The sequence below is a fragment of the Lytechinus pictus genome, chromosome 7 (assembly GCF_037042905.1).
Source record: "Lytechinus pictus isolate F3 Inbred chromosome 7, Lp3.0, whole genome shotgun sequence".
NCBI lineage: Eukaryota > Metazoa > Echinodermata > Echinoidea > Temnopleuroida > Toxopneustidae > Lytechinus > Lytechinus pictus.
In genome coordinates, this window is record NC_087251.1 from 22,966,301 (window position 1) to 23,077,097 (window position 110,797).

Here is a 110,797-nt window from a genome sequence, read left to right on the forward strand (position 1 = left end):
AGGTGAGTAGAAGTGGAATTTTTATTATCTATTATCTTTTCCTTCTGTCAAATTCCTTTCATTTCTACTCTTGCCCCTTCCATTTCTTGGATTAATTCCTTCTTAGTCCGCTTCTTTTCCCTCTTATCTGCTACATAATTTGATTTAAGTTGTCGTAATTGGTGTATTATAGATGATTTCTTCATTTCGATTTTTTACAATTTCGGTAAGTCATTGTGTGATTTGTTTTCCTGCAAAAAATTATACTTGTCGAATGAATTTCCCATGAATGTGTTTCGTTTTACTTAACTTTTTTAAAATGTGGTTCATCATATCGTTTTTTATCGCTTATATCATTTTATGTGGTGCAATTTTCGGAAAGGAAAATTTCATTTCTATCGGTTGAATACGAACAAAGCAAGGAACTAACTGAACTCCCAGTTTTTCAATATAGCATAAAAAGAGATTTTTGCATTCTTATACTCATATATCTTTTTGAATTAATCCGTCATGTACTGCATGAGTGATTTAATGTCAACGGCGAAATAATCATTATCCCCCCCCCCCCAAAAAAAAAAAAAAAAAAAAAAAAAAAAAAACCACACACAATGGACAATATGGCGAATCGTAATACTAGATATTTACATTGTCTATCTATGAACTGTTTAATTCTACGGTTTACTGAGCTTAATTGACAAAAATGGCCATTGGGCCTTTTGAATTGTGAAATTTGTTTATTGTTTACGTAAAATATTTTCCATCTCAATTTTTCAAATTTTGTAAAATCGTACGTCAGCACAATGTATGATAAAGGTAATCAAGGTAGTAACGGTTAGTTATTGTTGTTTTGTTTCCTATTTAAAAGAAAAAGATCCTGATAATTTTTCAAAGTGCAATGATGACGTTGCTTATACCCTTTGCAGAATTTGACATGTCATGTATGCAGCACAGATGATAGTGATGCCGCAGATTTCTGTTATGCTGGTGGGATTCTACTGACTCTGGAGGGATCCACTGAGATGTGTATTGTTGGAGAGAGTTGTCTGGTACGTATTGAATGGGATAGTTTCGGGATATACCGTTAGCGAGGAATCACTATTGTGAGGTGCCGTGGCCGAGTGGTCTAAGGCGCCTGACCGTACATGAACAGTCCGGGGTTCGATCCCGAGCCGCGGCAACTATGCCCGTGAGCAAGGCATTTAATCGACAATGCTCTTTTATCCTGCATTCAAATAAATGGAAACGCTATACGCATTCTTGGTAACTAAGCGTGCGTTTGTTTGTTAAAAACTAGCACAATATATCAATGCAATGAAAGTATTGTTCGGTGACATATACGGTAAAGTTTAATAGAATGAGATTACAATCATGGTAGGTGGAACTAAATGAACCGGAAAATATAAGAAAGAGAACGTATCAACCGAGTAACTTAGCTTTAAATTTCTCTATTTTAAGAATCTTTATTTTAAGATCGAGGCCTTTACTTAAAGACCCCCCGATGATTGATTGTTGACCGGGATATCACAATCTTTATTCTATTTCCATTTATTTCAGACATTAAAGACTTCGAACATAACACACACCTCCATCGTCCGCCAATGCGCCTCTACAGATATGTACTGTGACAATGCGAACATGCCATCCATGTCCTGCAAACACGCTCAACCCACAGGAGGAATACACATGAGTGAGTGCCACAGATGCTGTTCAACCGACTATTGTAATCTGGACGCTGGTTCATCAGATTGCCGACCTATTCCTTCTCTCTTATTACTTCTAGCTACTATTTTCATGACCTTGGCAATATGATCATGAAATACCCATCTAAACATCCTGGCTAAACATGGATGTTTTCATACATTTTTCCCTTTCTTGCATGGGTGTCGATCGGTATTCATGTACTGGGGAATGACTTCGTGAGGAATAGATAAAAAATGCGAACGCGAAGCGCGATCTGAAATAAGCGGATTTTTATGCCCATGTAGGCAAATAATTTTCTATGATAGGACCAAAAGCCTATTGTACTCTTTTTTATTTTTGTATGAGGGTGTTTAAAAACTATTAACAGTTTTAAGACCCTTTTTGCTGTACCTATTCAAATCCTCTATTGACAACATGACACTTAACCAGCAGAAACTATTTTAAACATGAATAAGTTGGATTAACAGATGTAGGCATACTTTGAGAAGAATTGCAATGTCGTGATACTCATTCTTTAGAAAAAAAAGTTTGTTTTCGAAATATATATAGGGCTTTTCTTCAAATTACAGGTATATTTTTCAATTATTAGTACTTAAGAAGTGTGAATATTGTCCACTATTCTATTTAAAGACATATAATACATACTTAGATGCACAAATAGTAAAGCAGCTGGGTTATGATTTTAAAGAGCAACGATGACAAATCGCAGCCTTGAGGAAGGACCAGCTGTTGGTTAATTGGATAACATGATATAATACATATGGGGGTAACACAAAGAAGTCGGATCAAGGAATGCTCTATTCCACTACATCTTGGGGAAGGGACTGGAAAATTATTGTGACGATTTCTACGCAGAATTCTGCGCAGATCAGACAATGAGTACATGTTTTCTTTTAAATAAAGAAGTGGATAGATAAAAATATTTATCAGAGGAATAAATATTAATATGACTACATGGTTGTAAAGGAGTTTATACGTAAACCTTAATTAGATTCAAACTAAAAAAGTCTTTTTTGATAATGTTTTTTTTAATTCAAGTTATAAAATTTGTTATATTTTTCTAAATATATTCACATTACTGATATGCCTAAGTCTTGGTCTAATGTATATCTTTACATTTGTCCACAATTTTTTGAGAATGTAAAAACAAATACATATTTTTGGATTAGTGATTCACAATGTGTTCTTAAGACAGCTCAGTTCAAGAGCATTTGATTTCGTGACTTATATTTGATTAAGTTATTGTAGCCAAAGGTTTTCGTATTAAGAAATAAGATGGAAGAGCATTATATATATATATATATATAAAATGGTTATTAAATGTACCAACTATTTTGTACATATCCGGACAAATGTTGAAATAAGTTATAAAGTTTATTATAAATTTCTTTTTTATCACAGTATATAAATATGATCACAAAGAATTCTCCCTTTTTCAAAATAACTTATACCGAAAAGAGTCAAGCAAATTAATTTTCAAGTGGTCAGAAATTTATTGGCTAACGTATCTTTTTTCATAATGAAACACGCATGCGCTCTGATTTATACATTCCCGAGCTCATTAAGAGCAGTCGCGCAATTGTCTAAAAAGGCGTTGTTTTTGTGTTTTGTTTTTTTGTCATTCCATTTGTCAAGTTATTCCTTAAATTTCCGATGATGTACACATTTCATGCTATTGATCAGAATACTCATTTAAACTATTATGCGCTCTTAAGCTGACACGTCCAGTGCTGGCAGAAAGAAAAACAGTGTAACTGAAACTGAAAGAATTTAGTGCCAATTTTCTGCCTTTTGTTACTGATATTACTTGTATTTCTGAAAGGTGCAATCGCTTTATATAGTGAATTTAATTTGCGTTCGGGTGCTGAGCTTGAATACCTGGCTTGTTTGGATAGCTTGTCGCTCAACCTCTCCATGTAAACTGGCAAATGGTGTACGCACAGAATATTAATGTCCAGAGAATAGTTATCTTAGTACTTTATGAATGTATGTATGGTCTTCATCATACTACTGAATAGTTGGAAGGGATTAATATCAGACTATTATTGTATTGAGGGCTAAGCAAAACTAGATTTGGGTTTTGATATTTACGACTAAGCAGAAATAATTGGAGTTTGTTTGAAGGGACATTTTTTGTTATTTCAGCTTTTCAAAAATGTTAATTAAGTGGAATTTCTGCAGCATGAAGAAAAGTCTTCAGTGATTGTTCATAGAATCCAGTTCGTTACCACAGGTTAGACATGTTGAAATTCGGCTGAATATAGTATTTAAATATCCATTTCGAACTTATTAACCTTAAGTCTACTACCATGAAGGAAAGTGTGCTACGATATGAACTATATATGGTAGTATACGAATATAAAGCTATAAGTGCTAATTTCTGTAAAACTATGGCTCAGTCACTATACATGCTTGGACTAGTATATTTTGATCCATTTAAAATGTCATTGCCAAATAATGTGCATGTTTAGAAAGATGTTTTCTAAACTGAAAAGACTTCTTAATTTCTAGCCATTATACATGTATGTGTATTAACTGACTGAGTTAAAAAAAAACTTTACACCTAAAACTAGAAATTTGACGCGTCCAAAGGACACAGATGCCCCCGCTTGACGCGATCAGAAATTCATTCAATATGATTGAACTTAATATCGTGCAGAAACCAATATGCATGAATATTATGAACAAATTTAGACCTTTGACCTAAAGACTCACCATTTCCATAATAATCTCTGACAGAAGATATGACAGTCAGGTCATTTGATGTGACCTGACTGTATTTTGGTGTCATCTACCCAGACACCAAACATTTTTAATATCTGGTGAATATTTCCAAAGTTATCATGCGGAAACTAACTCGCGTATATAATGAGCTGTGACCTTTGACCTGCGGACTCGAAATTCGAACTTACCCTGTATATTGGTGTCATCTACTTACACACCCAATTTTTTTTAAAATCCGTTGAATATTTCATAAGTTATCACGCGGAAACCAACTCGCATATTTAATGAGCTGTGACCTTTGACCTGCGGACTCCGAATTCGAACTTAGCCTGTATGTATTTTGGTGTCATCTACCTACACACCCAATTTTTTTTAAATCCGTTGAATATTTCTTAAGTTATCATGCGGAAACCAACTCGCATATTTAATGAGTTGTGACCTTTGACCTGCGGACTCCGAATTCAAACTTGGCCTGTATTTTGGTGTCATCTACCTGCAAACCAAACATTATTAAAATCCGTTGAATATTTTTCGAGTTATTGCGCGGAAACTAAGTGGGGGGACGGACGGACAGGGGAATAAATTTTTTTAATTTAGTGAAAGAGCTGTAGTCATAAAGACATAAATGTCATACATGTCCTTAAAGATTACCTTCTTTTAATCATGGACTAAAATTTGTGCTAAAGTAAGGTATGACTGCACTTAATGAATCTAGATATCCATGCATCCATTATCATTCATGAATTGCAGTAAAATTTATTGCAATAGATTTTCTAATATATTAGATATGACACTTTTACGACATACATTTTAGTATCAGTTATCATGTTTAGTTGATTTACGAGATATTTTGAAATGAAATCTAAATATTGCCAACTCATTCAAAACTTCACGACTTTGAAATAATCAAATTTTACATCATAAAGTATGAAAACTGAATCAAATTAATTTTTTGGGGAAAATATTATTTCAGGACATATATAGCAGCTATATGTTCATGACCAGAACATTGATTAAATTGGTGATATTTTTAGGAGTATTTCGAAATGTTTATTTTTTATTTTCATATTTTTATATTTTCCATTTTTTTTCCTGTTTAAGGCATGAAGTAATTATCATGAGAGTTGCCCTTGGTATCATTGTTTAAGTATAATATTGACAATACAAATATTAAGTATTTGGTGACACTCGTGACATGAAATAAATCACAACACTGCACTTAACAACCACGTGTATAGATGTATTTTTTCCTCTTCCAGAGGTATTTTGTTCTGCATATCTCTTTCTCAGTTTACAGGTTTCTTTCGAGTCACATTGCTATAATTTGTTCTTTTAAATCTTGAAGGTCAAGTCCGTCCAAACTGGCAAATATTAAGCAGACCCAAAGTATAATCTTTGAAGCAAAGAATAAACATTTTGGCAAAATAACAACAAAATATATGAAGTGTGTATGAGAGAGCAGCAAAAAAAATAGTGGTGCTACCCATTCCAAGGACAAATATAATCTTAAAAAATAGGCAAAACAAATAATTACGAAGTATCATTATAATGAAATTGATCTTAAATGAATATCTCATATTTCCCTCTTTTCAAGGCGCCGCTTCAGTGTCGTCTTCACATATAATCCACAGATAAACTTGCTATAAAAAATATATCACACAAAACTAAATATTACCTAGAATTCCATGGCAAATTTGCTCTTTGTCGATTAAACGGCATTTTAGTAAACTCATAACGATTACTTAATGCTAGCAATTGATAGAAAGTTTTATGAAACAGTACTCGGTCTTGTATTGCTAGTTAGAGTGAGACAGTCGGTAACTCTTGTTCATATTCACACGAAATGGAAGCTCACGTAGTCAGTGCACCAATTTCCCAGTTACCAAGATTCAGTTCAGTATGTTACACTTTGTCCCGAGGAAATTACATAAATACTAACTTATCATATGCATACACTGCAAAAACTCTGGTGTTTCGTTTTGATGTTAATGATGTTAATTAACATGTGAACACATTAATAGCCATTAGTGTCTTTAAAAAGGCACGTCTGCAAGTACAGCATCCAATAATTATAATTACGCGTTGTAAATACATACATTGTATATACATGAGTGAGAGCGCTGATTGGCTATTTAGGACAAATGCTGAATAATGATAATGACAAGAACGTAGGACGCATGCGTGATGATCATTAAGCTTGAATCATGATCAGGTTTGGCCCGTTGGCCTACCCGGGTTATTTAGATAGGATGGCAAAACGACCAAAATTTGAAGTAATTTTTCTATCGATTGAATAATGAGGATATCACGACCATATATTTCAAAATATATGCTCTTCTTTTCGTCCTTGTTTTCATATTCTCCACTCCCCATTTATTTTTCACAAATTGATAAATCTTAAGGGGTGGTCGGTACCTGCCCCCCCCCCCCAACGTGGCGCCGTCCCTGCAAATTATTTCAAAATAAATAATTAATCAATTAAACGACAACGATAATATTGATGAAGTTTCATCTCAATCTTGTGTTGTGGGACAGGAGGTATTCAATAAATGCACTTATATTATATACAGTCTGAACAGACGATTACTGCGTTTCTGTTTTTGGCAGCGCTGTGATACGTAACCTACCCGTAATATTGATGGGCACATTATCCGTTATTGTTGCTTGACTTTTATCATTTCATCTGGGAGTGACTCACAATGAAGGGGCGGGGTTAAGAATAGATGCAACCCTTGGTTCCATTTCATAAACATGAGAAAGATTATAATTACCGACCCCCTTTCAATGAAATTGACAATGATTGTTGATTGGCTGGTAACAATCCTGATGTGTGACAACTTGGTGTAAAGGACGGCATACCTCAAATTTGGTGCCCCAGGGACAATTCGCTCCCACCTATACACTCTGAAAATTCCGAGTCAGTTTGATCCCCGAAGGGACTGTTGTGGGTTTTTTTTTTTTTTTTGGGGGGGGGGAATGACACGGAAAAGTAAGATGTGACCGTTATGCTACCATTTTGATACTGTAGATCTTATGCACCAAATTGATAACACTTGAGCTGGTATTTCTTATTTTTCTGGACTTACATGCACGGCCTTCTCATGTCAAATCGCTCTTCTTATATTCAAATTTGAAGCACACTTTGGATCCCAAGTATTAAACTTAATTCATTACAGGGGAAATTCACACTGACATAAAGTTTATTGTAGAAATAGCAGAAAATAACTAAATATTGGTGGGGGTTTCAGGGAATCCATCAAAGATTTAAAAAGCTATTAAAATTTTAATTTTAACGGTGACGTCATTTCCGAGCAGTTTTCCCCACATATGGTGTAATAAAAAAAAAAAGGTGTTTATTGTACCTTAAGTATATCAACATACAAATCATTTCACATCTGCTCCTGAGAGAATTTTTTCGCAATCATGAACCACTGATTAAAAAAATGAAAAGTATATATTTTGGTGCATAAAATACGGGGCAGCTGCTAGTATATGACGTCACAGAACAAAAACTCAAACTTCTAATAACTTTCTTAATCTTTGATGGACTTTCCGCAAACCACCAATATATATTTTCTGCTAATTTTACAGTAAACCATTTGTCAGGGTGAATTTCCACTTAAAAATATGTCGATAGAATGGTACCTAAGAAACACCTATAAATTTAAATCCCTGATTCGCTACACATTTCAAAATTCATGCGGTAACCGTTACCATAGAAACTAGTTTAGGAACCTGACATCCACTTGGACTAGGTGCAATGAGGTATTGCTCTGAAAAACTGAACTCTAGTTGCTATTATTATATCATTTACATTAAACTACATGCGTTTCATATCAATATCTATTCGGATCCATTATGATGTTGAAATATAAAAATTACTTTCATTACAGAGCGTTTTGTTATTTTTCGGTTATCCAAGTTATGCAAGTGGTTCAAAGAAATCCCGAACTTGTCTATTTCAGTGTGTTAATGGTAACGCACATTGGTGTTTACATTAAAATGTGTTGGGTATGCATGGGATGAAGTGCTGTTCTACGAACTGGCCAAAATAAATCCTTTCATCAATCACTAATTGAAATCATTTTGGCATGAAAATGTTTGAGTTTAATCATCTCAACGATAAAGTATAGACCTAAAATGATGATTAAAATATCCACATAATATCAAATCAGTTCATAATACTCATTTCGTCGAGAGGAGTCCATTCAAGTTCAATAATTATGACTGATATTAACCGAAAAGGCTCTGTCTTCCCTGTTGATGTAGCATGTCATGATCTTTACCTCTGCCATTTTTACCTCTGCCATATTTACCTCTGCCATTATTACCTCTGCCATTTTTACCTCTGCCATTATTACCTCTGCCATTTTTACCTCTGCCATTTTTACCTTTGCCATTTTTACCTCTGCCATTTTTACCTCTGCCATTTTTACCCGGCACCCCACTACCCTACCATGCGTGCATCATTAGCTTTTGATGGGTCATACGCACCAAAAGATTAAAAAGTATACTCCATATTTTCATGTGCTGGGAAATAATAAAAAGGTGGCATCACTTATTTCTCAAGAAACCTAAAAGTCATAGTCAATACTTTCCCCTACAATATGTACAATTTATTAATCGATCTTTAATCAGAGCTACATCCGGTCTTCAGTAACCGGATGAGTATCTACGGGGGAGAGGGGGGGGGGGGACAAATTAAGCGGCGTATCTAGGAGAAACAGTGCCCCGAACGAGTAAAATTGTACCCGTTTTACTTATGGTACCGAGGGATAGCGCTGAAATCGCGCCAGTTTAAATGATAACACTTATATTATTTGATGTTTCATCGATTTTCTCTTTCCCCTTCTCATTTCGCGTTCCCTGCAATGGGCGCCTTGGGCGTGTACAACCCTTTGCGTCATTGGCCACTGGGTGCAGAAAGAGAAAGGGTTGTATTGCATAATAACTGTTTAGCATTAATTTTGCCATACATGGAGACCTTGATTTTTGTTTTGGTGCTTAGCCCTCTTGCAATGGAAATTACCGTAATACCAAAGCTAGGCCAGAGCTGTTATGCATCAGGGCACAGGATATGTTTTATAGAATGCGCATATACTGGAGGTGACTCGGAAAGGGCGCATAAATGATATTAAAAGGGAAAAGCGAAAAAATCACTCATTTTAAAGGGAATTCGGCATTTTAGCTACCCCTTTATTCTTAAAATAAACGCATCAAACATTTGTCAAACATAGCTTCCCTTGAATAAACAATGGCCTCAGTTAAACATATTTCAGAATCTGTTGAGGTTTGTTTTCCCTTGTTATACCATAGAACTGCAGGACTACTGGGCCATGCATGGACCACACCACTCTCCCCGCCGAATGCTTGATGTGCACATCTTGGATGGAGAGAGAAATTGGGAAGAGTGCTGGATAAGAGCAATTTCTTTCACTGAGGGAAATATATCTAATCAACTTCATTCAAAGGTAAATACATAGAAATATAATGCCATAAATATTAAAAGAATTTAATCTGGATCGCCGTTTTGTATGAATCATTAAAAATACCCCAAATCCATTGATTCTGTTTAAATTGGAAATAAACATGTCTTTGGACACTTATCAGTCGAAACCCAATCGAATGCGACGGATATAGGTTATTGTTACGAAAAATAATGATAGTGGTTCAAGATTATGTATAAGAACAATGATTTTCTCGAAAATATGAGAAATAATTTCAACTTAGGGTCTTATCGGCCTAAAGTACTGTTTCTCCGGACCAATATTCAGTCTGCCAATGAATACATAAAACGAGATATTACGGCATTACATAATGATACTATAATTGTGTTTTTATACAAGATAAAGAGAATGGTTCAGTTGATTGCTAAAATATGCATATTAAGGGTCTTCATGAAGGCATTTAAGATCAATGTCGGCTTGCGCTTATATGCCAGTCGGGCGCCAGACCTCTTTGTGGCGCCCCTGCGCTTTGCATAAGATTCTCATTGACTGTGTAGGTCCTGTTGTAAGAACCAATATTGCAGTGACCAAGGAATTATAAATTGTTGACACCTTTTGCTTCTCATTGTCTATCATTCATCTAGATACTTGTGAACCATCTGCAACCTTGAACCTTTATACCACGATGAATGCATCAGGAGCCACCTCCGTACACAGGGTGAAGCAGATGATCAGAAAGTCATCCTGGGGCCAACATGTCACGCTGCTCTGAGGGCTTTTATCCTTTTCAAGACTAGACTATTGCAATATTCTCTTCAGCGTTGGTAGCCAGAGAATCGCCTTGTGAGACTCCAACACACACCGGTAATACTTGCTTTATTCCATGGATCCTACTAGTAGGACCCATGCTTATTCTGCTCCTCTACGGACTCTCTGACTTCAACTTCATTGACTTCTTGTATACTTCACGTATATACGAACGGGGATATCTTTAAGATACAGTATGCAGGTCCTTTCCTCAACGACAGACCTGCTCAACGATGTCTTCCGTTCGCACCTGCATTAGTGCTTAGTTCCGAAAGTACGAAACACACGCTCATCAAGCTATCCGGTATCTATCAGGCTTACTGAGAACGGAATCTTTCCAAGAAACGAAATTACCTTTTCCATCTGTTGCTCTGTTAATCAGCTATGTACACTTCTCTGCAGAATTTGTATATATTGTCCAGTATGAAGAGTTATTAATATTAAAATCATATTTTTTGTTGCAGATGAAATATTTAATATCAGCTCGTACAAAGTCAGTCTCTAAGTAATACGTGGAACCGTGTGCCAAGGAAAATGTGTTATATCAAATACATGCATACTTATTTGGTGTTTTGATGGTTGCATTCCAGTGGTGACTCATTTGACTGCTGAATACATCCCATCTAGGAATTTATAGCATTAGTTTGATTTTTTTTTATTGTCAAATAAACATTGAATTCATTAATTTATCTACTAGGCCTACAACTTTTTATCTTTGTCAAAGACTCTAGTTTAACCCTATTTTTATTTATCCCAGCATAACAAAAAAATGGGTGTATGTATATATATATATATTTATGGCATTTAACTGAATGAAGTTCACAATTTCCAAAAATGAAGAATTGCGAATGCGAATGTTAACATAATATACTTTAAAACATGAAAAAGATCCCCCGGTGGATCACTCGATTCAGAACCATTGACACAATGGCTCTTTACTATTCATGTATATATATCAATAATCTATTTTTTTTTATTCATTTGAGGTATGCTTAAAGAGCTACGTACATAAAGTGCATAGATCAAGGGCGTTAGTGCCCCGCCAAGAAAAAAAAAAATCAGTTGACATTTTGTTTGATTTTTGGTATATTCCCGATGAATGAATGCTTTGTCAACGCAGAATTGAGAACCATGTGACTTGTGGAAAGCATTTTATTACAGTTATCACAGAAAAACTGTATTGTGACAATTTCACAAAGGCTTATACATTATAATAACCTTATCAGTTTCAACTACGTTGTATTTGATTCTCAGCGCACCGAAATGATTAGTCTAGAAAAAAAGGGGGATTGAATCCTATACAGATATCCAAAGATCCCACCATGCCCACAGGAGCCAGAGTTTATCTTTAAAATTTAAATGACCAAAATCGTGCTTGCTTTAACCTTATCAATTTAGTAATCTTCCAGTGTTATCCTGTGAAATACTGAAATAATTTCCCCAAAATTTGGTATACATGTAATCTATTAGAATTGTACTACTTTTTCCATGCTGATACAAAAAAAAAACATGACATGTACTAAATGTATGTGTTGGACAATATGGCTTTGAACCACAAATGTTTCATTATAGCGACCATCGAAAAGGTCAACAATTTCCAATATTTTTGGTTAGTCACATTTTAACTAACAATCTGATTATTTCATCCAGAGAGATTGTTTCAATTTCCTATTTTGTCCAACACTTCTTAAAGAGAACATTCTGGTAACCATCCCTTTTCCCCGGCCTTATCCATTAAAAAATTTCAGACTTTGTACTGAAATTACTGAAACATACATTTTCTCATGATTCAACGTAATTTTTTTCATTTTGTTATAAACGTCCCTTCTGCTTGCTCTGTCTCACCCTAATGAACAAATATCCTAGCCAGAGAGAATGAAACATTGCACAGGTTGCTTTGCACCCATTGGTCAGTCGGCCAATAGTTGCAGAATGCATGCCTCTTATTGGTTAGTAAATGGTTGCCAATCTCGTCGCCATGGCAAAATTAATGAAGCGGTGCTCTGGTAAGTGATATATACGTGCAGAATCATGTCTTTGCTCATAAGCACGTTTTTATATATCAGGAACTTCTAAGCGCGGATTCTATTGGAATTACATTATATACTGTACATCACCTGCATAAAGAAGGTATGGGAAGTTCCAATTACTGATTATATTTTGCTTTTCCATCGTTTAGGAAATGAGGTCTATAAAAATATTTACGTTTTAAAGCCGTATTCACAATCTTTATAGCTATCCTTGATTTATGAAATAAAAAGATTTACTGATTAAAGGAAAGACAAATCACTTCCGATTGAAACAGAATTGGACCTAGTGGTAATTTTCCAAATACAATATCTTGTTCTGCCTAATCTTTAATGCTGCTTTAAAATCGTAAACTAATTTGAAATCAATATTATTTCAATTCAACGATTTATCTCTATTACTATTTTCCTCTCCATACAATAATCGATTTAGGTTTTATTCTGTAATGATATAAGTTTAGCGATGAATATTTGTCATACTTCGAATTGATTTTTTTTAATCTCACTTGCATTGCAATGATATAATGGCGGTACGAACAATATAGGGATCAAATTGCGTGCTTCTCCGTTGTTTTCTAATCGGGAATCGTCCCCTAAATGTAGTCCTGTTTTGTATTGCAAGGCGATGACACTAAAGATTCCGTTTACATTAACTCCGATTGAAATCGATGACAGTGAGATTAAAACATGATTTTGTCACCCCTACACTTAAGACCAAAAGACACGTGAGAAGATCTGCGTTCAAAGTAATCTTAATGGAGTCGCAGATGAACAACACATATTGCGATCTGGGCAATGTTATCAATAAAATAATAATTATTACAATAATGATGATAATAATAACAATAATATGATAATAATTACGATAATGATGATACTATAGGATTTATATAGCGCACGTATAGCTCAAGGCGCTCCTTTATTACCCCGGCTAATCTAGTCTACCAATTCCTTTTCAAATCGAGAAATACTATGTTTAAGATATGTATAAGGACATTGAATCACTGCATTATCTTACAGATGCGCTCATCCACGGGCGTAAATCGCGGGTGATGGGCGATATATCCCCCACTTTTCGGAGAGGGGGGGGGGGTGACATGTACAATCATCCCCCCACTTTTCAAGACAGAAACTATATTTTTTATCATCAAATGATTAATAATATTGTTAATGCGTGGATTCATCTTTAACACCTTTAAATGTCGTTAAAGGGTCTTAAATTAGCAAAATTTTCAATGTTCAATAGGCAAAATTTCTTGCATGGCCGCCCTGCTTAATCTCGCGTCTGAATTTGGCAATGACAGACTGCTACATTTGGCTTTGTTGCAAACGTTTATACATACAATGCATAACGAGAGTATGGTTATAAGTCACAATCGATATGATTCCGAAGCCTTAATTAAAAAGGACAAGTCCACCCCCAAAAAACTTGATTTGAGTAAAAGGAGAAAAATCCAATAAGCAAAACACTGAAAATTTTATCAAATTTTTTGTTTTATTCAAAGAGTCATTAAATAACATTTATGAACATGTAGCAATCCCTTCAGTATTTTAAATATGAACAAAATTTTGTTTAGAAATTGAATATTAGAGATTATTCGAAATCTTACCTTTCTGCAATATTTTCCATTTCCCATTTCATTTGTATCAATGAGTTATTTGATTAATTTTACGTTTGGGGAAGTTTTTAATGTGCTCTATGGGGCCTTATGATAATTACGATCCGATTTTCCCTATTCTCATCTCAGCTCTTATCATTGAGCAAATTATATAGTTTTGAAAAAAAAATGTAGACATTTTAATCCTCATTTACAATATTTTAATCCGTTTGTTTTCTTCTTAATCTTTATTGATAACTCTTTCCTCTCTAACACCTGTACATGATTTTAAACAACTATTTAATGCTCATTCATAGGTCATATTGCAATATGAGGAATATATTTGAAGGCGTTCATTCTATGATTTCTATCACATACTACACATCCCTTGAAAGACGTCATTGGACACCATTTCGTCTTCCAACTGCTGAAAATTCGTTCATTTGGTCGCTTCGCTCGCTCGCCTATTGATGCATGAATCAAGTAATTTAGCAGGTTGTTTCGCAACAAAACAATTAAAAGAGCCATGAAAACGATATTGAGATACGTCTTGACTATCATCACCAAACGTGATTGTAGTAACATTATGATGTACATGTTTCATGTACCCCCATAAGTCTATATATACACTTGAATTTTAAAAGCAATTTATTGCTATCACCCCTTCCTCGTGCTTGGACCGGATTTACACCACTGGAGGGGAAGGTATACAGGTATACCCGGTGGTGTTTCATAAAGCTGTTCGTAAGTTAAGAGCGACTTTAAGAACGACTGGTGATCCTTTCTTGTGGTAAACGGTATATTCATTGGCGATGGGTTGGCACATAAGAAAGGATCACCAGTCGTTCTTTAAGTCGCTCTTAACTTACGAACAGCTTTATGAAACGGCCCCCGTTCACCTTTTGTGGTCTCGCCGAATCAGACGTATGGCTTACGTTTGGCGTTACAACTAAACAACAGACTCGTATTAAGGCATCTGGGCAATAGCTGCAGTCTCCGCCTATAGCTTGTACGGAATTTTATTCGCTCGGTACTCTGATGCACGGGTGCAAATTTGCATCCCGAGAAAGATGAACCTGTCCTCGGCCATAGGCTCACAATACATACATACATACATACATGTACGTACATACATGGCGAATAATGTAAGCAATCAACAGTTATGGGCCTAATATTTAAAGGACAAATCCACACCAACACAAAGTTGATTTGAATAAGAAGAGAAAAATCCAACAAGCATAACACGGAAAATTTCATCAAAATCGGATGTAAAATAAGAAAGTTATGACAATTTAAAGTTTCGCTTAATTTCACCAAACAGTTATACGCACATTCTGGCTGGTATGCAAATGAGGACACTATGACGTCATCCACTCACTATTTTTTTGTATCCTATTATATGAAATATGAAATATTTTAATTTTCTCCTTATTGTCAAGTGATACACCAATTAATTCATCCCTGAACATGTGGAATTAGCATTGTTTAATAATATATGGTTCAGTCAAGATGGTCCTTATTGTCAAATCTATAAAAAATGAAATATTGTATAATTCAAACAACAAAAAGCAAAAGAAATAGTGAGTGATGGACATCATCGACTGAGTCACCTAGTTGTGCATATCACTGTTTTGTGAAAAATAAGCGAAATTTTAAAATGTTATAACTTTCTTATTTTACCTCCGATTTTGATGAAATTTTCCGCACTATGCTTGTTTGATTTTTCTCTATTTATTCAAGTCAGCATTTTCCTGGGGTGGACTTGACCTTTAATTACGCTGAATTAACATGCATGCTGTTTTTAATATTTATTTGATTTATTATTCATTCATCTCGCTCAGGGGCGGATCCAGGATTTTCCAAGGGGAGTGGGGCACAATTTCCCAAGGAAATTTTGACAAGCAAAAAAAAAAGTTATCACTAAAAAGTAAAGGTCATTTTGTCCAGCTGAAACTTTGAAAAGCAAGCAAAAAAAAGTCCTCAGTTATGTACGAACAACATATTCCCATAAAAATATTTGCTGTGAATCTCCAAGGGGGGCATACTTGTGTATGAACGACACATTTACATTATAAATATTGACTTTGACTTTCAAACGGGGGGGGGGGGGCACGGGCCGGAAATGCCCCCCCCCCCCCCCTGGATCCGCCTCTGATTTTGCTCACTGAATGCGGTTCCTTCGAAACCATACCCTTGCCCACTTTGCCTGCCGCATTCATTTTTTTCTACTTGTTCTACCAGCAAGCGAGCGACAGAAAATAAATTAATGGGGTCATATTGTACATCTTCATTTATATTGACAGAAAAACCTTGGTGTCCGAATATATGTTAATAGAAAAGGGAAGTTTGTTGCCTGAAAATCTTTTTTGAAGACTTCGTTGCGCAAGATCGAAGTTCCATATTGAGAACTGGCTCCAATTACCTGCTTGACAAGCTTCGAGTGAAGTGCCCTAAGTATTTTTCGTTCTCTGGAATGCATATAGGACAAAATAAGAATATGATATGGGTGAAAGACCGGGCAAATTCTTTTCTCAAGTCATCTTTGAAGATACTCACGTTCTGTGAGTTGTGAAGTAATACATTTACGATAAAATCATAAACGAAATTAAAAACACAAACCATAATTCTTCTTTAACAATCAATTACCGATAAAATCGATATCTGGTAAGTTAAAGTGCGCGAGAGCATAGTGACCGAGCACTTTTGGGTTTTCCCTTCATTCCCATTTATTGCCAGCAACTTTTCCATCGCTATTTTGAAGAATAACGAGGGTGAAAAAAAAAACAAGATAGAAATGTAAACAAACCAATATAGTATTTCAAATGTTAAGTAGTAGAAAAATAAATAATGGGAAAAATAGTACTGAAAAATGAGTTTCTTTTCCATATCGCCGTTTGTCACTGTTCTTTAATCATCCCTTTCCCCCTACATTTTGACTATTTGGCTGATAGTGTTAAAATTGCCAACATGGGTTATTTGGAGCAGGGTACAAAGGGTCGACGATCCACAAATTTTTGGAAAAATTAATGGGTTTTTTTCTGATATCAAGTATGACAAACAGACTTGGCCCCCTTTTATCGGCGGCCCGCAAATTCCATTGACAGGAGATGGCCCTTTTTTAGAAAGGTCGGCCGCTTCCTTTTATTTGCCAATCAAAGAGATAGCAATGTCATGAGTGCCATGCTCCTCTTCGAAACCAGCTATAATCCATCATTTGGCAATTTAAGAGTTAAAACAATTTTTTCATTTTTATTCATGAGAGTCAGGTTTTTAAAATACCAAACGAAAATCACTTATTTGTCGAATAAATCACTAGATTTCAAACAGTTTGATAACTTTCTTTTATTTCTGATATTATTTCTTTCATTCCTTCATTTAGATCTCTCTTTCTGTCCTTGCGTTTGTTCTTTCTTTATTTTTTTTTCTTTCTTGCCTTCTTTAGTTCTTTCTTCTTTTATTTTCTTTCTTTCTTTAATTCTTTCTTTCTTTCTTTTTTTCTCTTTCTTTCTTTATTTCTTTCTATTCTTTCTTTCCTTCGTTCTTTCTTTCGTGATTTTCGTCCTTTCCTTTATTTTCTTGCCCCGAGAAAAGGGATGGCCGATTCGCCCTCGTGGATACACCACTGATGTGAAATGTATTGAGTTGTCCTAATTCCTGTGTTTTCTGTATTATATATATAGTTGGTTTGGGTGAGTGGGGTGTGCGGTTGTGTGCGTGTGTAGAGTCACTTATGAAGTATAAAATTGCATGGAAAAGGTGTATCTTTCGAGCCCTCAAAATTACATATTTGACCCTTAACACTTAAAATTTAACTAAATTAAAAAGATGGGCAGGAGTTCTATAGAGCATAATACCCACGCTAAAATACACAAAACATTAATATGACAAAACCAGTTTTCGGGTTGTGTTATATTGACTTAAAATCGTCAATTTTCAACGCGATCTATCAGAGCCATCTGTAGCCCATCTGTCTGTAAATATGTAATCATAATTGAAATACTCGTCTGCGAGTTGACAAAACGAAACCAATCCCTGTACTTGTACTTTAATGCACGATGTATAGGGAAACTGAATGCCCATAGCGCAACAATTTTTCTAGCTGCGCATAACCCGATGGTTCAAATGAAATAAATTTAGTAGCAAAGATGCATAAGAGACCCTATACTAGCAGGTCATGAAAGCTTTTAATAATATAATAATATAGGGTATTTATATTGCGCACATATCCACCTTGTTAGGTGCTCAAGGCGCTCCTATATTACCCGGCTAAGCTAGGCGTTCATAGCGCACACAGCTTTTTAAGGAATTACTTCCTACCGGTACCCATTTACCTCACCTGGGTTGAGTGCAGCACACTGTGGATCAGTTTCTTGCTGAAGGAAATTACGCCATGGCTGGGATTCGAACCCACGACCCTCTGTTTCAAAGTCCGAAGACTAATCCACTGGGCCACAACGCTCCACGTTTTGACGCATAAAATAGTATTCTCAAACTCTGCGCTTTAGAATCACATAGACTTTGTGTGGCATTGGGTGTTCTAATAATTGTGGCCAACACTATATATACATGTATATCACATATGTTAACAAATGTGGAACCAAAATATTAAATATTATATAGCAAGAAAATTATTATTTCACAATATTTTGAAAGTTACACACTGAATGCAAAAGAGCTATTCTGGTCCTAAACACACTCCTCTCAGAGTGAGACGAGCAACCAGTCGTTTTTGAAAGCTTTTGACGCATAAAATAGTATTCAAAATGTACTCTCAATCATCTAGAATGCATTATACAGTGCGTCCCACATAAAACGAAACCGAGATTAATCAATGAATTATCATAACTTAATCACAAATACAATAGACAAATGACCTACCATTGTAAAGCTTAGAATCTCCTCTTTTATCTGAAATTACTTGGGTTATTTCGCATTCACGCATGAGTGAGCAAAAACAATTTGAAGAGTGGATACCAAAAAGTCATTTGGCGGGCTGTATCTGGGTTTCAAATCGAAAACCACATTTTAAAAAAGTTCAATATCTGCTCTTTAATTTGATACCTCAATTACAGAAAATGGTAAAGAAATAACAAAATTCTGGTTATTTGAAATAAGGCATGAATTTCAATAATTTCATAAAATGAAGAGGTTTTACAGGCTAGCGTTCAAACTCACTCGACACTCCGTTTTGTTGACGATCAGCCATGCATTAAGTCTTTCGTTAACCATGCGATAGCTTCTGTGGGAAAACGGTGAAAACACGTTTATTTAATGAAATTATGGAAATACAAGCATTGTTTCGAGGGAACATAACTTTTTTACTTCTCGACCATTTTTTGTGATTAAGGTATCAAATAAAAGAGCAGATATTGAACTTTTTAGGCATGTGATTTTCTTTTTGAAATTCAGATACCCCTCGCCAAATGAGTTTTGGGTATCCTTTCTTCAAATTGTTTTTGCTCACTCATGCGTGAATGAGGATTAATCTAAGTAATATCAGATGAAAGAGGAGATTCTAAGCTTTACATTGATAGGTCATTTGTCTTTTGTATTTATGAATAAGTTATGATAAATCATCGCTAAATCTTGGTTTCGTTTTTTGTGGGGCGCACAGTATAGCTCCTCCTAGAGTTAAAATGTCTAAAAATATACACTGTTCACTCCAGAAGTACCTATAGCGCACTCTCAAAATTTGTTAATCCCACTATAAAATGACTGTTCCCTCGTCTCACTCTGAGAGGAGTGTGATAGCACTTTTGCATTTAGAGTGTACATTTTTCTTACTTTTTTATTGACGTTTGGTTATTTACATGGGAGGACTATAATGGAGATGAAAGAATAAGATTCAAGAGAGTATCTTTGCATTTTGGGCCAAAAACCGGGCTCTACAATGGGTTTGTGGAAAAAAAAAACTCTGAAAAATTAACACCATTTACATGTAAGGGAATGAAGTGTCAGGGTGGAAAAAGATACACACTTGAAGGGTAAATCTTCAAACTTCCTGGTGGAGTGTGGGTCACAAGGGTAAAGTGAATGTATCAATTGTGTTGGTACGTCTGACAATATTTGCTATAATATAATGATGGTAATTACTGGAGATGATTTTACTGTGCAGTACTCCAGTTCTAGCTCTATAGCCAAGTGTATATCTAATCAGCTATATCTGCTGAACGGACGTGGATCCGGTTGCAAATTTCTCGCCATGTCGTGACTCGTGGCGCTGGTGACCGAAACCGGGGCCGCAACGCCCTTGCTTTTCCCTCCCAGGCAAATAAATGGAGCGGAAAGAGAAAGACGAGAAAGAATGTTAATTTTGTTAAATAGTGGCATCGCATTTTGTAATATAAGGATTTCCATCGAAATCTCTTGACTTTGTGAAAAGTTTGATATTTTCCTATGCAAAGGAAAAGACAAATGAATCTTTTTGGTTCGCTCACTGCAACATTTCTTAGCAGTACATCATATTATCAATAGATGATCGATCTCATTTTCCTCACTGCAACTCTTTGATTTAATGAATATGTTTTGATATTATCTTCAGTGAAATATTGGGCAGTGTGTACACTCCAATAAACATCAGATAATAATCACAATATCGTCTTTGCTGTTCCGCCTATTAACAAGAATACATTGTGTCCATAGATCCTTCTTTGTATCTACCTGGAGCTCCGTGAGAAGTATTTTTTCATGTTTAAATCTGTCCCCAAGACCTATATTTTTCCGTAATGACGATTTTATGTACCAGATTTCGTTGTAAATAATCTATTTATTTTGTATTGATGTGATTAAGTATAGTTTGTATGGAATAATGCATCGGTCATAACCCACCGTGAACCTCCGTAAGATGTGATCTGCGGCGGGAAAAGCCATATAATGTAATAATTACAATTTGCGCATGAGAAGATGAAGGCCATTGGCGCTTTTCAGGATCGTGTTTTTTTAATGATTGGGATACGCAGGATAATTCATATGTTAGTTTAAAATATGTTTGTTAACCCTATTCAAAGAATAGAAACAAAGCGTTCAGCCATGTTTTGTATTTAGTAACGAGCCAAATGACAGCCAATTAGTTTAAAATCAACAATGTAGTCACAGCTTCCCGATTTAAAATAAACCTAACCTACACGCATGACAAATCGTGTAACCTGACCTATTCGGTGATTCTTTTAATAGACCTGAATATTGCAGAGCAGGCAAGTTTACTTAGCATCCTCTTTTAAAATATTAATTATAGTTGAGTACCTAGTGTAGTAGCTTTCACGGTACACCATGTATCTTCCCTGGGCAATTGTTGGTCCTGAAAAGGACCACCCAAACTCAACGATTCGAAAAGTGTGTTTTGTCGTCTTCAGAGCTCCTGAAGACGACAAGATCACACTTGTCGAGCTACGATGGGCCTTTTTGTACACTATTCTTCTTCGTCATGGAAACCTTCATAAGTTAATTGAGTACCTATCATATTGAAATAAAAAGAAAGGTCATTTGCCAAACGTTGCTCTAGAGCTAATTACCAAATGACTCGATTTTGGAAAATCCTTGCGACGCATGCACAGGCATTTTTGTAAATTAAGCACGAATTAGCACAAATAACACATAAGATGGCTGAGTGTTGGACACGTGAAGTTATATTTTGACAATCGCTGGATCGTGCACATACGTTTAACTAGGTCTATATTTATTTTAATAATGCGTGATGAACATCCCGTATTCATCTATTCAGAAAAATTCGGTTTAGAAATAGTATGATAGTTTAATTTCTTAAGTAAAGAGTGATTATGCCATTGATAATAATATATTTTTGTTTCTGTTTTTCTTAAGATTCTATAACTCAGCCATTGGCTGCGAATCAATTTTCAATAAACAATTACACACTATGAAATAAAGGTTCAAAATTGAACCCCGAAAGGTTGATGCAAAATCAGCACCCTATGGGTTCAAAAATTGAACCCCTGGTTGGGGTTCATTTTTGCACCCTGCGGGTTCAAAACTGCACCCCTAGGGGTTCAATTTAAAATTTAGGGGTGCAGTTTCGAACCCGCAGGGTGCAAAAATTAACCCCAACCAGGGGTTCAATTTTTGAACCCATAGGGTGCTGATTTTGTATCAACCTTTCGGGGTTCAATTTTGAACCTTTATATCTTAGTGTGTACCATTGCCCGCAGTCTTTTGATGCGTATCAGTCTATCATGTTAAATTTTCTTAAGTACAATTAAATAATTCAGAAGAGATGAATGAAACAGAGTGACAAAGAAAAAGGGACAAAGGGGAGAGGAGAAAGAAGAAAAGGGGAAATGGAATGGTAGGGGAGGGGGTTGGAGAAAAAATAATGTTTTTATATTTTATTTCAGGATTTCAAAGGATAACAAGTATGCGGGTTTGCAACATGATTGGTGCGGTCCTAATCTTCATCATAATAGGTCAGTGTTCAGTTTCTCGTCGGATTGTGAAATTAAAAAAGAAATCAATATCACATTCCTATCAATTGCGTTTTCAGAAACACATCATACAAGATTCACAATGCGAGTTCTCATATATACTTATGAAAAGAAATAGGCCTCTATGTACAAAGCAGTATCGTCCATTAATAAACAATATAAAATAAATTAAACCCTAACGATTTCTTTAAGGCATTGGCAAGTTAACAAGAATGTAATGTTTCCAGAAAGCAGAGAGTCCATATCTTTATTATTTAACAAATCATAAACCCAGAGCGAACTCAAATTTCATGGATTTAAAAAGAGGAGAATTACAAGGTAACTCACGATAATTTCCCCCTTGATGAATATCATTAGCATTGTATATTAAGAACGAGAATAGGGCTTATGTTATAAGCTCGTATCATTAATGTTTCAAGATATAAATTTATGATAGTCACAGGTGAAAGTTTGATAAAACACATTTACATCAGTTTATTGCCTCTTTTTTACACGCAAATTCCTACTGACTTTCGTCAGGCGGCAAAAAGGAATTGTTCGAAACGTTTTCTCATTTGTTTACCAAAATAGGTCAATTAGATTAAAAAGAAAACAACATCGCCAAGACACCTCATAGGGTGGACGATTTAACAATTAGGAATTATTATTTCATGCTACGTCAATATCATGCTTGATCTTAAAAGTAAATTGTTTCATATTCAATACAAGATTAAACATATTTCCTTCTCGTTTTCTTCATCTTTTGTCTGCAGGATTCGAAGGGATCGATGGTGCAGGTAATAGAACTCTCATTTATTTATGTATTTGTTTATTGTTTACTGTCTGCTTCAAGCAAATATCATGCTTGAGGGAGTATACCAGTAATGCAGAGAAGAAACACAAACCGAAGGGGAGTCACCCTTGAGCTCGTATACACGCTTAAAGTGTTGGGCAACATGCTGTCCACTTAATGTATGTTGGTAAATATATATATATATATATATATATTCCGGCAATCATTATCCAATTGAGCAAATTTATTACTCAATTATTAGTTTTTATTACCCAATATGGGCTGATTTTAACCAATAGTTGTGAGGACATTAGGTTGCCCAGGGTTGGTTAATAGTTGGGCATTTCTTGCCCGACTATTTTAAAAGTTTTAAAAATAACATTTATTGTAATGGATAGATTTAGAAAAATAGAATCAATGTTCTTTTTCCATCAGAGTATAGTATAGTATTGTCGTACTTAAAGGAGAATGAAACCCTTGAAACCAGCTGAATCCATATCAAAGAGAAAAATCAAAGAAACATATTGTTGAAAGTTTGAGGAAGATTGAATGAATAATAAGAAAGTTATGAGCATTTGAATATTGAGATCACTAATGCCATGTAGATCCTCCCTTTGGCAATGCGACCAAGATCTGTGATGTCACACACGTACAACTCCCTCATTACTTTAGTACTTATTTCACTTATATTCTCACTTTTATATAGTCTATCACAAGGTGAGGTGTTCTCTTTATGAGAGGACAAGTACAGAGGTTTCACAACATTATATAATTGATGAATCGTTTGTCATATGGTTAGAATGAGCAAAACGAGATGTTTTGGGGTATATTTTCAGTGTCCAAAAGGGGAGAGTTGTTCATCTGTGACATCATAGATCTTGGTCGCATTGCCAATGGGAGGATCTCCATAGCATTAGTGATCTCGACATTCAAATGCTCATAACTCTTCTATTGCTAGTCCTATTTTACTCAAACTTTTGTTGATCTCATTCTTTGATTTTTCTGCTTTCACAAAAGCTAACTTGCTCCAAGAGTTTCATTCTCCTTTAAGCCAAAAATGTGTAGGGTCCTAGGAACACGTATTAAAGAAGTGTCGTGGTGAACAATGTTACAATTTTACATGACAAAGGGAGATTAAATGCGTTCTTAAAAAGTATATATTGGTGCTTAGGATGAGTACTATAACAGATGTCTAGTCGATCTCTGATTTGGAAAAAAATGCAGCCTTCCTCGTTCTGTGTCTCCAAATCCTTGAGCATGGTAAACGCATTGAAAATGCAAGTGAAATCACAAGGAAAAGCTGGGAAGTGTTTGTAGAAAATGAGTGAATTGGAACAGCAGTTCCGTCCTGCCTTTCGGAGCTGACGAAAAATCGAAATATGTTGTTTGTCCAGAGTCCAGGACGGAACTGCTGTTTCAATTCTCCAACCCGACAAAGACTTCATTGTGATAAAGGGCATTTGACAATACATTATATATGTTCCCAAACGCGTTCTGCGTCATTATCTCTCTTTGTAGTTAACTGTACTGCCAGTAATCCTTGTCTGAACGGAGGAACATGTATGAACGAAACGTGTTCATGCGTCGATGGATTTACTGGAGACACGTGTCAGACAGGTACTAACTATAATATTGATTAAAATTCTGTGTAGCATAATATGTATATGGATAATCTTTCATATTGCTTAAATTTTCAAGGTTTCATTTACCCTTTTTTTTAACTTGTTACATCTGATACAACCATGTGAAAATAGCAGAACCTACCAAAATCCGTTGTTTTGTTTTGGACTACCACAACAGTCATTTTACTCCAGTGTTCTTTTTTGTGCTTATTAATCATCTATGGGCGTTAGGTCAATATCTTTGGATGTTATTTTTTCATTCAATGGTGTTGTGTTAAATCAATAGGATGTAAGTTTAACACTTCAGAGTGTGGTCCTGTAGGGAAACTAACTGGTGCCAGTTTCAACACCAAGCTCTTACAGTGTACAGTGTAAGATTCGAATTAAGAGGATTAGGTAGAATAAACCATATCGGGCCTACCTTGCATTAAAAAGGAGATTTATATCTTGATTTATTGAAGCACATCCAGATTGAATGTATTATTTTAATTATTATTTTAATCATTATTTTAACAACAAAAGAGAATATCGAATTTTTTTCTCAATCATAAAACATATTATTTCAGATATGAATTCATACTTCTTAGCGTTTCGTATAGTTTGTATATTTTTTCTGCTTATGTTGAGGCACAGGCGCTCTCAGCACTTTAATGATTAGGACCAATTTTCTTTTTGATGTAATACCAACTTATACAACAAGGAAGTAGAGGAATGTTTTATTTTTATTCGTACCATCTCTATCTCTCTCTCTAGTTAACTGTACTGCTGGCAACCCTTGTCTGAATGAAGGTACCTGTGAGAACGACACCTGTTCATGTTTTGCGGGATTGACTGGAGATCTTTGTGAAACAAGTATGAAGTTTTATTAAAATAAGTGGCTATTGGTGTTTTGTATAGACACCAATTTAACCCCTAAGGGAGTGCGATATTTTTGAGGATTGATGATGGCCTCTTCTTTATATTGCATTACCCCCTAATTTTCACATCCCTTAGCACATGAATTCATACTTGTGTCCCGTGTAAATCATAATTCGTCTTTTTCGTAATATAAAAATTGGTATGCACTCTCAATTTTGGTTAGGATCAATTTCGTTTAGTTGTAATAACTTCGAAGGAACTATATAATTAAATTAAAGGTTAATTTATACGATCTCCCTTTCTGTCTCCTTGTTCTTTCTCTCATTCTCTCTTATTCTATCTCTTTCTCTCTCTAGTTAACTGTACTGCTGGCAGTCCTTGTATGAACGGAGCTACCTGTGAGAACGACACGTGTTCATGTTCTGCGGGATTGACTGGAGATCTGTGTGAAATAAGTATGAAGTTCTTAACCTTTATATAATGAGTGGCTGTGTGTGGTTTTCCATACGTTATGGTCGTCTTTGCCAGCGAAGGACGAACATCATCATCCCTGTTTGACCCAAGTGATAAAGACTTCCTACCAAACATAGATTGTCTGCAATTTATCAAACACCTTGTTATATGTTAGGTCTTAATCATTTCAATTAACACCCAAGGAATTGTTTTTACGATGATGATGGCCTCTTTTCTTACATTGCATTTGCCCCCTCACATACACATCCACATGAATTGCCCCACGTAACTCATAATGTGTCTTTCTTGTAATATTAAAGTCGTATGCACTCTGAAAAACAATTGGTTCGGATCAATTTCCTGAAGCCATTATGACTTAATTTTAACAATATAAGGAAATGAAAAGGTGATATCAACGATGTCTCTTGTTGTCTCCCCGTTCTTTTCTCATCCTTTCTCTTGCTATCTCTATTTAGTTAGCTGTACTGATGGCGACCCTTGTATGAACACAGGTACCTGTGAGAACGACACGTGTTCATGTTCTGCGGGATTCTCTGGAGATTTGTGTGAAACAAGTATGAAGTTCCAGCACACTTTATTGAAATGAGCGGCAGCGGCTATGTGTGTTTTCCCTAGTTAATTTGTAGTGTTTAACCAGGAAGTTGTGAGGAATGAGCTGAAACTCATTTAATTCATGAAAAAAATATTCATGGGTCTTAAAGCATGATAATGAGATTCGTAACATTCCACTTAAATTTCAAAGTTCCATGCGGCTGGACGCCCAGAACGTGTTTTTAATGTTTAAAAGTATTGATCAAATAGCAATATAAATCACAAAGCTCATGAATGGTTTAAGTTAGAAATAGGGCACCGAACTAATCTCTCAAATTTAGCACTAAACCAGTGTTGAATAAAGGGAAATTGATATTTGAGTGCGTTAATCATTTGCGCACATGTTATTCTCCTGTCATTTAACCTACGATTTACAATACTCGATATAAAATACTTTGATTGTGCGTGTTTCCACATGCATTTTACTTTAGCAGTTTAAAATAGTATGAAAATTAAATAGACTGCGATTACGAATAACACGCATTACACATTCAACTATTAATAAGGATATTGTTAACATAGTAATCAAACAGTTGCCGAGATACGATATTCTATTTTGCGAGTTTTAAACACTTGTTTATCATGCGTTGTAATAGCTAATCAGCTGGTTTACAGATGCAGATTAGCGCGAAACTTATTGGTGGTGTCAAGAATGGGATCAAAGGAAAGTAGCTCGACTCCGCTTCTTCCTTACATCTCCCTTTTTCAACCCATCAGATAAGAAAGAAACATAAATCAGAAGTATACGAAGAAATTCATTGAGCTGCAGCAAAGTTAATTCAATAGATGAATCCGTATTCTTCGATGTAATACGTCGTCTTCCAAAATTCAAATTGCTGATCCTAATGCAAAAGAAATTCGGCAAAAATTACCTCCAAAATTTCAATTGCACACTTCAGTCTTCTTCAGGGATATGACCCGACTGATCTTCGCCGGAAGTGACGTAGCGGCAAAGAATTGGGTCATAAACTCTTGGAAGGTTTTATCGGCCCCCGTCACGATTCAGCGAAGGTTTGTGCGCCTTATGTAGATGGCTTCATTCACTCCTCTCTCAAACCATCTATCCTCCCTGTCTAAGATCTCCTCCTTGTCGAGGTCCAGGGTATTTCCCGGCGATTCAATACGAATGTGCTGAGAAACTTCCGACACGGAACTCGGGCGACGTTTCTCCCATGTAGGATTTTTTGCCTACACCACTGGCAGTTATTACTTGGCAAGGGATCCTATATATCACTCCAGTAAGGTTCTTCTTTTCAGTCTTGTCTCTGGGAACTACAAGGAACCGGTTCAAACCAACTAGAACATATGAGTTCACTATCTCTCTTTGTATTTAACTGTACTGCCGGAAATCCTTGTCTCAACGGAGGTACATGTGCTGCGAGTGATACGTGTACATGTATTACTGGATTTACTGGAGACACGTGTCAAACGGGTACCAACTTAAATATTGATACAAAATTCTGCGATGTATAATATGTAATATCTTACTCAAGGTTTCTTTTACGATATTTCCATTTGTTTCTTTGATACAACCACGTGAATCAAACAGTTTTCATTGGTGTACTGACGACCACAGTCATCTTACTTTTGTGTTCCCTTTTTAATGTTGACCCTTATAATACTAGGGGGCTGAAAGAGACCCCTCAAAACTTTTCCAATAACTCTGTAACGCGAAAATCGGGAGCCATACAGTGGATTTTCCTTCAAGTCTTGCGCAACTTTTGAGACCAAATTAGGGATCCCCGGGTACGCCGCCTGAAATTACACATTTCGTAAGTACATGTCAGAACCAAAATTGCTCAAAACGTGAATTTGTGTACAAATCCAATGCAATTTGTGTTTTGAAGCCAAAGATCTTATATAAATATTTTTGCTTCACCTGTTTAAACCGTGTATGGTCAGAATAAACTCGCTAACAATTCCCATGGAAACAAAAAAGACAAAAAAATGACAAAAACAAAGAAACACATTAGAAAAAAATTGTGATATTGAATTTTTAAAAGCACATTTGATAGGAGTCCTAAAAAGAGTCTGCGAAGAAATATATCAATGGGGGGATGCTCATTTAGTTAATTAGATTTGATTTGATTTTACTAATAGATTAGCGTAATTAGTAAGTATTGATATTTTCGAAAAATGTGATCTTACAGTTTTCTAGATTATGCCATGGGTAACGCGCGTGCCGATTTTAGTGGTTGACGGCCGAGATATTAAGGGGGATGAGCCCAGTACCGTCTTCCTTAATTGGCGCCAAAATAGGCTTTTTAGTGTTAAGTCATCACCTATTTATGTTAGTACAATACTTTGGGCTGATATTTTTAAGGGTGTATGTTCAATCAATAGGATGTAGATTTAACACTCCAGGGTGAGGTACTACAGGGACGCTAACTGATGCCAATTTCAACGCGAAGTTTTTGCAGTGTATGATTAAAATTAATAGGATGAGATAGAATAACCCTACCTTGGATTTAAGAAAATATTACTATCTTGAAAAATTGAAGCACACTCAGATTTAATATATGTTCAATTAGTCTTTTTTAAATGCTACCATTAACAACAGAAAAGCATATCAAATATATATCATATATTTTTCTCAGTCATAAATAGATCATTTCAAATAAGAATTCATGCTGTTTCATATTAGTTGGTATATGTTTCTACTAATGTTTAGTAATGGGCGCTTCAGGCACTTCATTGTTTAAGATAAATTTCATTTTGGTGCAATAACAATAAAGTGGAGGTAAATTTGTATTCGTATCATCTCTCTTTCTCTTGCTAGTTGACTGTTCTGCCGGCAACCCTTGCCTGAACGGAGGTACATGTGAGAACGACACGTGTTCATGTTCTGCGGGATTGACTGGGAATATGTGTGAAACAGGTATGGAGTTCCAACACACCTTATTGAATGATCTATGTGTGTTTTACCTATATAATTGGTAATGTAGATCAAGGGAGTTTTGAGGAAGGGGGTGGAAGTTTATGCAAAAACCATTCATGGGTCTTACCGTAACGATTGGAGTTATAACATTTCACATATTTTTAAGTTCCATGCGGCTATGCCTATGTATCTCATAATTTGTGTACCAAATTAGATCAAAGGAAAATATTATTCTCATAAAATCAATATTGAAGTACGGTGAACATCCTGATTCGCAGGCTCTATCACGATTGACGACATCAATTTTCCTTTTTCTTTGCATTTCCTCATTTTTGACATCGTGTTTTGCCTAGTGGTCATATCTTGGTCGTAAATATGAATGTATATACAGTGCGTCCCACAAAAAACGAAACCGAGATTTATCGATGATTTATCATAACTTAATCACAAATAAAATAGACAAATGACCTACCATTGTAAAGCTTAGAATCTCCTCTTTCATCTTAAATTACTTAGACTATTTTTCATTCAAGCATGAGTGAGCAAAAACAATTTGAAGAGGGGATATCAAAAAGTCATTTGGCGGGCTGTATCTGGGTTTCAAAAAGAAAACCACAATTTAAACAAGTGGAATGCCTCTGGCCGTCTCACCTGCATCACGCGATTCAATATAGCAGCAGTGCTGATTTTGAAAACTACTATAACTCGCACAAGATGTTCAGTGATACTTTGTGACTCTTATTTCCACGTTTTATGAACTAGACCAATACACTTATAGAGAAATGATGGCAATTCAACAAATACCCCCAACGTGGCCAAAGTTCTTTGACCTTACATGACCTTTGACCTTGATCATGTGACCTGAAACTCGCACAGGATGTTCAGTGATACTTGATTACTATTATGTCCAAGTTTTATGAACTAGACCAACACACTTTCAAATTTATGGCTGTAATTCAACAAATACCCCAATTTGGCCAAAGTTCATTGACCCTAAATGACATTTGACCTTGATCATATGACCTGAAACTTGCACAGGATGTTCAGTAATACTTGATTACTATTATGTCCAAGTTTCATGAATCAGATCCATAAACTTTCAAAGTTATGATGGTAATTCAACAGATACCCCCAATTCGGCCAAAGTTCATTGACCCTAAATGACCTTTGACCTTGGTCATGTGATGTGAAACTCATGCAGGATGTTCAGTGATACTTGATTAACCTTATGTATAAGTTTCATGAACTAGGTCCATATATTTTCTAAGTTATGATGACATTTCAAAAACTTAACCTTAGGTTAAGATTTTGATGTTGATTCCCCCAACATGGTCTAAGTTCATTGACCCTAAATGACCTTTGACCTTGGTCATGTGACATGAAACTCAGGCAGGATGTTCAGTAATACTTGATTAACCTTATGGCCAAGTTTCATGAACTAGGTCCATATACTTTCTAAGTTATGCTGTCATTTCAAAAACTTAACCTCAGGTTAAGATTTGGTGTTGACGCCGCCGCCGCCGTCGCCGCCGCCGTCGGAAAAGCGGCGCCTATAGTCTCACTCTGCTATGCAGGTGAGACAAAAAGTTCAATATCTGCTCTTTAATTTGATACCTCAATTACGGAAAATGGTCAAGAAATAACAAAGTTATGGTTATTTGAAATGAGGCTTGAATTTCAATAATTTCATAAAATTAAGGGGTTCTACAGGCTAGCGTTCAAACTCACTTGACACTCCGTTTTGTTGACGATCAGCCATGCATTATGTCTTTTGTTAACCATGCGATAGCTTCTGTGGGAAACCGGTGAAAACACGTTTATTTAATGAAATTATGGAAATACAAGCGTTGTTTCGAGGGAACATAACTTTTTTACTTCTTGACCATTTTTTGTGATTAAGGTATCAAATAAAAGAGCAGATATTGAACTTTTTAGGCATGTGATTTTCTTTTTGAAATTCAGATACCTCCCGCCAAATGAGTTGTTGGTATCCTTTCTTCAAATTGTTTTTGCTCACTCATGCGTGAATGGGGAATAATCTAAGTATTATCAGATGAAAGTGGAGATTCTAAGCTTTACATTGGTAGGTCACTTGTCTATTGTATTTGTGATGAAGTTATGATAAATCATCGCTTAATCTCGGTTTCGTTTTTTTCTGGGACGCACTGTATATATATATATAGAGAGAGAGAGAGAGAGATACATATATATATATATATACATACATACATAGTCTGAATCGGCATATAAGAGATATATATATTATATATATATATATATACATATATATTGATATGCATATAAATCAGGGGCATTATGATCTAGAGGTAGGTTCACATTGCAGGCGGAAGGCGGCTCCAAAGCATGGGTCGGTGTGTAACATGAAGAAAGGCAGAGCGAGAAAGAAAGAGGGGGATCAAGAGAAACAAAGACTGGGATTCTGGGACTGAGATAAGACAATCTATACTATTATAGGCTACATACATAGCAAAACACACACACACACACATCTATATATATACATATATATATATATATATATATATATATATATATATATACAATCATACTGTTATAATAGGCTACATACATAGCAAAACCCATATATATATGGGTTTTGCTATGTATGTAGCCTATTATAATCGTATGATTGTCTTATCTCGGTCCAAGAATCCCAGTCTTTGTTTCTCTCGATCCCCCTCTTTCTTTCTCGCTCTGCCTTTCTTCATGTTACACACCGACCCCTGCTTTGGAGCTGCCTTCACATCGCCTATTCAAGTGACACGAGTCACCTGACTCTTCATGTAAACATTTACACCATGCGCACGGTTCGTTAGCTATAACTATTGTTAGGCCTATAGCTAGTTCAGCGGTCAGGCCGACCTGAGTCCAATTGGGGTGAAACACATTACAATTGCAGGACTGCAGCAGGCGTGACTCCGGCTTCAAACCACATCCAAAGGCGGACTCAAAAGTCGAGTCGCCTCCGACGCCGGATTGAGTCCAGCTTCGACGTATGTGTATCACCATCCTATCTCACATTCTCACACAATGGCGTTTTCACTATCTCTCTATGTAGTTAACTGCACTGATGGCAACCCTTGTCTGTATGGAGGTACTTGTGAGAACGATACATGTACATGTAATACTGGATTAACTGGAGATGTGTGTCAAACAGGTACCAACTTTGTTTATTAAATGTATAAAATTACCTCTGTGGCCTTTGCCCTTTGAACTAGTGAATCTCAATCTTGTCATAGTATTTAAATTTTCACCTACACACACACACAAAGATTGAAGATGAACCGTCCAAATTTTCTTTAGTTATCGCGAGATTAAAAACGGGAGAGGACGAACGACCAGAAAATATAAAGCCTCCGGAAATAAGCTACAGTTGGCAGATGCATAAAAGCATTCTTAAGCCACGTAAGACCAATTCATCCTACGAGGATCCTAGTAAAATTAAATGGGCATTAGTACGGTCCTTAAATTCATGTATATTTTCATTGAAGCTAAAAAACAAATCCATATATTTAATACGCTGCCATAACTCTGCCTAATTTTTGTATTACTCATTTTCATATGAATTCATACTTGTGCCCATATCTCTTTCTGTCTCCACTTTCTTTCATTCTTTCTCTATGGCTATCACTATTTAGTTTCCTGTAGTGGCAACAGCCCTTGTATGAATGGAGCTACCTGTGAGAACGACACGTGTTCATGTTCTGTGGGATTGACTGGAGATCTGTGTGAAACAAGTATGAAGTTCAAACACATCTTATTAAAATGAGTGTATGTGTGTGGTTTTCCATATTGGTACTGTTTCATCAGACGCATTTTACGTGTTAAAGCCCAAATCGCATCCCTATGTAACTATGGAGGCCGCGAAGAAAAGGAAAGTGAATTACACTAAGGCGGGGAAGAAGACCCTCCCAACACATTCACCACCCTGCCGGTCTTTTCTCTCTATGGGGGGGGGGGGGGGGGGAGAGCGGGGTACAATAAATAAAATCATGATTCGATCGGCGGGACGTCTGACCAAATTTTGACTAAGAATTAGTCAGCTTTATTATTTTCAACTAGATTAAAGTGAATTATCTATGTGAATAGTCTCCATGAACGATATATGAACTTATTAATCACAAAAAGTCATGCACACACACAAAAATACATAAAACAAAAAGCTGCCATCTTTCCTGCGAGCTATGCTAACGGCAACCAAGTGTTAGGACAACTCACAGCTGTCTTAAAGTTTTGGGAAACTTCTTAGCCATGTGTATTTATGGAATACATATACTGACTGCAGTTTTTAAAAAAGTTACTTAGCCATACATCCTTAATTCACTCTCAAAGGCGCAAAAACTCTTAGTCAAATTCTAAGATACGCGTTTTGGCTCATTTTTTTGTTTGCCTTTGACAGAAAATAAGACAAACCGCTTAGATTTTCGACTTAATCATGCTTATATCATTTATGGAATACGGGCACTGGATCGTAAAAAGTATATATAAAGTTTCTATAGGTCAGATACAAAGTAGTATGATCAACGTGCCTTCCTTTTGTTGAAAATCAGTCAACGTAATTAGTTTTCAAAGTTGAAAAGACATAAAATGAAGACAACTTATAGCGTCTTGATCTCTTACCTAGTCGCGTTAGTATTATGAAAATAATAACCGGAACAGAGTCTCACTTCGGCCTATGACCCTTTTCTGATGAATTTCTCCGTCAAGGAATTCAAAGAAAAAATATCACTTTTGATATGCCGCCCTTATTTCTGTTTACCTTTGACTCCTTGTTTAACTTAAGATTTGTATTATTTTCTTCTGATATTGAGTCATGTGCGTATTCGACAATAATTGATAAGGATCAATTTTCTTATGGTTTAATAACGACGAAATAAAAACTACTAAGTTCGTTTCTACCCTCTGTCTTTCTCGATATCAATTTCTTCTCTCTCTCTTTAGTTTCTTGTACTGACGGCAACCCTTGTATAAATGGAGCTACTTGTGAGAACGACATGTGTTCATGTTCTGAGGGATTGACTGGAGATCTCTGTGATACAAGTATGAAGTTCTAACAATCCTTATCTAATAAGAAAAGTCGCTATTTTTCACCGTTCCTTGTTAACAAAAACTTACCCTTTATGTGTTTTAAAATAATTTGTAAATACATTTAGTGCATATAGAACATCGAAGTGTGGCAAAATAAAATTTCCTAATTTTTTTTTCTAGAGTTGAGAATTTTTGACATCAAATTTCGAAAGCGCATGATAAAATGTCTCCAAAACCTATATTGTGGGAATCGGTAAATTTCGGCCCAATATATATATATATATATATATGTATATATAATTGGCCCTATTGGAGTCAGTATATTATTTGCCTAGTAGTCATATTTTGGGTCGTATATATAAATATATATATATATATATATATATATACATAAAATATGATTATATCTGGCAACCCTTGTCTCAATGGAGGTACTTGTGAGGAGAACGATACATGCACATGTACTAGTGGATTTAAAGGAGATGTGTGTCAAACAGGTACCAACTTTGTTTATTTCAATATATAAAATGACCTCTGTGACATTTGCCCTTTGACCTCGTAAAGCTAAGTTTTGTCAGATCATATGAACTCACATATGCAAACAAACGCCAAATTTAAAGTGTTCCCCTCAAAAGGATTTATAGTAATCGCGAGAACGAAAACGGGACAGAAGGAAAAACGACCCGAAAATATAGCGGGGAGATGCATAACAGTCTTCTGCAGCCATGAAGTATCCCCCTTAAATTAAAGACCAATTCATCCTTCAAATTCATATATTTTTCCTTTAAGTTAAGCAATAAATCCATATTTGATTCATTGCCCTAATTTCTGCTTACTTTTTTAAAACCTTATTTTCATACAAATTTTACGTGTACTCCATTTAACTTATAATGGGTCTTTTTGAGCTCTTTTATAGTATTAAGTTGTGTACAGCGTCAAAAATGTTTGGTTAGAATCCATTTCTTTATGGTGTAATAGCTTAAGAACAACAATATGACATTAAAAGTTGACTGTTTCATTTTTTTTCCACCATGCTGAAATTCAGCACACATGTTTCCTGCAATATGAATTTACGAGCCTGAATATTAATAATATTCAATATCAGATAAATTAAAAAATCATGCCTTCAAAAATCTTGTAAATGTGGCATACTTCAATAAGTTTCCATTAAGATATCATCTTTATAACCTATTAATTTATTTTCATTATGAAGATATGCAATATACATGCATACATTCACACCCAGAACTTCATTTTCTACCATTTATCTTTCTCGATATCATTTTCCTCTCTGTCTTTAGTTTCCTGTACTGACGGCAACCCTTGTATGAATGGAGCTACTTGTGAGAACGACACGTGTTCATGTTCTGAGGGATTGACTGGAGTTCTATGTGATACAAGTATGTAGTTCTAACAAACCTCATTACAAAGGAGTGACTTCCTTATTAAGGAAGCTTACCTTAAAAAAATACAATTTACAGTAGACCTCGTGCATAAAGAATACCGAAATGTGACATTGATTTTCTCGTAAATTTCTTGTGGGAAACGGTCAATATATGACCCCATGAATGCATAATTTGCCCTATTGGAGTCAGTATATTATTTGCCTAGTAGTCATATTTTGGGTCGTATATATAAATATATATATATATATATATATATATATATATATATATACATAAAATATGATTATATCTGGCAACCCTTGTCTCAATGGAGGTACTTGTGAGGAGAACGATACATGCACATGTACTAGTGGATTTAAAGGAGATGTGTGTCAAACAGGTACCAACTTTGTTTATTTCAATATATAAAATGACCTCTGTGACATTTGCCCTTTGACCTCGTAAAGCTAAGTTTTGTCAGATCATATGAACTCTCATATGCAAACAAACGCCAAATTTAAAGTGTTCCCCTCAAAAGGATTTATAGTAATCGCGAGAACGAAAACGGGACAGAAGGAAAAACGACCCGAAAATATAGCGGGGAGATGCATAACAGTCTTCTGCAGCCATGAAGTATCCCCCTTGAATTAAAAACCAATTCATCCTTTGAATTCATAAATTTTTTCCTTTAAGTTAAGCAATAAATCCATATTTGATTCATTGCCCTAATTTCTGCTTACTTTTTTAAAACCTTATTTTCATACAAATTTTACGTGTACTCCATTTAACTTATAATGGGTCTTTTTGAGCTCTTTTATAGTATTAAGTTGTGTACAGCGTCAAAAAATGATTGGTTAGGTTCCATTTCTTTATGGTGTAATAGCTTAAAAACAACAATATGACATTAAAAGTTGACTGTTTCATTTTTTTTTCCACCATGCTGAAATTCAGCACACATGTTTCCTGCAATATGAATTTACGAGCCTGAATATTAATAATATTCAATATCAGATAAATTAAAAAATCATGCCTTCAAAAATCTTGTAAATGTGGCATACTTCAATAAGTTTCCATTAAGATATCATCTTTATAACCTATTAATTTATTTTCATTATGAAGATATGCAATATACATGCATACATACACACCAAGAACTTCATTTTCTACCATCTATCTTTCTCGATATCATTTTCCTCTCTCTCTCTAGTTTCCTGTACTGACGGCAACCCTTGTATGAATGGAGCTACTTGTGAGAACGACACGTGTTCATGTTCTGAGGGATTGACTGGAGTTCTATGTGATACAAGTATGTAGTTCTAACAAACCTCATTACAAAGGAGTGACTTTCTTATTAAGGAAGCTTACCTTAAAAAAATACAATTTACAGTAGATCTAGTGCATAAAGAATACCGAAATGTGACATTGATTTTCTCGTAAATTTCTTGTGGGAAACGGTCAATATATGACCCCATGAATGCATAATTTGCCCTATTGCAGTCAGTATATTATTTGCCTAGTAGTCATATTTTGGGTCGTATATATACATATATATATACCCCCCCACACACACACACACACACACATATATATATATTTATATACACACATAAAATATGATTATATCTTTTTCTCAGTCGCAGGCTCTGTCTCTCTTTCCCACACCCTCACAAAATAACCTTTTCACTAACCCTCTATGTAGTTGACTGCACTGCTGGCAACCCTTGTCTCAATGGAGGTACTTGTGAGGAGAACGATACATGCACATGTACTAGTGGATTTAATGGAGATGTGTGTCAAACAGTTACCAACTTTGTTTATTTCAATATATAAAATGACCTCTGTGACATTTGCCCTTTGACCTCGTGAAGCTAAATTTTGTCAGATCATTTGAACTCACATATGCAAACAAAAGCCAAATTTAAAGTGTTCCCCTCAAAAGGATTTATAGTAAGCGCGAGAACGAAAACGGGACAGAAGGAAAAACGACCCGAAAATATAGTGGGGAGATGCATAACAGTCTTCTGCAGCCATGAAGTATCCCCCTTGAATTAAAAACCAATTCATCCTTTAAATTCATAAATTTTTTCCTTTAAGTTAAGCAATAAATCCATATTTGATTCATTGCCCTAATTTCTGCTTACTTTTTTAAAACCTTATTTTCATACAAATTTTACGTGTACTCCATTTAACTTATAATGGGTCTTTTTGAGCTCTTTTATAGTATTAAGTTGTGTACAGCGTCAAAAAATGATTGGTTAGGTTCCATTTCTTTATGGTGTAATAGCTTAAAAACAACAATATGACATTAAAAGTTGACTGTTTCATTTTTTTTTCCACCATGCTGAAATTCAGCACACATGTTTCCTGCAATATGAATTTACGAGCCTGAATATTAATAATATTCAATATCAGATAAATTAAAATATCATGCCTTCAAAAATCTTGTAAATGTGGCATACTTCAATAAGTTTCCATTAAGATATCTTTATAACCTATTAATTTATTTTCATTATGAAGATATGCAATATACATGCATACATACACACCAAGAACTTCATTTTCTACCGTCTATCTTTCTCGATATCATTTTCCTCTCTCTCTCTAGTTTCCTGTACTGACGGCAACCCTTGTATGAATGGAGCTACTTGTGAGAACGACACGTGTTCATGTTCTGAGGGATTGACTGGAGTTCTATGTGATACAAGTATGTAGTTCTAACAAACCTCATTACAAAGGGGTGACTTTCTTATTAAGGAAGCTTACCTTAAAAAAATACAATTTACAGTAGATCTAGTGCATAAAGAATACCGAAATGTGACATTGATTTTCTCGTAAATTTCTTGTGGGAAACGGTCAATATATGACCCCATGAATGCATAATTTGCCCTATTGGAGTCAGTATATTATTTGCCTAGTAGTCATATTTTGGGTCGTATATATACATATATATATATACCCACACAAACACACACACACACACACATATATATATATTTATATACACACATAAAATATGATTATATCTTTTTCTCAGTCGCAGGCTCTGTCTCTCTTTCCCACACCCTCACAAAATAACCTTTTCACTAACCCTCTATGTAGTTGACTGCACTGCTGGCAACCCTTGTCTCAATGGAGGTACTTGTGAGGAGAACGATACATGCACATGTACTAGTGGATTTAATGGAGATGTGTGTCAAACAGTTACCAACTTTGTTTATTTCAATATATAAAATGACCTCTGTGACATTTGCCCTTTGACCTCGTGAAGCTAAATTTTGTCAGATCATTTGAACTCACATATGCAAACAAAAGCCAAATTTAAAGTGTTCCCCTCAAAAGGATTTATAGTAAGCGCGAGAACGAAAACGGGACAGAAGGAAAAACGACCCGAAAATATAGTGGGGAGATGCATAACAGTCTTCTGCAGCCATGAAGTATCCCCCTTGAATTAAAAACCAATTCATCCTTTAAATTCATAAATTTTTTCCTTTAAGTTAAGCAATAAATCCATATTTGATTCATTGCCCTAATTTCTGCTTACTTTTTTAAAACCTTATTTTCATACAAATTTTACGTGTACTCCATTTAACTTATAATGGGTCTTTTTGAGCTCTTTTATAGTATTAAGTTGTGTACAGCGTCAAAAAATGATTGGTTAGGTTCCATTTCTTTATGGTGTAATAGCTTAAAAACAACAATATGACATTAAAAGTTGACTGTTTCATTTTTTTTTCCACCATGCTGAAATTCAGCACACATGTTTCCTGCAATATGAATTTACGAGCCTGAATATTAATAATATTCAATATCAGATAAATTAAAAAATCATGCCTTCAAAAATCTTGTAAATGTGGCATACTTCAATAAGTTTCCATTAAGATATCATCTTTATAACCTATTAATTTATTTTCATTATGAAGATATGCAATATACATGCATACATACACACCAAGAACTTCATTTTCTACCATCTATCTTTCTCGATATCATTTTCCTCTCTCTCTCTCTAGTTTCCTGTACTGACGGCAACCCTTGTATGAATGGAGCTACTTGTGAGAACGACACGTGTTCATGTTCTGAGGGATTGACTGGAGTTCTATGTGATACAAGTATGTAGTTCTAACAAACCTCATTACAAAGGAGTGACTTTCTTATTAAGGAAGCTTACCTTAAAAAATACAATTTACAGTAGATCTAGTGCATAAAGAATACCGAAATGTGACATTGATTTTCTCGTAAATTTCTTGTGGGAAACGGTCAATATATGACCCCATGAATGCATAATTTGCCCTATTGGAGTCAGTATATTATTTGCCTAGTAGTCATATTTTGGGTCGTATATATACATATATATATACCCCCCCACACACACACACACACACACATATATATATATTTATATACACACATAAAATATGATTATATCTTTTTCTCAGTCGCAGGCTCTGTCTCTCTTTCCCACACCCTCACAAAATAACCTTTTCACTAACCCTCTATGTAGTTGACTGCACTGCTGGCAACCCTTGTCTCAATGGAGGTACTTGTGAGGAGAACGATACATGCACATGTACTAGTGGATTTAATGGAGATGTGTGTCAAACAGTTACCAACTTTGTTTATTTCAATATATAAAATGACCTCTGTGACATTTGCCCTTTGACCTCGTGAAGCTAAATTTTGTCAGATCATTTGAACTCACATATGCAAACAAAAGCCAAATTTAAAGTGTTCCCCTCAAAAGGATTTATAGTAAGCGCGAGAACGAAAACGGGACAGAAGGAAAAACGACCCGAAAATATAGTGGGGAGATGCATAACAGTCTTCTGCAGACATGAAGATCCCCCTTGAATTAAAAACCAATTCATCCTTTAAATTCATAAATTTTTTCCTTTAAGTTAAGCAATAAATCCATATTTGATTCATTGCCCTAATTTCTGCTTACTATTTTAAAACCTTATTTTCATACAAATTTTACGTGTACTCCATTTAACTTATAATGGGTCTTTTTGAGCTCTTTTATAGTATTAAGTTGTGTACAGCGTCAAAAAATGATTGGTTAGGTTCCATTTCTTTATGGTGTAATAGCTTAAAAACAACAATATGACATTAAAAGTTGACTGTTTCATTTTTTTTTCCACCATGCTGAAATTCAGCACACATGTTTCCTGCAATATGAATTTACGAGCCTGAATATTAATACTATTCAATATCAGATAAATTAAAAAATCATGCCTTCAAAAATCTTGTAAATGTGGCATACTTCAATAAGTTTCCATTAAGATATCATCTTTATAACCTATTAATTTATTTTCATTATGAAGATATGCAATATACATGCATACATACACACCAAGAACTTCATTTTCTACCATCTATCTTTCTCGATATCATTTTCCTCTCTCTCTCTAGTTTCCTGTACTGACGGCAACCCTTGTATGAATGGAGCTACTTGTGAGAACGACACGTGTTCATGTTCTGAGGGATTGACTGGAGTTCTATGTGATACAAGTATGTAGTTCTAACAAACCTCATTACAAAGGAGTGACTTTCTTATTAAGGAAGCTTACCTTAAAAAAATACAATTTACAGTAGATCTAGTGCATAAAGAATACCGAAATGTGACATTGATTTTCTCGTAAATTTCTTGTGGGAAACGGTCAATATATGACCCCATGAATGCATAATTTGCCCTATTGGAGTCAGTATATTATTTGCCTAGTAGTCATATTTTGGGTCGTATATATACATATATATATACCCACACACACACACACACACACATACATATATATTTATATACACACATAAAATATGATTATATCTTTTTCTCAGTCGCAGGCTCTGTCTCTCTTTCCCACACCCTCACAAAATAACCTTTTCACTACCCTCTATGTAGTTGACTGCACTGCTGGCAACCCTTGTCTCAATGGAGGTACTTGTGAGGAGAACGATACATGCACATGTACTAGTGGATTTAATGGAGATGTGTGTCAAACAGTTACCAACTTTGTTTATTTCAATATATAAAATGACCTCTGTGACATTTGCCCTTTGACCTCGTGAAGCTAAATTTTGTCAGATCCTTTGAACTCACATATGCAAACAAAAGCCAAATTTAAAGTGTTCCCCTCAAAAGTATTTATAGTAAGCGCGAGAACGAAAACGGGACAGAAGGAAAAACGACCCGAAAATATAGTGGGGAGATGCATAACAGTCTTCTGCAGCCATGAAGTATCCCCCTTAAATTAAAGACCAATTCATCCTTCAAATTCATATATTTTTCCTTTAAGGTAAGCAATAAATCCATATTTGATTCATTGCGCTAATTTCTGCTTACTATTTTAAAACCTTATTTTCATACAAATTTTACGTGTACTCCATTCAACTTATGCGTCTTTTTGAGCTCTTTTATAGTATTAAAAGCTGTGTACAGCGTCAAAAATGATTGGTTAGGTTCCATTTCTTTATGGTGTAATAGCTTAAAACAACAATATAATGACATTATGAATTCATACTTGTGCCCATATCTCTTTCTTTCGTTCTTTCTCTATTGCTATCTCTATTTAGTTTCCTGTAGTGGCAACAGCCCTTGTATGAATGGAGCATCCTGTGAGAACGACGCGTGTTCATGCTCTGTGGGATTGACTGGAGATCTGTGTGAAACAAGTATGAATTTCTAACACATCTTATTAAAATGAGTGTATGTGTGTGGTTTTCCATTTTGGTACTGTTTGACCAAACGCATTTTACGTGTTAAAGCCAAAATCGCATCCTGATGTCATTACGGAGGCCGCGTAGAAATGGAAAGTGAATTTCACTAACACGGGGAAGAAGACCCTCCCAACACATCCACCATCCTGTCGGTCTTTTCCCTCTATTTGGGGGGGGGGGGCGGGGTAAAATAAATGAAATCATGATTTTCACAAAAAATCATGCACACACACACAAAGACACAAAACAAAAAACTGCCATCTTTCCTGCGTACTATGGTAAACGGCAACCAAGAGTTAAGACAACTCACAGCTGTCTTAAAGTTTGGGGAAACTTTTTAGCCATTTGTATTTATGGAATACATACTGACTGCAGTTTCCAGAAACGTTACTTATCCATACATCCTAAATCAGTCTCAAAGGCGCAAAAACTCTTAGTCAAATTCTAAGATACACGTTTTGGCTCATTTTTTGTTTGCCTTCGACAGAAAATAGGACAAACCGCTTAGATTTTCGACTCAATCATGCTTATACCATTTATGGAATACGGGCCCCGATCGTAAAAAGTATACATAAAGAATATATAGGTCAGGTACAGAGTGGTATGATCAACGTGCCTTCCTTTTGTTGACAATCAGTCAACGTAATTTGTTTTCAAAGTTAAAAAAACATGAAATGAAGACAACTTAGGCGTTTTGATCTCTTACTTAGTCGCGTTAGTATTATGAAAATGTGATCCGGAACAGAGTCTCAATTCGGCCTATTACCCTTAAGTTTTCTGATAAATTTCTCCGTCAAGGAAATTAAAGAAAAAATATCACTGTTTGATATGCTGCCCTTATTTCTGTTACTTTTGACTCGTTTTCTTCCTGATAAGAAGGTTTATTTACACTCGAAATAATAATTGTAAATGCCCTGTAAAACTTTTGTTTAAATCAAAATATGCCTTGTTTAACTTAAGATTTGTATTATTTTCTTCCGATATTGAGTCATGTGCGTATTCAACAGTAATTGATAAGGATCAATTTTCTTATGGTGTAATAACGACGAAATAAAAACTAAGTTCGTTTCTACCCTCTATCTTTCTCGATATCAATTTCTTCTCTCTCTCTTTAGTTTCTTGTACTGACGGCAACCCTTGTATAAATGGAGCTACTTGTGAGAACGACACGTGTTCATGTTCTGAGGGATTGACTGGAGATCTCTGTGATACAAGTATGAAGTTCTAACAATCCTTATCTAATAAGAAAAGTCGCTATTCTTACCTTTCCTTGTTAACAAAAACTTACCCTTTATGTGTTTTAAAATAATTTTTAAATACATTTAGTGCATATAGAACATCGAAGTGTGGCAAAATAAAATTTCCTAATCTTTTTTTTTAGAGTTGAGAATTTTTGACATCAAATTTCGAAAGCGCATGATAAAATGTCTCCACAACCTACATTGTGGGAATCGGTAAATTTCGGCCCAATATATATATATATATATATATATATATATAACTTCATGAATACATAATTGGCCCTATTGGAGTCAGTATATTATTTGCCTAGTAGTCATATTTTGGGTCGTATATATAAAAAAAAAATATATATATATATATATATACATAAAATATGATTATATCTGGCAACCCTTGTCTCAATGGAGGTACTTGTAAGGAAAAGGATACATGCACATGTACTAGTGGTTTTAATGGAGATGTGTGTCAAACAGGTACCAACTTTGTTTATTTCAATATATAAAATGACCTCTGTGACATTTGCCCTTTGACCTCGTAAAGCTAAGTTTTGTCAGATCATTTGAACTCACATATGCAAACAAACGCCAAATTTAAAGTGTTCCCCTCAAAAGGATTTATAGTAATCGCGAGAACGAAAACGGGACAGAAGGAAAAACGACCCGAAAATATAGCGGGGAGATGCATAACAGTCTTCTGCAGCCATGAAGTATCCCCCTTAAATTAAAGACCAATTCATCCTTCAAATTCATATATTTTTCCTTTAAGTTAAGCAATAAATCCATATTTGACTCATTGCCCTAATTTCTGCTTACTTTTTTAAAACCTTATTTTCATACAAATTATACGTGTACTCCATTTAACTTATAATGGGTCTTTTTTAGCTCTTTTATAGTATTAAGTTGTGTACAGCGTCAAAAATGATTGGTTAGGTTCCATTTCTTTATGGTGTAATAGCTTAAAAACAACAATATGACATTAAAAGTTGACTGTTTCATTTTTTTTCTCACCATGCTGAAATTCAGCACACATGTTTCATGCAATATGAATATAGAGCCTGAATATTAATAATATTCAATATTAGATGAATTAAAAAATCATGCCTTCACAAATCTTGTAAATATGTCATACTTCAATAAGTTTCCATTAAGGTATCATCTTTATAACCTATTAATTTATTTTCTTTATCAATATATGCAATATACATGCATACATACACACCCATAACTTCATTTTCTACCATCTATCTTTCTCGATATCATTTTTCTCTCTCTCTCTAGTTTCCTGTACTGACGGCAACCCTTGTATGAATAGAGTTACTTGTGCGAACAACGCGTGTCCATGTTCTGCGGGGTTGACTGGAGTTCTATGTGATGCAAGTATGTAGTTCTAACAAACCTCTTTACAAAGGAGTGGCTTCCTTATTAAGGAAGCTTACCTTAAAAAAATACAATTTACAGTAGACCTAGTGCATAAAGAATACCGAAATGTGACATTGATTTTCTCGTAAATTTCTTGTGGGAAACGGTCAATATATGACCACATGAATGCATAATTTGCCCTATTGGAGTCAGAATATTATTTGCCTAGTAGTCATATTTTGGGTCGTATATATACATATATATATACCCCCCCCCCCCACACACACACACACACATATATATATATTTATATACACACATAAAATATGATTATATCTTTTTCTCAGTCGCAGGCTCTGTCTCTCTTTCCCACACCCTCACAAAATAACCTTTTCACTAACCCTCTATGTAGTTGACTGCACTGCTGGCAACCCTTGTCTCAGTGGAGGTACTTGTGAGGAGAACGATACATGCACTTGTACTAGTGGATTTAATGGAGATGTGTGTCAAACAGTTACCAACTTTGTCTATTTCAATATATAAAATGACCTCTGTGGCATTTGCCCTTTGACCTCGTGAAGCTAAGTTTTTTCAGATCATTTGAACTCACATATGCAAACAAACGCCAAATTTAAAGTGTTCCCCTCAAAAGGATTTATAGTAATCGCGAGAACGAAAACAGGACAGAAGGAAAAACGACCCGAAAATATAGCGGGGAGATGCATAACAGTCTTCTGCAGCCATGAAGTATCCCCCTTGAATTAAAAACCAATTCATCCTTTAAATTCATATATTTTTCCTTTAAGTTAAGCAATAAATCCATATTTGATTCATTGCCCTAATTTCTGCTTACTTTTTTAAAACCTTATTTTCATACAAATTTTACGTGTACTCCATTTAACTTATAATGGGTCTTTTTGAGCTCTTTTATAGTATTAAGTTGTGTACAGCGTCAAAAATGATTGGTTAGGTTCCATTTCTTTATGGTGTAATAGCTTAAAAACAACAATATGACATTAAAAGTTGACTGTTTCATTTTTTTTTCCACCATGCTGAAATTCAGCACACATGTTTCCTGCAATATGAATTTACGAGCCTGAATATTAATAATATTCAATATCAGATAAATTAAAATATCATGCCTTCAAAAATCTTGTAAATGTGGCATACTTCAATAAGTTTCCATTAAGATATCATCTTTATAACCTATTAATTTATTTTCTTTATGAAGATATGCAATATACATGCATACATACACACCAAGAACTTCATTTTCTACCATCTATCTTTCTCGATATCATTTTCCTCTCTCTCTCTAGTTTCCTGTACTGACGGCAACCCTTGTATGAATGGAGCTACTTGTGAGAACGACACGTGTTCATGTTCTGAGGGATTGACTGGAGTTCTATGTGATACAAGTATGTTGTTCTAACAAACCTTATTACAAAGGAGTGACTTTCTTATTAAGGAAGCTTACCTTAAAAAAATACAATTTACAGTAGATCTAGTGCATAAAGAATACCGAAATGTGACATTGATTTTCTCGTAAATTTCTTGTGGGAAACGGTCAATATATGACCCCATGAATGCATAATTTGCCCTATTGGAGTCAGTATATTATTTGCCTAGTAGTCATATTTTGGGTCGTATATATACATATATATATACCCACACACACACACACACACACATACATATATATTTATATACACACATAAAATATGATTATATCTTTTTCTCAGTCGCAGGCTCTGTCTCTCTTTCCCACACCCTCACAAAATAACCTTTTCACTACCCTCTATGTAGTTGACTGCACTGCTGGCAACCCTTGTCTCAATGGAGGTACTTGTGAGGAGAACGATACATGCACATGTACTAGTGGATTTAATGGAGATGTGTGTCAAACAGTTACCAACTTTGTTTATTTCAATATATAAAATGACCTCTGTGACATTTGCCCTTTGACCTCGTGAAGCTAAATTTTGTCAGATCCTTTGAACTCACATATGCAAACAAAAGCCAAATTTAAAGTGTTCCCCTCAAAAGGATTTATAGTAAGCGCGAGAACGAAAACGGGACAGAAGGAAAAACGACCCGAAAATATAGTGGGGAGATGCATAACAGTCTTCTGCAGCCATGAAGTATCCCCCTTAAATTAAAGACCAATTCATCCTTCAAATTCATATATTTTTCCTTTAAGGTAAGCAATAAATCCATATTTGATTCATTGCGCTAATTTCTGCTTACTATTTTAAAACCTTATTTTCATACAAATTTTACGTGTACTCCATTCAACTTATGCGTCTTTTTGAGCTCTTTTATAGTATTAAAAGCTGTGTACAGCGTCAAAAATGATTGGTTAGGTTCCATTTCTTTATGGTGTAATAGCTTAAAACAACAATATAATGACATTATGAATTCATACTTGTGCCCATATCTCTTTCTTTCGTTCTTTCTCTATTGCTATCTCTATTTAGTTTCCTGTAGTGGCAACAGCCCTTGTATGAATGGAGCATCCTGTGAGAACGACGCGTGTTCATGCTCTGTGGGATTGACTGGAGATCTGTGTGAAACAAGTATGAATTTCTAACACATCTTATTAAAATGAGTGTATGTGTGTGGTTTTCCATTTAGGTACTATTTGACCAAACGCATTTTACGTGTTAAAGCCAAAATCGCATCCTGATGTCATTACGGAGGCCGCGTAGAAATGGAAAGTGAATTTCACTAACACGGGGAAGAAGACCCTCCCAACACATCCACCATCCTGTCGGTCTTTTCCCTCTATTTGGGGGGGGGGCGGGGTAAAATAAATGAAATCATGATTTTCACAAAAAATCATGCACACACACACAAAGACACAAAACAAAAAACTGCCATCTTTCCTGCGTACTATGCTAAACGGCAACCAAGAGTTAAGACAACTCACAGCTGTCTTAAAGTTTGGGGAAACTTTTTAGCCATTTGTATTTATGGAATACATACTGACTGCAGTTTCCAGAAACGTTACTTAGCCATACATCCTAAATCAGTCTCAAAGGCGCAAAAACTCTTAGTCAAATTCTAAGATACACGTTTTGGCTCATTTTTTGTTTGCCTTCGACAGAAAATAGGACAAACCGCTTAGATTTTCGACTCAATCATGCTTATACCATTTATGGAATACGGGCCCCGATCGTAAAAAGTATACATAAAGAATCTATAGGTCAGGTACAGAGTGGTATGATCAACGTGCCTTCCTTTTGTTGACAATCAGTCAACGTAATTTGTTTTCAAAGTTAAAAAAACATGAAATGAAGACAACTTATAGCGTTTTGATCTCTTACTTAGTCGCGTTAGTATTATGAAAATGTTATCCGGAACAGAGTCTCAATTCGGCCTATTACCCTTAAGTTTTCTGATAAATTTCTCCGTCAAGGAAATTAAAGAAAAAATATCACTGTTTGATATGCTGCCCTTATTTCTGTTACTTTTGACTCGTTTTCTTCCTGATAAGAAGGTTTATTTACACTCGAAATAATAATTGTAAATGCCCTGTAAAACTTTTGTTTAAATCAAAATATGCCTTGTTTAACTTAAGATTTGTATTATTTTCTTCCGATATTGAGTCATGTGCGTATTCAACAGTAATTGATAAGGATCAATTTTCTTATGGTGTTATAACGACGAAATAAAAACTAAGTTCGTTTCTACCCTCTATCAATTTCTTCTCTCTCTCTTTAGTTTCTTGTACTGACGGCAACCCTTGTATAAATGGAGCTACTTGTGAGAACGACACGTGTTCATGTTCTGAGGGATTGACTGGAGATCTCTGTGATACAAGTATGAAGTTCTAACAATCCTTATCTAATAAGAAAAGTCGCTATTTTTACCTTTCCTTGTTAACAAAAACTTACCCTTTATGTGTTTTAAAATAATTTTTTTAATACATTTAGTGCATATAGAACATCGAAGTGTGGCAAAATAAAATTTCCTAATTTTTTTTTCTAGAGTTGAGAATTTTTGACATCAAATTTCGAAAGCGCATGATAAAATGTCTCCACAACCTACATTGTGGGAATCGGTAAATTTGGGCCCAATATATATATATAACTTCATGAACACATAATTGGCCCTATTGGAGTCAGTATATTATTTGCCTAGTAGTCATATTTTGGGTTGTATATATACATATATATATACCCACACACACACACACACACACATATATATATATTTATATACACACATAAAATATGATTATATCTTTTTCTCAGTCGCAGGCTCTGTCTCTCTTTCCCACACCCTCACAAAATAACCTTTTCACTAACCCTCTATGTAGTTGACTGCACTGCTGGCAACCCTTGTCTCAATGGAGGTACTTGTGAGGAGAACGATACATGCACATGTACTAGTGGATTTAATGGAGATGTGTGTCAAACAGTTACCAACTTTGTTTATTTCAATATATAAAATGACCTCTGTGACATTTGCCCTTTGACCTCGTGAAGCTAAATTTTGTCAGATCCTTTGAACTCACATATGCAAACAAAAGCCAAATTTAAAGTGTTCCCCTCAAAAGGATTTATAGTAAGCGCGAGAACGAAAACGGGACAGAAGGAAAAACGACCCGAAAATATAGTGGGGAGATGCATAACAGTCTTCTGCAGCCATGAAGTATCCCCCTTAAATTAAAGACCAATTCATCCTTCAAATTCATATATTTTTCCTTTAAGGTAAGCAATAAATCCATATTTGATTCATTGCGCTAATTTCTGCTTACTATTTTAAAACCTTATTTTCATACAAATTTTACGTGTACTCCATTCAACTTATGCGTCTTTTTGAGCTCTTTTATAGTATTAAAAGCTGTGTACAGCGTCAAAAATGATTGGTTAGGTTCCATTTCTTTATGGTGTAATAGCTTAAAACAACAATATAATGACATTATGAATTCATACTTGTGCCCATATCTCTTTCTTTCGTTCTTTCTCTATTGCTATCTCTATTTAGTTTCCTGTAGTGGCAACAGCCCTTGTATGAATGGAGCATCCTGTGAGAACGACGCGTGTTCATGCTCTGTGGGATTGACTGGAGATCTGTGTGAAACAAGTATGAATTTCTAACACATCTTATTAAAATGAGTGTATGTGTGTGGTTTTCCATTTTGGTACTGTTTGACCAAACGCATTTTACGTGTTAAAGCCAAAATCGCATCCTGATGTCATTACGGAGGCCGCGTAGAAATGGAAAGTGAATTTCACTAACACGGGGAAGAAGACCCTCCCAACACATCCACCATCCTGTCGGTCTTTTCCCTCTATTTGGGGGGGGGCGGGGTAAAATAAATGAAATCATGATTTTCACAAAAAATCATGCACACACACACAAAGACACAAAACAAAAAACTGCCATCTTTCCTGCGTACTATGCTAAACGGCAACCAAGAGTTAAGACAACTCACAGCTGTCTTAAAGTTTGGGGAAACTTTTTAGCCATTTGTATTTATGGAATACATACTGACTGCAGTTTCCAGAAACGTTACTTAGCCATACATCCTAAATCAGTCTCAAAGGCGCAAAAACTCTTAGTCAAATTCTAAGATACACGTTTTGGCTCATTTTTTGTTTGCCTTCGACAGAAAATAGGACAAACCGCTTAGATTTTCGACTCAATCATGCTTATACCATTTATGGAATACGGGCCCCGATCGTAAAAAGTATACATAAAGAATCTATAGGTCAGGTACAGAGTGGTATGATCAACGTGCCTTCCTTTTGTTGACAATCAGTCAACGTAATTTGTTTTCAAAGTTAAAAAAACATGAAATGAAGACAACTTATAGCGTTTTGATCTCTTACTTAGTCGCGTTAGTATTATGAAAATGTTATCCGGAACAGAGTCTCAATTCGGCCTATTACCCTTAAGTTTTCTGATAAATTTCTCCGTCAAGGAAATTAAAGAAAAAATATCACTGTTTGATATGCTGCCCTTATTTCTGTTACTTTTGACTCGTTTTCTTCCTGATAAGAAGGTTTATTTACACTCGAAATAATAATTGTAAATGCCCTGTAAAACTTTTGTTTAAATCAAAATATGCCTTGTTTAACTTAAGATTTGTATTATTTTCTTCCGATATTGAGTCATGTGCGTATTCAACAGTAATTGATAAGGATCAATTTTCTTATGGTGTAATAACGACGAAATAAAAACTAAGTTCGTTTCTACCCTCTATCAATTTCTTCTCTCTCTCTTTAGTTTCTTGTACTGACGGCAACCCTTGTATAAATGGAGCTACTTGTGAGAACGACACGTGTTCATGTTCTGAGGGATTGACTGGAGATCTCTGTGATACAAGTATGAAGTTCTAACAATCCTTATCTAATAAGAAAAGTCGCTATTTTTACCTTTCCTTGTTAACAAAAACTTACCCTTTATGTGTTTTAAAATAATTTTTTAAATACATTTAGTGCATATAGAACATCGAAGTGTGGCAAAATAAAATTTCCTAATTTTTTTTTCTAGAGTTGAGAATTTTTGACATCAAATTTCGAAAGTGCATGATAAAATGTCTCCACAACCTACATTGTGGGAATCGGTAAATTTCGGCCCAATATATATATATATATATATATATATATAACTTCATGAACACATAATTGGCCCTATTGGAGTCAGTATATTATTTGCCTAGTAGTCATATTTTGGGTCGTATATATAGATATATATATACCCACACACACACACACACATATATATATTTATATACACACATAAAATATGATTAGATCTTTTTCTTAGTCGCAGGCTCTGTCTCTCTTTCCTACACCCTCACAAAATAACCTTTTCACTAACCCTCTATGTAGTTGACTGCACTGCTGGCAACCCTTGTCTCAATGGAAGTACTTGTGAGGAGAACGATACATGCACTTGTACTAGTGGATTTAATGGAGATGTGTGTCAAACAGTTACAAACTTTGTCTATTTCAATATATAAAATGACCTCTGTGGCATTTGCCCTTTGACCTCGTGAAGCTAAGTTTTTTCAGATCATTTGAACTCACATATGCAAACAAACGCCAAATTTAAAGTGTTCCCCTCAAAAGGATTTATAGTAATCGCGAGAAAAAAAACGGGACAGAAGGAAAAACGACCCGAAAATATAGCGGGGAGATGCATAACAGTCTTCTGCAGCCATGAAGTATCCCCCTTAAATTAAAGACCAATTCATCCTTCAAATTCATATATTTTTCCTTTAAGTTAAGCAATAAATCCATATTTGATTCATTGCCCTAATTTCTGCTTACTTTTTTAAAACCTTATTTTCATACAAATTTTACGTGTACTCCATTTAACTTATAATGGGTCTTTTTGAGCTCTTTTATAGTATTAAGTTGTGTACAGCGTCAAAACTGATTGGTTAGGTTCCATTTCTTTATGGTGTAATAGCTTAAAAGCAACAACATGACATTAAAAGTTGACTGTTTCATTTTTTTTCTCACTATGCTGAAATTCAGCACACATGTTTCCTGCAATATGAATATAGAGCCTGAATATTAATAATATTCAATATTAGATGAATTAAAAAATCATGCCTTCACAAATCTTGTAAATATGTCATACTTCAATAAGTTTCCATTAAGATATCATCTTTATAACCTATTAATTTATTTTCTTTATGAAGATATGCAATATACATGCATACATACACACCCATAACTTCATTTTCTACCATCTATCTTTCTCGATATCATTTTTCTCTCTCTCTCTAGTTTCCTGTACTGACGGCAACCCTTGTATGAATGGAGTTACTTGTGCGAACGACGCGTGTCCATGTTCTGCGGGGTTGACTGGAGTTCTATGTGATGCAAGTATGTAGTTCTAACAAACCTCTTTACAAAGGAGTGGCTTCCTTATTCAGGAAGCTTACCTTAAAAAAATACAATTTACAGTAGACTTAGTGCATAAAGAATACCAAATTGTGACGACATTGATTTTCTCGTAAATTTCTTGTGGGAAACGGTTAATTGGGGCCTAATATATGACCTCATGATCGCATAATTTGCCCTATTGGAGTCAGTATATTATTTGCCTAGTAGTCATATTTTGGGTCGTATATATACATATATATATACCCACACACACACATACATATATATATTTATATACACACATAAAATATGATTATATCTTTTTCTCAGTCGCAGGCTCTGTCTCTCTTTCCCACACCCTCACAAAATAACCTTTTCACTAACCCTCTATGTAGTTGACTGCACTGCTGGCAACCCTTGTCTCAGTGGAGGTACTTGTGAGGAGAACGATACATGCACTTGTACTAGTGGATTTAATGGAGATGTGTGTCAAACAGTTACCAACTTTGTCTATTTCAATATATAAAATGACCTCTGTGACATTTGCCCTTTGACCTCGTGAAGCTAAGTTTTGTCAGATCATTTGAACTCACATATGCAAACAAACGCCAAATTTAAAGTGTTCCCCTCAAAAGGATTTATAGTAATCGCGAGAAGGAAAAACGACCCGAAAATATAGCGGGGAGATGCATAACAGTCTTCTGCAGCCATGAAGTATCCCCCTTAAATTAAAGACCAATTCATCCTTCAAATTCATATATTTTTCCTTTAAGTTAAGCAATAAATCCATATTTGATTCATTGCCCTAATTTCTGCTTACTTTTTTAAAACCTTATTTTGATACAAATTTTACGTGTACTCCATTTAACTTATAATGGGTCTTTTTGAGCTCTTTTATAGTATTAAGTTGTGTACAGCGTCAAAACTGATTGGTTAGGTTCCATTTCTTTATGGTGTAATAGCTTAAAAACAACAATTTAATGACATTAAAAGTTGATTGTATCATCTCTCTTTCTGTCACCATGTTCTTTCAATCTCTCTCTCTCGCTATCTCTATTTAGTTTCATGTATGGCCGGCAACCCTTGTATGAATGGAGCTACCTGTGCTAACGACGCGTGTACATGTTCTGCAGGATTGACTGGAGATCTGTGTGAAACAAGTATGAAGTTCCAACACATTTCATCATAATGAGTGGATGTTTGCTTTTCCATATTTGTACTGTTCGACCTAACGGATATACTAACAGAAATGGACTGTCTGCCATTTATTGATAACTTTATCACTATGTAGTCTGATTTTAAGGTTTTTTTTTACCGTGCTGAAATTCGGCACACATGTTGCTTGAGAAAGTAAGATGCAAGCCTGATTAAAAATAGTAATAATCGGTATCTGACAAAAATGAAACGATGTTTTAAAATTATACCTCAAAATCAAATTTGTTTATTTCATGTCATATTGAATAAGTTTCCTTTCAATATCATCTCTATAACCTGTTAATTGATTTTTATCTTTAAGATATTCCAAACTATATACAAGGCTTTGATAGGTGTGATACAGACAGGCATGATCAACGTGTCTACCCTCCGTTCAATATCAGTCAACGTGGGTTTTCACATAGTACAATTAAAAATGAATCTCTTTCCTGGTAGTGTTAGCATTATGAATATAATAACAGGAACAGAGTATTTCTGTGGTCAAATGCTTTTTCTGATTAATTTCTCCTTTAAGCAAATTTAAGAAAAAAGGAGTAATCACTATTTGATATGATGCTCTTATTTCTGCTTACTTATGACTCGGTTTCTTCCTGATAAGCAGGTTAGTTTATACTTGATATGACGTAATACTTGTAATTACCATGTTTAAAGGCCCGGTCCCACTGCACTTGCAGATGTAGAGAGGATGTAAAACTGAAAAAAATATTGCCTTCCGTTGGAAAACGTTATGTATCCGTTATGTACTCTTCGTATACGTGTTTCATACGCTTTATATCCATCGAGCATCCGTCCACTGTGATTTCATTGTTCACCCATTTTGTCCATTATCTGGAGCGGATAAAAACGGATGGAGCCACCCCGAAATTTTGTTTGTCCACTGTATCGGTTCTGAATACGTTTGGTGTCCGTCGGCCTGTGGGACCAGGCCTTTAACTTAAGATCTATGGTTTTTTTTTCCACTGTTGAGTCATGTGCGTTTTTAAAAATAATTGATAAAAGTCAATTTTCTTATGGTTTAATAACAACGAAATAGAAAATTAATCAATTTTTACATTCTGTCTTTCACGATATCATTCTCTCTCTCTCTCTCTCTCTCTCTTCCTCTCTCTAGTTTCCTGTTCTACCGGCAACCCTTGTATGAACACAGGTACCTGTGAGAACGACGCATGTTCATGTTCTGCTGGATTGTCTGGAAATATGTGTGACTTATTTATAATGAGTGTCTATTTTTCGATTTTCCTTACTCAGGAAACTTAACTTACCTTTATAAATATTCCTCTCTATCTCTTTTTTTTGCATTTCAGCATTTTTTACACCATATTTCCGTGGCGCATGATGAAATAATTGTACAACCTAATATATGACCGCGTGAATATATAAATTAGTCCTGTAGGAGTCAATGTATTATTTGCCTCGTAGTCATATATTTGGTCGTATATATACATGATTACGTCTTTTTCTCAGTCGCAGTCTTTTTTTTCTACCCCCTTTCGCACACCCTCATACAATAACCCCCTTTCCCACACCCTCATACAATAACCTTTTCACTATTCCTCTATGTAGTTAACTGCACTGCTGGCAACCCTTGTCTGTACGGAGGTACTTGTGAGGAGAACGATACATGTACATGTACTACCGGCTTAACCGCAGATGTATGTCAAACAGGTACCAACTTTTTTTAATTCATTATACGAAATGACCTCTGTGACATTTACCAATTTGACCTCGTGAATCCAAAGTTTGTCATATTATTTGAACTCGGATATGCGTGCAAAATCAGAGTTTGGAGTTTACCCCTCAAAAGTTTCTCAGTTATCGCGAGAACGAAAACGGAACAGAAGGACGAACGACCCGAAAATATGTTTCCGGCAATCAGTTACAGTTGGCAGCGGCATAAAAGTCTTCTGTAGCCACGTACGATCCCCCTTAAGGACGTTCCAAAGTTATGTTTGTGCGCATTATGATCTGCGCATATTTTACACTCTGCGCGCTGACGTCACAATGGATGAACAGGTGATTAATTAGCTGTGGGTATGAGCTGATTTTTCTCATCATCTGCACTCTAACTGCAGATCCGATGCGTTATTTTATGAAGCTAAAAAATTTGAATTATTCCATGGACCATTTTAAAAATACCTCTACAATTTCAAAATACTTTACTCTGCAGTGCTGCCAAAAATCACGTATATGACCCCGAGTTTGAATAAATGGTAGAGTGATTTTGATTTTTTCTTCACATAGATACAAAGCATTTGGGGCATTTTTGGTGTTTTAAAAAGCACATTTGCTCAAATAAAAATGCTGATAGTTTGAAAACAAGCACATGAACCCCTATTTTTTAATGTTTGTACCTCTTAGATATACCTTCCTCTACAACTTTGCAAATTTTGGTGAAAATGACATGGATTTTGAATAAAGTGCAGCATTTATTGTACTTTTGTAGTTTGTTTTTGAAATTTCACATTTTTGAAATTGGGTTTTTGTTATCTTTTACGTCATTTTCAAGATCTGGCAGTGCTGTTAGACTTAAAATTGCAAACAAATAGCACTATGAATAGATTCTCCATTCTAACGATACAATTATTAACTCTCTTGCGAAATTTGATGACTTTTTCATGTATTCTGACTGAGTAATAGAGGTTTAAACTCATTGTAGTGATCTTGCGAGGTCTAAAAATGCCAAATTCTTTTGAATGCGCAATTCTTAAGAACATCAATTTGGGTGAACTTTGAAGCTTTATAGCAAAAAATGAAGCACATGGACCTATGTTAATTTTTGCCTATTTCGAATATTAAGGTTCTAAAGTATCTATGTGCAAAGTTTGGTGAAAATGACATGGATTTCACTTTAACTGTGGAACGTCCTTAAATCAAAGACCATTTCATCCTTTCATCCTACAATGATCGTAGAAAGTTAAAAAGTAATTAGTACCATCTTTAATTTCCAATAGATTTTTTCCTTGAAGCTAAGAAATAAATCCAGTTTTGATACGCTGCCCTAATTTCTGCTTACTTTTTAACTTTTTTTTTAATATCGCATTTGCCTCTGATAATCACATCCTTAAGCACCATGAATAAGCCTTATGAATTCATACTTGTGCCCCATTAAACTAATAATGAGTCTTTTTGATAGTATTAAAGGTTGTGTACAGTCCAAAAATAATCAATTTCCGTATGGTGTAATAGTTTAACAACAAGAATATAATGAACTTAAAGGTTGATTTGCACGAACTCTCTTTCTGTCTCCACTTTTATTTTTTCTCTCTCGTTCCCCCCCCCCAATCTCTGTTTTTAGTTCCCCCCCCCCAACATTACCAAAGTTTGTTGACCCTAAATGACCTTTGACCTTGGTCATGTGACCTGAAATTAGCACAGGATGTTCAAGGATACTTGATTGCTCTTATGTCCAAGTTTCATGAACTAGATCCATAAAATTTCAAAGTTGTGATGACAATTCCTTAAATACCCCCAATATGGCCAAAGTTCGTTGACCCTTAGTGACCTTTGACCTTTGTCATGTGACGTGAAACTCAGGCAGGATATTAAGTAATACTTGATTAATCTTATGTTCAAGTTTCATGAACTAGGTACATATACTTTCTAAGTTATGATGACATTTCAAAAACTCAACCTTGGTTAAGATTTCAATGTTGACGACGCCGCCGTCGCCACCGCCGCCGTCGGAAAAGCGGCGCCTATAGTCTCGCTCTGCTATGCAAGACAAAAACTTACTGATGAGAATGTGAAAGGTATTTCGCAAGAACGAAGAAGAAGAACGTACGACCCGAAAATATGCCTCCCGCAATAAGTCGGATTTTTAAAACATTACTTTATGCATGTTATTGAATATTTTGCATGTCAACAGGACCATGTTGAAAAACAAAGTATATTATCTGAACATGTTACCTTGTATAAAGATTTTTCATAAATGAATGAATAAATAAATTAGCTCCACTGGATGAAGGCATAAAAATCGTCGGTAGCCACGTACGACCCCCCTTAAATTATAGTCAAATCCATATTATGACAATCGTATAAGATTTAAACAGGCAGTAGTACCCCCTTCGAATTCTGATAAATTCTTCATTAAAGCTACGAAAAAAGTTTGATACAATAACAATAATTGGTTATGATCAATTTTCTTTACCCAAAATAGCCCAAGCTATTGTAAAATTATATAGACCGGAAAGGGGGGGGGGGGCTTTTTTGCCTCCCTCTAGTCTCGGTCGTTGATGGTCTAATCGCGCCGAAAATTGTCACGCACGTCACTTATGACGTGATATTCCACATAATGCATTGGACATTCAATTTTACCACAATTATTCAATTTTATGTAATTAATCATGCTAATTTATGCATGGAATTATACTTAAATATTGCTCCAAAAGTGCTTTAAAAAATTTAGACTCTAAAAGCTATTTTGAGAATTCTTATGAAAAGTATATTAAAAAATAGCGACATCAATTTTTCTATGATTTTATTCATCTTATGTATTCTTTGTTTTTCGACTTTATGTATTTTTCCATGGAAATTGTCAGCGACACTATTTCAGTCAATAATAACATGAAATCAACTGTTTTTAATTATCAATGAAAAGTTGATGAAGTTTGGCAACATACAGAATTCACAGTTCATTTGTAGATGAAATCATACTTTTGAGCAATTTCAGGTCTGACAAGCACTTACGAAAATGTTGCGTATCTTCGGAACCGCGTAACCCTGCGTTGTGAATTTGGTCTTATAAGTTGCGCGAGACTTGATGAAAAGTCATGAAACGTTGCGACACAATCTTTTCGCGTAACAGGTTTATCGCGAAAAACATCGAGGGGGTGCTTTTTTACCCCCCTCCGACTAGATAGGGTTAAGGCGTAATAACGTAATCACAATATAATGAAATTAAGTTAATTTATACATTATCTCATTCTGTTTCCCAGTTCTTTCTCTCTCTGTCAGTTTTCTATATTTTAGGTCTTTATTATTTCAATTAATCCCCAAAGGAGTGGGATATTTTGGATGATGATCGTTTGTTTCTAACGCGGTTAATAATAAATGCGAATATAATGTACAATATAGAGCGCAGATGTACATCATTACGTCATAAATAGCTACATGCAAGTTGCAATTCTATGATCAAACTGACCCTAGGAAGCGAGGCAATACTAACTGATAATGTAATTGACACGATTTGCACAATCACTTTTTAGGGCGAGGGGTTGGATAATAATTTTATTGAATGAATTTATTACATAGAATACCAGAAATAGTCCACTCATTATTGACCCAAACTCTTGGAATATTTCTGGAAGCCCATTATGGGCCATCTAATATAATATCAATGTAGAAAATTTATGCCTGAACATATCATCTTTTCATTCATTTGATGTCAAAATTCATGTGTTTCCTTCAGTTGTCATCTCCATAACATTCTCAATGAATTTTCACGAGTTTTTTCACGAGCATGTCTAGCGATGCTTTATCTATACATTCGGCATGTGGTCTTGAAGCTTGTGCGACATAAAAAGAAAACTCGTTTTATTTCCACACCTTGGCTGCTGTGAGATTTAGTATTAAGGAATAAAGACAGAAATGTCCACTGTTCGTTCAAAATTAGTCATTTTTATTGGTCTTCATTCACGTAAATACAAAATAAAAACAACTCCTAACGTCTTGAACCATTGACGACATCTCTGCTGATCGTGTTAGAATTATACATAATACAAGCTTGGACAGATTTTACTTCGACCTATCTCTATTTTGCCATGTTTGTTGTCCAATATTCATTTTCATCGTGTATCACTTTTGAAATAATTTGTATAGTTTGTCTAAATATGATGTATATAATGTAATCTTACAATTACGATTAAAGAACAGTTAAAATTTGCTGGCAATTTTAACCAGTGTTTTCTAATCGCAGTGGAATGGGAGTTTTAGCCCTAATACAGAATTGCATGTTATCAAGGTTATCACGATATCAAAATGCTAGATATACAAATTATTTCTGGACATATGTATATGGATAACTAAAAACATTGCAATTCAAAACGACCCGAATTCGACTCGCAAGATTTATATACTGTGATCACTCACTGAGACGTTTTAAATCATCCTTAACTTACAAATTAAAGTGTTAATAAATAAAGGATTTTAATTTCTTAATTTCTCTATCTTAGTTACGTGTAGTGGTGGTAATCCTTGTCAGAACGGAGTTACCTGTTCAAACGATGCGTGCCCATGCCCTTCGGGATTAACGGGAGAACTCTGTGACACAGGTATGAAATGTATACACTTCTACACTGCTTTGTACAAGAGGGACGTTATAAGTATTCAAAAGAGTAAATAACGCTGATTCACTGTCCAAGAGACTGACAGATCGAAGTACCTAAATTTCCCCAACGTCAATAAGAAGCTAACTCTCAACTAGTGATGATAATCGGCCACTGGTTATGTGTGAATGTACGAGTTTTATATGTTAGCCTCAGTCAGATCACATCCTTGGGGATGCAATCTATTGATGCATATAAGTCATTAGAGCACACACGAAAGGGGTGTCACCCCCAATTTCGTATCAAAGTTGGTGTAATGTTTGGTGTAAAATCAGTGTTGCATATTTGAATAAGATTTTCACATTTATTTATGTGCTTAAAAAGAATTATAGGCGCATTGGATTTCATAATATAAAGAAAGGCATCGATCATTCCGTCTCTCTCACTTTTTCTATCACTCTTAGTCGACTGCAATGATGGCAACCCTTGTCTGTACGAAGGTACTTGTGAGAACGATACATGTACATGTATTTCTGGATTAACTGGAGATGTGTGTCAAACAGGTACCAACTTTTATGTGTGATATCTTTTGAGGGGAATTTATGTGTATGTATTTTGGTATTGAAAATAATGCCCCTTTTACATGTTTCCAACTATAAGAAGGGTTTAGCGAGCCAGCATTTGGGGTAACAAAATCAACAATTTTTCAAAACTGGAACGATAAAAGAAGACATTGTGGTATAATGAAGAGATGTTATAAAGGTTATACGAGTATGGAAATGATTATTATTATAGTGACGAATGCGAATCCATTTGATTATATTAATGAACAATTTTCTGATTGCGACTGCAATTAATGTAACCAAGATAATGATTACATTTATGACGCATACTAGAACTGAACTTGAAATTATTTTGAAATTACAAAAGCATTTCCAAGAAACATGGACATAGTGGTTATCAAATCGCAGCAATTATGATAGTAGAATTGCAGGTCACTGGTTGAAAGTCAGAGGTCGCCTCAGATCAGTAAACAAAAACATTATGATAATAACGCAGCCCCAATGCCAGAATCTATACTTCATTCAGCAATATTAATTTTATTCACATTCAAGCATTCGTTTTCATTGTCATTTATTCACTACTCCTGTGAATGCAGTGATTCGGCATGTTCCCACTCCTATCTGATTCTCTTTCTACCCTCCCCCTTTAGTTACCTGTTCTGATGGTGATCCTTGTCAAAATGGAGCTACCTGTACGAACGATGCATGTCCATGCCCTGCAGGATTAACAGGAGATTTGTGTCAAACAGGTATAAACATAATATACTTCGCAATAGTTGTATTATTAATGACAAGGAAAATTGTGGATGGGTTGGACCCACAAATCGAATAACCTTGAAATTAGTTTTCTATTGAAGAGGCTTTCTTTGGTAAATGAAAACGAATTGATAAACATGATAAATGGATAGGGAAACTATATTGGATGACTCAAAATGGGAGTCCAGAAATAAAACACAAATCATAATTGAGTAATATCGGCTTTAACGAGTATTATGCATTTTGAAAATACCCTCGTGTCGCCACAACACTCCCATAGATGTGCATTATTTGTGTTGTATGATGTTACTCACACAAATATTCTAGTTATTTGACTGGTGGAAAGGTGTTCAATATTAGTTAAATTTTAAGCTGCATATTTTATTTCCAATGCACGGCGATTGTGACATTTGTATTTTCCATTGAACACCATCATTAAAAAACAAATTATATAACTAGTGAATGTACATAAAGGCCTACATGAAAACATGGTTGTGCTCTTTCTTTTCCTAGTTTCCTGTTCTGCCGGCAACCCTTGTATGAACGGAGGTTCATGTGAGAACGATGCGTGTTCATGTTCTCCGGGATTGACTGGAAATTTGTGCCAAACAGGTAATATTTTAAATTTTATTGATAATTCATCACCCAAAGAGGGCTTTTCCACAAAGCTGTTCTTTTAGCTATGCGAGACTCAAGGAACGACTAGTCCATATAAATAATAATAATAATATACAAAATTTATAGAGCGCTTTATACAAAAGTTTCAAAGCGCTAAGAAAGAAGGGGGAAAAAACAAGATATCTCAGAAAAAGAACAACAAAGGAACTGAAAGTAAAACAAAATTACGAAAAATTAATTATACGTACAAATAAAGAGATAATCGGTGAATACACAACTTAAATATAACGGGTCGATAATCATGTATGTAAATCTAAATAATCCTAATAACTAAGCTTACAATCCGACTTAAAAAATCTGAACACAATATGATAATGCCAATTAACTAAGGGGGATAATTTCATACAGAACAAAAGAAGCGAAAAATAGGCAAGTGAAACTTATTAAAAGAGGTGGGTTTTAAGGAGGGACTTAAACAGTTCTAACGATGATGCCTCACGTACATTAATGGGGAGATTGTTCCAGAGCTTCGGGGCAATAACTGAGAAGGATCTGTCACCGTAGTTGGTTTTAGTTCTTGGTCCGGGCAGCAGTTGAAGATGTGCAGTGGTGTGGGAGCGGAGACGTCTGGATGCGGATGAAACTGATGATGATCGGAGGGAGACGAGGTTCTGTAGATAAGAGGGAGCTTGATTATGGATACACTTGTAGACTAGAAGGAGAATTTTGTAGACAATGCGTTGCTGAACTGGTAACCAATGTAGAGAATTCAGGATTGGGGTGATGTGTTCATGTTTTTTTGTCCCGGTAACCAATCTGGCTGCTGTATTCTGGATCCGTTGGAGGGGAGCAATATGGGATTGGGGAAGACCGGCTAGGAGGCTATTACAGTAATCCAGATGGGAAGAAACAAATGCATGGATGAGCTTTTCAGTAGATGTAGTGTTGAGGTACTTGCGGATTCGGCCAATTCTAGCTATACCCCAAGAAGCAGTCCTGCACTTGTTGCGGATGTGTTGTGCAAGAGAAAGGTGATTGTCTAAGATCACACCGAGATCACAGACAAAATCCGAATTCTGAACGCGCGTTCCAGACAGATCAAGGGGAGAGAGATCATCACGCTGCTGCCTGAACCGGGATGATATATGCAGCATTTCAGTCTTTGCTTCGTTGAGCTTCAAGTTGTTGGTTACGGACCAAGACTTGATATCACGTAAACTTTCCTTTCATTTCTTTTTCCTTTTTTAAAAGTGCGCCTGGATTTCCTTTAACCTATTAATTATATTCTGACAAGTAACAGACTCGCATTGACATTCATGCTTACAACAATACGTTCAGTCTTCAGGGACCGTGTTTTAACTTTAGCTGATTTTAATTAAAATTACTTACTCTGATTTAGCACAAAAACAGGTTACAGTCATTCGAAAAGCCATGCTTTATCTGGCTTTATGCGAAAGCCCATTGGTATTTCACAAGGCTCTGATTATAAACTTGTGCGAACCATCAATGTATAATATTCAACTTAAATTCATATGTTTGTACATATTAAAAAAAGGTCAATATTGGAAACAAGTTAAACAGATAGGATAGGATAGCAAAGGCAACCATTTTACAAATTCTTTACTCATGAGTCAAATTTGTACGGTTTATTCTAAATGCCTACTTGTGAATCCTAAGGGATGGGGGTTCCAATCCCTACGGAAATATTAGGCAAGAACATGAAAACACTACGGGCTAAAAATTCAAGAAATCTGCTTATATTGTATATTTCTTATATCTACCATTTTGTTTCCCTTTGCTTTCATAATGAAGAAAATATCATTATCATTATGAGACAGTTATAAATGATAATGATTTGAGTATCATAAGAGTCCATAAATTGAACATGATTGTATTAATAGAGATTGTGCCCCCAATTGACTCACCATAGTTAAACCAGAAACTTTAAACCAGGGTTTTATTTAAATCCGACTTCTGAATACGAACCTCTACATGTGTACAAATGATGCCTTGCATTGCACATAGTAATAATATATTAAGTAACTGTTCAAAATCTTGAGCAACACTGTTTAAACCCGTCACTGTAACAGCTATAAAGGTGTTAAACAACCGATGTTATCAAAACTATTGCGAATTTCCTATTTATCTTTTGAAAGATTATTTCACAATACTCATCAATGTCTCTAACAATATTTTTTTCATTATACTCGTTATACTATATACTTGAGTATCATTCAATTATTAAAAAGGGTAGTTGCAAATATTTTTTTTTTTAAAGAAAAAACTGTTTTGATCGGGCACCCGATTAAAACAAAATTGCCATCTCAAGTATCTTTGGCTCAATCCAGTAAAACACATCTTTATTCTATATCAAGCGTATCATAATTGCTTCATGAACGCACATTCAACATTACAATAAAGAACTGGAACAGTGATATGTTCCTATTGGGGGTTACCAAAACGTGAAAAAGATGTTGAAATGGGAATCGCTACGACGATTAAAGCAGGCTGGTTAAGCGATAATATGTGTAGCAATTTATTTTACAAGCCTCTAAGCACAGAGACAAGGTTTTTTTTATTAATTTTTTTTTGGGGGGGCACTAGATACCCAATTGTTCAGTTCCATTACACATCCCGTATTTTTTTTCTTCATATTAGCTTTTGTCCATCTTTACGTTTAATACTGGCTTTATAGTTTTCACCCAAAAGGAAATCATGAGAGTTAAGATTAATGTTTCTTCCCTATTGCTCTCTCTAGTTGATTGTAGTGTCGCCAACCCTTGCCAGAATGGAGCTAACTGTACCAACGATGCATGTACATGCCCTGCGGGATTAACTGGAGATATATGTCAAACAGGTAAAGACACAATATGGGATAGGATTTGTTCGGATTCACACCAGACAAATTGCAGAAATACGTCATTAGTACACCAGGGTCGCGTAACACAAAGGTTAGCGATTAATCGTACCCTTGATTTTCACGATGGATTGTACATTGTAGTCAATGGAATCAATCGCAGAAAAATGTTCTACGATCATTGCCAGATAAACCCAGCCCCAGATAAACCAAAGCGAAATAGAGAGTTTGATGGAACGAATCTATCAAACCCAGGTAAAACAAAAACCATACTGACTTAAACCTAACGAGCAGCTCTTGATGAGTGGGGAAAAAAATAAAGCTTTTTTTTAAGTGGCTAGACAGTGACTGCTACATACATGTGTACCGATTATTTTACAGTTCCCCAATAGAAATATGGATCATTATTATATTGCAAGCATACATATCGCACACAATTTTCATGAAACTTAATAGATATTTCAAGTAAACTGTAAGTCAAGATGTATAAAACCTTTTGGTGAAATCCAATATAATATTGATTTGAAATTAAACAACCATACAAAACCATACATGTATATAGGCCCACGCGCATGAACAGCCCTACAGGGGCATTATTATTATTGTTTTTAAGTAGTGAAGAGAGGAAAAAGGGGATGGAGAGGAAGGAAAGAGGGGAAATGCTTTCGGTTATAGAGGTTTGGCTCCCTTTTTATACATTTTTATAATGATGTCACCTTTAGTTCGTCTTGACACCCTGTCAAAATAATGTGGCTTCATCCCGGTTCACGCCTGTAAATAATCGAGATTTGGACATTAAAATGTGGCATGGAAGTAATGCCGAGAATGAACTACCAATGTGGACACTAATGTTCAGAAACCCAGGATATATCTTCAAAAATAGATTTTTGTGCGTTATTTTTAATTTCGTAGAGGATATGTTTAGCCGTTATCTGCACTTTTATGCACAAGCCAATTGTTAAGAGTTTTCTAATACCGCTCTCTTCTTTTCTATTACACATTATGACATACGTATATCTTATCAATTATTTGTATATATATAATCAATCAATTTCCTTTTTAAACCGTAGTTGACTGCAATCTGGAGAGCGACCCTTGCCAGAACGAAGGTACCTGTGCGGACGGTGCATGTACATGTGCCTCGGGGTACACTGGAGTTTTGTGCAGTAATGCCAGTAAGATCCTCTATGAGTTTGTCTGGTTTTGTTTTGTTTGAAGCATTTGAATCATAAATTGGAAGATAAGTGCTATTCATTAATGACCCTGAGAGTTGGTGTGTTGGTGACTTCTTTGCGAATTCAGTCTCTATAATATTAGTTTGGTTAGCATATATCTGTAGATCTCAGAGATATACTATTATGTTGGAGGAACATGGGGAGGAGTGGAGGGAGGTAGTGACACTTATTTTTTTTTTTTTGGGGGGGGGGTCGGAGCAGGTACTGCGACACCACAAAATGCTGGGACGATTAATATGTCGCGTACGCCTCTATATGTTAGAAAGGGAGGAACCATTGTGGCAGCTGAAAATACCAAGTCTGATAGATCTCTTCATACTTCTGGAGTCTGAGACTCATTTAAATGGCTTAGAGACCTTTGGTCTAATTACTGAAGCCTGGGAGCTTGTAATTGAGAGAAACATGAAAATGCATGTTAGCGAATTCAAATGCCATACCACCAAGGGCAATCACTTTAGCAGTGCCTGGTAGATGTCTAAACAATACGTGTTAAAAAAACTATTAGATACATCTGTGTCCTACAATATGTGAAAATACAAAGATCTCAATATTGCAAAAGCTCACCACAGAAATTCATGAAATTTAATACAATGAATTATTTTGTGAAAGTAGTTTATCAAAATTTAAAATTTTCTTTAATATATCATCCGATACTTATTTTTACATGTGCAAGTTCCATTTCATTTAGAATTATTTACTCCTCTTTGCAGTTGATTGTGCTGGTGATAACGATCCGTGCCAGAACGGAGGTACCTGCGAGAACAATGCATGCACATGCAGTTCTCCATATATTGGATCCGTGTGTGATACAGGTATGGGGATATATTGTTCGTTTGTTTGCTTCTATTTCTGCGTTCAAAATAGTGTAATACAAAATAATCCATTATATTAACAGTCATAATGCACAGTGAATACTAAATAATTATGTGAGCATATCACTTGTAAATCATAACAAAATAATATGTAATTAATGAACGCAGTTATGCTTGAAAATGATGGCGGCCTTATAAAAATATTGCACATTCTTAATAGAATTGGGGGAAATAAATGGCCAAGGTAGATAACATACCAAGCTCAAATTCATTTATCAAAACCAATGTAAAATATAAATCAATTATAAAATATAAAATATCATGAGATGGTTAGGACCAAAATGAAAACGTTAATACAACTATATATTAGTCCACGTCTGAACGAGGCTATTAAAATCTTAAAACTTATAAGAGTATGCAAACTGATAGATAACTAACTGATAGACTGTGTTCTTTGTTAATTGCAGTCGACTGTAGCGGTGCAAACCCTTGTGTAAATGGAGGCACATGTCAAGACGGTGCTTGTTCGTGCACTGACAATTTTGATGGAGTTCTCTGTGGTTCAGGTATGAAGAATATACTTAAAGTGATTAAAAACATTTACCTTGAAATCAAGGTATTCTTAGCTGTAAATAATTCACAATGTGAAGATTGATGACTTGAACAGGTTGATGATCTTGATTAGAACTGATGATTCTTTTTTTCAAAATAACTGCAGTTTAAGTGATTCCTCAGAAGTTAATGTTGTATTCCAGGTGGAGATAAACCATGCTCTGACATGAAGACTGCCTTGAAACTCTTAGTTCTGATCTGATATTGTCCTTGAAGAGACTGCCAGCTTATATAAATAAATTTGCACTATTCTGGAAGCTTCTAGTATTGTCTTTAAAAGGAACATTCCGCTTCTTTCATGTTCTAGAAGACTCTTGAATGACCTCAGTGAAATTAACAATGTAAACAGCATAGCTAAACCTATTGTTCTTCTTCACTGCGAGCAGTCCCTATTGTCTGCCAAAAATGATTGTGCATTACAAAAATACCAGACATTGCTCTGCCTCATTTAATATGCGTAAATAGCAAAGCTTAGCTGAGACATTCTGGAATATTCCCTAATCATAGGCAATAAATATCGTTAGAGAGGAAATAATTAAATGAATGAATATACATGTAATTATATATAACATTTTTTTTTCATTTCTATATTCTACTTTATTTCATTTATCATCAGTATTATAAATGTTATTTTATCTATTTTTATTTATTTATTATTATTTTTTTTTTTTGGGGGGGGGGCAGATAGATTTTATGGACTATGGGGGAATGGGCTAGTTCTGCTTGATGCCGTTACATTTTACGAAAATTATTTGCAAGATAATGCAGTTGCTGTCGTACAGTTTCTTTAGCCTCTTTTCTCATGAAATTCATTAAGATCGAACGATTTTTCTGCACAAATAAAGGCTGTGGAAATAAGAATGTGAAAGAATAAGCCTTTTATTTTTTGTATAGATTTTGGAAGTTACTAAATTACGGCACCGTGATTAATAAATGACCAGTTTTGATTAGTTTCGGTCTCTTAAGTAAATTTCGTGAGTTACTACATTAGAATTTAAGGCATTAGTCAATAAAAATTGTAATTTTAGTGTAGCATTTTAACATCATGTGGATCTCAGCAGTGAGTTTTTCTTAGGGATGATTTTTTGCATCATAAAACATCTCTATTTAAATAATAACAATTTGTTCCTCTTCTCTCCGTAGTTGACTGTTCTGGTACAAACCCTTGCATGAATGAAGGTACATGTGGGGATGGTTCATGTTCATGCGTTGAAGGATTTACTGGAGTCTTGTGTGATACAGGTATAACAATGTGTTCAAAGTATATATATATATATATATTCTTTTTTTTTTGGGGGGGGGGTTCATGCTAATATTCTTAATATCATTTTTTTTTTATGGAATGAACTATTTTATTCTTTGTTTTCCTCAGACATGCTGTCTGGTGCAGTTAACACAAAATAAATAAGAGTGCTCTTGAGACAGGGTCGATATCAAATATTTTGTCAATACATTTTGATTACGTTGAAAATGTAACGCTTTTTTCTATTCTGTTATAAAACTGGCATTGCTGATATCAACACCAAGGTGATTAAAATCTATATTAAAGGCACTTTGCTATTCTATTATCTCATTGATATGATTGATTCTAAGGCCATTTTATTAATTTTCAGTCCTTATATCAAAGATATAAAAGGATACCAAGTATAGATGAGTTACGTCAAAATAATCAATTTATTTCCGTTTAAGCTGGAGTTGCTTGTAAAGTCAGAGTTTTGATTTCCCATGTAATCATGTTATGAAATGTATTACGATCAGGAAAACAGCAACTCTGGTGGCACAAATTAATGCCTGCATAATAGTAAATGTTTTATTGGTGACTTTTGCAATTGTTTTGATCCTGAAATGTGAGGATTTATTCAATTGAATGCCCATCAGCAATTAGAATATTTACGTTGCCCCACACCTCACCTTTCCACGCAATCTCTTCATCTCAGTGACAAAATTTAATTCGGTTTTTGTGTCAGCTAGACCACAATTTCTTTTGTAATGTTTATCTTGCAAAGATTTGAGATTGTTGTTGACACGTTTTATATCCTGCAGTTGACTGTTCAGGTGACAACCCCTGTAGGAATGGAGGTACATGTGGGAACAATACATGCACATGTGCAGCTGGATACACTGGAATTGTGTGCCAGTCAGGTAAGTCAAATTTATCAAAAGATAACATGATATGCATGAATGCCTAAGACACATTTGCCGATGTTTCTACATCTCAGGTCCATAATAAAGTATTACTTCACCGCAGAATTTCCACGGTCATGCATTGCATTTTTTTTTATTTAAGGAAGAGTGGCAGCGGCGTAATGAGTCTTTTTAGGGGCAAGACATGGCATGCAAGGCAAATCTTTTTGAAAAGCTGCGAAGCGAGCAAAAATTCCCTTTCGTCTCGCCTGCATAGCAGAGCGAGACTATAGGCGCCGGTCTTCTGACGGCGGCGGCGGCGTCGTCAACATCAAAATCTTAAGTTTTTGAAATGACATCATAACTTAGAAAGTACATAGACCTAGTTCGTGAAACTTGGACATAAGGGTAATCAAGTATAACTGAACATCCTGCCTTGGTCTCAGGTCACATGACCAAGGTCAGTGGTCATTTAGGGTCAATAAACTTTGGCCATGTTGGGGTATTTGTTGAATTACCGTCGCAACTTTGAAAGTTTATGGATCTAGTTCATAAGACTTGAACATAAGAGTAATCAAGTATCGCTGAACATCCTGTGCAAGTTTCAGGTCACATGACCAAGTTCAAAGGTCATTTAGAATTATTTTTATTAAATTGCCTTCGGCTAAAAAGTTATGCCATTCATAATAAAAGAAAACGGGGGTTACGTTTGTATTACCTATATTTAAAATTTAACAGATTTCACACATTGAAAGAAAGATGGAAAATGAAGAAGAAACGCGCAGAAAATGTTATGGAGACTATTTGAGGAGTGAAGGATTGCATTCGGGAAATTTTGAAGGTACAGGCAATTATTTAGTATTTTTGTGACCCTTTTAAAAAAGTTTTTACAATCCATTTCATGTATATGTCTTGAAACAGAGGTAATTCAGATAAGGATGGATGCGGTATTCAGTGGAGAAACTTTTTCAGAAGTCTTGGGAAACACCTCTTCAGATGAGTTTATGGCAGCTGCTGCAAGCTGGGAAACAACGGCAAGTATATCTACATATACATTTTGCTCATTATATGATAGAATTGATAAATCTAATTTGATGTAAGAGTCATTCTAGTCAATTATTTATGATTTTATATCCAATCAAATATGTAGACTGTCATGGTTCTCAGTTGTTATGTTGACAATTTTTTTCTCTCCAAGTTAGTTTTCAGGAATATTTATTGGCTTCAGGCTGTCAAAAAACATGAATTGATCAATGAACCGGAATCATAGGAAACACGAAGGGAATATTCCCACGGACTCTGCAGTGTAAAACAAATTAAAAGTTTCTCGAGTTAGGCATGTAAAGTGTACCTGAACAGTGACCATGTCTTATTGACTGCCTCTTGCCAACTCACTACTGGTTATTGACAAATCGGGTACCAAAGAATTTTTCAATGATGCCTTGGAATTTTAAAATTATGAACTTTAGAACTGGACCATAATGTTGACTGGGTATGAGGTGGTGTGGATGGAATATTTTTTTTTTGGCTTTGGAAAAGGCAGCTTCAGGTAAAGCAACTACTAGTAAGCCTACATATGTTCATGTATTAAAAATGAGATTCGATGTCAATAATGACACAATTCATTTTTTTTTTGGGGGGGTAGAACATGAAGATAAGTTTTTTCCGCGTTTTTTTTTCATGGTAGGTATTGATGTGCAACTATATATCAAATGATCAGACAATACTGCTTCATTGGACTTATCTGAAGTAGTTAAAATCCCAGTTCTCAGATGTGCATCCTTGGTTTTATACGAATTTATTTTTGTATCTTTCTTTGTGTCGACTAATAACGGGAACTGATGGTGTGCGGCCTTCAGTCTCAGAAGGGCTAGAGTAGACTACTGACACCCACAGTACCTGTGATCGTTGGACATGGGACACCAGCCATACACATAACAATGAATTAAGATGGTTTACTATGGACATTGGCCTCTCGTAATATACAACACATATAACAATATGCAGTACCCAAGACCCGCTTTTTACTACGCACGATAGAGCATAGTTCTCAAGACTATTTATTTTACACAAGGTAGTCAGGTTCTTTGACCTCTATTAAAGTTACACCCCTATTACAGGGATTCGCCCCCCCCCCCCGCACATTCCCGTCAAATATAATACACAGCCAGACTGTAACAATTAGCGATACCTATTTACGCCAAAATTCTGATAAATTAAGTTCTATTCTTACAGCTCACAACAAGTTACTGTGAAGACCAAGGATACTCGGAATCTGAATGCCCATTCACAATAAAGGTAGTCGGATTCAGCAATGGATCTTTGGTAGTAAATTACAATGTTTTTTACTCAAGTTCCGATGGAGTGGATGATAGTTTCGATCCTACCGAGGTCGTGATCATGGACGACAGTGGATCTACCCTCCCTTCTACATTTAGTCGTTTATCTCGTGAGTATTTCACTTCTTAATTCTTTCACAGAAAGATTTTATTTTAAGGACGTTCCACAGTTATATTTGTGCGCATTATGATCTGCGCATAGTTTACACTCTGCGCGCTGACGTCACAATGGATGAACAGGTATTAATTAGCTGCGGGTATGAGCTGATTTTTCTCATCTTCTGCACTTTAACTGCAGATCCGATGCGTTATTTCATGAAGCTAAAAAATTGAATTATTCCATGGACCATTCAAAAAAATATTCTCTACAATTTCAAAATACTTTACTCTGCAGTGCTGCCAAGAATCACGAATATTAGCCCGAGTTTGAATAAATGGTAGAGTGGTTTTGAATTTTTTCTTCACATAGATACTAAGCATTCGGCCCATTTTTTGTGTTTTAAAAAGCACATTTGCTCTAATAAAAATGCTGATAGTTTAAAAACAAGCACATGAACCCCTATTTTTTAATGTTTGTACCTCTTAGGTATACCTTCCTCTACAACTCTGCAAATTTTGGTGAAAATGACATGGATTTTGAATAAAGTGCAGCATTTATTGTACGTTTGTAGTTTGTTACTGAAATTTTACATTTTTCAGATTGGGATTTTGTTATCTTTTACGCCATTTTTAAGAACTGACAGTGCTGTTAAACTTAAAATTGCAAACAAATAGCACTATTAATAGATTCTCCATTCTAACGATACAATTATTAACTCTCTTGCGAAATTTGATGACTTTTTCATGTATTTTGAATGAGTAATGGAGGTTTAAACTCATTGTAGTAATCTTGGGCGGTCTAAAAATGCCAAATTCTTTTGAATGCGCAATTCTTAAGAACATCAATTTGGGTGAACTTTGAAGCTCTATAGCAAAAAATCAAGCACATGGACCTATGTTAATTTTTGCATATTTCGAATATTAAGGTTCTAAAGTATCTATGTGCAAAGTTTGGTGAAAATGACATGGATTTCACTTTAACTGTGGAACGTCCTTAAATGACACATGAAACAAGCAATCAAGATATTTCACATCAATTCAATAACGCAAATCTAAACTGTAATCTTCATGATGAAATGAATCCAATATATTTGATGAAGAAGCCGCATGATTTCACAATATGTACCCCAAAATCATATCAAACTGATCTTCTTTACATCAATTTACTTAAAATGAACAATAAAATATTGAGTGCCAGGCCAAACAAATCCCCCCCCCCCAAATATTTTATTCAAATGCATATCATAGTTCAAGGGTGAACTTTGAGAGATCTAAATAAATTGCTTAGTTAAAGGACAGTCCCGAGTTGCAAAATACTTTAACAAAGAAAATCCAAAATATGAACAGATTACATTCAAACAAGCCCAGATACTATAACAAAGATCATAGAGATATTTCTTAACCCAAATAATCAATGGAAAAGTTTAAATTGAAAGTAATAGTTTAATTGAAAGGTAACGTTTTAAAGAGAATCACATTCAGTCTCCTGCCATTGCAAAAAAATAAAAAATAAAATTATTTGCATAGCAAAAGCCTTTATATGACTGTGCGCATTGTATCCCTGACAAAGACGTTAGGATTGTGTCAAAAATTTGGAGAATACTTGGAAGTAAACTTTGTTGGAACTGCAATGCATTACTTCTTTGTCCCTTATATATATATATATATATATAGTATACACACACACACACATATAACTGAAATTTTGTGAATGAACTTGCACATGTTACATACTTCAAAACCCAAGGACATTGCAAATCATTTTAAAGCTTAACATTTTCTCATTCTGTTGGTATAACTCAAGAGGATTCTTCATTCAGGTATGACTAAGCAAAAACAATTTGAAGGACACCAAAAAGTAACTTGGCGGTTGGCATCTGAGTTTCAAAAAGAAAATTATGTCCAAAGCATTTGATATCTGCTTTTCAGTTTGATACCTTTTCATTTATTCCGAACTGTACTCATAAAACGATTGTCCATGCATAATTCACACCAGAATAACAGAAAGGTAAACATAAAATATGAAGCCCACCTTGAATAGAGTCTCCAATGGTGATGGGGTTTGGAGTTCCCTTTCTAAGAATTGAAAAAAGAAGTATAATAACATTGGAAGAAAATCATGTTGATAAGCTTTATCTTTTCTTTACTGCAACATTGAAAACTTGTTAACCTTTCTTTGAAGCAATTACAGCAAAATAGGTCTTTCCACCAGAATGAACATCGGGTGACCAAAGTGCCGACAATACACTTGGGCCAAACTTTCTACTACTATTTTGTAACTGATATCATTGAAGCCTTTGTTTTACAATAATTCTTTTTTCTTACTCTCAGTTACCTGTGGTGGGAATGTATGTGATGGCTGTGAATCGTGTCCCATAGGTAAGATCTTGTTTATGAATAAGTGCTTAGTTGTTTTACATTAGTGAATGTAAACAGCTCTTATTTATGTGGGTCAAAACACAATTCAATGTCTTCTATTACATAATATAAAACATTTAAATAACACTTGATATAGTTTCTAAGCCCTGCATACCATTACCCTCACTGATCAAGTGCTCAATCATTCAAAGAATACCTTCCCACCAGGTACCCGTTTACTACACTTTGGTGGAAAGTGGCACTGTCCTTGCCAAAGGATGCAAGATGTGAGTGCTGTATAGGGATACAGGAACAAATCTTCTGTGCCACAACACCTCTACAATCCCACAATCTATTACACAACAAATATTAAATCTTTCTTTATAAAAAAAAAACATTTAGGATGTCCAAAAATTGATTTAATACTTTACTTTTACTTGGTAAATTGAAGTCATATTACACTGATAAAACATACTGTATTTTGTATGGGAATTATAATATGATAATGGCTATTTCAAAGATTTCAAGTTATCAAAAAGGAATACTAAAAAAGAATACCTTTAAGAAACAAAGATGTAAATTTCACAACTACAAAAATGTATTATTTAGACAGAATGAAATTTTATCCAATTTATGTACTAGAGTAAATGGAAGAGTAGTCCTCACCTACCTACTTGTCTGGCATTTTTCGTTATCTGATAATTATTGCTCATTTTATAATGACAATACATGTCAAATACATGTCATGTGGTTACCTATTGTACATTGACATCACGTTTCATATCTTTTCTGACAAATGGTACTGTTTCCTTTTTCAATCCAGTTGAGGCTCAATGCAACAACTCACAGACCCCTTGTCAGAACGAAGGTATCTGCGTGTTCGGAGAATGTGTATGTGCCCCGGGGTACACTGGAGTTTTGTGCGCCAATACCAGTAAGATCTCCTATGATTTTAGTTTTTGCTTAAAATGTAGGCTAAACATCCAAACTTGAAAATTATAGTATATATTCAATAGATTTTGTATAGGCCTACGTTAATTGAATTACTGTATGTAACCCCTACACCTCCTCCACCTAACCCACCTTCTGAGTTGCCTAGGTTGTCGAACTGTTTCAGTGGCTCAATAATATAGCTCAAAGCGAAGAGGCGCTATCTGTTACAGTGCGTATTGAGTTTAGCAAAGTTTGCTTGCGCTTGCGAAATTTCTTCTAACCAATTAACAGCCTTATATATCTCAAATCTCCTAAAATATAAGGCCTTATCTACTGAAAATAATAAAAACATAATAGTGAATGATATGAATAATTTTGATTGGTGCATATATTCCTTTTTGAATGAGAGCACCGTTAAAAACCAATCAACATCAACAAAAGCCCCTCCCCATTCAGGGTATGAAATCCTCATAGTGATTAGTATTATGTAAAACAAAATCAACCTATAAAATGTCAACTGTAAAATGTACAACTTATAGGTATGCTGGTGGGGGAGAGGGGGTGCAAAGGCACAATTTACCGTTTCAAAATACCATCATAATTTCCCACTTTTCTCAAAAGATCCATCAAAGAATATGCCCATCCATTTTACATTAACGTTGTTATATATGTATATATATTATATTATGTACATAAATGTATAAACTTTCTTTTAATCTCAAAGTCATCTGCAGTTCAGAGACCCCCTGTCAGAATGGAGGTACCTGTGCGGATGGTGCATGTACATGTGGCTCCGGATACGCTGGAGATTTGTGCAATGCAACTGGTGAGATCCTTTGTTTTCATATTTCTTTTACTTGAATACATAATGTACATGTAGGCTTTCATAATACTAACCTATTTTGATGATAGTGCTGAAATACATAATACACCAAGGATGCTGACTTCTAACAAAATATTTAAGTCATAAATCAAGGAAGGTGGGGAAGACATTTCCAGTCCATGACAGATACTTTGACGTCTCTATCTGTGACAATTTTTTTTTTTTTTTTTCTGTGATGGAGTTATCTCCACAATCATTAGCAAAGTTAAAAAGAGTTTTAAAAGTTATAGTATTAAAATGAGGGAGGGGGGTCTCTTAACACAGTGGCATAAGTCTAAAATTCATTTTAAAATATCCATCAATTAACTTCATGTTTTTTTTTGGTCATTTTACAGCTGATTTCATAGTTCTGTTTATTCGACAAATGCACTGATTTCTTACCCTATAAACCTGACTTTGAAGTATCACATTCTGTTCAGTCAATGGCTTAATAGTTAATGAAATGACTTTCGGTCCCATGAGTATCTAAATATATGCAATATTCTTTGTTTTTCATCATTTCATCATTTGCTTTTGTTTCTATTGTGTTAAATTGCTTCGAAACTAATGTGCTTTTTAACTAATCAACTTGGTTTTGATTATTCATAAAAGACAACTCAATCAACCAATAGACTTTAATAAAGGAAATAGCAAAATTAAAAGCCCCCGCAGTATTGCTGAATGTTTAGTTTAATTAATTATATATTTTTTTGTATTTCCATACTTTCATTATTACAGTGAGGACTCAAGGGGTAAGTGAAATTAATCAAGTTAACGCTTGATCAGGGAAGAATTATAATACCGTTCTTTTTTTCATCGGAAAAAATGGGTAGAGCTGAGCTATAAATATTTCAAAGTAGTATACAAAAAAAATTCTTTAAAAAATCATCAATGTTATTAATAGAAAAATTCCCATGGAAACTGCTAACTTGGGGTAAGCAGATTTTCCAAAAATTGGCATATTTCATGGTAGAGTACAGCAAAATATGCAATTATGCAACATGAATTTTAGACAAAGTGATTTTTTACAAAATACATACAGATTTGGTGACTAAAAGAGTGACCAACCAACTTAAATATGATTGGGCATGAATATGAAAAGTAGCACTGTCACTTTTCAAAAGTCACAAGAGTCATGTTAATGTCACTATGCCGTCATTAAATTTACCCAGTTAACTTGGGATTTTCAAATTCATTACTAAGAATGTTCTCTCAACAGTAGTGCATGTATACAAGATTCTATATTCAACAAATTGTGACCATAACTGATTTTGTATGTCATTGTCACATACACTGGATTCATCTGGATTGAAAAGTGACAAAAATAGCCTTTGTGTGTGCTCACTAAAATGCATTCCTTGACATGTCACTAAAAAGTCTGTCAGATTAAATTGCTAACATATTTTGAATAACAGTTATTATATCTCAGTTAAGAGGAACTTACTAATACCAGTGTCTATAACCATGTTTTTCATTCTCTTGTCATTAAAGCCCATCTTTGCTTCCCTCATAGAGGTTTTAGTTCTAACTAAATATATAACTAAATAAGTACAATTTATAACAACAAATTGTACTTAAGTTTTAATTCTATTTTAGCCCAGAACACGACAGGGATATAAAAATTTATGCCTCATTGGCAGACATGCTGACCATATCCTAAAGTAATAAATCTGTTTTTAATCACACATTGTAATAACATCATTATTATTTTTTTCCTGGCAGGATCTGCAATGCTACACTTGTTCTGCTAGTAGTGTAACAGATGATTGTTCTGCAGCAATTGGAACTGATTCTGAAGTAACACCCATGACATGCTATGAGAACCAGCGATGTTGGGTATTAAATACTTCACATTTTATTGTTATGCTTACATCTTATGAGTGAAAATGCATGTCTTTTGAGGACCTCTAAATGTTACTTGCATTTATCAAAAAAAAAGTTTCCCTTGCTTTTGTTAATTTTTAACAAATAGTCAATTGATGAATATATGTGTATTTAGAAGTGTTTTGACATACCCGTCTTAATTAGCAGTAAAACAAGTCCAAAAATCCAGTCCCAGCCCTACCCTCTTATACACAAAAGTTATTCAGGATAAAAACAAAGAAATACAGAATTGTATTATGTCAGAAATTAGGCTTCCACTACCCTTTAACCACCCCATTCTATTTTTCATCATTTCAAATGTAGTGTCAAAAATTTACTGCACATGTATGAGCCCATACTTGTATTCACCTTTCAAATGACAATTAGTTTCATGACAATACCTCTCCATCCAGCCATATCACATCATAATGTGTTCTTCTCTAAAATGTTATTTTTATACAAAGCCATTCAAGGTCTTTCTTTTTATCATCTATATTCAGTATCATACCAATCCTGTCAAGCTATAAATGAGACCAAAATTAAATCTCTTGCCCCATGTATACCAAAAATATTCATGTCATTTCATAAATTGCATAGATTTCTCCTATAATTCCACCTCGATCCCCTCACACTGTTTCATTCTATTAATCACATTGTCACAAATTTGTGTGCCAATTAAATTAACAGACATGATAGAGTAACATATTCAGTTTTCAAATGACACAAATTTCATGAAAATGCTATGTTAAACCAAGATATTGTTATGGTAGAAGTGGTACTCTGGGCTGAAGATAATTATATAAATGCTGAAAATCTCATGAAATTTAGAAAACAAAGTTACTGAATTTCAAAGTTTAGCAATATCAGGTAAAAACAATTGCACACTGGCATGAATATGCAATAGGTGGGCTGATGATTTCATGTCGCCACTTTCATTTTTTCTTATATTACGTGAAATCATAATCGTTTCGTTTCACATTTTGCCTGATTTACTTTAAATTGGTTAAAATCATATTTTTTCAGCTCGAAGTACCCCTTTAAACACAATAAATTTCAGGTAGCATAACAAAGCCACCTCTTACTGGGCCGAGAACATAAATGACAACAAGACGTTTATGAAAACTTGCAAACCTCTTACAAAAGTTCAAGTCAAACAACTATGAAACTTCTATGTTCCTTGCAGACCGAGCATTACGAGAACTCAACACATACCAACATTTGGCGTGGATGTACTGATTCGATATGCAGTACCGAGAACAGTGATGGACCTTCTTGCCTGTCGACAGGGGATGGAAACATCCTATGTGTTTTCTGCTGCGAGGCATCTTTGTGCAACAATGACCCAAGCTCTGGCAACACCATTTCAAGTTCTGTCACTAACACTTGGTTGGCATCTCTTATTTCTTTGATCATCATGTATGCTACTTTTAGAACCTAACTGAATGAACTGAAAATAAAATACAAGCTATATTTCCTATCTATACTCTCCAGTCATTGTGGTAGATCCAGTCAGACTGGATACAATACCACTTCAGTGCCAGCATTGTTTAGTGCACATTGGTCTGATTTCTCTATACCAGATCAGCATGTGATACTACCTGGCAAAAAAGTATGATATAGGCAACTCTGCCCCAAAATAAATCTAATAGGAAATGCAGAAATTAGAAATTTTGACTTAATTATGGTTAAAATATATTTTAGTATGTGGTGTAAGAATGTATTCAAATTAGATAATTTTAGAGGTAGACATAACTGTACTTTTGAAGCTATCATAATTTTGTGTTTGAGAAAATTACTAACAGCAGAATTAATTTACACGCTTGTAAGCATAATATTCATATTTTAGTGACAAAAGCCAAAAAAGAATATTTTAATCAGCCACATAGAAAACAAGTAACAGAAATTATATTTTTTTTCTTCTTTTTTGTTCTTTAAATCAAGAAAGATCAGTCAAAAGTCATATATGATATAATGTAAGTTACTCATATATGCTTCAGAAGACAGTTATTCTAAAAGGAAATTTAATGAAACAATAAGTCTTGTTTACCATAATTAATGGGTGCCTTAGATTCTAAATCATATACGTTTGTAAGTTCAGATTATACAAATAACAGTCAGGATTATGAATGTGTACAAGAATTAAAATACATTTAAAGGAGAATATGAGGAGAGCACCAGTTATTTGTATTTCAAAACAATTATTGAGTATGGATACTAAAAATAAGTTTAAATAATTGCATTGAATTATTATTTCTCAGAAAAGAAATATATATTTTTCATCATTTATCATTTCTTCTATTGTATAAATGTATAATACAGATTTTGAGTGCTAATGATTTACTCCTAAAATAAGAATGGTTATCACCTCCGTCCTGATATTTTTCAAATTAAAAAAAAATCATTAACATAATTCTATGTTCATGTCTAATTGTAGTATGTATATTTTGAAAGGAAATGTAAAGAAACATAAATGAATGAGAAAAGCACCCTTGTAACATATGACATTAGTAACTTTGTCGTATAATTAAACTTTAGAAACTAACATGCAGAATCAATACAAAATATTCATTTGGTTGAGTGTCTTTATTATACAAAATACATTTTGGAGGAAATATATCAAGAGAAATACATTATAATCGAAAAAGAAATGTAATTCATGGTGTGATATTTTATTGAATGAAAATTTCCAACATTCAATAAGTAACATGGTTATCCAGTAATAATGCATTTCAACTACCTTTAATAACCCCTTTCATGTTTGATATTGCATTCAAGATTGAATGGAGGGGGGGTGTAATTATTTCCATTTTGTTCTTTTTAGTAAAAAAATTCATTTTTTCAGTTAATATGTGAAGAATACATTACTATTCAAATCAACTTTTTCAGAAGTGTGTGAATCCAATTAAAACCTATCATAAGAAAGGAAATGCAAAATATCCCAAATTTTAATTTGCATTCTCTCAATTAACCATGGGCAACATAAATAAGTCATCATGATTGTTTAGCAAATATCATCTACAGAGTAATCCATTATTATTATTAATTGTACGCGCTATGGTACTTTTTGTTTTTAGCACCTCTAAATATCCATTATTATTAATAAATTACACAATTTTATATAACTTTCCATCTGTAAGCATCTAAAAAGCTAGCATAATACCACCACATGTTGAGAGCTAAGTTTGATGTATCTTAGGAATGTGTAATAATCAATAACCCTGGATGTATGGTTAAACAAAACATCCTTTTTATTTGGAAGTGGTTGCAATGACATGATGTATATATACAAATACAGTAACGATTAAGAAATTCTGCATGTTGAATATGGAAGAGACAAAGAACTTATTTTCAAGGTAATGCATTCAGCTCCAACAAACTTTAATAATTCAAATGAAATCCAAATAATTTTAGACAGAACAGCCTTCTTTAGAGTTATGATAAACAAATAATCATGGTTCGTTTATCATGTAACCCAGAATAAGTTTTGTTAGAGCTAACTGCATTACCTCATCAATATATACTTTTTGTATGTGGAGTATGTATAGAGATATTTACTCTTAAAATCAATCTGTTGTAATAATATGGAATCCTTTACTTCTTACCAAACCTTTCCTATTTTATGCTCTATCACCTTGATTAGTTTCTGTCTGGATTTGTGCTGCATGTATGTAAGAAATATAATTGTAAATACTTCATATTATGGGCATATTCTCTATGATCGATTAAAGGCAATTACGTGATTACTTGTAGCTTTTTCAAACCATAAATGTTAAACGGAATCGTTGCAGTTTTTTCCCTGCTCGTGTCATTTTCATAAAGCTGTTTGTAAGGTATGCATGTCTTTATAGATGTAAGGTGACCCGTTTTAGTGCTCACAAGATTTACCCTTGAGTTGAATTTCTGTTAGCCCTACACAAATTCCGACAAATTATTAGCTTTGTATTCAGATGCTTGTTGATGACAAAAATTTAATCCACAAAAAATTGGTTTCAAGAAGATTGGGAATCTAATTTCGCAATCAAGAACATGTTCCTGCCTTGCATAATTTACAAACAGCTTTATGAAACATCTATCAGAGCTCTGAAGTTGATAGATTTCAAATAAATTCACAATCAATATGTGCTATCAATATTAAACATTTTAGGGTAGGCCCATAGTGATGTAAAAGTTATGTTGCACTGTCTGTTTTCATTGAAACAAATGCATTGTAGTTCACCATTAGCAAATCAATTCATAACAGCACTAGAATTGCACTTGGTTAAATTGAAAGAAAAAGACAAACCCAGAATTAAGTAAATTTCTCATTTGTTTTAAAAGTTTGTCTTTTTCCTTGAAAGTATGTCCCATTTTTTCTGTATTTTACTTGTATTCAGATTTAGAATATAAAGCAAATAATCTCCTTTGCGTTTAGGTGCAGAGTAATATTATCATTCCTCAGTGATTTGAAGGTATTGGTTATTTTGCTTCAGTTCAGCTGAAGAAAGATAGCTTCATCTGGATTACCTTGGAAATTATATTTTGTCTCATTACCTACACCAAACAGAAATTACTTGCTAGTAGATGTTATTGATTCTTTCACTAAATTTGACAAGCAAGGGCGCCTTCAAATCTTGATTGTACATATAATATAGATGTTGTATCAGAAATCATGAAAAATTGCTTTGTGTTCTTCGCAATGGATGTACATATTCTGTGATAAATAAATTGTTATATTTTATATGTAATGTCAACTCATATTTCTTTAATATTCTCATTAAAATTTGGATTGAAGTGTATATAATCAATTACTTAATGTTCATTTACTTGGATTGGAGTGTTGACAATTGTTGATATGCATTGTATTTAGTATTGTTTATATGGTTAAAAACATCCAGGAAGAAACAAATAATTTGGGAAGACCTGGGCCTCGTCTTACAAAGTTACGATTGATCCGATCAATCGTATGGATGGCCAGCAACGTCAACAACTATTATGCATGTTTGTTCAAAATATTTTTTAGCTATGATTTATATTCATGTATTCATTGTTTTCTTGAAAATTCACTGCGCTTCTCTTTGCATACAGAGGACATTGTGCAAGTTTTTTGTAGAAAAAAATTATGATACTGATGGATTTCCATAGAGTTACGATTGATCGGATCAACCGCATTATTATGGTAACTTTGCCATCCAATGGTAACTACCATGGTAACAATGCTCATCAGCCAACCAAAATCAACGATTCCATGTAGGTTACCATTGCATGGCAAACTTACCATAATAATAACTTTTATGCAACAGGGCCCAGGTTATTTGTACGTTTTTACTAAATGCCTTTCAGGTTCAATTTTTTTAGGACTTCTGTTTTACAATATAAGGTAACAGTTGGAACTTACGGTTCAAATATTTTATAATGTCAAATCAATAAATCAGATTAGGTTTTATTGTTTATTTATTCTTTACAGAGTGAATAAAAAAAGTTATGAATATGTATAATTTTGAATTTATTACAAATATAAGTACATAAACATATATATACATGTATATATTTAGAAAAATTAAAAAAGTGTAAAATTCATTCAAGTTCAAGGATACATTGAAAATCATGAAACTATATATGCTCAAAAGCCAATCAAATTCAAGGATTACATATAAGTTATCATTGGATGACAGAGTTACTATATAATAAACTTTTATGCAATTGGGCCCTGGTGTATTTGATATCTCAAAAGTGCATTTAAAAAAAAAGTCAATATATCAAATTGCCAATGTTATAGGGAAGATCGTACAATATATAACCCGTTCCATTTCATACCTTGGACTTTTCAATACATCATCGATATGATTAGTAATACTATTTCTGAAGTTTTGAATCTTAGTTTATGATGATAAACCAACCTGGAATCAGAATTATAATATGTAGAGTGTACTGTAAGGTAGACTCACTCAAGGGTTCATTGCATGCCGCCGCGCACATAAAAATCAAACCATAGAAGACGTGTGTTGTGGACACCAGAAGTGGGATCGCAGCACGCGCGACCCACTAGTTAGAAATCCACTGCCAAACGCGGTTCATGGTGCGAGGTTAGTATACTAATAATAACCTCTCAATAGGTGTGAGTGAGGTAGACTATACCTTGAATTCCCTCAGATACTTAAAAACTTTGAGATTAAAGTCTGATCCTCATTCCCTTGAGGCTTAAAATGGGGATCCCACTCGATCTCATGGAATCATCTAATATCTGAAATGTTGTTCACTAAGCCCTTTTGAAGTCAACTTCACATAAGACAAGTGACCTGGGCTGGTATTCAATTCCATATGTAAGAAAGAAGTTTCAGTACTTTACTCAGTATTCTGCTAATTAAAATAATTAACCATCATTGTTACTTATTGTCTTTTTGGCAAGTATTTTGTTTAAATCTATTTCAGCCGCCTCCTTGGCTTAGAAGTCTGGCTTACATGCAGTTTACAAACGTACAAATACGTGTAGTAGTACACAGATTCGGTTTTACATTTAATTTTTTTCTGATGTGAAAAAAAAAATGATTGAGAATCTGATAGCACTTACATGTAAGAACGAACCATTAGTAATATGCAAAGTCATCCACAAATTGCGAACATCTATCAAAACTGTCCAACAGCATAGACAAAACAATGGCAGATCAAGAAAACCACTGAGAACTTTTGCATGTAGCAAAGCAGATATATTATATGCATCTTTCATTAAGGTGCCTGATCCGGTGACACAACACTCCAGGCTTAATTTCGTCTAAGATATAGGGTTACGGTTAGGGATGCAATGGGGTGTTATGTAAGGTTAAGGGTAGGGTATATTGTTAAACCCAGGGTTGAAGTTGGTCGTTTGATCAGTGTGTGTGGAATTGAGAGCGGAGCAATTGTCACCAGGGCACCTATCATAAAGCTGCTGCTCATTGCACAAAACATCCACACTGAAAGCTTGGTATCTATGATTAAGAGATGTTTCGGTATGAAACCGATGAATGCATCTTTTGTTCAGTTTACTGATCCAAATGCTACCTGACATCACGCTGTTGGCAGTTGCTCATTGCACAAAACATCCACACTGAAAGCTTGGTATCTATGATTAAGAGATGTTTCGGTATGAATCTGATGAATGCATCTTTCTTTCGTTAAGGTACCTGATCTCAATGCTACCTGACATCAAGCTGTTGCTCATTGCACAAACCATCCACCTTGAAAGCTTGGTATCTATAAGCAAGAGATGTTTCGGTAAGAAGCTGATGAATGCATCTTCCACTCGGGTACCTGATCCCAATGCTACCTGACATCGAGCTGTTGCTCATTGCACAAAACATCTACCTTGAAAGCTTGGTATCTATGATTAAGAGATGTTTCTGTATGAAGCTTGTACATGCTGCCCAAAGCCCCATCAGGGTGACTGTTTGTATAGAAGACACGACGTATGCGAGAATGCACCAAGGCCATAGCACACCTATATACCACATCAAAATATTTTTTTATATTATTCGAGAGAAGTGACCCTTTCAGGATATGAATTCAATAGTATTGTGTTCATGACATGTTTCTTTTATTCAACTGGATATTTATTAGGTTTAATCAATCTTTATAATGACCTATGGCCATGATATCCCCAATTAGATCAATGTCACTCATATATGCATACTTAGATGAAGTTTGAAGGTAAATCATCAAATGTATTTAAAGTCTAGTTATCACAAAAATGAAAAAAAGTACAGACAGCCTTCCACAAAAGAAGGATAAAACTTGTTTCCAAAAACATTATTTTACAAAACCACATGAATACACATATAGCAATAGAAAATGCCTTCATTTGTAAAAGATGTCACGTAAGTCATTTTGAAACAAGAGCTCTATTTCTGATCACTAAGGATTTAAAAAAAGTAAAATAAAGTATTAAAAAAACTCATTGGAAAAAAAGTGAATTTGTAAAGTCATCCCCCAAAATATAGAGGGATGAATTCATGAATCATGACCTTCATTGAAATGTGATTCTTTTTTTCTTTGAAATTAAGACACTGCCCACCAAATAAATAACTATTCAAATGTTTTAATAACTCATGCATAAAGCAGGCATAAAATAAGTAACATCAAACAGAATAGGAGGATCTATTAAAAACTTCTTGTATTTTCTCTTCATATATCATAACAAGGGTTAAGTAATATTATGTTATGATAGACCATTGATGACTCTGGATTTTCTTTTTTTCTGGGACTTTCTGCATGCATTCAACGGCTAATACATGAATTTAAAATTCCCTTTGTGGTTTTAGTACTCAAGCGCCCAATAAGAGAAACTATGGTAAAGCCAAGGTAATAGTATGCAGCACTAAGAAACAATACTTTCAGCACCATATAAATATGCATATTGTTATCATTCAACACTTACTTTTTCATTGTTTGTTGGATTTCAACAACCATTTGATCTTCTTTTTATTGTCTTTTGGTTGATTTTACTAGAAGTTTATTTCTCTCAAGCATACAATGAAATTGTTACTTACATTATACATGGTTCTTGTGTAACATACAGGTCAAATCCTGTGCACAGATATGGTGTTTCATCAGAGTTGCACATACTATCCAGTGAAACAAAATGGCTCTCTATTAAGGAAAGTAATGTAAGTAGTAGTAGTATAGGGGAGAAAATGATACAAAAAATCATTTGCACAGCCATTCATTCAAATATGCATTGAGAAAAAGAGAAGAATAAATCATTCAAATAGAAAATGAAGTCATGAATATAGATTAAAGGCATTAAGTAAACATTGATTTGACTTTCAAAGATCTGAGCTGCAAGGTCCCACTTGTCACCTGTGTCTATGATATACTATAAACTTGAAGCCTAGAAAAATGCCACTTGAAAATCATTAAAGTGCTCAAAAAAGTGAAATATAAAGGGAGTCTACGAACACCGTCTTCATTTCATTCCATACACTAACATGTGTTATATTAATCTCCATTGGACATATAGTAAATTATGGTTTTTCAGTCTATTATGGACAAATTTAAGATATCGTGAAAGGGTCTGCACAAATTTGATGTTTTTTTCATCCCGGGTGTTTTTTCATCCATGTGAACAGTATCATCTACAACATGAATCAAAGTAATTTGTAAACCAATACCATAAACTTGTTGGATGATTCATAACAGTTTCAAATTTGAACTTTCCATAAAGATAACAATGTAAAGGGATGAATACTACCTTGACAAATAGGCCAGGCTCCTCCACCTTGACTATGAGCCACAAGGTCAATGCACTTCATTACAGCATGCTGGAGAGGGTTTTCCCCCTTGCCCGGTATGGACGATGTCATTGCCAGCGTGGTATCAGATGTTGGATCTACAATCAATGCACCTATAGCTTCCTACAATGAATACACAAACAATACAATTACGGTACTTATAAACCTTGGCTTAACATGTAGATTATACATAATGCATATTGTGATATGATAAGAATGTTAACTCCAAATTATTTGTGAGAATGCTCTTGACTCTGTGTCTTTTGTTCGCACCATTACACACCCATAGACATGTTTCATTCGCTTTCTTGTAACACAACCACATATTTCCCATATAATGCCCCTTTGCCCTGTAATGACTGGGGTTTCCAGTATTTCATTTTTTAAATTTCCAATACTAGGAATGTAACGTTCTGCATATGATACGTGACATGATTGAATTAAATGGTTGAATATGCATTCATTCCATATTTTTAACCTTTCAAGTAGAAAGAGCATGATATCACAGTTCATTCATCTAGTTTACATTCACTGTATCTGATTTACACATGATTTGGGATACTTAATGTAAGCCTGTTGTTCTTCAAAGTAAAACCCTCAATACATCCTCATAAAGATAACTCAGATACCCAGGAAGTCAACTGAAAGAGAGAAAGAGGGGGGAAATCAATAACCTTCCTAATGAACAATACCCAGGTTCAGGTTCACTGTTAGGAGCTATGACTCATAGCACCTATGTAATAGAGGAGCTTTTATTGAAGACACTGGGGCTAGGTAGAAAGTTACCCTCTTTTCTTTTTTACATTATTGTATGGAGTTTTCTAGTCAGATTATCAAGATTTTTTAGAAGTGGAAAGCTGGTCTAATTATCTGTGCAAGTAAACTCACATGAAGTATGCAATAAACACAATAGGGCTCTATTAAATAATGCTTTGTTGCAAATGTCATAACAAAATGGCATTAAAAAAAAGCATTGCAGACAGGACACTAGTATTCTGTTTAGAAACTTTATCAAAATACTCAATTAGTTTGCTACACAACATTTTGTTTCAGAACGTTAAGGTAAAAAAGTTGTAGCCCTCTACATAACAGACTCTACCCTGAAGAAAGGTTTGTTGCTGAAATAATGCAACAAACTGAGCAAAGAATTGAATGAGCCTTGCGTCTGAGATAACCCTGGCTATGGTCTGAAGGAAATGTGTATTACCTTGATATCAAATTGTGACCAAAGGGTTACAAAATCCAAACTGAAATTAAATGTATCAGTATGTTATCTCACCAAATGAATATCACAAGATAATAATAATAATCCGCTTTTATAAAGCGTTTGATATATCGGAATGACGTTTCTAAAATGTTCTGCAGTACCGGTAAAGTTGGGCGAGAAAGAGAAATCTATGAAGCAAAAACAGGCTTCTCAGAAAAAAATTCTGGCTTATAAATGAAGATATAAAACAATGTAGCAGAGTGATGTAATTTACATCACACATTATAAAAATAAAATGACAGCATGATATACAATTCACGTAATTGCACTTCTGCTCATTCATAAATTCCAAAACCATGATCTCATTTAACATATGAAAAGGGAGGGGGTACACTATCATGACCAGAACTGTTAACCCGAACAGGACTAAGAGGGGACAATCATGCCCCCCCTCCCCCCCCCCAACGCCTCGCATGATCATTCAGAAACAGACAAAGATAGTGCCGTTAAATTTTCTGACTTCTTTCTTTGAAGTCTCATGCAACTTTTGAGACCATTCTCGTGACCTACAGGTAAAGCATTGCAACATGTCATGACTTTTTATGAGATGTTATGCCAAATATAGCTCATTTATGTACAAATTCAATGGGATATGAAATTCTTAAAAAGGTTATTACTTTACTTTCTAATTGGTCTGCTTAACTAATTTAGGGCTATGTTTATTTGTTAAATGAACAGTGATGATTCTAATTGAAAAAAAAGGAAAAAAAGATGAAATCACAAGGATAAAAATATTATAAAATCAAATAAGGAAATATTTGGCTTTCATAATTTGCTGTTGAAATCCATACATAAAAGTTCAAAGATGACCTCTGATTTTGGCGAGATTGTGTGAACTGCGGCCAAGATCAGAAACGGGGGGAAGGGGGTAAGCAATCATGGCCCCTCCCCCAGTCCTCAATACATCTCAAATAGAGTAGTCCTTTTAGGGTTAAGGGTGACTGCAGTCTGCAAATACTAAATTATGATTCAAATAAATATGACCTTTCCTACCTTCCCATTTATTGTAGCTTCGTCAGCTTTTCTTATAGCTTTTAGAATATTTTTGTAAACACTTTCCCTGTCTGATGATGAAAAGTTTTCTCCGGAAAGAAGTCTGCTGAGTCTGTCGGAAATCAGTAATAGACATATCAAAAGGAAGATCAATTGCATCATTTTCACAAAATAATCACAACAAAGTACAACTTTGAGTAACGCTTGAATTTCAAAGGTGAATTAAAATGAGGTTAATTATTAGATTTACAGGTACATAATTCTGAGATCAGGAATTCATCTCGACTAAATATGACATACAGAAAGTAAACTGTCTTGATGATGAAAATCAAATTTCATACAGTTTTACTGGTCAACTGCACTTGGCTATTCCATATGAATCATTTCACAAAACATGAATTCTCAGAGAACCTGGTGTTGTCATACTGTATTGACTTCATATAAACTGTAATTATGGTAAAAGCCATTTCTGATTATCAGCATGAGCTTGTACTCAGGACCGAAGAAGGGGGTGGGGGTAGCTTGAACTTTTTATAATACGGAGTTCTTTGGTAAAAGTTGTACTTGGAATGAGAAAAGAAGGACTGTGTTACTGTTTTTGGCCAATATACACCCATACATATGTATTTTGTACAAAATCAAGGTAAATAATGACTGGAAATTTAAGTGAAACACCAGTAACAAGGGGTTTCCTGATCAATCATTGTTGCAGCTTTGAATATAGTTGCAACATCGGATCAGGAACATACCAATCATCGTTGAGTGAAGGAAATCACTTACTCTTTGTCTTCATGATATGCGGTAGGCCAGTATTTGGATGCCTCTGCAAATTGAGCTTTGGTCTGAGGAGCAACTCTAGGAATGTATGCAATGAAAGGGTCTCCTAAAAGTTCTTTGTTGATGTCACCATCCACAATCACTGAAGATGATTTATCTATGATGGGCAATGTGACCTTATTGCTCTCACAAAGGATGACCTGTAACTCATCTGGGATGGAAACAAATTGTAATAACATTTTACTTTTTTTGGATTTAGGTACATGAAAGTATAATCTACTTCATTCAATCTATATTCTTGATAACATAAGTAGGATAATAATTCAATTAGCCAAAAATTCATTGGTTTCCGAAAGGATGATCTGTAACTACCCCAGACAAAACAATTCAAATCTCAATGTTTTCAATGATGTTTTCCACTTACAATGTACTTCTTAAGTAAAATTCATCATTCTATTTTGCAAGAATTAATCCCCTAAATAATAATGTATAGTTTAATTCTAATCGAGTGTTCTAATGTGTGTTACTTTATACAGATATAATTTTCAAAGTTAAATTCACATTTCTTGAGGATATAGTATAATAGGTTAATGAGTCAAGTTGAAGTTGACCATCAAACAGCTATTGTTTTTTTTTTAATGGGTGACTTCCAAAAAACCTCTCTAACCCAAGACATTGGACCTTGATACCCCAAGACCAAGCAGATAATTGTCCTTCCATCATACATGTACTACAGGAATTGAGTTTAAAGTTGATCCATCACACATATTTAAGTTATCACAAGAAACAGATAGCTAAATGGAGGAAAGGTAATAGGGGACTCTGATCTTGTTTGTTTATTTGCTTTTATTGCTGTGTTCAAAATATTACAATATTAAATGTGACATAATTATATGCAATATAATCCATAACATAAACAATACAATCATAATATATAATGAATACAAAATAACGATTCGAGCATAAAGTTGACTTTCAATAATAATATTTAATGAACGCAGGACACCACCATCGTGAGATCTAAAGTAGTGCCTTTGCAGATTAATCATGACACATTTACCTTTATTATCACTTCCATTCTTAATTGTCTGCTTGCGTACTCGTTTGATGTGTGACAGACCCTCTAAAGGATATACATCTGAAAGTTTCCTAGATAATGATAATTAATGAATAATCAATCTTGTTTTTAGTCAAACAACATATTCATTTGAGTGCCCATAATGATTGGTCTCTGGTGGCTTTTGACAGTTTTGTCCCCTTCTTTAGTTTTCAATTTTTTGAAAAGTTGCCTTGCCCAAAAATCATTGTAATTCAAGGCAAGGAAATAAGCCTTCCGAAGCTATGTCTTGGAATTCAGTATGTACCAGTGCAAGTATGAGGAGACTCAGGAGAGTACAAAGTATTACAGGTAAGTATGAAAGTAGAATTACAAGTGGGGATCAAAGGCCCACAGTCAGTAGGGTTACACTTCGTAATTCCGAAGGTTCTTTATTCCGAAGGTTCGTAATTCCGAAACACGTAAATTGCCTATACCTCGATGTTCGTTAATCCGAAAACATAAAAGGGTTCGTTAATCCGAACATTTGTGGCGTTATTCCGAAGGTTCGTTATTCAGAAGGTTCGATAATCCGAAAACGAAATAAGGTTTGTTGTTCCGAAGGTTCGTTAATCCGAAAACAAAATAAGGTTCGTTGTTCCGAAGGTTCGTTAGTCCGAAAACGAAATAAGATTCGTTAATCATTTCGTTTTCGGATTAACAAACCTTCGGAATTACGAACCTTCGGAAATATGAACCTCTGGGATAACGAACCTTCGGAATATCCGAACCTTCGGAATAACGAAGCTTCGGAATTACGAATGTATGCCAGTCAGTAGGACCAACAGGTCAAAAAATTATAGAATACAAGAGGAGCATTCTTAATTAACAAGTGGAATGCCTCTGGCCGTCTCACCTGCATCACGCGATTCAATATAGCAGCAGTGCTGATTTTGAAAACTACTATAACTCGCACAAGATGTTCAGTGATACTTGGTTACTCTTATTTCCACGTTTTATGAACTAGACCAATACACTTATAGAGATATGATGGCAATTCAACAAATACCCCCAACGTGGCCAAAGTTCTTTGACCTTACATGACCTTTGACCTTGATCATGTGACCTGAAACTCGCACAGGATGTTCAGTGATACTTGATTACTATTATGTCCAAGTTTTATGAACTAGACCAACACACTTTCAAATTTATGGCTGTAATTCAACAAATACCCCAATTTGGCCAAAGTTCATTGACCCTAAATGACCTTTGACCTTGATCATGTGACCTGAAACTTGCACAGGATGTTCAGTAATACTTGATTACTATTATGTCCAAGTTTCATGAATCAGATCCATAAACTTTCAAAGTTATGATGGTAATTCAACAGATACCCCCAATTCGGCCAAAGTTCATTGACCCTAAATGACCTTTGACCTTGGTCATGTGACGTGAAACTCATGCAGGATGTTCAGTGATACTTGATTAACCTTATGTATAAGTTTCATGAACTAGGTCCATATATTTTCTAAGTTATGATGACATTTCAAAAACTTAACCTTAGGTTAAGATTTTGATGTTGATTCCCCCAACATGGTCTAAGTTCATTGACCCTAAATGACCTTTGACCTTGGTCATGTGACATGAAACTCAGGCAGGATGTTCAGTAATACTTGATTAACCTTATGGCCGAGTTTCATGAACTAGGTCCATATACTTTCTAAGTTATGCTGTCATTTCAAAAACTTAACCTCAGGTTAAGATTTGGTGTTGACGCCGCCGCCGCCGTCGCCGCCGCCGTCGGAAAAGCGGCGCCTATAGTCTCACTCTGCTATGCAGGTGAGACAATAAAACCAAAAAATAATTACAATAGCAATACCTGAGTATGAAGCTTGTCTTTTTCTTGTCCAGAATGGCTGCAGCATACACAGAAACTGTAGTATCATAGGAATGATAGAAGAAAAAAAGAGATACCGGTACACTAATTCACAATTAGGCTGATCTTTAATTGTAAGGGCGGCTAATTTAAAGGACAAGTCCACCCCAACAAAAAGTCGATCCAAATAAAAAGAGAAAAATCCAACAAGCATAACACTGAAAATTTCATAATAATAATAATAATACCAACATGCTTATATAGCGCATATCACTGCCAAATGCGTCCCTATGCGCTTTTAAAGGAGACAGAAAAGGCAAAGAAAAAAAATAAGAAATTTGCTGGAAAATTGTGGCACTAACTCATTTAAAAGTCTTTTTGAATAAACATGTTTTCAAAGTGGATTTAAACTTGGGTGGAGAAGAGTTCTTTACATATGATGGGGTGGTATTCCAAAGTGAAGGGGCAGCGTGGGCAAAGGATCGTTCTCCATAAAACTTGGTCTGAACACAAGGACAATTTAAAAGATCCTTTTGAGCTGATCGAAGATTACGAGATGGCACATACTTAACTGAACAATCAATAAGATATTTTGGAGCCATTGCGTGGAGGCACTGATAAGTTACAAGCAGTAATTTAATATTACACGTGACTGGACTGGGAGCCAATGTAGTAATTTTAAGACAGGTGTGATGTGGAAATATTTTTTAGTACGGAAGACTAGTCGTGCTGCAGAGTTTTGAATTACTTGTAATTTGTTAATTTGGGAATCGGGCATCCTATAGAGTAAACTATTGCAGTAATCTAAATGACATATTACAAGAGCCTGGACAAGCTGCTTGGTAGTCTTTGCATCTAAGAATTGCCAAACTCTACCAAATTTACATAGAGCAAAAGATGCTGATTTACATTTTGCAGCAACAAACTTGTTCATGACCATATTTTCATCAAATATCACACCTAGGTTTCTGGCTGTTGACGTGGGCATAATTGATCATGTATCAAACTTAACAACTGGAAGTCTCATACTTCTGCGAAAACGAGATGACAGATGTAAAATCTCTGTTTTCTGATCATTCAATTTCAGACCATTTGCTGTGGACCACTGTTTGATCTCTCTTATACATTTTTCTACTTGGGAGATTGCATCATCAATGTTACATGGTTTAAAAGAAACATATACTTGTGTGTCATCAGCATAACACATCCTAGATAATCCATTATACGCTATCACATCATATAAAGGAGATGAGAACATGGTAAATAACAGCGGACCTACCACTGAACCTTGGGGTACGCCTATACAAGGCTCATGAACTGAAGACTCTAACCCGTTTATTACTACTCTCTGTTTTCTTTGAGTCAAATATGATTCAAACCACCTATCTAAATCGGATGTAAAATAAGAAAGTTATGACATTTTAAAGTTTCGCTTAATTTCACAAAACATTTATATGCACATCCTGGCTGGTATGCAAATGAGGAGACTATGATGTCATCCACTCACTATTTCTTTTGTATTTTATTATATGAAATATTCTAATTTTCTTCTCATTGTCAAGTGATACGATTAATTCTTCCCTGAACATGTGGAATTAATTGTTTAATACTATATGGTTCAGTCAAGTTGGTCCTTATTGTAAAATCTATAAAAAATGAAATATTGTATAATTCGAACAATAAAAAAAAAATAGTGAGTGGTGGACATCATCGACTGACTCACCAAGTTGTGCTTTTCACTATTTTGTGAATAATAAATTTTAAAATGTCATAACTTTCTTATTTTACATCCGATTTTGATGAAATTTTCAGCACTATGCTAGTTTGATTTTTCTCTATTTATTCAAGTCAGCATTTCCTGGGGTGGACTTGACCTTTAATAAAAAAAATGTTGACATCCTACATTTGTATTCTGTGCTGTAGACAGAAGCATACCAAGGTCGATGAATACTTCGGACAGTTCATTAAACGTGGCTGCATGTTTTAAAAGAAAAGTGTAATATTTCTTCCTCAAATTCACGATGGAATTGGTATGTAATATTTTTTCATTAGTTAGGAAAAATATCCTACAGAAGAATTGTTTGTACTACATATGAATAGATAAAATGACATGGATTGATAGATACCCAAGGGAACTGGCGCTGAAACATGATCAGGTAGAACTGGTATAATCCTCATGTTTTCTTCCTTCTGAGTGCTTTTCAGTCTTGAATCTGTACAAAAAAATGATAAACAAAGTACATGACGTTGTTGGCTTCATAATAGGAATACATTTCCACCAAGATTTGAAACTCTAGTTGACTTCAATTACTTTATTATTTGTTATCCGATTTTGATGAAATTTTCAGCATTTTGCTCAGTGAATTGAAGATATAAATATTTTTAGCCCGGACCATCCCTTTAAAGGGATGGTCCAGGCTGGAGATATCTATATCTCAATATATAGAGTAAAATTCACAAAGCAAAATGCTGAAAATTTCATCAAAATCAGATAACAAATAACGAAGTTATTGAATTTTAAAGTTAAGCAATATTTTGTGAAAATAGTTATATGCACATCGCCATGAATATTCATTAGGTGGGCTGATGATGTCACATCCCCACTTTCCTTATCTCATTACCGGTACATAAATCATAATTGTTTCATTTTTTCATAAATGTGTAAATGATGTGTCTCCATTATGATGAAATAAGTTGCAGCAATAAATAACTAATGCACTTAATCAGTTGTCAATCCGATTGTTTTAGTTCTTGATAAAATTTTTTTGAATAAACCTAATTTCATATAATACAATACAAAAGAATAAGTGGGGATATGACATCATCAGCCCACCTAATAAATATTCATAAAGAAATTGCCTAGAACTTTTTCACCGGAATAATGCAAATCTTTAAAAATTCAATAACTTTGTTATCCAATTTTGATCAAATTTTCAGCATTTTGCTCTGTGAATTTTACTTTATTTATTGAGATATAAATATTTCCAACCTGGACCATCCCTTTAAAGAAAAAACAAGCATTTTGGAGCAACATTGACTTTGTCTCCAAAATACTCGGTTTGTGTGGGCCTATGGCATCCCGTCCTCCCAGGCTCCATCCATGGAGAGTAAGCCTACGTAGTAGACTGGGGCCGATTGCAAGAACGGGTCTTTGCAAGAACCGTCTTTCATGTCGCCCATTTGTTATGATGCGCCATGTGAAACACATTCGAAATAAATTACCTGCAAACACTTTATCCGTTAAAGTAAACAAAGTCTATTACACTTACAGCTTTGCCTTTGCTTACAAAATGATGTGATATCATGAAATTTTATACAAATTGATTTAAATGCTAGCTAACAAAAGACCCTTTCATGTAATCGGCCCCCGGGGGGGGGGGGGGGCACTCAGTATATATTGCATAGTGGGTATGTGCCGCGGAGGGGACCCCCATTTTTACACTCAAATTTCCGTTCCAAGGCATAGCATTTTTAGTCTTATTGAGAAAAAGAACAAAGAAAGCCGCTCCAAAGCATATCATTTTCTTCTTATTGAGAAAAAAGAAGAAAGAAATCCGCTCCAAAGCTTCGCATATTTTCCGTTATGACGTTCCAGCCGTATTACTATTGATCTGCTACAATGAGCCGCAATTTTGGTGAAAAGCGGCCGCAGAGCGCTGTCCGACCATCGCATCAGCGCTTGCGCACCCGGGCCGCCGGGCTAGCTGCATGCACGTATGCCCGTTCCATAGGGATGAATACACGCAATCACACGCAGGCGACCCAATCCAAGGACCCCCGTTTTCACAAACGTTTGTCGTTCCGAGGACCCTCCTTTAGTTTTACAATAAGCCCGCTCCAAGGCCCCCCGACAATAAAAAGGGAGAAATTACCACATCAGATTGGGATGCAAAATGAACACCTTTATTCAACAAGGCCTAGGCTGAACATGCCGGCTAATATTTATACAATCATATGGTAGCTTCAAACAAACCAAACACAAACATTGGCGTAATACATTCTTCTTTCTTCCATCTTCATCTATGGAAAGCGAATTACCCAAACACTGTGCTGCACCGAATTACAAGCACTACATTCTGGACTAAACAACCCTACAAATCGCATGATTCGAGTATCTAAAATAGTTCAAGTATTTCACTAGAAATCTGCATAAAAAGCACAAACTAGTATGTAACAACACTGCATGTATGGCCATGAACATGTTAAACAACAAACCTACACAATCAAGTAAAAAAAATACAATACACGTATCTGCATAACTCTAGTTAGACTAGTATACTACAAAAGGCAATAGCTAATATAAATATGCAAGTTTAAAGGCATGTAAACTGTTCATTAACGTTAAATGAACAAACAATACCTACAACAACCAATATACAAATGCTTCTTCGTCCATCAACTTCTTACCGTGCATGACCACAAAAAAAATTACACAAAGGCCAAACATATGCTTAAAAAAAATACATCTATAAGGTATTTCTAAATTGACCAATATCTACTCACATTTCCATAACAGCGTGCCATTACAGGTAAACACAATAGTCAACCAATAAATCCGAATCAAAAGTTATTCCTTCCAATAGTTAAAAAAATGATGATCCATATTACTATCCCTCTTAATAAAAACAAATTATACACAGTAACCATAAACCAAAATTCAAAACCGTAAAATTCAGGCATGTCGTGAAAAACAGTTCTCTCTTCCACTTGACCTACACTGATAAACCGTGTAAACAAGCTGAAACACATCTTAACTATGATATGCACTGTTGTGCCACCTGTATATCATAATTGTAAGGAACAATACAAAACAGGTACCTGTAACAGGGCGTATACAAGCTAAAAAACAAGTAAAACCAAATCTAAAAGGCATAAACACAAATTATGCACATGAAAACAGCTACACCATGGAGCGAAAAGGTGCGATCAAATATACTGGAAATATCACAAATGAGGCCTTCATGTACATAAACCTGTCAACAATAAAAATCAAGAGTTAAAATCTAAACTATCAGTATTAAACAAAACAATAGCATAAAATTCCATTATGTAATAAGCTTACGGCTTACATCAGTATCCCAAAATAACAATAGCACAATCATAACAAACAAAAATATCTCACTCAAGGAATATTTACAATTTTTTTTACACAACTTCACTGGTCAGTGTTAAGTCCAATAAAAACTTACACGAGTACCCTTGGCTATTGTAAAAAAAAATAACAAAATGTATGACAAAAATAACCAACATAAATAACTGTACAGAAATTAAACTATATGTGTACAACTGGAGGCCCACTGCACCACCAACTGGTAAAAATAAAAAAAACGACATCAAACTGGACAAGATTAAAACATGTCTAAAATACTAACAGATCATGTGGTTATGGCATTAACATTAAACATGATAAAAAAACCAACAAAAACACTGTCATAAATATACAAAGACAAAGATTACAAATCGACAAGGAATAAATCACCATCAATATAGTCAATAACTGCGAATGTTCGAAAAAAGAGTAACAGCGGTCAAGTGAAAACAGTAAAAATAGTCCAACAATTCTTGCGGCGTAGAATGCAATGTGACCGGCTGCTGCTAACTAAAAACACTGATGCAGGGGACAGGCTGGGGGTGTGGAGGGGCCGGGGGAGGTGGGGTAATATCCGGCGCATAGCTAGCAAAGCGACCTATGTCTGGGCCTATGTCTGGACCTATGTCTGGACAACAGGTGTTGTTCCGAAGCAGACCAAGTAGCGATGAGGGGTTACCTCGAGGATCATATAGAGCAGCGGCCATGGGGACCCAAGGTCGCGAAAGTCCATAGGCGAGTCGTAGTGAGGCCATCAAAATTCCTGTAGTAGGGCCCATCTTGAGGGTGGTGTGATGACAATCTCGGGCAGTTCCACTGGTACATGAAGTGGAGACATCGCGAACACGTTGGACGTCGGGGGGTCGACCCATGGGAACCGAGATGTTGGTACTCATAAGAACTGTACCCAGGCTGGGGATCACATCAGAGGCGGTATCCCTCACAGGCTGGTAGGTGGAGTCATCATGGTATCGGTCTAGAGGACATTGGAATTCCTCATCCTGGACAGTGGTGGCTATGGCATCAACCACAAAAGAGCTGGAGTGAACAACACCATGTTGGTAAATATGGACATCTGGGGGGTGTCCTTGGGGGACCAGGGCATCCTCAAGCTGAAGAGAATGTGGTGGATCCTGACGTAGATCAGGGATGGTACTTTGCTCAAAGCAGTCCATGGTGAACTTCCGATCAGCACCTGGATCAATGGCTCTAGTTGGGTTAACTGGAGATAACTGAATGTGAGACGATGGCTCGAGCATATACAGGCGCAGTTGATGTGTTGTCATGTCAACGGAGGTACTGCTCGCTTGGCTGATAGCGAGACCGGCTATTCTATCATTCGTACATGCGAACCGAACGGAGGTATTGTTAGTTTGGCCGATAGCGAGATCGAGAACGGCTATTCTATCATTCGAACATGCGAACCGAACGGAGGTATTGTTAGTTTGGCCGAGAGCGAGATCGAGAACGGCTATTCTATCATTCGAACATGCGAACCGAACAGAGGTATTGTTAGTTTGGCCGATAGCGAGATCGAGAACGGCTAGCCTATCGTTCGAATGTGTGAATCGAAAACGAGTGCCTGTATGTGAATGGTGCATGCACTGTTCGGGCGTGTGATGAGTGAACAGTGTATCAGAGCGCAAGAGCCTATCAGCCCCGTCAATGCAGGTAGAAGTTGGCACAATCTGGAAACCAGGAGTACTGCCAGGGATAACTGACAAGTCTTTGCACGTTTCATCTCTCTCTGATGAACCAACATAGCGAACATTGCTATCAACAACATCACAGAAATTCAACTGATCTTTACTCGCACCAAGTGTGCAAGTGCCTGATAACATATCAAGTGAAGGGGGATCACATCCCAGTCCAACAGTGAGTTCATGACCTTGGAAACGATCAGGCTCCGATAAACAATCATCATCGGTAGGAATACCCGGATTACATACCACATCATTGTGAGAACCATGATCATCATTAGCTACATGCATTGCCGACAACTCAGCAGCGCAACCATCAAGATTAACAGAATGTGTTACAAGGTCGGTTAAATCTAAATCTCCGGACGATATAGCTCTAGACCCATCTAACTCAACGCTAAACCTCGAAGAATCGCTAGTGTGAACAGGCCTACTCCAATCACCTGTCACTCCAATGTTACAACCATAATGAAACACGTCATGACTACTTCTTCCATCTTCTCGCAAAGCAATGTCATCAACATCACGACTGGGGATACCACCTTCGTCTGCATGTACAAAGCTAAACTCCTTGGCATTGTCTTTACGTTTATTTTCATCACTTCCATCATCAGATCTCAACTCATCATTAACATTGTCTTCATGTTTATTTTCATCACTTCCTACATCACATCTCAACTCATTATCATTGACATTGTCTTCATGTTTATTTACATCACTTCCTTCATCACATCTCAACTCAATATCATTGTCTTCGTGTTTATTTTCATCACATCCTTCAACGAATCTCAACTCATTATCATTGACATTGTCTTCAAGTTTATTTTCATCACATCTGAACACATTGACTTCATGTTTATTTTGATCACTTCTAATTCTATCATTACATCTGAACTCATTATCATTGACGTTGTCTTCGTGTTTATTTTCATCACTTCCTTCATCACATCTCAACTCACTGACATTATTTTTCTCACGTCCTGCATCATGTCTCAATTCATTGTCATTCAACTCATCTTCACAACAATCAAGATTTTGAGTTTGACTGACATGATATTGATAATTGTCATTGGCTAGCATTTGTCTGTCGAAACCAAAATGTATGCAAACAAGATCCCATATGTCTGCAAGTGAAGTGGACTTATTTACAATAGAACCTCTGGCGATAATCGGGCAAGAAGCTGAAATTTGCCCCAGCATGAGTTCCAAAACCACAACTTTCTGAGCGGCTGTCTTACCGCCAGCAACGTCAAAGGAATCGTCAACAAAACCCCGTACGGTATTTGCCTTCGACTTCCTTTGCCATGAAATACTCTCCGATAGAAAAGGCAAAAAATCAGTATATGAACACAAATTCATCATTAAACTACGCTTCCACTCTAGGAAGGATTCGGGAGTCTCGTACCGACTCAACCTGCGCAACTGTGCGGGCGCTTCCGCTGACTGCGTCATCGTATCGTACTATACGTGAGGCTATCATTATCAAAGCGTTACCTGTGTGTCGCTAACGCTGATGGAGGGATGAATCAGCCAGTTCAAATTGCAAAAATCACTACAGCTATAGTCCTAAACTGTCGATGCGTGACCCAGTTTTGGCCTAAAAATTCCTATGTGGCAGGGAACGAACCTAGCGCTGACACCACGACAATAAAAAGGGAGAAATTACCACATCAGATTGGGATGCAAAATGAACACCTTTATTCAACAAGGCCTAGGCTGAACATGCCGGCTAATATTTATACAATCATATGGTAGCTTCAAACAAACCAAACACAAACATTGGCGCCCGTTTTTTGTCTCGCCCGCGGCACATACCCACTACGTTTTTGGTCGAGTGCCCCCCCCCCCCCGGAAAATCGGCCCCTGATATTTACTCTCCAGGAGGCTCCAGACTACCCCCCCCCCCACCCCCCTTCATCGTTCCATTATCCATACCGCCTTACCGGTACCTTCTTCGAATTCGTCGACCTTAAGTTTGGATTCACACACTCTTCTCTTCTTAATTATTGGATGATGATGATCATGATGTGCAATCGTTGCTGATGATCGAATCGATCCAGGGCCTCCATTGTTGGCCTCCATACCATTGACTAGTAATTAGTATAACAAGCAGCAGCTAGCTACTCGTAGGGTATCTTTGCGAGGAGTAATCGCACGGATACTACGCCGCGGCCAGCGGGGCGCCGGCGCGGCCGGGCCGGACGCGTCGCGTCATCGGGTAGGCCAAGGTGCGCTGGGCTCGCATTCAGGTAGAGATCTTCGAGCTTTACGTGCAAGCAGCAATATGGGGTTGACGCGCGTGCATAAAACTGAACATGACGAACAAAAAGACTACGATGTAAGATATGGGTGGATTCATGACACAAAATATTTGGGGGTGTTTTGTTTCGGTAGCTAGTGGGACATAGCATACCGTCATTCGTTTTCCCCTTTCATTTTCAATATAATTATGAAAACAAATAAAACTGTCCACGTCATTATTCGTGCACTCCCATTTTGACAATTGTGTTTTTTAATTGGATAGAATGCTTCATAACCAGGCGCCGATCCGGGGGGGGGGGGGCTGAAGGCGCGATATACCCCGTATGATTTTTTAAAAGAAATAAAAAGAGAGACAAATTGACAAATATAGGTGAAAACCTTTTTTTTTTGCTTGTAAAATTTCCAAAGGGTAGAATGTGCCACCCCTTAAAAATCCTGGATCCTGTAGCACCCTAGTTGTAAAATTTCTCGATTCGCGCCTGATTGAACTGGTAGAAGACAAAATCGAGAAGTCCTTAATTGGACATAAAAATGGAGGATGGTGACGAGTGGCGTGCCCCAGGGGTCAATCTTCGGTCCCAGCCTCGGGCGTCAATATTTAGTCATATTTGTATATCCTGTTCATGATTACAAAAAGTGCTGTGTCAATTTTTAAGGTCGGAATGTCAAAAAAATTTAGCTCGCGCTTCGTGCGCTAGCATTATTTATTTTTTTTAATCAGGACTTTGACGTAAACAGCAAGGTAGCTGATCTGTTACCCTGTATAAATATTTTTGCTAAATAAATAAAATGAATAAATTTCATAGTTGAAATATTTCTCGTCTTTATGGCTAACTGCAAACAGTCCGTAACAGGTCCCTTCTCGATCAGGCCAGAACGTATTTTAAAAAATTCTGCTCGCGTTTCGCGTTCGCAATATTTAAATAGGACTAAAATATATTTATGTAGTTTTAAATTAATAAAGCTATAAAGTGACTGTTAGGACTATACCCCTTCAAATAAACACACAAAATCTTACAAGATTTTGGCGATGACAAATCCCTACGTTTAGTACATTGCAAATGTTATATCCCCTGCATAGCATGAGAGTATGCATACGTCCATTTATGAATTGTATGATACAAATTATTTTTTTAATATGGTTATAGCTGATCATGACCCAATCAAAAATCCTTTGAATACACTGGCGTGAATGTTGGGGGAAGTTTTACTATCCTAGCATCTTTTTGGAAGCGGGGGATTTTGGACAAAAATATAGGCTAAATCAATGTCACACAGAGGCAAGTTAGGACACCGATATTTAAAAAATATTTACAATTTCATCCGTTTATTGGAGACCTAAAATCACATTAATTCCATAACAATCTAATAAATATTTCAAATATTAATTTTATTCAAATTTTTCAATGTTGCATCATCTCCAAATATAATCTTAAAAACTATTCAAAACCTTTTTTTTCTGCAATATGTTTCTTTTGATTTGCACGATTGTGGTATTTCCACCTTTTTGGAAGTTTATATTGTTGCCTGTAATACCTATAATCATAAAGTACCCTTATTCCCGATTCATGATCCATTCTCATCTCATCTTTAACCAGTGAGCAAGTGAGTTTTCATTGAACAAAATATGGACAGTTACTACTTACTACCTACCATTTACTTCTATGCTCACTCGTTGCATCTCTCCCACTATATCGCACACCCCTTGACAGACGATTTTGTTCATCATTCTGCCTTCCAACTATCATAAAAAATTCTCCCTCGCTTCGCTCGCTCTCATATTGATATTTACTGTAATTCATTATATATTCCAACAAATCCATTACAATAAATCCATTGGAAAAAATCATGATAGGCCTTTAACTGAAATATGATAATATGAATTTACAGTATATACGTATACATTGCCCGTGATGTGATAATTACACACCACTTGAAAAGAGGTTTTGGACACCCTTTTGTCTCCCTTATACTACGGAAAATTTGCTGGCTCCCTTCGCTCGGTCGCATATTGGTATTAATTGCAATTCATTTAATTGCAATTCATTACTTTATAGCCCAAAAATCGTTTTAGGCCTTAAACTGAAATATGGTAGTATTATGAACATGCATGGTTATAATACCCCCGTATACATCCCCCCTTGGTGTGGGGGTGTCCCAAATTTTTTGAATTTTCAGGTCAATATATTGCAATCATCCCCCCATGCACTGCTCGGACCGGATATGTGACTCTTCACGTTTACAGAGCTAGTGCAAAAGCTTCACGTTCGCGTATTCTGGGGGTGCTTTCGGGGCCCGGGCCTCCCGGGTTGGCAAAAAAGGGGGCTCCAAAAAGAAGAAGAAAAGAGAAGAAAACAAAAGGGGTGAAAAAAGGAGGGAAAGAAGAAAAGAAAGAGAAAGAAAGGGAAAGAAAGAGAGATGGGGAAAAGAGGGAAAGGGGTGCCGGATTGATATTCGAATGGATGGGGGGGGCCTCAAATTGATGTTCGACTTAGTGGCGTAGATTTGATGTTATAGGGGGCGCCGAATTTATATTCGACATAAGGGGCGCCGAATTTATGTTTGACATAGCGGGCGCCGATTTGATGTTCTACCAAGGGGCGCTGATTTGATGTGTTACCTAGGGGGGGGGGGGGCGCCGAATTTATGTTTTACTAAGGGGCGCCGAATTGATGTTCTGTTCGACATAGGCTGGCGCGGAATTGAAGTTTGGCATAGGGGCGCCAAATTGATCTTCAACCTATATAGGGGGGTGCCGAATTGATGTTCGACCTAGGAGCGCCGAATTGATGTTTATTGGAGTTCGACATAGGGGGCGCCGAATTGATGTTCTGTTCGACATAGGCTTGCGCCGAATTGAAGTTTGGCATATGGGCGCCAAATTGATCTTCAACCTAGGGGGGTGCCGAATTGATGTTCGACCTAGGGGCGCGTCGAATTGATGTTTTACTTCGATGCGCCGCATTGATGTTCGACATAGGGGGCGCCAAATTGATGTTCGACCTAGGGGCGCCTATATAAGAGCACCAATTTGATGTTTGTCCCGAGGCGCCAAATTCATGTTCAACCTATATAGGAAGGGAAGCCGAATTCATATTCGACCTTTGGGGCGTCAATTTGATGTTTGTCCTGAGGCGCCAAATTCATGTTCAACCTATATAGGGTGGGGCACCAAATTCATATTCGACCATTCAGGCGCCAATCTCATGTTTGACCGGGGGCGCCAAAATCATGTTTCACGTGAGTTTGGTGCTCGCGCTCGTATCAAATGCAAAGTTCGATGTCCATCCTGTTTATGATTACCAAAAGTGCATAGAAAGTCAATTTTAGGTCAGAATATCAATATTTTTCAGCTCGAGCTTCACACTCGCATCAATTATTTTATAAAGATGCATCCATTCCTGTTCATGGTTACAAAAAGTGCTTAGAATGTCCAGGTTTGGGTCGGAAATTCAAAAATTTTCAGCTCTTGACATAAATATCATCCCCTTCCTGATTAACAAAAGTGCTTACAGACTTTCCAAATTTGAGGTCAGAATATCAAAAATTTTCAGCTCGAGTTTCGCACTCGCATCAATAAAAAATTGTTTAGATACCCATCATGTTCACGGTTACTAAAAGTGCTTAGAATATCCGATCTGGAAACATATAGATGAAATATCTTCCACTCCCCCCCCCCTCCTATAAACGAAAGCTGGATCCGCCCCTGGTAAATAAATGTCAGATCCCGCTCACATAATCTCCGTAGGGAATGCTCTGATGAGAAGCAGAAACCCCAAAGTGCTTAAAATTCTATGCTTTCAGGGGGCCGTTTCATAAAGCTAATCGTAAGTTAAGATCGAGCGACTTTAATAACTACTGGTGATCCTTTCTTTTTAGAGCGTAAGAAAGGTTCACCAGTCGTTCTTAAAGTCGCTTTTAACTTACGAACAGCTTTATGAAACACCCACCTGGTCAATTTTTTTTTCAAAAAGTGGTATGACAACATATTCATGGATGTTTTTTTTTCATGCACACATTAAAAAAGAGTTCTTTAATTGCCTTTTTTCAAGTGATTATGACATAAGATCATTTAACATGCGTTTAAGATACCTTTATTTGCCTGGCGGCAGTGGCGTAACTATGGGGGGCAAGTCCCACCCCCATCGACTGGCAAAAAAAAAAACGGGGGGAAAGAAGAAAAAGAGGAACTAAGAAATAGAAACGTGGTAGGGAGTAGAAATTATTGTTTATTATATTATAGTATTACATAAGTATTTTTTTTTTCATAACTTTCTGAAAATGTTATATTTTAGGACCTATTTGTTCATCATTGCTGGTGTTCGCATTGTCTGTTTAATGAGGTAATCCTATTTTACAAAAAACATCCCGTTTTCAAGTCCATATACACCAAATATATTTCCTCGCACTTCGAGTTGTGTTATGTAGTGACATATCCTTCTTTTTTTTATGACTAATTTAAGTAATTGCCCCCTTTTAAGGTCTGTATATAAATCATTTCCAGTCCTTATGCACGTTCTTATTAGTGGATTAGTGAGATATGTCTGCTCTTCATGAATTCCTATAAATATCAAAATATCAAACATTTTCAGTTTGCGCTTCGCGCTCGCATCATTTGGTTAGTTAATTACGTATGGCTTTAGTGAATTCCTAAGGACAAGCCTTAATTAGAAGCCTCTTCAGGTCTGAATTTAAAAATTTTCAGCTAGCGCTTGCATCATTTGGTTAGTGAATTGCGTACGTATCATGTTCATGATTACAATGACTATAAAAAGTTCTTCATGTGTTGAGGTGTAATTTTAACAAAATCGACAAGTGTTTGGGGTCATATATACAAAAATTTCAGCTCGATCTTCGCGCTCGCATTGTATGTTTAGTGGGACAGATAAGTCTGAATATCAAAATTTTCAGCTCGCGCTTCGCGCTCGCATTATGATCAGTAAGATACAAATTCATTTGATGGCACTGTCGCTATTAGGTCGGTATACCTGGCACTCGAGCGCGCTTCGCGCTCCCACTAGGTGACTCAAAAATTTTGCTGTTGCCCCCTATGCAGTGACCCACGGTACGCCACTGCCTGACCGGAGGAGGGGCGCCATTTTCCCAAAGTTCAAAGGGGCGCCAAAATTAGGTCGGGCCCCCCGGGTTGCAAAATCCTGGATGCGCGCCTGCATTCTATGGACATATTATTATGAAAAAAGACAGAAATTATATGGTTATTCCTTTGCTGAATTCTGAAATATTATTTATTGGAAAATGGTAGCAGGGTCATGGTGTTGAAGCAACAAAATAGTGTGATGTCTATGTAACGGTGGTATCAGCTTTTTCATTTCACAGAGTGTATCAGTCAAATGTGAGTAAGTTTTGATGTGTCAATTTAAAGATGATGTCCAATGATAGTAATTCAGTTTGAAATTGGGGATGTTTAATGGTTGCTGCTAAACAAATACAAAGTTTTACCACCGTTACATGGACATCACATTTAGGCAATAAATTCTCAGGTGTGAATATGTCATACATCATGATGCTTGAGAAGTAAAACTTGGTGAGACCCCATTTATTTTTGCTGGTAATTTTATGCATACATTTGCCTTCTTTTCATCAGACACGGTTTTCAGTTCTGGTATGTCACAAAATGGCAATCCCGTGGAATGACCCAGCATCAAAAGTTGAGTACTGTGTTATATAGGCAGGTTTTTAGATCAGGATTACAATTTGCGCCGTGCAGATATAGTGACGTGTCTTCAATGTTCGCCCCAATAAATAATTTGTTGTAAAAAAATACCAGAAAACCGATGCGTGAGGTTCGGAGGAAAATCAATCCGCAAAGATTAGTAAAAGTATTGGAATTTCAAGTTAATGATCTGTGACGTCATATAGCTGCACATTATGTTTTGTTGTAAAAAAAAAACAATTTCTGTTCTTTTTAATTACAATATAATTAACTATTTTTTCGGAGTGAACTTCCCTATTCATAAGAAGTGCATTATAGGATGACATCCATGCCTCCTCTGCATCTGTCAAGTTGTTATTTAAACAAGTGGAACGCCTCTGGCAGTCTCGCCTGCATTACGCGATTTAATATAGCAGCAGTGCTAACTTTGAAAACTACTATAAAATAATCATTCACAAAAACACCATTCATATAATGACATAATACCACGTTCATTGACCATAAATGACATTTGAACGGTGACTTAAGACTTGTCAACTACACCCATGTCCACATTTCATTCACTCTATCTATAAACTTTCAAAGTTATGATGGCAATTCAACAATTACCCCAACATTGCCTAAGTTTATTGACCTTTGACCTTGGTTTTGTGACCTGAAACTCACAGGGGATGTTCAGTGATACTTGATTACTCTTATATCCCAAGTTTTATGAACTAGATCCATAAACTTTCAGAGTTAGGATGGTAATTCACCAAATACCCCCAACACGGCCAAAGTTCATTGACCTTTAATGACCTTTGACCATGGTCATGTGACCTGAAACTCGTACATGTTCAGTGATACTTGATTACTCTTTTGTCCAAGTTTTATGAACTAGATCCGTAAACTTTCAGAGTTAGGATGGTAATTTAACAAATACCCCCAACACGGCCAAAGTTCATTGACCTTAAATGACCATTGACCATGGTCATGTGACCTGAAACTCGCACAGGATATTCAGTGGTACTTAATTAACCTAATGTCCAAGTTTCATGAACTAGATCCATAAATTTTCAAAGTTATGATGGTAATTCAACAAATACCCCCAACTTGACCAAAGTTCATTGACCCTAAATGACCTTTGACCTTCGTCACGTGACCTGAAACTCAAGCAGGATGTTCACTATTACTTGATTAACCTTATGCCCAAGTTTCATGAACTAGGTCCATATACTTTCTAAGTTATGATGTCATTTCAAAAACTTAACCTTTGGTTAAGATTTTGAAAATAATTCTCCCAACATGGTCAAAGTTCATTGACCCTAAATGACCTTTGACCTTGGTCATGTGACCTGAAACTCAGGCAGGATGTTCAGTAATACTTGATTACTCTTATATCCCAAGTTTTATGAACTAGATCCATAAACTTTCAGAGTTAGGATGGTAATTCACCAAATACCCCCAACACGGCCAAAGTTCATTGACCTTTAATGACCTTTGACCATGGTCATGTGACCTGAAACTCGTACATGTTCAGTGATACTTGATTACTCTTTTGTCCAAGTTTTATGAACTAGATCCGTAAACTTTCAGAGTTAGGATGGTAATTTAACAAATACCCCCAACACGGCCAAAGTTCATTGACCTTAAATGACCATTGACCATGGTCATGTGACCTGAAACTCGCACAGGATATTCAGTGGTACTTAATTAACCTAATGTCCAAGTTTCATGAACTAGATCCATAAATTTTCAAAGTTATGATGGTAATTCAACAAATACCCCCAACTTGACCAAAGTTCATTGACCCTAAATGACCTTTGACCTTCGTCACGTGACCTGAAACTCAAGCAGGATGTTCACTATTACTTGATTAACCTTA

General features: G+C 35.4%; 2 protein-coding genes across 9 annotated transcripts; one reads left to right on the forward strand and one right to left on the reverse strand.

Annotated features, from left to right (window-relative positions):
- The first annotated feature begins 12,707 nt into the window (after positions 1-12,707).
- On the forward strand, positions 12,708-80,957 carry LOC129265378 (neurogenic locus notch homolog protein 1-like). Of its 7 annotated transcripts, XM_064102241.1 has the most exons (45): positions 12,708-12,788; positions 22,632-22,700; positions 23,471-23,494; positions 25,009-25,107; positions 25,866-25,964; positions 26,327-26,425; positions 26,900-26,998; positions 29,815-29,913; positions 32,993-33,091; positions 33,573-33,671; positions 34,876-34,974; positions 36,264-36,362; positions 37,555-37,653; positions 38,953-39,051; positions 40,358-40,456; positions 41,757-41,855; positions 42,915-43,013; positions 44,174-44,272; positions 45,578-45,676; positions 46,978-47,076; positions 48,136-48,234; positions 49,382-49,480; positions 50,651-50,749; positions 51,896-51,994; positions 53,410-53,508; positions 54,570-54,668; positions 56,287-56,388; positions 60,894-60,992; positions 61,451-61,549; positions 62,200-62,298; positions 62,819-62,917; positions 65,682-65,780; positions 66,851-66,955; positions 67,726-67,827; positions 68,295-68,393; positions 69,583-69,681; positions 70,483-70,581; positions 71,485-71,597; positions 72,799-73,012; positions 75,333-75,380; positions 76,183-76,293; positions 77,017-77,118; positions 77,893-77,906; positions 78,877-78,990; positions 80,201-80,957. In XM_064102241.1, exons 2-45 carry the CDS (start codon positions 22,652-22,654, stop codon positions 80,453-80,455), a joined length of 4,422 nt encoding a protein of 1,473 aa, XP_063958311.1. In that variant the 5' UTR covers positions 12,708-12,788; positions 22,632-22,651; the 3' UTR covers positions 80,456-80,957. The 7 variants fall into 7 exon arrangements, with proteins under 7 accessions (XP_063958311.1, XP_063958313.1, XP_063958312.1 ...); XM_064102243.1 differs by lacking the exon at positions 48,136-48,234; XM_064102242.1 differs by lacking the exon at positions 45,578-45,676.
- Positions 73,227-103,308, reverse strand: LOC129255615 (probable inactive tRNA-specific adenosine deaminase-like protein 3). 2 transcript variants are annotated; one of them, XM_064102248.1, is made up of 9 exons: positions 102,941-103,308; positions 96,335-96,421; positions 94,212-94,266; positions 92,357-92,445; positions 91,300-91,507; positions 90,520-90,631; positions 88,220-88,382; positions 87,519-87,618; positions 73,227-86,470 (listed from the first exon to the last, which is right to left on the reverse strand). In XM_064102248.1, exons 1-9 carry the CDS (start codon positions 103,077-103,079, stop codon positions 86,296-86,298), a joined length of 1,128 nt encoding a protein of 375 aa, XP_063958318.1. In that variant the 5' UTR covers positions 103,080-103,308; the 3' UTR covers positions 73,227-86,295. The 2 variants fall into 2 exon arrangements, with proteins under 2 accessions (XP_063958318.1, XP_063958319.1); XM_064102249.1 differs by having other exon boundaries at positions 102,947-103,273.
- Positions 103,309-110,797: the final 7,489 nt, after the last annotated feature.

What these genes read in the sequence shown, in the direction of transcription:
- LOC129255615 (XM_064102248.1), bottom strand. Translation starts at nt 103,079, where the DNA reads ATGGAGGCCAACAATGGAGGCCCTGGATCGATTCGATCATCAGCAACG. An exon ending in CGAATTCGAAGAAGGTACCG is followed by an intron (nt 96,422 to 102,940) that starts GTAAGGCGGTAT and finishes TTTTTTGTACAG; the next exon opens with ATTCAAGACTGAAAAGCACT. An exon ending in AAGCTACAATAAATGGGAAG is followed by an intron (nt 88,383 to 90,519) that starts GTAGGAAAGGTC and finishes TATTCATTGTAG; the next exon opens with GAAGCTATAGGTGCATTGAT.
- LOC129265378 (XM_064102241.1), top strand. Translation starts at nt 22,652, where the DNA reads ATGCGGGTTTGCAACATGATTGGTGCGGTCCTAATCTTCATCATAATA. An exon ending in TGGAGTTCTATGTGATACAA is followed by an intron (nt 40,457 to 41,756) that starts GTATGTAGTTCT and finishes CTCTCTCTCTAG; the next exon opens with TTTCCTGTACTGACGGCAAC. An exon ending in TGGAGATCTGTGTGAAACAA is followed by an intron (nt 43,014 to 44,173) that starts GTATGAATTTCT and finishes CTCTCTCTTTAG; the next exon opens with TTTCTTGTACTGACGGCAAC.